The following is a 128,567-nucleotide window of genomic DNA, read 5'->3' as shown; positions in this document are numbered from 1 at the left end:
CAGCGCTTTCCCTCTGTTCCCGGGGCTTGCGTGGGAGGAGGGTTTTTCCTCCCCGCCGCCAACATTCAGAACAGCATTCTGAATGTTGGCAGTGGGAAGGAAAACCCTCCTCCCACCCCAAGTCTTCAGGAAAGCCATCCGAAGCTGGGCAGCGGGAGAAGGTGTCCCCGCCCCCCCGCCCGGCATCGGAGCTTCGTTCCGATGCCGGGCGGCGGGAGGAGGCGTTCCCCCCCCCCCGCCCGGCATCGGAGCTTCGTTCCGATGCCGGGCGGTGGGAGGAGGCGTTCCTGCCCCGCCGCCCGGCATCGGAGCTTCGTTCCGATGCCGGGCGGTGGGAGGAGGCGTTCCCCCCCGCCGCCCGGCATCGGAGCTTCGTTCCGATGCTGGGGGGCGGGAGGAGGCGTCCCCCCCCCCCCGCCCGGCATCGGAGATTCGTTCCGAAGCCGGGCGGCGGGAGGAGGTCCGAGGACAGTGGGGAAGACGCGCTGCGCTGTCCCGGAGATTTCCCTATGGGCTGTCGTCTTGCGAAGCAAGCCCATAGGGAAATTCGTCTTGCGAAGCGCCTCCAAAACGGAAAACCCTTTCGTCTAGCAGGTTTTCTGTCTTGCAAGGCATTCGTCTTGCGGGGTACCACTGTATGCATATTTATACATATTGCTTTGCTGAAGACCTGCTCTGCAAAATCAGGAAAAGTGTGATGTTTGAAAAATGACTGCATTTTAGTTTGCATATTGTTTTGGGACGTGAGAACTAGATAGATACACCTTTAGATGTGAAATGAATTGAATTCCTCCATCCTTAGTGGGAATGTCCAGTTTGGAAGCCAGGTAGAATTCTCTGCATGCGCCTCTATACTTCCATGATTGTTAAAGCATGCGGCAGACACAAGGCACACAGCACCCTGTAGCTCTTTCACATACATACATACATACATACATGCAGTCACACACCAGACATGCAGGCATGTGTGCATGCACACACATACACCCACAAAACCAACATTTCCAGACCTCTCCATTCCCTCACTAGGATCTCTAATGAGCAGGCAGAGTGATCTCTCATCTCCAGTCTGAGTGCTAAGAACCACAGCACTAAGATCAGACATGCCTGCTTTTTAGAGAAAGATCAGGCAGAGAGCTTATCTTTGATCTTAGTGCTGCTGTTGTACATAATGCTAAGATTAAAGATAAAGAGATCCACCTGCCTCCTCTTTAAGGGTAAAAGGCAGCATTTCAGCTCACACCCACCACAGTGCTGGCTGGCGTGCAGGTGGGGAGGAAAGCCTCCCAGTGATCAGATGAAAATGAGAAATAGTTGGGTCATCAACTTACTGATGTCCCCAACAGCCAGATCTCAGAATGACTTCATCTCACTTGATTCACTTGGCTATTAAATAGCATGAGGGACATTGTGTTAACTGTGCAGATCTTCGGAGGTCATTGACTTAGTCAATTTGTATGGGTCTTATGTTCAGAGTATGTCTCTTCAGTCACAAAAGTCTCTGTGAGAGGGAAAAGATCCTGGCTTTCTAAATTTATATTCATAGCAACAATATCCTTGCTCTGCTAGGGACCATTGGCTCCCTATGGCAACGGAACTATGTACTCAGCATGAAAGGAGAAATATGCTGGGAAGGGTCAATAGGACAAATACCTGTGAAAAAGCTACCTATCTTCTGAAGGATGAGGGACTCCATTAATTCCAGCAAGTTAAAGTCAGGAACATAGAGTAATGAACCTCCTACTGTTATTTATATCCGTCTCCTTTACCCATGTTTTTCTCATATTTTCCTTACATCCAGGATAGGATATTTCCACCTCTTCTGCCAGATGACATTCTCCTTCAAATCCCACCTTGGGTCATTCTTCACACAATTTACCTTATATACCCCTGACTTTTGCTTACCCTGTCTCCCTTCTCCCAGTTCATTTCTACCTTGTGTAGGGTACTTTAAAAAGGAATTACCAGGACTTGCGTCACTTGATCTATAATATCATATCTCACATAATAAGATTCTTCCCCCCCCCCTGCACCTCCTCACTGCCCCGTCCTTGCTAACTCCTTCGCCTGCCGGGCTGGAAAGCTACTGTGGCGCTGCTGATAACAGTATTTGCAGAACTGTAATTATATCACTATCATAAAAGATGTGTGCCTTAATCCCTTCATGAAGGGAAGAAGAGTGGTACCTCGGGTTACAGACACTTCAGGTTACAGATGTTTCAGGTTACAGACTCCACTAACCCAGAAATATTACCTCGGGTTAAGAACTTTGCTTCAGGATGAGAACAGAAATCTTGCTCCGGCGGCGCGGTGGCAGCAGGAGGCCCCATTAGCTAAAGTGGTGCTTCAGGTTAAGAAGAGTTTCAGGTTAAGAACGGACCTCCAGAACGAATTAAGTTCTTAACCCAAGGTACCACTGTATATGAATGCAAACACGCGCGCACACACACACACACACACACACACAACCTTCCAGTTATTTCTATAGTCAGATTTTCATTACAGCAACTGCCCAAAAAAGTTCAGTAAATCATGCCTCAAAGCATTTACCCTCTGAAAAATATTATCTAAATCAAAGAAAGGGGTTGGAATAGATGATCCTTGGCAGTGGCGTAGCGTGGGTTGTCAGCACCAGGGGCAAGGCAAGTAATTTGCGCCCCCTAACCCGTGGATTTGCGCCCCCTAACCCTAACCCCCAGATGTTGCGCCCGGTACGGCCGGCCCCCCCTGCACCCCCCACGCTTGGGGACCTTCCAACTCTGCAATTCTATGGTTCCATGATAAGATTAAAGCCCTGCCCAAGTCCTCTAGTTAACACACTGTTTTCCCTCTCATTTGTTTTCAACACTCCCCACACTTCAAGTCTATTGACACCAAATGATTAAATGTCTATTTTTGATCCTTTTTATTCTTTACACCATCTGTGCTGTCTTTCCCCACCCCCACCCCCCTCTAAAGCCCACACTTGCTCTCTTCTCCCTTCAGAGTACTTTTTAAAGCCCCGTTGAGAGCTCTGGGTATCTGCGCAAAGCAGGGCTGTCTGCCTCAGGCAGATGGATGTTTGGGGTGGTGGTGTGGCACCAGCTGCTCCCAGTATGTACTCCCAGTCTGAACCCTCTCAGCTACCTGCCTTGCACTCCCTAAGCCACGCAGCTGCCTTCAGGCATGGGGAAGGATGCTGTCTCTCTTGCCAGAATACCAGAATAAGATTCAGTTGCCGGTCTGGTCAGAGGCTGTAAGTGGAAGGGGGACAGGAGCGCCATCTTGCTCTTTGCCTAAGGATGCAAAATGTCTTTTGCTGTGCCAAAATAACCCAAACTCTGAAGAAAGAAGTTCCAGCTTCTGGTATCAGAATAAGCAATGTATGTGAATCAAACACATTTGAATATATTTGTGCTTGTTTTGGAGTCATCATTTGAAAAAGAACCTGGAATATTTTTGCTCTGAGACCAACAGACGTGTTAGTTTAGTATCCATAGCATGAAAAACCCAGACTCCACAATTGCCAAATGACTAGGACTACAATTGTATACCTGGGAGTAAGCCCCATTTATTTCAGTACTTGTGCATGGACATGTCTAGGCATTTGTGCTGTAAATTTTTAAAAACCATAAATTTGTATTCTGCCCTTCATTCAAAAATCAAAGCGTGCTTCACAACATAAAAATACAAAATGGCAACACTAAATACATAATAAAAACAAGCAGACAAAAACCCTTCCCACAAGCACATTTAAAAGGCCACAGACAGTTTAATCATTCTGACCGTTTCCCTCAGCTGGCTCTCTTTTTGTGTGTGAGGGGGGAAATGAATGGCAAAGCCTCATGCCCTTGGCTGAAGAGAGCCTCTCCTCAGAGTCCATGTTGAAGCCTCTCTATTAGCCGCAGGAAGGTGAAACAAAGAATATGCACTCCCGGCTTGTTTCTTGAGGAATTATCTAATTCCTCTTCTAACCCTTTCCCCCTCCAAGATAAATGCATGGAAGAAAATTGTAAATATGATGGAAGGCGGCCTGATCCTGAACCATGAACCTGTTGAGCTTCTCTGGAAACTAGATAGTAGTACTTGCTGTCAGCTACTGAAGCCCAATCCATGTTTATTTTGATATTCTAGTCCACTTATCTGTGTTAAAGACATACTCAAGTGGGCATACAGAATAAAAATATAATAACAAAGGGTAGCTAAGCTACAATTCTAAAAGCAGCAGCAAGAAATCCACAGTGGCAGCAGAACAGCGCAACACACAAGGATAAACACACTCAGTTAGGATATATATATGTATGCATACCCTCCAACATTCCTCAGATGAAAATAGGGACATTTCTCACTCCCCCCCAACAGACCCTCCTTGAATCCCCATTTTTTGTCCCCCCACCCCCACATTTCCTACCCAAAAGAACAGCGAGTGCCACAACCACTTCACCAGTGGGACACAGCACACATGCTCTCCGCCGTTCTGAGAAAACCCCTCAATCCTATTTTATTTTATTATTTAATAGATTTCTTTAAAAAATACACACTAACAAATACATTTTAGAAAGGGGCAAGATTGGAAGTGGACACACGAAGTATTTTTTTAAATCACGACTTCTTGCACTCCACTCCCCCTTTCGTCCTGCCCTCTGCCTGCCCCTCAGAGCTGGCACATCATGCAGGGCTGGGCCTGGCTGGCAGGATCTCTCCTCCTCCTCCTCACCCACTCTCCAGCAGCCGCTATGAGCTGCCCAAGTGAGGAGAGGCAACAGGATGCTTCCTCACTGCTGCCGTCACTCAGGACACCAAATTTGGTGGTGGAAACACTGGCAGGGGAAATAGGGACATTCCAGGATAAAATCAGAAGCTGGGATGGCTTTCATAATTCCAGGATTCTCCCTGGAAAATCAGAACACTTGGAGGGTATGCTTATGTGTATGTATGTTAAGTTGTGGGTGAACATATCAGACGACACAGTGATTCTTCAAACAGCTTTTGTTTATTCACAGGCCAGAACAGAACTGAACTGAAGGGTTCAGCCAGTCTGCTTATATAGAGCTCCACTAGAAAGCAACAGTAACCATTTTCTGTAAGTATCCAATCACTGAACGTCACTTTCGATCCCTTATTTGCATATGTGGACCTGAGTGAAAACTATCTACAGTATCCCCCTGCTGGCCCAGGGTGAGAACTTCAGTACATAACAATGTATGTATTTATATATACACCACCATTCTGAGAAACAGTATATGAAGCAGCTAATAGCAAATCGAAATAGAAAAAGTACAGTGGATGCTTGGGTTGTGAACGTGATCCATGCGGGAGGCACGTTCGCAACCCGCAGTGTCCACAACCCGCAGCGCCGCGTCTGCACACATGCGGGTTGCAATTTGGCACTTCTGCGCATGCGCAAAGTGCGATTTAGCGCTTCTGCGCATGCACAACTGCCGAAACCCGGAAGTAACCCGTTCTGGTGCTTCCAGGTTTCGGCGGTCCGCAAACCGAAAAAACGCAACCTGAAGCATCTGTAACCCGAGGTATGACTGTATTGTGAAATCCATTAATCAATAGCAGATTGCAAAACTGCCCTGTGGCGCTCAGAGCACATCTCAGCAAATGGGCAAATTAATATGGGATTAAGGAACTTCCAGTAGGAGCTGTATAGTTACTGTTTTTAGCTGGCTCCTATGCTGCTACAGTAATATTTGAATAGCATGGAGCTTACGTGATATGGCTTCTACTAAAACCAACTTTAGCACCCTCATTTTTGAGGGGAAGAAAGAAAGGCAGTGCTGTTGCTACCTACATGATTTTCTTGCCCAATATCCCTTGTCCAATGTGATCCCATCTTTCAGACACCACCAGACAAGTGGTTTGGACCAGCCACTGGTGAAAAAAGCAACCACAATGTTCTAGCAGCAAATTAAATCAGACTCAAATACAGCACAAGCTACCTGGAGCCACCACAGGCATCTGGCTAGAGGTGCAGCCTCTGTCCCCCAGCCTGGTTTGGCTAGGAAGGCTGGAGCTCTGCCATCTGAACAATGGCTGAGGACCTGTTTCCAGATCTACTTCCTGGCCCCGTATATCATTTTGTGGAAATCCTATTATGCTTGTTCGCCTGAACAGACCGAATTAAGGTTCACCAAGTGCTCCGATAGTAGCACCCTGCGCACTTGCATAACAGCCATTATCATCTCTTTCCCTCTGAACCTCCTTTAGCAGCCATTACTCAGAAATTATGAGGGTTATTATGGTTGCGGTGGTGGAGCAGTGCTTCTGAAAAGTTCAAAGAGTATCTCTGGGACACTCTGTGCATACAATCTTAAAAAAAGAAAAATACTGAAAAAATAACTCCCTAGCATTTCAGTGCTTAAATTCTTTCATTGCTTGTCACCACAAGAGACTGTTGCCCCAGTGTTGTCAAGGAAGAGCTTAAGGGAGGGGAACGTGGCCAGGAAACATCACATGTGAAATGCAAAACAACCTCTCTGTTCCAAATCTGCTATCAATAATGGATGGAGCGGCTAAGTGGGCGAGCAGCTCTTGCCTGCTAGCACAAGGGCGCAGTAAACAGGCCGCTAAAAAAACAAGGCCTGGAGCAGCGTGAAGAGGTGTAGCGGGTACACAAAAGCAGACAAACTTGGTGACATGGTGTTAAACAGAGGTTTGTAAAGGGAAAGGGTTGAACCAGATATAAGTCAGGCAGCACAGAATGGTGGTCTTCCAACCCGTTTTTCTTTTAATGCTGCATCTGCTTTAATGTCAGAGCGCAGGATTAAAGTGTCTCTGGGAACAACTACATTTTGGTCAGTGGGGTGCAGCTTTCCTACCAGCCGTCACACAGTGTGAGATTTTGGGTATTTTGTCTCCTCGCAAAGCACTGGCTAATTTCTAAAGAGAGAGGTGTCAGAGGACAGATCAGCAGAAAGAGAGAGAGAGAGAGAGAGAGAGAGAGAGTTTATATGGGATGTCCCCTCACTGCTGTCCTGATGAAAATCTCCCTCCGTCAAGCGCATAGCTGTCAACTTTTATCTTGCAAGGAATCCTATTTGGAATAAGGGAATTTCCCTTTAAAAAAAGGGAAACGTTGACAGCTATGATCAAGCAGCTATTTATCCTGGGAGGAAAGCTTCCATTGGCACAGGGTAAATTCCAGTGGCAAAGTGAATTTTCACGGGGACCACAGCATAGACGGTGGGGGAGGGAAAGTAAAAAATTTCTAGGCTTGGGAAGAGTTTTGAGGGAGCTGCGGGGGGGGGGGAGGCACATCCAGCACTCAGGTCTAAGATTCCCCGCCCCTAACCCACGGGCTCCCAAATCTCTTTGTACAAAGCAGGCAATACTGAGAAGTCAGCATGGTGGGAAGAGGCACATTTCTGAACTTCTGGCTGACAAAGAAGCTGGCAGTTGAACTCTGGTTGCTGGGATGCTGGAGTCTATTAGTGTGTTTATGTTGCTCCCACAGTAGAGTCCGTTAGTACTACTAAGGCATTGCTTTTCACTATTAGCTAGAAGTGGAACTGAAATGGAGATTCCATGCAGGAAATTGATTTATTTCTGTCTTATCTAGCAATGTCCTTCCCCTCTGCCAAGATCCATCTTTAATGACTTCTCATAAGTAAGTGCCATTCAGAAAAGTTTTTCTCATTGGAGATTCAGCCCACCCCTTGCTTCCCTGCTGCAACCTGACTAGGAGATTAATGCTGAACTGACACTTCTGCTTGTCCTGCCGCTGTCGCTCCGGAAGCGGAACGAAGGTCAATAGGTTTTTTCTGCTAATTGATGTTCTGATTCAGCAGTAATGGGACGATGGGACAGCAATGAGTGCTCAGAGGGAGAAGACTGGGAAGAGGAGGTGACAGAAGCTGAAGAGGTAACAGGGTTTCGAACTGCTAAGTGGGCAGGAGCTGGAACCAAACAATGGGAGCTCACCTATCATGGGGATTCGAACTGAGAGAAGTCCAGAAGCAGAAACAGGAGAGGAGGGAGGCCAAGAGGCAGAGATGAGCCAGGCTGATGAAGTGTCACAGTGTCTCCCCCTCCTGCTGCAACAAGCTCCCCTCCCTTCTTGTCTCCCAGAACCAGGAGAGGCATGAAAAGGGCAGAGGAGAGGTTGATTGCATGCAGCCCCTCTTGCTTTCAGTCTCAGCAACTGATCCATGGGCCAAGACTTGCCAGGAATGAGGTGTTGTGCTCATTATGCCTGACACTCTGCCAAATAAAGAGTTAACTCCAATTTGAACAGTGCAATTTATTGCCGGCTTGCTCCTGTCAGCCTATAAAGCTGAAGACCTCTCGGACCCATGCTTTCTAGCCATGGGACAAGTAGAAGTGTGGATGAGCCCTTATTCAATTTAGACAAAAGTAAAAAGGATGCCAGATAAATGACTAGTTTATTTTCAACTCCCCATCGCTTTGTAGAAGAATAGTGCTAGAATAGTACATTAGGCTGCCATGATTTGGACACCTACAACATCATGTAGATTCAGTGTTAAAAAGTGAATGAATGACAGTTCCGAGGGGAAAGGGCTATTATAGAAACAAGCTTAGTTGGAGGATGCTGAACAGCATCTGTGGAAGGGGGGTGTATCCCAAAACATAACTGAAACAACAAAATCACTCCCAAAATCTCTCTTTCCCAACTCCTTCCTTCTAGCGACTGGATATGACAGAACCTGGTCACGAAAGTGTAGGGAAGGAAACTCTCCTCATCCATTCCCCATTGAAGTCTCAAGGCAAAGCTCCTCACCTTCCCCTAACACCGAGGTCGGTCACCTGCACAAGCTTTTACAATATCTCCTAAATGGGAATGCCACCTTGTGGGAAGATATTTGGAGTCCACATTGCAGATTAGAAGCAAATGTACTGTGTACCTAAAATGTTATCTGAAAAAGCAACTAGATTATCCAGGTCTGCTGTCTTTTGGCCATTAAGCAGGAAAAGACACTCTGTGCATGTTCAGAGACACATGTACTCCTGGGGCATGGAACAGTGAGCCTCTCTGAGTGCTTCAATGGAACATCTAGTTCCAAAAATTTTCCATTATTAAATTAAGTACTGGGGTGGGGTGGGGGGAGCATCATCACAGAACATGTGTTTGCCTGCCAACTGGAGTTTTCTCATCACTGAGCAACCATCCCCACCCCCATGTTTCTGGGATTAGGAAACGAGATTTCCAGTCATGCATAAGCCTTGTGCCCCCTTTTCTTAGAAATTAACCACTAGATGCACCCAAAGGTGGACACCCTCTCACCAGAAGCAGGAAATCCTCAAGGACAATGTGATTAGCTGATGAGTAGGTAGCAGATGAGCCTTGCAAAATACAAACAGGTGTGTAACTTGAGATGTCAGCAGCAGCCACCTTTGGAGGCCTGTGGCCCAAAACAGCATTTGCAGAGCTGCTAATTGATGGTTTGGAAAGAACCTATGTCAGGGTTTGTAATGGTAAGGTGGCCCCTGCTCCAGTGCTAACCCTGCAGAGTAGCTTAGTAGCACCAGACATCCTGTAATTTTGTTCTCTCACTTATGTTTCACCTAGGGCTAGGTGTGTGGGATTTCCAGAGACTTACAGTAGAGTGGTCTCCTCCAGAGTAGGGGAACAGCCAGCTTAATTCCATCTAAATCTCCTGCTTGGCAACTTCAGTCCATCTCCCCTCTGCTCTCTCAGGCACTTCAACAATTAGCAGCTTAGCTCCAAGCAGCCTAAGCCACATGGGAGGTTAACCAACCCTTGAGTCTGTTCAGAAACCAGTACAGCCCAGTACAACCCACTTCATAACTATTCAGTAGCTCTGACAGAACCATGTACTGTGGCCTCCTAAGGGCTTTTTACCCCTTTGGAAAGGATTAGATTAGATTCAGTTGACAGCCTGTTTAGCCACACTATTTCTATCAAGGTAAATTCTCAATATATATACCCTTTCTTTGCCTATGTCACATGTAGATTAGACCAGATTTATTTCTCCCAGTTTTGCTCCTTTGTTCTGCTAGGAATCTGAATTTCCTGTATGTTTTGCCAAGCACAGAGGCAGTGTGGTGTAGTGGTTAAGAGCGGTAGTCTCGTAATCTGGGGAACCAGGTTCGCATCCCCGCTCCTCCACATGCAGCTGCTGGGTGACCTTGGGCCAGTCACACTTCTTTGAAGTCTCTCAGCCCCACTCACCTCACAGGGTGTTTGTTGTGGGGGAGGAAGGGAAAGGAGAATGTTAGCCGCTTTGAGACTCCTGAAGGGGAGTGAAAGGTGGGATATCAAATCCAAACTCTTCTTCTTCTTGTATCTGCCTAATAAGCCTTATAATGTTGCCTCCACAATTTGCTTTCTAACTCTTTTCTAATTCTTCCATCAGTAATTTGCTTCTATTTATCTGTAGAATGAATGAGGGAGAGAGAGCACAACATGCTTCGGTTTATTGAAATAGTGTATGTTGGGACATGCTAATATGCCATGAGGAATAATATAATGAAATAATTAACAGTCTTTCAAGAGCCTACCCGCTGCAAATTTGAACCCCTACTCTACCTCAGGGGTCAGCAACCTTTTTCAGCCATGGGCCAGTCCACTGTCCCTCAGACCTTGTGGGGGGCCAGACTATTTTTTTGGGGGGGGATGAACCAATTCCTATGCCCCACAAATAACCCAGAGATGCATTTTAAATAAAAGGACACATTTTACTCATGTAGAAACACACTGATTCCTGGACCGTCTGTGGGCCGGATTGAGAAGGTGATTGGGCCGCATCCGGCCCCCGGGCCTTAGGTTGTCTACCCCTGCCTCTATATGAGTCTCACTGCGTCTTCTGGGTTGACCCCTAGATGGGGTTCAGGCTTAATCAGCTCAAGAGCACACAATAGTAATTACTACTTTAGTCTGACACAGCAATGGAAATGGCAACTGAAACATGTTAGGTGCTTTACCAGTACTTAACATTTCTACTGCCTTTACAACTCTGAGGAGGATGTCGGGGTTGAAGTGAAAAAACCTTGGTGAGTCAGGCATCTGTGGACAAATGGCATGCAAAGTGTTGAATCAAATGCTGCTGCTCTTGCAGCTGCTGACAATAGGCTAGATGATGTGGAAATGAGCTTTCCCTGTCATATAAGCCCCAGTTGTTGATCTTCTATGCTAGGCTATTTGCCCACACAGGTTAGCAGTCATATGGTTGTATATATAACAGAACTTCCCACATGTGCCCACATGTGAACGGATCTGCCACAAAGACGCCAGCTAGTGTCTCTCCAAGGCGTGCACACTCACACAGGAATAGTTCACAGAGCAATTTTTAGCACACTCAGCCATAAAAGCAAGATCAGATCTGAACAAGTGAACCTTGAGAATACACACACCTTAAGCACACGTGTGAATGACTATATAAATAGTATTCCCTTGAGCGTTCATGAAACCTCCCTCCCTTTATACGCTCACACACACACAGCATTTGTGCCTCGTGTCTGTAATTAGTGCTGTGCTATCAGCAGAAGAGACTGTTTAGTTTCAGTGCTTATTTTCAATGATGGCCAGAAATGAAAGAAGGCCAGAAGAAGAACACACAAGTTATTGGGAACAAACATTACCATTTCAGATCAGGTGCTTTGGTTTTTTTCTAGTTCACCAGTGCAAGGGGGGGGGGGGGGAGAAAGGAAAGCACCACACATTTACCTCCAATACAAACCCACATTTGTATTCACATTCTTCTTCAATCCCCTACATTTCACCTCCCCACTTTGCTATTCTCCTGAATTCGAGGCATTCAGTTCAGAACAGGGGACTTTTAACTACAGTATTTACAGCCTCCCCCACCCAATTTCACATGACCCAAGGCCTCACACAGAGCTTACGGTATATAGGAGGTGACAGTCTAATTGTTTGAAGGCTCCATATCCAAATGACCTATGAGATTAGCTAAATTGAAGAGGGCTGCAAGCAAAGTATCAGCGGAGGCTCCTCTGTTGGGCACTTTTGCTATCAACCCATCAGTTCCTGGGGGCACAGAACTGAAACATTTTGGCTGGAGACGTGTCCACATTTCCAGTGACTGAGAGGCTCCTGGATGCTTCAGCCCATCTCCTCTGCTTAGCCAATCAATGTACTGTACTTTTCCATGTATAAGACTAGGGTGTTTTTTACTAATAAATAATGATAAAAGGGGGGTGGTTGGCTTATACACTGGGCAATCTCCCCCCATTTTCTTAATTTTGAGTCCCCCCAAATAGGGGGTGTCTTATATTCCATGTTATACATGGAAAAATATGGTAATCACTATCAGCAAATCCCTCCCTGGTCATTCCCCCTAGAAATGACTTGATTACCGTATTGGCCTGAATATAAGATGCACCCACAAATAAGCCACCCTCTGAAAATTGAGGGGGGGGGGAGAAAAAGAAACACAATACAAGGGTTGCTTCCGGGGGGGGGGGGGAGAGCCGCACTGCTTTGCCAGCAGCGTAAGGTCGTGAATATGAGCCACACTTTTTACTGTCAGAATTTTGGGGGAAAGTGTGGCTTATATTTGGGTCAATACGGTAGGTGGTGGATTCTATTATCCTTTTCCTCCCTGTTTTTCTTTGCAAGAAGCCTTGGAGGATATTAAGCAAGCTGGAACAAGAGAAGCAGCGGGTGGGAGTGAGGTTGCCCACCATGTCAGTCTGCCAACCAGAGCCATGCATTCTTCCTGTGGGTGTTCATCTTTCTAAGCCTGCATTGTTTGTAAGGGGCAGAAAGAGAAATAAATTTTCCTCACAGTTAGATTGGAAAAGAAAATGTGTTTTATATGTGTTGTATATGTGATGTAACGCTGTAACAGCAGATGGCGCTGTGGAGTCCCACCTTTCCCAACCGGATTTCCCTGTATGCGTTACAACGTGTTTAACTGAAAGTCTTCTTGGATGTCTAGAGCAGCTTCCGTAGGAGAAACAAGGGAGCCAAGCTTGCAGCAGGAGGAGCAGCCCTTGTTTCTTTGCTAGAATCCTTCATTTCTCTCCACTCTGCCTTCCTCCAGCAAGGCTGCTCAGGGGGCCTCCCTCCCACTTTCTTGGGATCTTTCTCTCTGATAGCATTTCCACTCCCCTCAATTTCCAAACACCACAGCTCAGGCTAAAAAGCCCACCTCAGATTCTTTCCATGTTGTCTTAGGTTAAAGTTTACCCCTCCCTCATAGAGTGACAATGCCCAGCTCCCTCACCAAACCACAGCTGCCAGTTATTCCTTGGGGAAAGCTGTATGTTTTGTGTATGGTGTGAATGTGATGTGACACTGCCAACTACAAACCACACTCTCAGTTTCCTCAGATAGACATATCCTGTATGCTTTTTTATTCCCAATCCTCTTCTGTCTGATTTGGATCATTGTATGAGCAGCCATTGGTCATATCCCTGTCCCATTCACTTTATTTGTTCAGTTGAAATATTCTGTGTTTGTTTTGTTTTTAATATGTATTGTGTATAAACTAGACAAGCAAATGGCACTCTGATGAGAGGAACTTTATAGCTAAAACTCTCCCGGGCAGCACTAACAACCACAGGAGCCGTGTCCTGCATGGAAGCAATAACGAAACCGTCATCTTGTTCTCACTTAAAGGACACACTCATCTCTTCTGGCCCCTTTTCTCTGGCTCATCTTGTTCCTGGTATACCTTTCCCTGCAAATGACAGCCACTCTCCACAGCTGTTTCCTCCTTGCCTTTCTCCCTGCCTCCCACTCCAGCAGGATTTCACTGCCTCTGAGCCACATCTGTCACTGTGTCAGAAGGAGCGCCTTTGTTATGCGTTTGCTGGTTCAACACAGCTTCCCGTAGTTCTCAGGGAAGGTGTCTCCCCCTCCCTGCACCCTCAGCTGTAGTGGAAATGTCATGCAAGCCTCAAGTGGAAGTGGGACACCTGCAGCAGGAGGGGGACGGGACAGCACCTTTGCTCTCCTCCAGCCCATCCATCACCGCATCACAGGGTTGTTGCTGTGTTTGAAAAAGGGCAAGTGAGTTTCCTTACTGGGAACGCCACACAGCTGTGGAGCTGTGCCCTGCACAGGGCAGCAGAATGAGGCAGTCGTTCAGGGTTGGTAGAAGTGGCTGAACTGCCACAGGGTGGGGAAGTCCAGGACTGAGGTATCACCCCATGCCTGGCTTCATCCACTGCAATACCACACTTTCTTCAAAGCTTGAGGCAGCTGTCAAAATATAAAATCAGTTAATAAAACACAAAAAATAAATAGGCACAGCTGAGAGAGGATGGGGGGGGGGGGAGGAGTAGCACGATGCTCCAAAAGCCAATCTAAAAAATGTGAGTTTTATACCTTCAACAGGGAAGTGCCCCAATTCACACCTAATTCTACAGCTTTGGAGCTCCACATGGGGGAGGGAGAGGCAAGCGGATCTCCAAGGTGGTTATTATGATTATTTGATTATTTAAAGGAAAGGCACTATTCACGGTTGTTGGCATCCATCTGTCTCGGGAGACCATGGTGGAGTGTGCCTTCGAGGGTGAAGTCAAACCATTGCGTTAGCACTGAAGTGACTTCTCTGGGGTGCAAGCCTGGGCAGTGTGCTGTGGCTGATACAGGAGAGACATGTTTTATTGCAGCTGGGGCAGATGAAGGTGCCTTGTTTCACTACAACAGTCACACCATGGCATTTCTTCTCTCTGCACTCCTCCAGCAGTCATTCCTCCTCTGGTCAATGATGTGGATACATGACCTGCATGTCCTGAAGACAGGTGGTGGAGGGAGAAGGCTGTTAGATCTCTCTCATTTAAAAATAAAAATACTGCAGTTACAGATTACCCTCCCCTGCTCCTCAAATCTGGTTCAGGGCTGCCATGACAGAAGTTGAGAGTTTAACTTTTCCTGCTGTTTTCCCAGTCTGAAATTCCCCTGCCCTGCTAATATGATCCAAGTGGAGGTCTTTCCACCAGCAGAAGGGGGATAAACAAGGTAGCTTAAAACAGAAGAAGCCACTGAGGGTAGTAGAATTATCTGCCTTATTGGCTATCAGTAATGAGTAATTGAGGTATGGATGAAAGTACAAGCTGCAGAGCTGTGCCAGACAAGGAATCTCTGGACTGGCTTATGCAAACCAGCCTGGCTGGCAAATATGTTAAGGTGGCAAAGGGGGTTGATGGGCCATCTGAGAGAAATCCTTTGGCCTGGGGAAGACAGATGTTGCCAAGGTGATGGGGTGTGTGAAGTGATGGGAAAAGAGAATTTTTAGCAACATGTTCTGAGAAGAAGAATGGGAGGGGGAAAAGACTGGAATCCATATTAGGCAGGCTGGCTGAAGGCAGGCTAGGAGCATAGCTGTCAACTTTTCCCTTTTCTTGTGAGGAACCCTATTCAGAATAAGGGAATTTCCCTTTAAAAAAGGGAAACGTTGACAGCTATGGCTGGGAGAGAGGCCTTGAACTGCATGGCTGCCCTGATGCAGGGTACAAGCTCCTCTTGAAATGGCCACGCTGTGAGATCTCGACTCCTTCCATGCAGACTGAAGGTGTAAATAGGTGAGTAAGTCATATTTCTTAAAGCTATGACAGTCTCTGCTGTCTCTTATTCCTCCAAAGGAACACAGAAATGGATCATGCCTATTTCAGAGTAACATTCCTGATATAAAAATTACCCCACCTCTTCATCCATCAACCCAGTTCCTTACAGTCATGTAGCCCTTAAAATGGGTTGGTTGATGCCATCCTGAGGGATTAAACTAGGTATGCTTTTTAGATAGATATACAGTGCTATTTTTCTAGGAAAAAGAGGTGCCGGAACTCACATGAACTAGTTTACATTCTAAATAGTGCACAGTAGATATGCATACAGACAACTTATTGGGAAGGTACAATGATCACCCATAATGTTTTGTAAATGCTGGGCAGATGGCAAATGGATTGCAGATTTCATGGGGGAGGGATGGGGAACGCGTGGCCCTTCAGATATTCCTGAACGACAATCCTGGTTGTCCCTGGGCATTGGTCATGGTGGATGGGCTGATGGGAGCTGGAGTCCAGCAACATCTGGAGACCTCGAATCTCCATCTCTGTCCTAGGTAAAAAATGCTCATTATTATCCCTCAGGGGAAAGGTTGAAGGGGAGAGTGGAAGAAAATTTACCAGTCAGGTCTGCCAAGGTTGCCTGGGTAGGATTTTATTTCTTTAGCTGGAACATGACATGTTTCAACACACACATGGAGGATGTTGGACAATTAATGCTTTTCCTACCCGGGAAGATGGGAGAAAAAGATGTGAACTGGGAGATATTTCCCCTCTACTCAAAGCAGACATGCCCCATGGGGGGGTGGGGTGTCCATCCTGTGTATCTACCTGCAAGATGCTTGCGGTATGTGACAGGAAAGATGCTCTGCTGTGGAAATTCTAGGTCAGAAGTGAGGGAGTTATGGCCGCCAGATATTGGGCTCCACCGACCATCAGCCCCTAGCTGCATGACCTGTGGCAGTAAACATCTGGAGGGCTACCACTTCCCCATTTCCTGTTGGACCAGAGAGCATTTACAAAATAAACACTACATATAAATAAAAGCATTTTATCACTGGGCTTTATCCACAGTCACATATTTAAGAATTCACAGTGCAGCTCCCAGGACTGCACTAAACCTGCACAATATGGACACCAACTTTCTCTGGCCTCGTGGTCTGAAGCAGGTTCACTTGGAGCACAGTCCTGCCACTTTTAATGAGACTTGTTTCTTGCTGGGCAGGCTTGGAACCATCACGTATAAAGTACAGCAAACAGCATTCGTGCCTATTTTTTCCACCATCCACTAGGGCCGGATTGAGGCCCTTTCTATGTCCAGCTGTCCTTTGTCAACAACAAATTGTCCCTGCTTTTTGTGTTGAATATATGCTATATGGTAATTTATGGACCTAATAGGTATCTAAAGCCATTTTATAAGTTTTTTTATCTTATATTTTGGAAATGTACATCCAGTTTTTCCCCCTTTAATTTTTTGGGGGCCCCCCAAGAGAGTGGGGCCCCAAGCTATAGCTTGTTTAGCTTATACAGAAATCCGGCACTGCCATACACTCAGTACTGAAGTGTTTATTTAATTGTGAACCTAGTCACAAAATGTGTTCCTTGAGTCTATGCCCTTCAAATCAACAAATGCTAAGGCACCACAGCAACAGAAGAAGGCATATTTTACAATGCAGAATTGGTCTGCTTGTTCCCCTGCCGGGAACTGTTCATGACTGCGACGCTCAAGGACAGTTCCAGTTCTTCTTGTCTAGCGGCAGGAGCTGTGCACTTGATTCCCGCTCCCTCCCATTTCCCATCAGATATAAAAGCTCCGCTTCCAGACACCAGCGCACAGAGCGCTAAACAGCGAAAGGTGCTGCTGGAGCTGCCCTCTGCCTCTCTTTCCTGCACAGCTTCAGGCAAAGCGTCTCTCTGCTTCCTCGCCATGTGTCGGGGGTTAGCTTCCCTTCCTACAAGCTGCTTGGAAAGGTAAGAGGCTGGAAAATATTTGGGGCTCTTAGCAAACAACTGCTGAGTTGATAAAACAGGAGTGTGCTTTGCTTCAACATCTGTACTGATCGGGGTAACACTTGTGTACAACCATAGCTCATACTCCTATAATATCTTCTAAAGAATGGAAAAACTTTTGTTAGTTAGATGAGCAAGATCTATCACTGGCAAGGGCAGGAAGTGCGGTGGGGGGGGGGATAATTCAAACAAGCAAACAAAATAACTGCATTTATCCTGAATTTCTGTTACTCTTGTTGAGGGATGCTTCCTGGTCCGTACATACGTTTGCTTTCACTCAAAAGGAAGGCTTTTAAATGTTATAATGAAATCTTTTTCTCCAAACGATCACCTGTTTTTGCAATGCGGTTCTACAAGCCACTTCTGCAAGCAGCACTCTGCACAATTAGCATTCCTGCCACACACCACCCAGGGGGGGGTGAGCTAAGAATAGAAAGTGGCGCGCCAGGCAGTCATCTACAAACTGTCGCAGTGATGCACCAAGCGGGGAGGCACCTCTGTGTGGCTGGTTGCAGACGCACTACAGCAGGCAGGCAGCTGTCATAAGAAATCTAAAAACGGGAGACCGTGTCCGCATTGTTACGGCTAGCGCAGCAGCAAGTAAATCTGGGTCACTGAGAAGTGGTGCAAAGGAAGTTCAGGAGAGATGGTATGGAAGAAACGCAGCTTCATGCTGTTTTGAAGAAGGAATGTGATTGTTGTCATTAGTCATATTAATTTCTCTACCGTTATTGATGTAACATTTTACTTAACCGAATAATAGTGTTCACAATTTATATTTTGACACTGGGGGAGACAACAAGAGGGGGAGGAAATAAAGAGAAATCATAAATAGGATGTTTCTCTTGAGCTTAGTTTCAGCTGAGCATGACAATAGAGTACAGTGTTGAATGTCTACCTGAAAAGCAGCACAGTGAGCAATTTCAGTTGTGACCTTCTTGAGGCAGGGACCTATCCTTTCCCCTAGTAATTGTAGAAACTCTGGCTTACTGTATTATCCACCCAAATGAGGCAGACATATCAGTCCTTTTAATAGCAAAGAAAGAATAATACTATTGCAGGCATGCTCTTCCTGGTTTCTATACTTTGTCCAAGAATGTGGGGTTGTTGTTTTATACGTTGTTTTATACACTTTTTCCTGGGAAGCTTGAGGCATGCAAATAGAGACCTCTTTATGCACTGGTGACGGTGTTCATTCCCCCACCCCACCATCATCTATGGTCAAGCTGTTGTGGTGCTTTAAAGCGTCAGACAGTGGCAGAGGAAAAAGAGTGAATGTGTTGAATCTCTGGACCTTAAATATTCCAGTTCTCTGACAGATGCATTCAACAACATAGAGCTTTGAGGAATAAGAGAGACTATCAGAGGATGCCTGAACAGGAAGAGCAATCTTGCAGGGAAACATAAGAGTAGAGGAAGAGACTAAAAGGACAGCAGATGCTCCAAGCGGAAATGATTTGGTCTTTACAAAAAGTGGTTAACAAACAGTTCCATCTGCATGTTGTGATATTCCAGTCCTTTTGCATCTGAAGAGCAGGTGCCACATAACAAAATGTACCAAACAAGTGAAGAAACTGTGTCCATCAAAAATGGAGGTCTTAGGTTGCACTTGCGTCCCACTTGAGAGCTTCCCTGGGGCATCTGGCTGGCCACTGGGCAAACAGAATTTTGGTTCATTTGTGTGACCTTCGGATCACTTGTCTGAGCCATAGCTGGGCACCATATGTGACAATCATGACAGACTTTCCAAGAGTCCCCTGGATGATGCCAGGGATGAAGAGAAGCTGTTACAAGAGGTTCCACTTTATTAAACAGGAAGGGCACTAGTGAATCCTTCATGTTGTAAAGGTTACACAGTTCAGATATTAACCACTGAATCTGAAGGCTAAAAATAAGCTAGCTTTGCTGCCAGCTAGATCCCATTGTCCATAAAAGTGGGAACTAGGTGGGAAATAAAAATCTTTTTTAAAAAAAGGGGAACTCAGGGAAAGTTGTGTAGCCATGAAAGCATGATTAACACACAGAGCCCGCAAGCACAATAAACACAATACCCAGTTGCTGTATTAGAGGCCTGGAATCATTACAGCAGTCGTTGAAGGACCAAATGGCCACCCATCTGTCAAAGATGATTAAATTACTTGCATGTGTAATCCTGCCTTGCCTTCTGCATTAATGGGAATTACAGCTTGATTAGGAATTCTACATTACTGAAATGCTTGCATGCCCTCACACAACAGGAATTAGTATTGTTTCTCCCTCTCTCTCTCTCTCTCCCCATCATATATCTCCTACATTTATTTGAACAAACATGCAACAACTCTTCTCTCCAGCCAGGGGCATAGGAAGGGGGGGCGGTGGGGGTGGTCTGCCCCGGGTGCCCTCACTGAGGGGGGGGGGGTGACATGCAGATCCCAAGTCTACCCCGAGCCGTTGGGGAAAGGGGAGGAGCTGCACCGCCTTGCCAGAGGCATCCCCCCTTTGCCCTTCATTCTGACAGCTTGGGGGAGGCTTGGGAGTCGCGGGCAGCAGTGCGCCAAATGTCCGCCATGTGAGCAGCTCGCTCTGCCCCTGGCTGCAGGGCGCGCACACCGTTCCGGGCACCCAAGCGACTGTCCCACGCCTGGGAGGGCACCCTCCGCGCCACGCCCCCCTCAGGAGCACGGATATATGCTCCGCCGCTGTCTCCAGCCCCCAATGTATAGCTCTGCAAATTCACACCAAAAGCCAAGAGCCAGTTTGGAACCAGACAGATGGTGGTTCTCCCTTGAAGCAGCTCTCTTCTTTTTAAGAAGAATACACTGCTGCCCCCTCGTGGCCACTTCTTGTTTTACCTTAAAATTCATTTTGACATTCTTCCATTCCTCTCATTCTGCAGAGCAAAGGAATTCAAGACCCGCTTGGGGATCCTGCTTCATAAACCAGATCTGGGATATAAAATTGGGAGCCTGAGCCGAAGCACAAAGCAGAGGTAAGTCATGTGCTGAAGGTAGCGTAAAAAAAAACCTGGTCCAACCTAGAGCACTGCTGCTGCTACTTAAGAGGGACCGGTCCTGAAAGGTGCAATGGAGCAGTGCAACATTAAATATATATATTAGCTCCTAAGGAATTCAGTGAGAGGGAGGAATCATAACTAGCTGTCTATGGAAGAAATCTGTTCTTCAGCCATGACCTGCCCTCCTGAGTCTGAGCTGTTGCCATCCATCTGTCTCAAGAGACAACGGCATGCGCCTCTGGGCATGAGGTCAAACTGCTGTGTCAGTAGCACCCAGGTCACTTCCCCCAGGAACACGCCTGGGCAGGGTGTCCGGAGGTCCTGGGCTGCCCAGACAACAAGACTCTCGTCTTCATTGATGTGGCCCAAAGGAAAGCAGAGCAATACGTTTGGCACCAACTTGGCTGCAGAAGTTGCTGGAAGGAGGCGTGCAAGACGCCACCCAACCATCTTAGGGATTCCACTCCAGATTTGTGCAGGGCTCACTCTTTAGCCTTTTCTTCTCCTGAAGATATCCCACAAGGCAGCGGAGGTTTAGGATCATAGTTTTCCTTCTCTTAGATGGACAATCTTCCCAGGTTGATGAGCCCCATCTGCCCCTCACTTCCCTTTTCAGCACGTGCAGAAACCACCGCTCAACCCATGTAGTCTGAGTAAATTCCAGTGATCCAGTGGGGTGGCTTCTGTGTGCTCAAGCTAGAAGCCAGCTTGTTCTCTGCAAGAACAGGGACCCATGTTTTCCCATACAGCTAACAAGAAATAGGAGAACTGAAGACCTTGCTTCAGCTGTTTTCTAAATATTGTAACCACACCATGGAAATCATACAAGGTGAAATTAAGAGACAGATACATCCTTCTGCCTCCCCCCCCCCATAAGTGGTGATGAGGGCGTTCGCTTTAGTTTAGGATCTCTGGGATTCTTGTCTGCTCCTCTGCCTAAACTCTTCACCCCAACATTCCTATTGGCACCACCATGATTTTAACATTTATTTTCCTCTCCAGATATGCCTTAGAAGAGGTGCTCGGATGGAAGGAGTCTTTTGACCACCTTCTGAGAAGCAAAAGTGAGTACGTCTTTTCACAGTCCCCAACACGTCAAAGGGAGCAGAGAGTTTTTCCAAAACTTGTTTTAGGAAAACACATTCCTTCCCCCCACCCATAGCTACCAAATGCATGCCTTGGTTGTTCCATAATTCCTTCAAGTGTGACATGTCCTACAGTGTACTGTGCCTCAGACAGGTTCACCTCTGGGTCAGATTAATGTATGATTAAACATGCCTTTGAATGCAACGCTTGGTTTCCCCTGTATTTTTAAAAAAATGAATACCAGCCACAGGCAGCTCCATTTCATATAAGGACTACAGTATGCGGGGAGGCGTTTAACTCCCCCCGCCCAGTGCCATTTCCCCACTGCATATCTCCCCACACATTCCCAGTCCAAGCTGCTAGATCCTGCAGCTAGAGACAGATAAATAACACAGAGCAGAGAGTGTTCTTTTAATCAACAATTCAATCCTCAGACAAGGCCCTGTGGTGGTTTAAATAATATATATACTATAGAAAAGTTAGCTGCCTATCAGTTTGCTCCAAACCTGCTGATTTGGATATATTTATAAAATATTTCCTGCCTATGCTCCAGTTCTCCCAAAATAATTTTTCTACCAATGTTCTGACCCTTGTTCCGCACAAGGGTTTTATTCCTATGTCTTTTCTTTCTAAAAAATAAATAAATCCCATAGCATTGTGTTAATGTCTGTAAGAAAAAGTGCATCCTTCTGTTCTCGTCACCCTCCTTCCAAGCTAAACATTCCCTGTCCTCCTTCACAGGTGGCCTGGCAGCATTTCATGGCTTCCTCAAAACGGAGTTCAGTGAAGAGAACCTGGAGTTCTGGCTGGCCTGTGAGGAGTATAAGAAAACCCACTCAAAAGCCAAACTAGCAGCCAAAGCCAACAGGATTTTTGAAGATTTTGTTCAAAATGAGGCCCCCAAAGAGGTGAGTAAAATTTCTCAGTATGGTGCAATCCTTTAAAAAAAAAAAATACTACTGCATTTGCACCCTATATTTCCTCTAAGGTGCTCAAGACAGTAGACATGTTTCCTTCCCCACAATCACTCTATTGTATCATCACAACGAGCTTGTGAAGTAGGTTAGACTGAGAGACAGCCCAGGGCACTTTGCTGCTTGAAGCAAAATGCCCCGCTGCCACCCCCCCCCCGGCCATTTCCCCCCTTGCCACCACTGCAGTCTTGTCTTGGGATGGGGGGGGGGCGGCATGAGGCTCTGCAATGACTTTTCCTAGAGGAAATTTTTATTTTTATTTGTTAAATTTGTATACCGTCCTATGTCTGTAGATAAAGCTTCACCGTCAGGAGGGAGGGGTGAGGCTCTGCAAGGAGCAAATCTGCCACCTCTCTGGCGTCTGCTGGGCTGAGGCAACGGCCTCACTTTGCTTCATGGGCCAGCCAGCCTGCAGCTGACCCCAAGTCCCCCTGTGAGGGTTGTGGGTCCCCCCCAGTCCTCCTTCCATACTCTTAACTGCTTCACACTGGCTCTGCTAGAATGCATACAATACCTGTTGCTTTTCCTCACTGTTAAGAAACATATTGGCATAGAATTAATTGCTGCTGTGTTCCTTACAGGTGAACCTTGACCATGAAACCAGAGAGGCGACCAGGAGGAACCTCACCATTGCCAATTCTGCTTGCTTTGAAGAAGCCCAAGCAAAAACCCACACCTTGATGGAGAAGGACTCCTATCCCAGATTTCTGAAATCTGCCTATTACAGGGACCTGACAGAGCAAGCGACCAGCCACAGGACAGGCAAGCCCACACACACCTGAAGCTGCTCATTGTCACTGCTAGGACTTGTGTTGGGGGAACAGAGACAAAGAATGAACCAGGAGAGGCAGGAGCCTCAGAGGGAGGTGATAAGAGCTTTCCAGTGGTGGAGTTTAGGCTGGGCCTTTACATTGGCCAGGATGCCTGGGACCTCATATGCTTCCATACACCCAGGAGCTCTACCAAGAAAAGGCCCTCCCTGGCATCTAGGAAGGGCAGAAAACAGGTGCTCGTGTGAAAAGCACCGGAGAAAATTGTGTAAGAAAGAACCTGCGCTCCAAGTAGGACGAAGAAAGCAGAAGGGAAGGCAAGAATTGAGGGGCAGAGAACTAGAAAGGTTGAATTCCTCCCTAAAACTGTGTATCATCCTCGTGTTCAATGTTATGCACCTGTGCACCCACCCGCATGCATCAGACTCTATCTGATTTCAGAATCCAGTATCTGCACTTGCAAAACACAGACGACAAACTGTATCTAGCACAGGGGGATTTGAAATCTCCAGCTACCGCATGACAGTTCCAGAAGCACACAGCTCTCTGCATGTTTGCACTGAAGAGTCAAGACTTAGCATCCTTAACAGTGCAGGTGTTGCTTTGCATTTGTGCCCAGAGGAATGCTGCATCTGCTTTGATCCAACTGCTTATCTGCCTTCTGCCATGATGGGCAAACTTCCTTCCAGTGACATCTGCAGAAGCCAACAAACTCTCTGAACATTATAAGCAACCTTGGGGGACATGCCCCATTTTTTAATGGTTTCCCATTTATTGTTAATTATTACAGTGATTATTAATAATTATTTATTTAGATAGGGCATTTAATGAGCACAGCACTTTCGACACAGGTACAAGTCACTGCAGCAAGGGGCCTGCAACTGATATCTCCGCTGATTTCACGATACCTATAAGACTACATTGACAGGTGGCATCAGCAGATAGGTAAAGAAAAAGAGAGAGTGGGAAACAAGACTAGATTGGCCTTGCAAATATAAGTCTGCAGAAGTTATTAATTCCTCACCCCTCCATGAAAAAAACAACTACTACCCTGGTGGTCCAAACAAAACGTGTTACAGAGCATTCTGCGCCTGTTTACTTGAAAGAAAGTCCCGCTTTTTTAAATGGGACTTGCTCCCAAATAAGTGTGCATGTGTATAGGTTTTCTGTCTCAATCATGTGCAGCACAGTTGACAGCTTGAAAGGGCAGGGGAAGAGAAACTTTCCTGTGAACAGACCCTTCCCTGCCTGAAGATTATTTTCTTTTATAAATTGTATTTTTGCATTTTCAATTTTAAAAGAATAAACAAAAGAAAGATACACACTCAAACAGAAACATACTGTAAAATCCCCATTGATTTCCCTCCCTTTGTGAATCATAAGATTTTCCCTCTGCATCTCTTCCATAACTCTATTCTTATAAGTCCTTTATCAATCCATAGCTCAAATTTTTACTTCAAGTTTTCTGTCAGTCCTACCAATGAATTTGTTTACAATAGTTTTTCAAATAGATTATATACTTTCCCCATTCCTTATTAAAATCAGCCTCTTCCTGGTTTCTAATTCTTCCTGTAAGTTTTGCCATCTCAGCATAGTTCATCCATTTTATCTGCCATTCTTCATTGGTCAGAGTTGTACCATCTTTCCATCTCTGGGCTACCAGAATCCTTGCAGCCGTGGTCGCGAACATAAATAATTTCATCTGGTCCTTCAGAATCTCGGCACCTAAAATTCCTAAAAGAAAAGCTTCTGGTCTCTTAAGAAAAGTTATTTTCAGCATTTTGTTCAGGTCGTTATATATCATTTCCCAGAAGTTGTTTACCACCTTACATGACCACCATATATAATAAAAGGTGCCCTCCTTCTCTTCGCATTTCCAGCATGTTTTAGACTTTGATTGTACATTTTAGCTAATTAACTAGGAGTTAAATACCAACAATACATTATTTTCATATAATTTTCCTTCAGAGTGTAACATGCTGTGAATTTAAACTTGTTGTCCATAATCTCTCCCATGCTGCTAACTCAATATTGTACCCCAAATCCTTCACCCAGTGAATCATCATGGATTTGACCTGTTCATCTTTTGTTTGCCAATATTATTCTTACTCATAATCACAGGTGACCAGGTGACCAGGTATTTGCAGTCCTTGACCAAAATGCAATCAGGGAAAGTTAAAAGGCCCAGCAGGGATGAAAAGCTGTCTGATTCACAAGCGACTTACTGCAGACCAGTCTCATTTAAATTCTGAAAATAGAATAAATGGAGATTATTTGGGGAATATTAAAACACTGTTCAATTGTAGCCTCATCTCCAGTGCAAGACCTGTTGAAACTGATAGCAATCGTGCATGTGGAATTTCCAATATTCCAATTTTGTAGGGCTATATGTACAAGAGACGTTTCCAGTGAATTGTGCCCGTAGACTGACAGGTTTGGAGGAAGGACATTTTGAAAAAGGAGACAAGGAAAAACCTGGTAAATGAAGAATGATGTGAATGGGCAAACAAAGGCAAATTCTGCTGCTAAAGCAGTACACACAGAACAAAGATATATGGTTAAATCATGTTAGCAAGTTAGTAGGCCCATCGTAACTTAATGCATATAATAGAATGGAAGGTGGGTGCAGGAGTGGCCCCGTCATTCAGCAGGGCAGACACTATGAGATTTTACTGATCCAACTTGTGTAATGGATAGACAGGATCCTGGATTACAACTGAGAAGGGGCACAGGCTCGCAGTCATTGAATCCCTGCTCATTTGTACTTTCATACATCTTGTAATGTACACCAGCTAGGATTGTACGCACAAGATAACACTGGCAGCAACAGAATGTGCCACACCTGGCTGAACAATTGTACGCCAGGTAGTTTGTTAAAATCAGCCCTGACTCATTTGACAAACTGCAAAATACCAAGCAGAGTATTTGTTCACAACAGAAACCTATCTAGACTTATGTGAATTAAGTACTGGAAGTAGTTGAGAAAATAAACAGTCAAACTGCAACTACTGAGCAATTTACAGTGCTGTTTCTGCTGCTGCTGCTGCTAGTAAAGCTTTCAGATACCAGTAAGATCAGTTTATGCTTTCCTTTCATTTACCCACAAGCAACATTTCCCAGAGCAGATGCACCCTGAGCCAATAGCAAAAGCCTCTTGCATGCGGCACTCACTTGGCAGAGACCATATCCTGAGGTTCTTTTTCTGGTTTTGATTAACCTTATTCAGACAAGCTCCTGTTGACTTCTGTGAAGTGTTGTCTGAAAAGGAGACATGATGCAGTTTTCCTTCTGAAGTCTATGGTTAAAACCTCCCTCCATGGACTTCACTGGCGAAAGAACAGTATATGTATATATATATATAAAGTTATATAAGCCAAACCATGTTTACACAAACTTTTCTTTTTTTAAAAAAACCCAATGCTACTTTTGTGGGTCTACTTGGGGTGAACTCTTTACTGCTGCAGTGTTTGCATGCCATGGTGATTTAACCATCGATCTGACTGCATGCCAAAATAAATGTTCTTCAGCAGCAAAGGAGGGTGGAGGATATGAATTTGAAAAATGTGCTCTACCCAGTTCTTTGCATTATTCTGTTTCACACAGCTGCCATGCTGCCCCTTTATTGTTGGTTTTCTTGAGAAGTTCTACAAAATATAAAGCATTTCTTAATGCTGAACCACAGATGAGAAATTGTGAGATGCCTGTCTAGTGGTAGGTGATTCCACCAGCAAACCAGCAATGAAGTGACCACGCCTTTGCAGCCCAGTTTAAAACCTCAGGATGAAATGTACTGTCCTATTGCTGAAGTTAGCCTGGCCAGAAGTCTAAGAGAAGATGAACTAGAATTCTCCCCAAGGCCAGAGCTGCTTTAATATTTATTATTTATTTACAACTGGAACTTATTCCAGTTCCAGTGTGAATGACTGAGATACTACGTTGTGGATTCAAGAATGTTATAATGTTGTTGTTATAATATTATTTGAAAATAAATCAGTTACAAAACCAGTGCAGTGGAAATCTGTTTCATATTGGCCAGGGAGGAGAAAGGGGTGGGAGGAAAGGGCAACATCTGCATGATATAATTTGGTAGGAACATTTATTCAAACATAAATAAAACTAATATTTACTATATTTCAGAGTAAGGAAAGCTGGTTGTTTATTGATGGGACACACTGAGCATAAATCGAAAGTAACTGGTGACGGGATTGGAAGTCTAAGTGTGAAATCCTTTAGGTCCAGTCCTTTATAATATTGCCCAGATTACTGAAAAGCCTACGTGTCACTGCTTTTAGATTGCACTGAAACCCTACCATGTTTTTTTAGAAAGGAAGGTGCATCCTTTGTACAACGACTATGAAGGGAAAAAACCAACCAGACCCTAAACGTTGCATAATACAACTAAGTACAAATCTTAAGAAAACACAACAGACTTTGATTTTGTTGTGGGTTTGCAGGGGACAAAGATCCCCTAAACTTCCTGAGTGCCAGGTTCTCCCCATAATTTCTGAAGTTAATAAAGGTGGGGTTTGAAGTCAGAAGCTTTGCGTAGAGAGGCAGATCAGGTGATGGCGGAGTCTTTACCCTGACAAAAGTTGAGACTTGTAGCATCGGACAAGAAAGGGGGAGGCTATCAGGACTACAGGGGGCATGATGTCACCACAGGAAAAAGTGCTTTTTGCAAGATGCTTTGAAAGGGAAGGTGCTGGAATCAGAGTAGTAGTAGTTATTATTATTATTAATTGAATTTATATACCGCCCTATACCCGAAGGTCTCAGGGCGGTTCACAGAAAGGTTCAACATAAAAAGCACAATATATATAATCAAAATAAAAACAACAACCCCCCCCCCCCAAGAAACACATTATAATGTGGTAGGGACATTTGTTAAATAAAACTAATATTTACTGTATTGCAGAGTAAGGAAAGCTGGGTGTTTATTGCTGGGACACATTGGGGGATTACAGGGGATGTGATGTCACCACACAAAAGTGTTTTTTGAAAGTGAGGTTTCCAGGGTGGCGAGAGGGATACTAGAAGCGGCGGGGGACGGCTTGTTTTCTGCAAAGGTTTTCTGGGAAGGAGGCAGAACTCCAGGCAGCAGTGGCTGAAAGAGGCTGCGCTGAGAGACCTTGAACCACGGCTGGCTGCTGCCTATGAGAGGAGAAACGAGGGCATTCCTGAGGTGTAATGTTTGGCACCCTCTCAACTGAAAGTTGTAAAATTGACTATTAAGAGGAGCAATGCCCATTGTTAAGCAAAGTATCATAGAATTGAAGAGTTGGAAGGGGTTCCAAGGGTCATCTAGTTCAACCCCTGCAATGCGGGAGGGGTAGCTAAAGGAATGGTGACCTGTCCTCCATTGTGACCCGTCCCCCTGCTGACTGACTTGGCAGGGAACTTTGGGAAGCGCAACCATTCCAGGCCAGGTAGAGAGAAAGCAGCTCGTTGGTGACAAATCAGAGATGTTTCCTGAGGGATTGAAGAGTCTGTCTTCTGCTCAAGTGTATGTAGGATTTCCAGTTCTTTTTGCATTCTGCTTGTTTCTATCCCTCAAGATTTAGAAAAATAGGGGATCATGTCTTGGTTGGATTATTTTCTGACTTTCCCCCTGTTCTTCCCTAGGTTTCACAGGCTGCTGTCCCACCCCCTGGTCTGCAAGGAGGAGGAGGAAGAGACGTCACGGTGATGAAAAACGAAAAGGCAACACTCGTGAAAGTCAGTTATCAATGTGCATGGCACATAGTTGGTGACAAATCAGATATGTTTCCTGAGGAGTTGAAAAGACTCTCTTCTTCTCAAGTGCAAGTAGGATTTCTAATTCTTCCTGCATTCTGCTTCTATCATGATCCATCAAGATTTAGAAACATAGGGAACCATGTCACGGTTATTTTTAAAAGATTGTCCTCAGGGCCACCACAGATGCTTTGAGGGAAATGGCTTTCCTCTCCCTTGTGGGCATCATCACAAGAAGAGCACCTTATTTGTTTTAGAACAGGAGGGTGATAAATTGAAATTGCAGAGTTATGACTAGCTTAAGGAGAAGGTGCGGGACTGGCTACATTACTTTCAAATAAGAGAGGTCTATAACTTGGATAAAAAAATTGGTTTCCAGGTGGAAAAATCAAAGTTGGAAACAGAACTGTTAGAACCCAATGTAAAGATACTTTCGAGAATGTATAACCTGCTGTTGAAATGGAATACTGAGGAAGAAACAGTAAAATCGGCAATGATAAAATGGGCACAAGACATAGGCCATAACATTATGTTTGCTGACTGGGAGAAGTTGTGGACCACCGGGATTAAATTTACGGCATGTAATGCCTTAAGAGAGAATATAATGAAAATGATGTACAGGTGGTACATGACCCCAGTCAAGCTTGCAAAAATATATCATTTGCCCGATAACAAATGTTGGAAATGCAAAGAGATTGAAGGTACATTCTTTCACCTTTGGTGGACGTGCCCAAGGATCAAGGTCTTCTGGGAAATGATATATAATGAACTGAAAAAGGTATTTAAATATACTTTCCCGAAGAAACCAGAGGCCTTCCTCCTGGGCATAGTTGACCAATCGGTGTTAAAGAAGGATAGAACTTTTTTTATGTATGCTACAGCAGCAGCAAGAATTCTCATCGCAAAGCATTGGAAGACACAAGATCTACCCACCTTGGAAGATTGGCAGATGCAACTAATGGACTACATGGAAATGGCGGAAATGACTGGCAGAATCCGAGACCAGGGAGAGGAGACGGTGGAGGAAGACTGGAAGAAATTTAAAATTTATTTGCAGAAATATTGTAAAATTTATGAATGTTAAGGACATTGAAATGAATTGCAGGGGCCTTAGCAACAAAGTAAAATGTAAGATTGAACTAACTACAGATAAATCAATAGGATATGAATTTGCTGAATTAATTTCTAAAAAGGGATACAAGAATGGGAGACGTGAGAAGTCGGGAAAATAATTTAATTGAAGATGAGAAACTAAGAAAGAGGGAATTTTTGTTTTTTGTTATTATATGTGTTTTTATCTCTTTTTTCTTTTTCTTTTGATGTGTTCAATGTTTGTATTTTTGTATTGTACTGTTTTTTGTGATGTTGTATTTTCTTTGTCTTTGTATGCTTTTTTATTGTGAAAACTTAATAAAATATTTTTTTTAAAAAAAGAAGAGCACCTTATTTGATGGTCTTTTTGACAAGATGCCCTCCTCCTGGGTCCAACTCCTTGCTGCACTCTTCATTAGAGGTTCGTGACAGCAAGTTCAGTTGCCAGATACCCCACATTCAGGGCAGAGATAGAGAGGATCAAGGAAGTGGCTTGCGTTATTCTCCCTTCCTCCCTTCCTCATCCCATCCCTGAACTCTTCTTGAATCAGGGAGCTGCCTCCCCCCATCCCAGTGATCCAGATTCTCTCTGGCCTCCCTGTTCCTCAAGAACAAAGATCACCATCTCTCACCATCTCTATTGGCATCGGTGGCATCCATCCCCTGGTCGCTTGGTCTTACATTAGTTGTTTCCACCTTCAGTAAAGATTCCTTCTGATCTTCATAACCATCACTTCATTCTCCCATTTCTCTTCCAATATCTCTTCCTCCTCCTCCTCGCAGACCAGGGGATGGATCTTTGGCACGTGACAGCAGGAGACCAGCAGCTCATGCAGCCAATCTTTATAAACTAATCTAACCATGACTTGGTTCCCTACGTTTCTGAATCTTGAGGGATAGTAAAAGAAACAGAATACAGAAGGAATTAGGAATCCTACTTATACTTCATATGAAGAAAGTCTCTTCATTACACCAGAAACCGTATTTCCTTTCTCACAAACTACCTCCTCAAACTAAATATGCTCATCTTTAATTTTATAGTCCCTCTCCTCTTTTGTCCAGTTCTGCTCCTCCTTTCGCCACTTTTCTTTTCTTGATTCTCCAATTAGTCCGGCCGTTTCTCCCAGACCACGCTACGCCATCTTTGCCATCTTCATAGGTTCGTGTTTAATATAAGTTCAATATTAAAAGTGTTGCCTTCTCTTTTACCTTTGTTTCCCAGTAACTTCCACTCTTTTACCACAAACAGCGCTGACAATCCAAGTCTTTTAACTCAGTCTCTTTCGCTGGGCTCACGCCACTTCAAAGTAAAAAACAAGTTAAGTCCTTGAATTCCGCTTCTTTTAATGGGCTGCTACTACTACTGCTGCAGAGTGAAATTTGAATCTGTCTTCCTTTTCTTACTGGTACTTGTTAGAGAAATCTTCGCTTATGGTTAAGTATAATGAGAAAGATTTCCAATATATTTAAGATAAAATCTCCCGTTCTTTACTCTTTATGTGCTAGTCTTTTGGGTCTGTTTCTGAGCAGTTCACTTTGTATAAAGAAGTCTCACAGACCCTCTTCTCCTCAAGCTCTCCTTGTTAGCTTAGTCCAGTAATTAAGGGGATTGGGAAAGTGAGATATTTTGCTGCCGTTCTTACCATTTGGGACTTGGAGGCTTGCTGCTGAGGATTGCTCGTGTCCTTGCGTCTAGGTACTCTCTGTACCACAGACTGTCTCACTGGAGTGGTGCATGCTCTAGTTATCTCTTGCTTGGACTACTGCAATGCGCTCTATGTGGGGCTACCTTTGAAGGTGACCCAGAAACTACAACTAATCCAGAATGCGGCAGCTAGACTCGTGACTGGGAGTGTCCCCCGAGACCTACATTGGCTCCCAGTATGTTTCCGGGCACAATTCAAAGTGTGGGTGCTGACCTTTAAAGCCCTGAACGGCCTCGGCCCAGTATACCTGAAGGAGCGCCTCCACCCCCATCGTTCTGCCCGGACGCTGAGGTCCAGCGCTGAGGGCCTTCTGGCAGTTCCCTCCCTGCGAGAAGCCAAGTTACAGGGTAGTGGTGCCTGCCCTGTGGAACCCCCTCACACCAGATGTCAAAGAGATCAACAGCTACCTGACATTTAGAAGACATCTGAAGGCAGCCCTGTTCTGGGAAGCTTATAATGTTTGACAGACTATTTTATTTTAATATTTTGTTGGAAGCCGCCCAGAGTGGCTGGGTATAAATCATAAATTATTATTATTATTATATTATGATGATGACTGTGAGGTGTTACAAGTCATTAACCTCAAGCCACACTGCCATGCCTTTGAAGACACAAACCATCCCAGCTTTTCAGAGCCGGCTATCATGGCTTCTTTAATCTTTGTTTATTGCTCCACCATGTGGCTGAATCATATAAAGCACTGACTTTTACATATCTCTTGACCTCTAATTGCAAGATCTCGTTCACTTGGATTAAAATCTTTATAAATTGGAGTTGTGGAGCAGGTCCTCGAGAGTGGGGGAGGCCTCCCACCATTCCTCCTCAGTCCAGCCCCTGACAACCATGTGGGTTACGGCGTCGAGGGCTCATTTTGTGGGGCGATGTGAAACGTAGTGCTTTCACCCCCAAACCTTGCAGGGGGCATTCTCTGGGTGTTTGGCACCGCTTTGGAGTGAATCGGACAACGTCTGACTTTTGGAGAAATTGGAATCCCGTGAGTTAGGGCACCAAAGGCTGATTTTTGGGGGTGCCATGAAATGTGGGGTTTTCACTGCCAAACATTTCAGGGGGTCTTTAGCAGGTGTTTGCCGTTGCTTTGTTGTGAAACCTAAGACATCGGGTTTTCAGCGAAATCGTGGCCACCATAGCTATTCTGACAGATGATTTGGCCTGTCACCCTTGTGTGGAAGTAAAGGATGAGATTCCCCTACTACTCCGCCTGGGGTCTCCAATGTGGTGCACCCAGCCTCCACTCACACTATTCCTATGTTGCGAAATTTGGGGGTGGTTTGTGGGGATGTTATGTACTGAGTTGAATAGGATCCAAAATGCAACAGTCTGATTGGTCCTAGAACAATAGGATCCAACATGCAGCAGTCTGATTGGTCCTAGAACAATGCAGCAGTCTGATTGGTCCGCAGGAGCCACCCAATCCAGCTCCAGGTGGAAGTGAATCCACAACCTGATTGGCCTACAGGAGAATCCCAGAATTAGCCAATCACGTGCAGCCCATTGTGTAAATAATGTATATAAAGCAGATATTGGGGGGGAACTTTCATTCCTCGCTACTATGAGCTGAATATAGAGCATGAAATCCACTCTCGACTCTGAGTATATTTCAGGGGAAGAGCTGTTTGGGATCTTTCCTGCTTGTGAATTATTGGGTGGGTGTGCGTGTGTGGGTGTGTAAAACACATGCCTAAAGCTTTCAATCTGGGATGGGCATGGAAGTTCCGAGGTGGGCCACCAGGTGGCACTGCAGGCCACGCTCCAGCTGCTGCTGCTGCTGCTGCTCCAGGTGCCAGTAAGTCTCCCATTTTCAACCTCTTCCTCCTCCATTGCACTGGATAAATGTACCTTTACAGAGCAAAATATCCTTTCGAATTCTACACCCAGCACATGGAACCTGACAAAGGGGCAATTTTTTCATTGATTATTCCATTGATGACCCTGTTCTTCCTTGGGTTTCAAAGGCTGCACCGGTTGCTGGCCTCCTGTTACCCCTCCCGTCCATCCCCTGGTCTACATGAAGGAGGGGGAGGCTGAAGAGGTTAGGGTAAGGAAAGATGGAAAGGCAACACCATTAAAAATAAGGTTCATCTATGTGCACTCCAGCAGCAGGTGGTGGATGCCACCAATCCTGATTTATCAGGTGAGAGATAAGCTGTGCTCATGAGGAACTGTCAGGCCAGAGCGAATCTGGCTCCAAGAGGAATGAGGCTGGCCCCTGATTCATGAAGACTGCAGGGACATCCCTTTTGAAGAAGAAAGAGAACCACTTCTCTTTACCTTTTTCCTTTTCCATTACAGTGCATATTTATTTGTATAAAAATTATACCCCAAAAATCCTCAAAGCAGGGGGGGAAACTGCTGGTCATCCTTGGAGAACCACAGGAAATTTTAAACCTCCTTTACTCATTGTTGTGCTTGCTGACTTCCTCCCCAGGCCCAGTGAAGTATTTTGAGCCTGCTTCACTTGCTGCGCAGCAGAAGGCGATGCAGTGTTATGAGTCATGGGGTGGGGAGAGCGTGTGTGTGTATGAATTCAACAGCGCTAGGTTTATTTTTTGGTTGCCGCTTTGTTAATGTTAATACTGTTTATAGATTATGAATGCTGTAGTACTTTATGAATCCTATGACTTTGTCTTATGACTATCTTGTAATAAGCTGTTCAGCTTATTTTTTTAGCTGTGTTGTTAATAGTGTTTTATAGATTAAAAGGTAAAGGGGACCCCTGACCATTAGGTCCAGTCGTAGATGATTCTGGGGTTGCAGTGCTCATCTTGCTTTATTGGCCGAAGGAGCCGGCGTACAGCTTCTGGGTCATGTGGCCAGCATGACTAAGCCGCTTCTGGCAAAGCAGAGCAGCACACGGAAACGCCGTTTACCTTCCCGCCAGAGTGGTACCTATTGATCTACTTGCACTTTTGGGTGTGCTTTCGAACTGTTAGGTTGGCGGGAGGTTTTATAGATTACAATTGTTTTACTGGAGATTTATATTCTTTACCAGTGTTTCTGTGACGTCCTTTTATGCTGTAATTTATTGTTTGTAAGCCGCTTTGTGATTCATGTGAATGAGAAGTGGCACAGAAATGTCATAAACCAAGCCAGAGGTCTGCTGTGCATCTGGCTGGGCAGGGGCCCGATCCTGCAGGCTCTTCACCAGCCTCTCTCACACAAGCGCCCAGGTTTGGACAAAGCACATTTTCAGCCCAGAGTGGGACCCCCGCAAGGATATGAGGAGAAGCCTTTCCACGCCAAGCCTCCCCTTCTGAGGCGAAAAGAGCCTCGCCCCGCCTCGGCTTCTCCCTCCCCTGAAGCGCGTTTCCGCCTCCGCCTCCTCAGGCGGCCCTCGCCCCGCCGGATTCAAGAGGGGGAAAGGCACTGTTGTGGCGAGGAGTTCCTCCTTCCCTCACAAAAACGTCTCCGCCCTTCTCCGTTCTTCGAGCCAAGGGGGCGAGAGACCCTCCGCCGGGCGGTGAGTGCGGGCGGGCGGGCGGGCGGGCCGGGAGGTAGCTGGCCTGAGGGCTTCCTGGCCCCGCAGGCGAGGGAGGGAAAAGCGGCCGGGAAAGGAAGGCCTCCTGGGCGTGGCCAGGATTTGGGGGGGGGGAGGCCCACCTGCCCCCATTTCGGGGGGGGAATTACTCCGCGCCCCCCTCCTGGAAATCCGTCTTCTTTAAGCGAGCAGACAGAAAGATGCCGTGACAAACATTCAATCTTTCGTGTCTCTCTTTTTCTACCTACGTCCCACAACATCGTAAAGAAAGGTGTTGCAAATAGGACACCTGGAAGCTTGAAATTATAAAATGACTCATTAAAATCAACCACAGTAGCATCCGCATTGCACACAGAAAATTAAGATAACAAAGGATTACGTTAAAATAAAAATGACAAATAATCCTAATGAGAAGGATGAACCTGGTGCGCTACTATTGATTTATTAATGTTTGGCTCTATTTTTGGCAACAGCAGCAGCAGCATCGTTAAATCACCTGATTAACTATTTGCAGTTTGTTTCCATTTTTAGTTAAGAGATTTGTGACCTCGCTGAACCCACGTTCCACTAAATACCATGAAGGAAACATGGCTATAGCCAAGGGGGCGGGGGGGGGCACGCAGCTGTTCACCCAGATCAAGTAAAACAATAAAAATATTTGACTAACTAACTAATCATGTCAGTTTTGCTGCCCTAACAAAAATCCTGGCTATGCCCATGGAAAAAAATGCAATTAAAATTGTACTACTGTATAGTCCAGAGGAGGAGGTGCCACTGTCCCACAACAGCACCTGGCTAACAGAAAAATCTGTCAAAATCTTCAGTAGGAAGTTAAATAAAATATTAAAATCATGTGGTTACCAGCATCTTCACCTTATCTTGGTGGTGACAGGTGGGCACAGCAGCAGCAAAAAGGAAAAACACAAGCTGGCATAGCTAAGAAATACCGTTGCTGGTTCCTGCCCTTTTAATCTTTCCACAATACCTCTCTGCCCCAGTGTAACATTGCTGTGGAGTAACCCTACACTGAGGCACAGAAGATACTGTGGGGGGCATCAACATGATGGGCACCAGCCACCACCACCCAGGAGCTAGTGCTTTGGGTCAGCCGCAACATAGAAGACAAGCTCCTGATTATGCCCTATTTATTGCTTCTGAACATCTAGCTATTGATAGATGTGTTATCCTTACATATTAACTGAACATGGCATTTTCTATTTGATAAACAGGTGGAGTGTATATGAAGAAGGAAAACTATAAGTCCTTTAAAATGCATACATCCATGTGACAAAGGCAGTGTGACTAACTTTTCGCAATGTAGCACCTCTGTTATTTGAGCCTTCACTATCCAAAACCACTGAATCAAGAGACGCTATGTCTTGCATCCAGCCCTGTGGCACCATAACTCTTTGTGTGAATAGCTCTTCCATTATTAAGTTGATAATGTCATAGCTGTTGCTTTTGTGTTGCAGTAGAAATATATTCGCAGAAAGCTAATGTAATCACGACTACTGGGAGAGGCGTCAGAACACTACAGAAAAGAAATGGCAGCTAATAAAGCCCTTCAGCTAAATGATGCAGTAAGAAGAGGATCGATCGAGACTGTCCGGCAGTTGATAGAAGAAGGTAATGATATCAATTCAAAGGTGAATGATGGATGGACAGCCCTTCACAGTGCTGTACAAATGAACGAAGAGGCAATTGCCCACCTTCTGCTGGACAGAGGAGCCGATCCACTTGCTAGGAAGGACAACGGAGCTACCCCCTTTATTCTAGCAGGGATAACAGGCAATGTTGAACTTTTAAAGCTCTTCCTTCAGAAGGGGTCGGTCATCAATGAGTGTGATTTGAATGGTTTCACGGCATTCATAGAGGCTGCTGGATATGGGCGAGAAGAGGCCCTGAGGTTTTTGTATAAGTGTGGGGCAGATGTTAACTTGCCCAGAAATGTGGCTGATGAGGATAAAAGGGCCCTGAATAAAGGTGGAGAAACAGCCCTGATGGATGCTGCCAGGTATGGTCACTGCTCTGTTGTCAAAGTCCTAGTTGAAGAATTGGGTGCTGATGTGAACATCTGCGACAACTGGGAGAGAAATGCATTGGTCCATGCTCTCACAGTGACTAAAAAGGATCAGCCCCAAGGCAAAGAGGCAGCTGCCCTTTTCCTCTTAAAACACGGGGCTGATGTGAATAAGAGAGATGAAGTTGGGAAAACTACTTTGATCCTAGCAGCTGAAAGGCAAAGCTTAGACCTGGTGAAGGCTATATTGGAAAAAGAAGAAGTGGACGTGAACGATGCTGACAGAAACAACAAAACAGCCCTTATGGCAGCAGTGGAAATGGAAAATTATGAAATAGCGAAGACATTGTGTGAAAAGGGAGCAAGAACAGACATTGGGAACTTGATAGATATGGCCAGCCTGAATTACAACAACGAAATGATAAGGCTTCTTCGCCAGTATGGAGCATTGTCTTCTCCAAGGCAGCCAGAAATACAATGGACCTCTGCTAGCAGACACTGGCAATCCAAGCTCCGAGATCTTTATGGAAAGTATCGTCCTATGATTGGAAAACTCAAGATCTTCATGTTTCCAGATTTCCGAATTCAGAGAAGTTCCCACGGAGGTGTCTACCTAGGATTCTACAATGGAGAAGAGGTGGCTGTGAAGATATTCCCCACCACCGCAGAAAATGCTGAACGAGAAAAAACCTGCCTTGAGAAGTGCCGTACCAGCAAACATCTGGTGAAGTTCTGTGGATGGGAAGAGCAGAACTGCTGTCTCTACTTGTGCCTTTCCCTGTGTGAGAAAAACCTTGAGGAATACTTCAGGACAGCAGGAACTGAGAATGGAACTATGAGAAGTAATGTTATTATTGAAACAATATTTCAGGCAGTGAAGGAACTGCACTCATTTGGATTTGGGCATCAAGATCTGCACCCAAGTAACGTTTTGATAGGTTTGTGTTCTTTCTTATATGGCTGTCTGTCGAGTGGAACCCAAGCCATTACCCAAGTGTAGTTGAAAGAATTTAACGAAAGAAATATGGAGTAGCAGGTTTTCAATTTTATGGTGTAAACCAAGGATGGGGAATCTGTGTCCTTTAAGATACCGTTGGCTAGCAAGTCCCATAATCTCGGAACATGGAGCTGATGGGATTTGGAGTCCAGCACTAACCAGAGCACCACAGGTTCCCTACACCTGGGGTGGGGGTGGGAATTGGCTAGCCAATCATCTGCAAGGGGTCAGAAATTCAGTTCCAACAGCAAGCATGTGAGCAGCATAGAAGAATAGTTTCACACACAAGCTGAAAGAAAACAGCAGCAGATATTGGAGATTTATTACAGAGAGTGATATGGGATTGACTCTCTGGTGACATACCAAACCCTTGGATATTCTAAGCTGTAGTGATCATAGTGCCCTGCAATTTTCTCTTCTAACCAGCAGCCTCACTGGTGCAAGGCACAGTCTGACCCCCTCCTTTGGTAATTCCTCATAGAACACTAGCCCAATGGTTGCCATTAATTTGATCCTGAATTGATTTTAGAATGAATTGATTTTAGAATGTATTTCAGTTAATTGATTTTATGTAAACTGTTACTTTTATTGTTGTTAGCCACTCTGAGCCCGGCTTCGGCTGGGGAGGGTGGGATATAAATAAAATTATTATTATTATTAAGGAAGGAGAGATTCCAGCTCAGGAATAGAATATCTGCTTTTCAGGCAAAAGGTTAATTATGTTCAACCCCCAACATCTCCAGGCAGGGTTGGGAGAGACTCCTGTGTGGCATTGCGGAGAGCCACTGCCAATCTGAGCATAAACAATGTTGAGTGCAGAGGGACCAATGGTCTGACTAGATATAAGGTAGCTTCCTGTGATCCTAGTCTGCACTCTACTCACCCAGCTCCCAGATCAAGCCGTCTGGAAGCTGACGCCACCATCCTAAATCTTGAGAATAATTTCACTACACCTTTTTACTGCTTCAGAAATGTGGCCCGCCCCTCCAATAGATCTCCATTGTTTACTTACTTATTATGCACTAATACTTCGAATATTATGATTTCTCCTCTGCATTATATCCCCTCAACAAATCTGGAACATAGGACTAAGCAGATGGATGGATGGTTTCAGACAGAAGTCATTCTGGTTCTACCTGGAGAACAACCTACACCAGGCATCCCCAAACTCGGCCCTCCAAAAGTTTTGGGACCAAAACTCCCACCATCCCTGACCACTGGTCCTGTTAGCTAGGGATGATGGGAGTTGTAGTCCCCAAACATCTGGAGGGCCAAGTTTGGGGGTGTCTGACCTACATATTCAGATAAAAAATTAAGTTCTGTTGGCATCTACATTCGGGTGGCAAATCTTTTTAGGATCAAAGGTCACATTGCCACGTTGTGACTTTCAGTAACTGAGCGTGGGGGTGGGGGTGGGTGGGGAGTCCCTGGAGTGATATTAGTGCTTGAGGTGAATATTTATTTATCATACTTCTGTGCCGCCTCAACATCAGAAATATAAAAACAATACATTTCAAATAAAACATAAAAGCTAAAAGCAGCAGAGATAAAGTGAAACTAGTCAACAGTACCATAAAAATGTTCATGGCACAGACACATCTTTGATGTTTTAAAATAATAAAGTGTCAAAATCTCAAAAATTCACAGAAATCAAAAGCCCCTAAAAAGCCTTGGGAAATGAAAATGTCTTCATTTGACCATAACAGCAATACAAAGTAGGCATCAGGTGGACTCTCTAGGGAGGCCATTCTATAACTGGGTATAACAGCTGAGAAGGCCTTCTCCCTAGCAACCACCAGCTGGCTCTCCTTAGGCAGGGATATGCAGAGAAGAGCCTCAGGCGCTGACATGAAGTTTCACGTAGGTTTGCATGTGAGCAGGTGAATTGGCTGCTCTTGCTGAATCTTGAAAGTTTCCAATATGTGCTCTTTCCCCACAAAGCATTCAATACACAAAGATGTGAAAACCATTCCGCTTGATTGCTTCCACTTATGTATTTATTTATTTTGCTAGATGTCACAGGCAAGGTTTTTCTAGCAGATTTTGATAAGTCCAGAAAAATAGATGATGAAGAAGATCTTACCATCACAGAAGATCTGCAGGTAAGTGAGCCTCCTCTGCAGTTGCCTCCCCAGCCTTCTATATTTGCAGAATGATTATCCCCAACCATTAAGGCAATGTATTGTGTGTTTGTGCACAATATACTTTTATTTATTTATTTTTTAATGATATTTATTGAGAATTTAAAATTACAGAAAAAGAAAAGAAAAAACACGAAAAAAGAAAAGGAAAAAAGGTAGACAAAAAAAGAGATTAAACAATATAAGTCAATAAAAACAATGTAAGAAAACACACACACACACAATACACCAGAATCAAAAAACAAAAATAAACAAAGAATTTAAAAGCAAATCCAATATTCCCAAATCTTTATCTTTCATTAACTTGTTTCATTGACCTCCTCACACCTCCCTTTTTTGTATTCTAGTTATTAATTATCTCAGCAAATCCTTTCCATCTTTCACAATATTCTGTCATTAAATTACCTTAATCTATTTTAACCTTACCTTACCATAAAAAACCCTAAAGCTTAAAACTTAGATCTTATTTATACTTAATTCTTTTTAACTAAACATATTTATACATAATTCTTTTTAACATTTCTACTAAAGCCAAATAGTTTCATTCCAACATTTTTCTAATACTCATTAATTTTACAATGATTTTCTAAATGAATTTTTAAAACTTTCTTCCAATCTTCATCCGTCGTCTCTTCTTCCTGGTCTCGGGTTTTGTCAGTCCTTTCTGTCCCATCCATCTAGTCCATCAACCTGGTGACCTTCTATCCGAGGCTCTTAAGTCTTTTCCATGTCCCTTCTGCAGGTCTTCTTCATGTTTATATCTGCACTTTACTTTATCTTCTGCTGATCTTATTCTTAATTTACTTCCTTTCTCTCGGGGAGACTCCAACTTGACAATATCTTTATCCCTTCTCAACAAGTCAGCCCATTCTCCATAGTCGACACTGAAATCCAAAAGATATTTGAAGGCATGTTTCAAAGTCCCTCCAAGGTTAAGGGCCCCCACAACTCCAAACTCCCCCTGGCCCAAAGCCAGATCCGAAAAGTCAAAACATCCCTGCATAGGGGGATCTATCCAACTTCCCATCTCCAGACCAAACAGTACTCCATCTCTCCAAATCTGACTTTCTCCAGATTCAGTCGTCAAAGACAGCAACTTATGTTCCTGCAAGGCCGCAGCTCTCTCCATTTCTGGTACCTTTATCTTCTTCACCACTTGCTCTGTCAAAGCACATTCCTGGATTAATTCCGGAGTGGTTTCTATATAAGTATTCACTGTTTGTCCAAAATTTCCAACTGCAACAGTCATCAAATCCATCTTCTCATGTAGCTGTTCCAGTAAAGCACTTGTCTTGCAAAAAGCAAGCACTAAAGCTTCTTCTGGGCACATTCTTGTTCAAGGTTGGTGTCTAATTCCCACGATCTTTTATCTCTACAGCTGTAGAATTCCCCAGATCGACTCCAGCAACAGTTTCACAAGCTCCCTCTAGAGGAAACAATTTCTATTTGTATCCGTCTTTTTAAAAGCAGATCTAGCAACAAAGTTCCTTTCGTTTTCCAGATATTTTGTTCCTTTTAAGTGCAAAAGGGAACATTGGAATCAATATGTTTCTCTTTTTTAACTATCTGTCAAAAACGTTTTATCCACAGTCAATGAACTTCCCCAAAGTGTCTGTCTCTGACACCGTGCTCCCAGGATCAAGACGGTGGAAATTTATCTTTCTTTACTTTCTCTTCTGCAGGTTTAAACAGTCTAAAAAGATTCCCCCCTCTTCTCCTGCTTCCAAGGGGGGTTTAGTGATTTTAGCTGATGGAAATTTAGTCCTTTACAAATGACTTTCCAGACTCTAGCTTGCAATGTCTTTGCTTCAATCTATTTACAAAAGCGGAAGGCGGACTTCCTGTTTAGACCTTCCCACTTCAGTACCAAATTAAAAAGTTTCTTAATCCAATTTTCCGTTCTACTCACGGGCAGTTGTTTAAAATTCAATTGTCCACAGGAAAAAGTCAGCGCTCTCCGGCAACAGCAATGCGGCTTCACTCCGTGAAAAGAGCAGTCGATTCGAAGCACCGCGCCATTCACCCCACGTCGCTCCAGATCCTCAAAACTGGGTTTCCCCGCGAGTAGGGGAGGCGCAAAAGGTGCCAGCCGAATTCCACGTCCACAGGCTTCTCCCGCCTGTGGTTTTTAGTGGGTCTCCGCCTCGCCACGGCGGTCCAGACCCTAGTTCTCACGAAACGGATTCCTCCTGGTCAGAGGAAATCCGCCATTGCCGGAGGCGCTAACCCGGAAGTCTCCTGCGCACAATATACTTTTATGCTTAACCATAACATAGAATTGGGTTGAATGTTTGTCCTACTCAGAGTAGCCCCATTGAAATCTGGCTAACCTAAGATCAATAATTCCAATGAGTTTACCCAAACTTTGCCCGGTTCAATTTGTATTTATTTATTTATTTGATTTCTTACCAGCCCTTCACCAAAAGGTGCCAGGGTGGAGTACAACAGTTTTAAATACAATACTGTATTATTGGAAACATTTTAAAACAAATTAAAGTCACGTGAATATGGTAGATCCTGAAAATGAGTATATCAGGTGTATGGTTCAAATTTATTCAAGAATAAATTGACATCAGTAAGAATGTTAATTGCTAGTTCTGGTCCCAGGAGTTCTTTCTGGTAACAGTGTCATTGTTTTTGTGAAATTTTTAATTTCCTGTATAACCCCAGTATAGTTGTAACCTGGAAGTTGAATGGAATCCATTCCGGAAGTCCATCCGACTTCCAAAATGTTCGGAAACCAAAGCACAGCTTCTGATTAGCTGCAGGAAGCTCCTACAGCCAACCAGAAGCTGCGGAAGCCCCATCGGACGTTCGGGTTCCAAAGAATGTTCGCAAACCGGGACACTCACTTCCAGGTTTGCAGCATTTGGGAGCCAAAATGTCCAAGTACCAAGGCGTTCAAGATCCAAAGTACGACTGTAGATTAGAGAATTTAATAACCTGTCAGTGCAGCCCTGTGTTTCTAAGGACCAAATTTGATTCCAGTCGTGGTGGTGGGAATCTGATCAGGACCATAGTGGTGAAGAACCAGTGTGTGCCGGGGAATGGTATCTAAACATTCCTCCAACATTTTTTTCTCAGGTTGAAATTACCTCCATCTGCTATTTAGTCTATAGGGCAAAACATAGAGATACTGAACAAGCTGTAGTATAATCCTATTCTCTAACATTTTAGGTAGGTTTCTACATGCAAGGGGTGTGTTTGTGTGTAGAAACATTATGTCATGTGATTGCATCACTTGCAATTTAAACTGACACAGCCCAGACACAGATTTTTAGCATCTCGGCAAGAACTAAGCCCAGGCACAAAGGATAAAAGTGTGATTCCAGTCTACTTGCCCAAGAATGACATTCTGTGTTGTGAAATCGTATTGCCATTTGTTCTCGCATGTAGGCTCTCAGACGTCTAGCCCTATATGTTGCTATGAGGGGGACAATCTGCTTTGAAGCCTTGCCTGCGCAGTGTCCGAAGGATGTAGATGATTACTTTGAAATAGAAGACCTCAGAGCAAGACTGGAATCTCCTGATGAAAACATCCCAGTCACTGAGCAACTGGGACAGTTGATCTACCATCCTTATTTCTGGAGCAAGAAGGTGTAAGTACTAAATAAATACAGGAAACTTAGCAACTATCCATTCTTATCATTCTACCTTCCTCAGTTTGATTTGCCCTGTTACTACAACAGCATGGAAGAAGAAACTTTGCAAGTAGGATTAGAATGACATTTTGGGAAAATGTTTTAACCCATTCATTTCTATTTTTTGAAATCTTAAGTTTTGCCTTCAGAATTGAAGCTCAGAATTAGATTACGCTGCTTTATATGTCTTTGTTGCTTATAGACTGTCATGTGCTTTGTCATGTTGTTTAAAATATAATGAATGTTCAGGTCTGGGTTGTTGTCCCTCCTGTGAAAACCACATGGCTAATCATTAATGTAAGATAAAAATAATGCAGTCAAACCTCGGTTGTCAAATGTAATCCATTCTGGTTACAGGTCGGTAGCCGTGTTGGTCTGCCGTAGTCGAAACAAAGTAAAAAAATACCTTCCAGTAGCACCTTATTGGTATGAGCTTTCGTCTGCATCTGTTCTGGAAGACTATTCGACTTCCGAAATGTTTGACAGCCAAGTTGCAGCTTCCGTTTGGTTGCAAGAGCTTTTTGCACTCAAGCAGAAGCCGCGTTTGACGTTCAAGTTCCAAGGAACATTCGAAAACAGGAGCATTTACTTCTGGGTTTTTGGCATTAGGGAGCCGAAACATTTGACTATGGAGCCATTCGAGAACCGAGATTTGACTGTATATATATTTCAGTAAATAACTGCAGTGAACTTTGGATAGTGAGTTTGCTGCAGATATGACAGCACATTGATGCAGTATTGATATTATTTGTCATTGTTAGCCATCAGATACCAAATGTTGAATATGAACTATGTGATGTGCAACTGGCACTGAAATCCATGCACTAAGATTTAAGGGATCAATGTCTGATTCTACACTACTATTTAGGGCTCTGAAAATCCACCCTCATGCCTAACAAAAACTCTCAAGAGACTTTAACAGGCAGAAACACACATTTCAAATTGGTTTTGCACAGCCACAATAATAATGCCACATCTGGAGAGCCACAGATTAGCCACACTGCATTAGATGGTAATGTGTCAGGGAGAGGAAAGGCAAAATCAGAGTTTTGTTATAAAAGGCAGCTTGCAGAGCAAGGATGCCCCTTCCTTGCATATGACAGGAGTTAATGGGTGCAGTATACCTGCCCCAGGAGAGCAAAGGAAGCGGCTTCATTCTAGGTCAGACTATTTGTCTATGTCTTGGCGTTGTCTGCCTGGCTCCAGGGTCTCATTGCCTGCTACTGGGTCCTTTTAACTGGCGATGGCAGGTGTTGAAGCTGGGACCAAGCATGTGCTCTGTCCTTTCCCAGTCTCTGAGACCAGCCTTACCATATGGTCAGGGGCGCCGACTTATAAAAAATATTGGGGGGGCCCATACCGGGGTCCTGCCGCTGGTTCGCTCGGGTAGCCGGGAGAACGCAGTTCGAGGTGGCGGTGTTGGGGAGAGACCCTCGCTCAGGGCGCCACTAGACTTGGCGGCCGGCGGCCTATCTGGGGGGTTTTGGAGCGTATTTCGGCGGAGCGATTGGGGAGGAGGGGGCTTGTTGCTGGATTCTTCAGCTGAGCCGGAGATCCGCTGCTGGGGGTCCCTGGGCCGAGTTGTGAGCACGGCCTGCTGAAGGGAGATCCAGCCGATTGCGCGACGGGGACGGCCGGGGCTCTCCGGCTAGGGCGCGCGGCTGGCTGGCTGGCGAGGGAGCAGGTGGGGAGGAGGCGGGGGTCCTCACTCTCTTAGGAAACGCACCCGCGCGCCCGATTGCCACGAAGTCCGAAGGGTGCGTGTGTGGAATTAAAAAGCAAAAACGAGATACGGGCAGGGCAGGCAAAGAGTTTTCTGCAAGAGGATGGAGGGCAGGTTGAAGAGAAAATCACTCAGGATGAGACAGTCAAATCAGCCATGATAAAATGGGCTCAGGATATTGGGTATAACATCATGTTTGAGGACTGGGAAAGGTTATGGACCACCGGAATGAAATTCACGGCATGTAATGCCTTGAAGGAAAATATTATGAAAATGATTTATAGGTGGTACATGACCCCAGTCAAGCTTGCAAAAATATATCACCTGTCTGATAATAAATGTTGGAAATGTAAGGAGGCTGAAGGGACATTCTTTCACCTCTGGTGGACTTGTCCAAAAGTGAAGACCTTCTGAGAAATGATCTATAATGAGTTAAAAAAGGTATTTAAGTATACCTTTCCCAAGAAACCAGAGGCCTTCCTCTTGGGCATTGTTGGCCAGAAAGTGTTAAAGAAGGATAGAACTTTCTTTATGTATGCAACTACAGCAGCAAGAATACTTATCGCAAAATATTGGAAGACACAAGATTTGCCCACACTGGAAGAGTGGCAGACGCAATTGATGGACTACATGGAACTGGCTGAAATGACTGGCAGAATCCGAGATTTGGGAGAAGAAACAACGGAAGAGGACTGGAAAAAATTTAAGGACTATTTACAAAAACAATATAAGTTGTATGAATGTTAAAAATTTACACGATTCGGAAACTATAGCTTCAGCAATTAGATTTGGGGAACAGGAAATTATATTTTAAGTAAGAAAAGGTCAAAATCTAAGGTAATACTATGTTTAATTTAAGATATAAGTAACTGATGAAAAGTATGTTAAATTTAGAGGTATAGTATTTGAAAAGTACAAAATAAGGTACGAAACAAGGTAATAATTTGCTGATATCTTTATTATAAAGAATGCAGGGTAAGGGAGATGCGAGGAAGTCCAGTTAGTTATATAAAAAATGTGTTGAATGGTTGGTTTTCTTTTCTTCTTTTTCTTTTTTTCTTTTTCTTGTTCTTTTACTTTTTTCTTCAGTGTATGTTTCTAACTTTGTATTTGAAACCTTAATAAAATATTTATAAAAAAAGAAGAAGAGAAAATCCTTTCGCTTTTCTGGGGCTCAGGGAAGTCTCAGAGCCGGAGGTTGGGGAAGGGACCCCCTTTGCTCTGCCCTCTTCTCCCGTCTTAGATTCGCATGGGGGTCCCCGCCCGAGCTTGCCTGGCCACCGGGCCACACAAGGGCCGCGCTCTACGCGGCACACCTTGCTAGCCGCGCAGCTGTCCTCCGCGGCTGCGGAGCGGCCCTGCGCCGGTGCCCAGCCCCTCTGGGCGCCCGCTGCGCTGCCAATGACAAGCGGGCGACGTCGCGGGCGGGGAAGGCGTCGCTTTCTTTCCCGATCCTGCATCCTCCCAGTCTTCCAGCCCTTTTTTGGGTTGGAAGCTCGTCTCGTTCGCCCTTCTCCTTTCTTCACCCTGCGCGCAATTTTCCTCCCTCGTCTCCCTCCCCATTTCTCCTTCCTTCCTTCCTGACTGACTGACTGACGGGCTTGGGCTCGGGCTCAGGCTCGGGCTCGGGCTTCGGGTCGGGCTCGGGCTCAGGCTCGGGCTCGGGCAGCCACAGCGTCGGCGGTGTTGGCGATCGGCGGCGCGGGGGGATGGCCCTCCCGGGGGAGCCGGCGCTGCTCAATGGGGTTGCCAAGGAGACAGGCCGGCCGCCCCCCTCCCCCGGCCCGGCGCCCCCCGCCGCGCCGGTGCCCGTTATCGAGCTGGTGCGCGCCGGGCGCCCTATAAAAGCCGCGGACGCGCCCACCGCCGCCCGAGATTATTGGGGGGGCTGAGCCCCCCCAAACGAATTTTTGAGGGGGCTCGGGCCCCCTCAAGCCCCATGGAGTCGGCGCCTATGCATATGGTCACCTTGGCTCTTTGGGTTCTTAGTAATTGCCTTTTGTTTGCCAGGAGATACAGGGTCTTAAGAGACGTTGGGAATGAGAGCGATATAAAGACACGCAACACTCGGCACCATAACAGCACTAGTGAAATTCTGAAGGCTCTGAATAGTGAGGAAGATCCTTTCAAGGACTGGACTGAAAAGGTCAGTTATCTCTTGCAGCCTCCGTATGAAAGCTTCAGCTGTGTTGATTTGAACTGCCACATTTGACCTCTTTTCCTTCTGCATTGTCAGTGCCAGTGATTCATCACTTCTCAAAGGCATGAGGGCAACCTAAGTGCAAAACAAACAGCTTAGGTCTGATTCACGTCTTTACAATATGTATACCTGGTCCTGCAAAACCATTCCTATGTCTGTGAAATGATTTGCCGTTAGATCAGATTTTAAACACAGTTGTACCTCGGAAGTCAAACAGAATCTGTTCCGGAAGTCCATTCAACTTCTGAAGTGCGGCTTCTGATTGGCTGCAGGAAGTTCCTGAAGCCAATCGGAAGCTGCAGAAGCCCTGCTGGACATTTGGCTTCCAAAAGAAGGTTCGAAAACTGGAACACTCACTTTTGGTTTTCGATCATTTGGGAGCTGGAATGTTCAACTCCCAAGGTGTTCGGGAGCCAAGGTATGACTGTATTGCAAAATCTGCCAAGCAATATAAATGGAAACTGTTTCAATAAATTAACCAGTATAGTATTATAATAACCAACATACGTCATACTTCATGCCATTCTGTCAAATGTATATTTCTGTATTATTTTTTGTATATTTTTGTATACTGTATATTTTTGTGACTTGGAATCTGCCAGCTTGCAGGTCTACATGGAAACGGTATTGTGAGGAGTGGGCTTCATGGACCCAGATTAATGACAGGGGACATGTGCTTTTTTCAGATTGATAAGGATGTATTGGACTGTATGGTTGGTCCCTTTAATAGCAAGAAAAAGAATAAGAAAAACAATAAAGATTATGAAAACTGTGTGACAGATTTACTGAAGCTGATCAGGAATATGGGGGAGCACTTCAGTGAGAAGGATGAGAAGTAAGTGAGAGTTCTTTTTTTCTAGATTTGCAGCTGTCCCTAGCCTTCTGCAGAGGAGACACTGAGTGGCCATTTCTATGCAGTGTACTTCCTCTTCTATAAACCAGTACTATGTGAATCCGGACTTAGATAATCACACCTTTGAAAAGGCCACCCAGTGGTCAAGTGGAGTTTTGCACCTCAGCTACCAGCTTCAAGTCAAAGGGCTAAACTGAGGACTCATTCATGCTTCCTTTTGTGCTGCATTTTTAGGCACAAAAACACGGCTTTAAAGCGCCGTGTTTGAGTGCATTTGTTTTATCCCAGCAGTATGCCCAGGAAAACCCATGCTTTGATGTTGGATCAGAGCAAACAGCAATAGGGTTTTCCATGGGTTGGCATTTGCTCCAATTCAGAGACCAACATTCACATTCTATTTTTTAAAAATACAAATCTAAACTACTGCTTGCTTACATACTGGTATTAAAAGGGTTCACATTTTCCTCTATTTCAGGGTGAAGGAAATAATCAAGGAGCCAGAAGACTATTTTCTGAACCTTTTTCCAAATTTAACAACTTATGTCTACCGGACTTTGCATAATATACAATATGATAAACATTTTCCGAATGCACAGAATTCTTCTCAGCTATAATGGGGACCAATAGACAGAGATTCTTCATGAGAGTTCTCTTCTGTTTCAAGGTGTAAGAATAATTAAGAGGCTAGCAACATTTTCTGAGCCTCTTTCCAGAATTAATCATTTTCATCTTGCCAGAATTTGTGCAACACAGGATGATATATATTCTCCAAGTGCTCAGAACCCTTCTCAGTTGCGATGAGAATCGGCAGCAGTTGATTCTTGCACGTGACTCTTCTGCCTTTCTTCAGTTTGCCCCATTCAGCTAAGATACCAGATAAAGTCAAATAAGAAAGCTGCAGCACATGTAATATAAAGAGATAGAAAGAAAGGTTGTGGCTGGCAGAAGGGAGCTTTTATTGTCTATGCATTTGTGAAGCTTGTTTGCTTGAAATTGAGGCTTTCTCTCACCTACCAGCAAAACATCAATCCAGATGTTGTATAATTTCCTGAATTTTATGCTCTGCCAGTGGAAAGAGAAAATAAATACTTTCTATTACATTCTGCAGTTGTTTGATCTTGGTTTGCTCAACAAATGCAAATGAAACTGCAGTCAAACTACAGCAGTTCTCTTTAGTGTGCTTGCCCAGAAATGTTGCTACTTCAGATCTCCATGCATTTCCACACTGCAGAGCTGCAATAAGGCAGTCTACAACTTCAAGTTTGGTATCAACCATGTCAAATGCAACTTATGGTGGGCTTAGATTCTTGGCAATATAGCTGCAACTAATGGGGCTTCCATTGCCATTGCACAAAAACAAGGTGGATGCAAAAGGCCCCTCTTGGGTCTGACACAGATCCCTGCCAAAGAAAACTACATTCTACATTCATGTTGAACTACAGAAAGGACCATGGCTGTCATGGTGGACTTTGGAGTTTAAAATTTCAATGGCACCCTGAGCAACACCAAAATTTGCCCCTCCCTGCCTCTCATCTTCCATTGTTTATCATTCCTGCAACACCCCTCCACCCCTCTTGGCTCGGTGCCCAGTGCAGGTAAACCAGTCATGCTCCCCTAAATCCACTTCTGGTGGCTGGCCTAAAGCCTGTTCCAGGAAATGAGGGGTGGCGGGGTTGAGGTATAAGTTAGATGTCTTGGCATCTTCAGAGGACTCCAATTTGCTGCCCTTCAGAATAACACTAGGTTAGCTTGATACAGTGGCGTAGCGTGGGGGGTGCAGGGGGGGGGCCCGGCCGCACTGGGCACAACATCTGGGGGTTAGGGGGCGCAAATCCACAGGTTAGGGGGCGCAAATTACTTGCCTTGCCCCGGGTGCTGACAACCCACGCTACGCCACTGGCTTGATAAGTGTCTGATCTCTGTGTAATTACAAGGGCCCTTGAGATGATGGGTGGGCACCGTCCCTCCTCCCTCCTCCCTCTGAGGGCTCTAATGGGCTTTCCTGGTGGTAACAGTGGGCTGCATCCGTGCTCAGAGCAGGACCAGACAGATGTGTGCCTGGGTAGCCCTTTTAATTTCCCACAATGTAGCACGGCTGTGGGGTTGGGAATCAAAATGGCAGCTAGAAATTTAAAGGGAGGTTCATACCACACACTGTAAGTTAGGAGGCATCTGTTAGGGTTCTGGGACCCTGGCAGTTGCCCAAGAATGCTGGGTCCTGGCATCTGCTCAGATGACCTGCCTGTCTCATCTGCTCTCTACTGTGTGTTGGTCCCTCTAAGAATAATAATTTTTATTTATTTATATCCCGCCAATCTGGCTGGGATTCCCCAGGCACTCTGGGTGGCTCCCAACAGAATATTAAAAACACAATAAAACGGCAAACATTAAAAACTTCCCTAAACAGGGCTGCCTTCAGATGTCTTCTAAAAGTCAGATAGTTGTTTATTTCCTTGACATCTGATGGGAGGGTGTTCCACAGAGCGGGAGCCACTACCAAGAAGCCCCTGTGTCTGGTTCCCTGTAACCTCAGTGTCCAGGTATACTGGGCTGGGGCCATTTAAGGTTTTAAAGGTCAGAGCCAACACTTTGAATTGTTGCCTATAGGCTGTTGCCTTGCTTCTGACAGCTTTGGAGCACTGGGCAAGGACAGTCAGTTTATGTCACTGAGATACTTCAAAAGAGTAAGGTGAGTGATGGAATGACGGGCATTGGCAGTGGGGTGGTGACCTTGTGACAGGGTGAAGGAAGAAATTCTAAGAGGGAAGGCACCCAGGCTGAGAAGGCAAAACTCCCATTAAGTGAGTGTGGCAAAATTAGGACTCCCCTGGTGCACAAAGGGGGGGAGGTACTATTGGACAGCGTGGATGGTTTATTCCCTGGGAGCACCTGTTTTGAACCAATTTACTGGGATCTACACACTGAATTACTTGTTATAAACAACTTAAGGGATTAAAAAAAATCTGCATTGACAACACTGCTATTACAGATATTCAAAAATGCCCTTAAAATAACACTTCTCTTTTCTTTGCAATTCAAGCTTAAATCCATGAAGATTGGGCCTTCGATGCTTGTTCTAATTCATACATGTAAACTCTGAAACCTCTCCACTTGATCTAAGGGGATCTAAAATCTAAGGTTTCTTTTACTTAAATGGAAGGAGAAAAACTTCACCATTACAAATTGCATATTTTACTAGAACAGGCAAAGAAATTTAAAAGTGCTTGTGTAAACCTCTACTGGTTGATACCATCCCACACCAATCCCACACACTGCTCTGCTGATAGGAAATTATAGCAGCAATGGGGAAATGGCTGGGCTAGATTTGGAAGTCCATCAGGCCAGAGGTCCTCATCTCTGCTTTAGGGACATAAGAACACTGCTGACCCCTTCATCGACAAATATGGAGAACCCCTCCCGTCTCACCCAACAGAACCCCGTGACCTAGTCAATGCAGTTTCGTTAAAGGACTTCAGTCCTGACCTGCAGTGAAGTTTTGTCATCCAGCAAGAAATGCCTGGAATAATCTTTTCCATGATGCCCAGACAGGGAACAGTGTGAGATCAAGTTATATCAGTTTATTTCCAGCACCTATAGATGAGGTCCTGTGTAGAAGAATATATAAATAAGAAGAGTCTTCATAAACTGTAAACTGAAACAACAGCTTAGAAGTCTTTTTGGCATATATGCAGTCAATTAATTGCAATTACATGCAAACACGATGTCCTGGCTGTACAGCAGTATTAAACATGTAACTGAGCTCATACACTCAATTTTATTTAGATATTTATTTAATTTATATACCACTCTTCATCTAAGGACCATAGGGCAGTTTAAAGTATAAAAACATATGAGACAGTAACAAACCAAACAATATCCAACACTATAAAGCACATTTGAAACACATTATCACAGTTTCAAGCACCCAGAATTCTTCGAAAGAGTTTCCTTTAAAGGTATGTTGCAAACACAGCTTAAGAGCACTCTCGTATATCGCTGTAACTGTCATGACTTCCCACAAAGAGTCCTGGGAAGTGTAGTTTAATATCAGCTCTGTGAGGGGTCTCCTAACAACTCTCAGCACCCAAACTACAATTCCCAGGAATCTTTGGAGGAAGCCATAACTGTTAAAGTGGCATAAGAGTGCTTTAAAGGTATATAGTGGATGTAACCTGAAATAGCCAGTTCGTTGCCAATAATTTACTTTAACTTGTGTGCCACAATCCTCTCTAATCATGGCGGTTATGTCAAGCATATGTGACTGTTCTTGACACAAACAATTTAATATTGCAATCAACATAAAATCAGTTCATGCTTCTCATTTTTTCGTATTGCTCTTGAGTGGGTATAATTCTGCACAAGTTAAGCACTTGGGTCCCATTCATTTCAGCAGGAGGATTAAACTTGGTATTCCAAATGTGACTTAAACATGTCTAATTTTGACTTGCTAGTGCCCTAAGATTTTAGTTTCCCTGGGTACCTACCGTCTCTGGGGCACACTTAGGGTTGTTGAAGACTTTCTTAATGCTTCTAAACTTCCCACTGAAGCTGAGGGTAGAAAAAGAGACAGCATATTGTATCTGACGCAGTCGTACGAGGCAGCTGAACTGTTCTAAGACTGTTTTTTCATCCTTCCACCCCAACCAAGGAAGGAGCTATCTAGACAACCATCAGGCATTTTGTCTGTTTATAATTCTGCAATTCCTCGTTGAGCTATTTTATTGGGTGGTAGTGGTGACTCAATGGGTGGAATTAAGCTGTGACTGGATAGGGTCAGGGTCAGGCCCTTTGGCTGGATCTTTGCTCCTCCAGACTGGTGGCTTATTATGGGTGTATTCTGCAACATCTGCTTGACACAGTAACAGGGCACTATTGGCAGATTTCTTCTGCTTGGGTTTGTTCCGCTTGCATAATGCTACCACATTATTGCTATTCTGAGAGACTATAGCACAACAAAAGGAGGACAGAAATAAACTGGAGCATTTGTGGTATAAAAAAGTTCCAGGCAAAAAAGAAAGCAAGCATGGAATATGTGCTGATTGGCTCTGAAGCCGAATGACGGCCCCCAAACATCTGCAGTCCCAGATAGCCTTGAAAGTGGATTCACATGTGATCCTCCCAATACATACCCCGATTTGCGTGGGACATCCCAGAATTACAGAGGCTATCCTGGATTCTGAATGCACCTTGGAATGTCCCATTTTTTGGTCCGGTGCTGTTGCACGAACCAGTGGCATGCACCAGTGAGCTGGACCAAAAGATGCTCGTTCTTTGCTCTCGTGCTCTTGCACAAGTCATCTGGCTCCTGCATCTGATTTTGTGCGTGTGAGAGGGCAAGCCAATGCTGTCATGAGCACAAATCATCATTGTTGCACAATAAAATAATAATAATGTTCGGAGGGGCCCTAGTGTCTCAGCTCATATTCTGTTTCCTGACCAGCTGCAGTCCGGAAGCTGAGAGAATTTAGTAAGGGACCCCATCCCTGCCACTCTGTCCACCAGCCTTACTTCACCTTGGAGAAGAGTTAGACTTTGAGTACCAATCTTAGCTTGAGTGTCCAAAGTTCTTGGAAATGCAGGTTACAAAGATGGCTGGGTTTCTGTTGGGAATTCCAGTGTCTGGGTAGACTTGTCTTGGGTTCAGTTCCTGAGGCTAATTCTCTCAATGAGGCTGAGTCATGCCAGCATGTCCCGGGCACCGAACTATCTCTAACGTGTAACCCAGCCAATTCTGGGTCAAACTGGAAGCGGTAGATAATGTATATCCTGAAGTGCTGAGATAATTCAACAACTTTTGTTTTATCCCCCAACACTTGCAGCATGGCTGCAGGATTGCTCATAAGGATAAATTATACACAAAGATTGCAATGCATGTATCTTGGGCAATTGATCTGGCCATGAGGGTCCTTAGCCGGAGAGTCCCCACGGTGGCAGCTCTGCGAGAACTCCCCTGCCACAGAAGTGGCACTAGTATCAGCCCAAATCACACCTGAAATCACGAGTTTTTGCAGAGTGCTTCTCTACCAGTGGCGGAAGTGGTCAGGCAGGCAGAGAAGTGGTGCCAGTGGCAGCAGGGCAGGGCAAGGTGGCACTTCCCATTTTGCCTCAAGCAGCAAAACAGGACACAGCACCCTGGTTCTTGGGCCCCTGTGGGAGATCAGACCAGCTCCCACACTGCACTCCTGCAGTAACTTACACTTCTCGGCAGGCAGTTCTTCTGCTTCTTCCTTCGGCTGTGGCAGGAGTAGCTCAATGCCTCTGAGTATAGTATACCTGATGACTGGATAATCTTTTTGAAATTGTAATAATAAAAAAGACAAAACATAATATTACACCAGAGGATTCCCAATCTCACCAATCACCTTTCAGAAGGTCCGGTTACCCCAGATAGGATAGATGCAAATCTCTGTGGTTGTTAAAAGCACAGAGAATACTTTAAAGAAAACTGTTCAGAAGCCAGAATTCCATTCCCTTGATGGAATAGACACTTAATAATTACTTGACATGTGCTCAAGGCATTTTTGGCTGGCTAACTTCTGAATAGTTTTTCTGTCAATGAATGCTTATGTGGCATCATCATGCATCTTAAGCCTCAAGACTTGAGCTATATGTAACTTCTCAGCGAGCCTGAAACTGCTCAACAAACTAATTGCACAAGGTTGCCAGCTTGAAGACTCCTGGAGAAAAAATGATTTTGATTTCAATAAATAATAATAATAATAATAATAATAATAATAATAATAATAATAATAATAATAATAATACAAGTTACATTGGTTAGTGACTTTATCTTGCTCAAGGCAACCCAAAGCAACTTACAGAGCAATGGGCAAAGGGGGCTAGAAAGGTGAGATAAGATTCTGTGGAATATCATAGCACCCATTAGCTTGCTGTGGCCACGATGGGAGGCTCAGAAGGTGGCTTTCCTTCTTTTTTCCTTTCCCTTCCTTCCCTTCCCTTTACTCTCCCTACTCACTCTGCCCCTCACGCTGGCCACATCAGCGCCAGGACCTGTTTAGTGGCCTGTCAGGGCAGGGAGGGGCTTAGGGATCAAGGAGAACCACGACCCTGACATGTCCCAGTTCAGCCCACACCATCCAAGGAACATCAGCCGTGGGTCGCCAACAGTGATGGAGCTTTCCACTCCCATGGGGGGAGGAAGAAACCTTTGCCACAGACCTGCCTCTCTGCTGACAGGGGTTGTGAGTCCTTCCACTGCCTTGTCTGCTGCTTCAGCCACTCTCCCACAAGGTTGTCATCCAATTTTCAAAGAACTTAGAATTTTTAACCATGGATTCTGACTTAGTCATAAGTGGGCAACTGTGTATTGGAAGAGACTGTATATTGAAACTATGGAGCTAAGCAAATTCAACAAGAGAGCATTTCAGATACTTTGAAATACTTCATAATAGTGTTGTGAGTTTTGGTTGTGTGCCTGGGTCCCTTCGGATTCCTGTATCCTCCAAGGATTGGCAATGGCCCCCTAAGTACGGGTTGTGAAGGTAACAAAGGAAGTGGTTCTGTGCCAGAGAGCAAATGGGTGGGCCCTCCTCCCTTAATCGACCAGTAGTTTTGGGACGAGCGCAAAAAGAATAAATGCCATGGTGCATCTGCAGCAGCACAGCTGGATGCCTTCATCTGCCCCAGCTGCAACAAAACATGTCTCTCCCATATCGGTCTCTACAGCCACAGCAGACACTGTAACTCTCCAACTTCACCTCCAAAGGTTCACTCTTCCATTGTCTTGTGAGACGAGTCTCACACTGCTCAGAGTGGGGAGGCATGCAACAATATAATTAAATATGACATGATCTAAAATGTCAAGAGATGGTATTTATTCTGCATTATTGGAATATATGGGCACATGAAGACAAACATGCAAAAACACTCACACACACTTTTTGGTCAGATACATATGTCATAAGGTGTAACAGATGCAACAGAGCACATAGAATCGGCACACTCGTGCTTACCACCAGTGTAACAGCTGGGCCTCCTAGTTAGTTTTGTTGTAACCACTGGAGGAGAAGGTTCTGTTTTCTCTGACTTGGGTTTTTTGAAGCCCCTCATTGCCCTCCAAGTGCAATATCTGCAAGGATAGCGTTGACATTGGCATACTGTATTTAACTGAGACAACCAAAGGCATTGTTACTGGCTGGGACAGTCACAAAAGATGGGACTGCACGACAAAAATAGTTGCCAAACCAGCTATAGCTTTATTGAGCCCCTGCTGATTTGGCCCCAGAGCCATTCTTCCAGCCCTGGTGTCGCTGCAGCTTGCAATGGCTGAATAATAGCTGTTTGTGTTTGCATGGTCACGCCATCACAGATTAATTTATCACATAAAGCATGCACTTGCAAAATGGCCATGATAAGCTTAGCAAATTATAATCACACCTATTGTTTTATCCCAATTAAATCCTCATCCTCCGATATCTGCTCCCTAATTTGGCTCCTCTTGAATTTGATTTTTTAAATGTTGTTGTTAAGTTGCAAAGGCAACTTTGGGTCAGATTCAATGAATCTGTTTATAATCTACACGCAATGGCTTCACCCATTACCATTATAACAATAATGCAGACATTTTGCCTTTCTAATCTACTTACTTCTTCCAGTAGAATAATAAAACTGGAAAGATACTCATAAAAGCAGAATGATAAAGAATCCTGTTCAGCACACCTTCAGCAATAAAATTTCGGATCTGAATGACCTGTGCATCTGTGAGGTTGACCTGGACACAGAAGAAGAGGCCATATCAGGAAGCAGATGACAACTACATCAACCTTCAATTAAAAACATTTCATAGCACAGCTGATGTCACTGGATCCTTTGGGATCCTACCTTTCAACTGAGGGCTGAATGCATGAACCTGCATGTGAGGCTTTCTTTGGGGGAAACAGACGCACAATACTAGGGAGGTCATAGTTGACATTTTATCGTCAGTGTGAATCTGGTTTCACAGCTTCCCTCCCACATCTGCATACCAGCAATTTAAGCAGTGGCTCATCCCTCAGTCTTGCTCTGTATCGTGCCTCTGTCAAGACCAGCCTGGAGTCCAATGAAGCCTCCTTAGAAGAGGGCCCCATTTTCAAGCCTAGCTCTCATGAGATTCTAGGAAACTCAGTGGACACTGGCAACCCTCTTGAGACCATCTCCCAGGAAGATGCCTCACTTGAGGAAGCTACCCCTGCCCACTCAAAATGGTGCCACTGCCACAGAACATTGCCAACACTATCAGAGATCACCTCTGTTGCTATCACACTTGGTGATTAAGCAGTATGCATAGAAATAGCTAAAACAAACATATATCTAGCTGAGTGCATATACTGTTGGAAGTGCTGGGATGCAGCTCAGCTTGCACTGAAGGCTGATGTATCTCCATGAGAAAGGGGAGATGGGGAGTGGAGCCTCCAGGCTTTCCGGTCTGTCCTTCTGATCTTCCTTCAGGGTTAGACTACCGGTATACACTGTACTCTTAGCACTGCTGACTTCACTTCCTGTGTCCATTCCCTTTCTTCTTCTTATGTGTGTTCCTCATGACAATAGGCATGATTTGATGTCTACTCCTGAGATACAAGAGCAAGAATGGCTTACTGCATCTCCATCTTAGCCAGAGAGAACTAGGGATCTTTCCTATCAACATGTATTTCCAATAACAAATACTACCTTTCTTTCCCCTCAAAAACCCGGAGTCTCAGCATGATTATATCCAGGGGAGTCTGTCTCTATTCAGCTTCTGCCAGCATTTTACTCCAAATGCTACCATTCACTATGGCGTTTAGCAGAAGTCCCAATGGCTTCATTTTGTGCCCAGCTGTCTTAGAAAACTTGGCTCCAGCCTCTTACCCTCAGTTTAGGTGGGATATCTGAATTCAAAAAGAGCTTGTTGATGGTGGACACTTTGCTCTTCAGAAAGGCAATATCTTTCTCGGTGTATAACCCAAGGGAGGTCAGGACGACCACGGAGTCAGAGAGGTAAAAAAACCTGCGGCAATAGAAGACAGACACAGAGCAGAAGATGGAGAGATGGGTGGGCAGTGGGAATGGGGGTATGTTGGACACAACACAAAACGTGAGGCAGGATCTCATCATCACAACTGGTGGCTGGAATCTGGACACTGGGCAGTACAGGCAATATCCGGGGTCACCGAGAAGGATCTTTATCAGGGTCATTCTCATGCTGATAAGAGGAAAGCAGGCATATAAACTCAGGACTAATTCCAAGATGGTCCCTGCTCGTCATGTAGACCAATGAGAAACCAGTGCAATCGGAGCTCTTCCATTGTCACCATTAAGCACCTGATGGTACATGGCTGGTAGGAAGCATTCAGTAAACAAACAAACAAACAAACAAACAAACCCAACAACATAAGCAATATTTCTTGATCAGGAGCTGGCTGAATAGCAGGAAGCAGAGAGAGTAAGAATAAATGGACGGTTATCCCAATGGAAGGATGCAGAAAGTGGAGTCCCACAAGGACTGGTGTTGGGACCTGTCCTTTTAACTTGGCGAGGCTGCCAAGTTTGCTGATGATATGAAATTGCTGAGTGTGCTTATATCTAAAAAGGATTGTGATGGGCTCCAAGTGGATCTCTTCAAACTGCATGAATAGGCAGTAAAATGGCAAATGCAATTTAATGTAAGCAAGTGTAAAGCGATGCACATTGGGACAAAAGAAAATTCCTAATTTCACATGTGTGCTCATGAGATCTGGACTGGCAATGACTGACTTGGAAGGAAACCTTGTGGTCATAGGGAAAATGTTGACCTTGTGTGTGGCAGCTGTTAAAACAGCAAATACCACACTAGGTATTGGGATTGAAAGGGATTGAAAATTAAACTGCTGATATCGTAATACAAATCTATGGTGTGACCACACCTGGAGTACTGTAGAATACCATTTCAGTTGCCTTCCCTCAAAAAGCTATTACAGTGGTGGTGTTGTTGTTTAGTCGTGTCCGACTCTTCGTGACCCCATGGACCAGAGCACACCAGGCACTCCTGTCCTCCACCGCTTCCCACAGTTTGGTCAGACTCATGTTTGTAGCTTCGAGATTACAATGGTACCTCGGGTTAAGTACTTAATTCGTTCTGGAGTTCTGTTCTTAACCTGAAACTGTTCTTAACCTGAAGCACCACTTTAGCTAATGGGGCCTCCTGCTGCTGCTGCGCCGCCGGAGCAAGATTTCTGTTCTCATCCTGAAGCAAAGTTCTATTTCTGGGTTAGAGGAGTCTGTAACCTGAAGCGTCTGTAACCTGAAGTGTATGTAACCCAGGGTACCACTGTATAGAGTTAGAATAGAGCAATCAAAACATTTGGGACTTTCTAGTTAGGAGAAAAGGCAAGTAAGGGGAGGCATGAGATATCTGCATAAGATTATTTGTGGTATGAAGAATTGGGAGTATAGGAAAGTTTTTCTCCCTCTCATAATACCAGAATTCATCCAACGAAGTGGAGCCTTGGAATATTCAGGACAGAGAAAAGAAAGGACTTCTTCACATACCACATAGGTTAATTTGCAAAATATAGCGATGGCCACCAAATTGAATGATTTAATTTTTAAAAAAGATTAAAAGTGGAGGATAGGCTATCATGGCTACTAGCAATGATTGGCTATGTTCTCCCCCCCCCCCTGTCCGAGGCCCTGGGCCCGTGAATGCTGTGAGGGCTCTTGGGCTCAGGTCCCAGCTGGTGGGCTTTCCATAGGTAAATAGCTGGCCATGTCAAGTATAGGCTGCCGAACCAGGTGGCCCTTTACCTGATCCAACAGGACTCATTTTTATATTCTTAATATAATCCAAACTGGCATTTTTACCAGATGACCCTACATGGTGATACTTACAGCACAAGGTACCACCTTGCTATGTGAGGGCCAATTTAGATGTGATTATGACAAATGCTTCTGTTCAGAGATTTGCCCCGTTAAATGTCTGCTCTGTTCCCGCATGGAGTCCATGAGGTGTGCAAGGCATGGCAGGAGAAATAACAGAGGCTTGCTCACTCACTTCTCCATCTCCAGGTAAAAATAGAGATCGTTGACCAGGAAGTTGACTGAGATGAGGCGGCCAAAGATCTTGCGCCTCACTTGCGGCACTTCAGCGTCTTCTGACGTGGAGCCGTAACGCCCACTCACTCCACTGAAGCTCCCACGGGTCTGAGGCGAGGACTGAATAGCTATGAAAGAAAAGGGAGGCCCCAGTCACAGCACCTCCCATAACCACCTGCAGGCCACCAGGCATATTAAAAAACGCAACTCGTATGTTCCACATAAGTTAATCTGCTTTGATACTTGGGAGTTGGGCAGAGTTTCACTGGGCTTGCAGAAAAATATCACTCAGCCTTCCCTTTATATACCTGATCTTAGTTCTCTGGGAAGTGGAGTTCCTGGTTTTTGGAGCAGCATATTCCTGATACTAGAGTTAGAAGCAAGGCATGAGAACAAGGCTGGGCTGGGTGGAGCCATGTAAACACTGCACATCTTTGCACAGGACTCTGTGAGCAAAGTGACAAGACTTGGGCCTTTTTAGTTTACAGGAAAGATGAGCAAGAGGAGACAGGAGAGGGGTGTATACAACAGTGGCGTAGCGTGCGGGGTGCAGGGGGGGCCGGCCGCACCGGGCGCAACATCTGGGGGTTAGGGTTAGGGGGCGCAAATCCATGGGTTAGGGGGCGCAAATTACTTGCCTTGCCCCGGGTGCTGACAACCCATGCTACGCCACTGGTACACAATTCTGAAAGGTGTGGGGAAACTGCACCGGGAAATGTTTTTCCTCCTACTCTCATGACACTGAGCAAGCACAGGAAATAAAACCAAGGAGGAGACTCCTGTCACCTGCCCAAAGGCCAGTCATGTGGGAACAAGAGACTTTAAAAGCACGCACTTTCCTTCTCATTTTTCAGTTCCCGGTGGAGGAAATCTTCAAAGCGTTTGCGCTGCCCTACGTAACTCATTGCCTTTCGGAACTTGCAGACAGTCCTGATGAAAGTACCAAGAATATTCCAGTACCTTCTCTGTAGAAGAGAATAACGTTACGTACATCCCATGGTAGTCACAGTAGTCTCTCAGTCTCACAGTAGTAACAACAACAACAAGAAGAAAAAGAACCTTAAAGACCAACAGATCGATTGCAGTCTGTTTCACCTGGTGCACAAAGCATTAGCCAAGGGTAATGTTAATATCAGGACAGATAGAATGCAGTGCCATGGAAAGCTCTGAAAAGGGACTGAAGGAGACACATGTGGGCGAGGAGAGGGAGGGAAAGGAGCTGTGGAGTGCAGAGTTCTGAAACTAGCAATGGGCATGTCCACAGTGCAGCAGTCCATGTGGATGTGCAGATGCAAGTCTCCCCGTTAGCGTGGGGTTGTTCACATGACGTCTTCCCCATCCCAGTGTTTTCACAGACCTTTCCCCACTTTAAATGCACATCCCCCCCAAAAAAATCCTGGCCATTTTGGAGTTTCCAAGGATCAACATGCACACACTCTGCAGTTAAAGGGGGGAAGTGTCCAATAAAACACTGGGGGTGCATCATGTCCCTACATTAATTGGGGAGGGGCGGAAGGCAGGTGCAAATCCACATTTTGCTCTTCTGTGGACTAGTCAAATGTTAGATTTGCACAGGGCAAAAGGTGCTTGTGTGCTCTCCATGGACTGCTGTTTGGGGAAGGAGTGAACACCCTCCGTATCACGTGCAACCACAAGTCCCTTTGCACCCAAGATCTGGAGCTCCCCCCAGCCCCATTTTCTCCATGATTGGAGCACATCCAGTTTTAGACACATGCATTTGATTCTGCTGACAGATTGAATCAAAAGCAACCTCCAGATTCAATGGTTCACCTCCAAATATGTCTCAGTTTCATAGCCAGTAATTCCCGGCCCAGCAATGAGTGGGGTGAACATGGGGATGGATGAGATCAGGAAATTCCTTTTAGCAAATTGTGTCTTCCCCAACATGTGTCTTTCCTCAACATTTTTGAGGAAAAAATCCTTAAATTGAGGGAAAAATCCTTAAATGAGGAAAAAATCCTTAAATAAGAGACACGGGGGAATGATTAATGGACTTCAATGTCTGTACACTAATGCGCAAAGCATGGGAAATAAACAAGATGAGCTTGAGCTCTTGGTACAGCAAACTAAATATGACATAATAGGCATCACTGAAACCTGGTGGGATAAGTCCCACGATTGGAATGTAATAATGGGGGGATACAATCTATTTCAGAGAAACAGACCAGACAAGAAAGGAGGAGGAGTGGCGTTATATGTCAGGGATGTGTATACCTGTGAAGAGATCCAAGATTTAGAACCTCAAAGCCAATGTGAGAGCATTTGGGTCAAAATTAAGGGAGAGAAGAATAACAGAGACCTCATTGTGGGAGTTTACTATAGATCCCCAAGCCAAACGGAGGACATAGATGATGCCTTCCTGGAACAGATGGCCAAGCATGCAAAAGGAAGGGAGATAGTAGTAATGGGGGACTTCAATTACCCGGATATTTGTTGGACGTCAAACTCAGCCAAGAGCATAAGGTCAAACAGATTCCTCACTGGCCTTGCAGACAACTTCATTGTCCAGAAAGTGGGAGAAGCAACAAGAGGAACAGCCATTTTAGATCTGGTCCTAACCAATGTTGATGACCTGGTTAGTGGGGTAGAAGTGGAAGGATCATTAGGCGCGAGTGATCATGCTCTTCTGAAGTTTACTATACAGCGGAAAGGAGCAGCCAAGCATACTAGGACTCAATTTCTTGACTTTAAGAAAGCCGACTTCATAAAACTTAGGGAAGTGCTGGGTGAGATCCCATGGACAGCAATACTAAAAGGAAAGGGAGTTCATGATGGCTGGGAGTTTGTTAAGAGGGAGATAGTAAAAGCACAACGTCAGGCAATACCAATGAGACGGAAACATGGAAGGTGCCTAAAGAAGCCAGGGTGGCTATCTAAAGCAGTGTTTCCCAACCGGTGTTCCCCGGCACACGAGTGTGCCGTGAGACACCGGCTGGTGTGCCGCGAGATGCCTGGAGGGAGGCGGGCGAGTCGGGCGGCGAGAGGCGGGGCGGGGGCGGCGAGGAGAGGCCGCGCCTCCTGCTGCTGCCTGGCGCTCCTCCTCGCAGCCGGCAGCGCTGCCTGGGCGCCTCCGCGCGACTCTGTCTCGCTGGGTTTGGTCTCCCAGCAGAGACGGGTCACACGCGCCCCTCCCTCCCTCCCTCAGCCTGCGCGGAGGCGGATTGAGCGCAGCTGAGAGGAGCTGCCGAGGGAAAAAACGTTCTCTTTTGTGCGTCCCTCCCGGCGTGACGCTGCGCGCTGACGTCACGGGGCGGGGCTTTAATGGTGGTGTGCCGCGAGATTTTTTTTTAGTACACAGGTGTGCCGTTGCCCAAAAACGTTTGGGAAACACTGATCTAAAGAACTTTTAACTGAATTAAGATTAAAAAAGGATGTGTACAAAAAATGGAAAAGGGGGGAAACCACCAAAGAGGAATTCAAACAAATAGCCAGCACGTGTAGACACAAAGTCAGAAAAGCTAAAGCACAGAATGAACTCAGGCTTGCTAGAGAGGTTAAAAGCAACAAAAAAGGCTTTTATGGGTATGTTCGTAGCAAAAGGAAGAACAAAGAAACAGTGGGGTCACTCAGAGGAGAAGATGGTGAAATGCAAACAGGGGACACAGAAAGGGCTGAACTCCTCAATGCCTTCTTTGCCTCAGTCTTCTCCGATAAAGAAAACAATGCCCGACCTGAAGAATTTGGAGCAAATGATTCAGCAAAGGAAACACAGCCCAGAATAACTAAGGAGACAGTACAAGAATATTTGGCTAGTTTAGATGTATTCAAGTCTCCAGGGCCAGATGAACTGCATCCAAGAGTATTAAAAGAACTGGCAGATGTGATCTCAGAACCACTGGCAGTCATCTTCGAGAAATCCTGGAGAACAGGCGAAGTCCCGGCAGACTGGAGGAGGGCAAATGTTGTCCCTATTTTCAAAAAGGGGAAAAGAGAGGACCCAAATAATTACCGCCCAGTCAGTCTGACATCAATAGCAGGGAAGATTCTGGAGCAGATCATTAAGCAAACAGTCTGTGAGCACCTAGAAAGGAATGCTGTGATCACCAATAGTCAGCATGGATTTCTGAAAAATAAGTCATGTCAGACTAACCTGATCTCATTTTTTGACAGAATTACAAGCCTGGTAGATGAAGGGAACTCAGTGGATATAGCCTACCTTGATTTCAGTAAGGCATTTGACAAGGTGCCCCATGATATTCTTGTAAAGAAGCTGGTAAAATGCGGTCTTGACTCTGCTACCACTCAGTGGATTTGTAACTGGCTGACTGACCGAACCCAAAGGGTGCTCATCAATGGTTCCTCTTCATCCTGGAGAAGAGTGACTAGTGGGGTGCCACAGGGTTCTGTCTTGGGCCCGGTCTTATTCAACATCTTTATCAACGACTTGGATGATGGACTCAAGGGCATCCTGATCAAATTTGCAGATGACACCAAACTGGGAGGGGTGGCTAACACCCCAGAGGACAGGATCACACTTCAAAACGACCTTGACAGATTAGAGAACTGGGCCAAAACAAACAAGATGAATTTTAACAGGGAGAAATGTAAAGTATTGCACTTGGGCAAAAAAAATGAGAGGCACAAATACAAGATGGGTGACACCTGGCTTGAAAGCAGTACATGTGAAAAGGATCTAGGAGCCTTGGTTGACCACAAACTTGACATGAGCCAACAGTGTGACGCGGCAGCTAAAAAAGCCAATGCAATTCTGGGCTGCATCAATAGGAGTATAGCATCTAGATCAAGGGAAGTAATAGTGCCACTGTATTCTGCTCTGGTCAGACCACACCTGGAGTACTGTGTCCAGTTCTGGGCACCACAATTCAAGAAGGACACTGACGAACTGGAACGTGTCCAGAGGAGGGCAACCAAAATGGTCAAAGGCCTGGAAACGATGCCTTATGAGGAACGGCTAAGGGAGCTGGGCATGTTTAGCCTGGAGAAGAGGAGGTTAAGGGGTGATATGATAGCCATGTTCAAATATATAAAAGGATGTCACATAGAGGAGGGAGAAAGGTTGTTTTCTGCTGCTCCAGAGAAGCGGACACGGAGCAATGGATCCAAACTACAAGAAAGAAGATTCCACCTAAACATTAGGAAGAACTTCCTGACAGTAAGAGCTGTTCGACAGTGGAATTTGCTGCCAAGGAGTGTGGTGGAGTCTCCTACTTTGGAGGTCTTTAAGCAGAGGCTTGACAACCATATGTCAGGAGTGCTCTGATGGTGTTTCCTGCTTGGCAGGGGGTTGGACTCGATGGCCCTTGTGGTCTCTTCCAACTCTATGATTCTATGATTCTATGATTCTATGTAGTCAATGTTTCACTATCACAAACAATCAGCTTTGATTAGTTAACAATCAACAATTCCCAGCGTATTGTGAGCTGGGCAAAAGGACACAAGCCTTTAGACTGCCAGCTCAGGAGCTCACAAGTGTTTCACATCAAACATGGTCTGAATCTATGGCAGGAGAAGACACATCCAAATCCTGCTCCACATTCATCACTCACCATCTTTTCTTTCATCAGGGAGCCCCTCCTTCCCCTCCCACCTGCAGTAATGGAAAGGTCACTTTCAGGATATAAGCCTTGATACATTTGGAACCTGCCAGGATGCAACAAAAAGGAGAGAGAGAGAGAGGTGAGGCAGTTGCTTTGCTCCCCTTATAAGCATAGTCCTCCGTATTCCGCTCATCTGTTTATCTCCATGGGATATTTAAAGTGCAGTCAAGCCAACAATTCATGTTTTGCTAGATAGGCACATGACAGAAGCCGAATTTCATAGAGTTTTCCTGTAAACTCTGTGAGAGACAGCCCCACTGTGCCCTGAGAGGGGGAGGGCAGAGCTATTATTTTCTCCTACCTGCCTGGGCACACTCTTTCCATCTCTTTCTGCTCTGCCAGCAATGTGAGAACATCTGCCTGTCTGAGCGCCACTGCTCAGACTCCATTTTAAACTAGACTACAACATGTCTTTGTAACTGGATTACCATTTTAAGCCTGCCTGAACAAAGCTGCTGTATCTGTTACTCTTCAACAAGTATTCAGAGCGAGTAAATCTTATTTTTGAGACTTCCGGTGCTGCGCGATCGCGTTACAAGCGGGGGTTTTACCGAGAGGGAAACCCCGGGCTATTTTGGAGGTTTGGGGGTGCCTCAGGGCGCGGAGGCCCCCCGTAAACGTCTCTGGAGGGTGTTCAGAGAACCTGGTTCCCGCAGCGACAGAAAGCGAGCGGTTCGGTCGTCAGGTAGCTCCAAAATCGGAGCGAAGAGTACGGCGGTGCTGCTTAGCGGTCGAGGGAAGCCATTGCCGACCTCCACTTAGCGAAGCCCCGAGCTTGGTGCGAAAGCGCTGCATTCTCACGCAAAGAACTCCGACCCAAGAACTTTTTAGTATTGCGAAAACAACAATAAGGAAGTCGGGAGGAGAAGTGAGAAAGGAGCGGAGTTCAGCCCGAAAACGGAATCTGCTCGGCACAGACTCCAGTGCTGGGAAAAGTGAAAGTGAGTTGCCTTGGCGGACACATTGTATCTCTCCCTGTCTATCTCCCTTACTAAGCGAACTTTGTCTAGAGACTTAATATCAAAAGGCTGGCGGGAGGAAGAGGAGACCAGGGACAAACAGTTGCAGCTGAGAGTCCTTGAGGAAACGGAGGCAGAAATAGATGGAAGGAGTACTTCTCCCTTTTTTTCTTTGAACTCAAAAGATAAAGGGAAGGCGAACCGGAAGAGAAGACTCCATTGCTATCAAAAGACTTCGGAGCGTGGTGGATTGAGAAAGAGTTTAAGAGAAAGGAAGACAAAGGATAGAGTGTGCTTACATCCACTCCTGCAGTGGGGGAAATATATATATATACTTTGGTCTTTCTATAAACACATCCCCCCTTTTTTTTCCACCCTTCAGGACTGCTGGAAAGATAGAGAGACTGATCGTTTCCGAAAACAGGAAATAGCTACACCTCGGAAACAGAGCTATTTTGAAGAGACTTGGCGACCTCTAGTGGACAGACTAAAATTAACGGCTCCACAATCTATTGGCCTCCCCTTCTGTTTTCTGCTCCCCTTTCTTTTGCTTCGGTTCACCTTATCCCACCTCTCTTAACATATATTAGACTGTTTGCTTATCTTATATGATTGGTAAATGTCTGAGCGGGAAATAATATATTTATGCAAAACTGTTAGTAAAAGAGGGAGCTGTGGAGGTGGGAGGAGGGAGGTATAAGTGTGTTATACGGTAAGGGAAACAGAGAAAGTATAGGAATATAAGATGTCATATACAGCAAAGAAAGGTGCGAATGGGGGGACCCCCGGAGAAAGGAGGGGATCTAAACAAGAACCAGACCCTAAGACAGATATTATGAAAATGCTAGTGGAAATTAAACAGAGCCAAAATAACTTAGAGCAGAAGTTAGAACAAGTAGACAGTAAAATTGGAAATATGGATAAAAAGATTGATGAAACAGTAAATGAAATCAAAGGCCAGATAAAAGAAATATTTAGAAGAACGCAAAATGTAGAGGAAGGGGTGAAGAAGACAAGATTGGAATTAAAGGATATCAAACGGGATAAGGAAAGAATTAAAGCTGAAATGTCGGACTTGAATAAAGCGCAAGAGGAGATAAAAGATGTTATTGCAATGAATGAACTCCGACAGAGAGAGGCGAATCTTAGGCTGAGAGCCATCCCGGAGATACAAGGTGAGAATATCAAGGAAAAACTGATAAAAGAACTGGCGGCCTGGATGGATATATCAGTAGAAGAAATGACTGGAAATGTGCAGAACGCATTTAGAATGTGTGTTAAAACAACAAAATCTAAAAAATTTACAGGAGACTGTCTGATAACATTTAGGGATAAAGAATTCCGAAATAAGGTGTTGCAAAAGAACAGGGAAAAAAGACTGAATATAGGGGGAAATTACATAATCATCTTTAAAGATGTCCCAATTAGACTACTTAAACGAAGAGATTTCTATAAACCACTAGCACAGACTTTGAAGAGGAATAGAATTGAATTCAGATGGGAGTTCCCCGAAGGAATATCATTTGAATACAGAGGGAAAAGACATAAGCTACTAAATCCAGAAGAGACAGGGAAATTCTTGAGGAAATATAAGGAATTAAGAACAGAGGAGGGTGGAGCAAGAGAAGTAGAGGAAGGATCACCTAGAAACACGAGAACAGAAGACGAACAAGAAACGGACGGAAGCGGATCAGACAAAGAGGAAGAAGAAGAAGGGGAGGAAGAAAACACAGAAAACCAGTAAAGGAAAGAGAGAGAGAAAAAGGGAGGGGAAAGGGGGGGAAAGAGAGAAAAGTTTAGTGACTGTTAGGCACTATGGGGTTAAGAATTTTGAGTTGGAATGTGAACGGAATGAATGAGAAAAAAAGAGGAATAAAATTGAGCAATTCTTGAAAAAGAAAAACTTGGATATTATCTGTCTCCAAGAGACGCATGTGGCTAAAAAACATAAAAAATTACTAATTAACAAAAGATTGGGAATAGAATTTGAGTCTTCCGATAAAGAAAAGAAAAGAGGGGTTGTGTTGTATATTAAAAAAAAGATTGAAGCTAAACAAATATTCAGAGATGAGGAGGGGAGGATGATCGCTGTCCGGATCAGTTGGCAAGGTGAGAGTTTGATTGTGATTGGGATCTATGCACCAAATAATAATAAGACCGATTTTTATAAATACCTCGAAACGAAAATCTTGGAATATATGGATCAGAGAATCATTCTAATGGGGGATATGAATGGCGTAGTCTCCTTAGAAGCGGACAGACTGAGGGAAGGAGCAAGCAAAGAAGGGAAATTGCCAAAATCATTTTTCACAATGGTTAAAAACTGTAATCTGATGGATATTTGGCGTCTCAGACATCCATTGGATAAACAATATACATTTCATTCCGAGCCTCACCACTCGATGTCACGGATTGATCAGGTCTGGATATCAAATGAACTTTGTCCTAGGGTAAAACAAGTTGAAATAAAACCGAGAGTAATTTCTGACCACAGTCCGATAGAATGGGAATTGGAGAGCAATGACAGAAGAACCTTCAGATGGAGACTAAAAGATTATCTTTTAAATGATCAAAGAATTGTAGAAAATGCGCATAAAAAGCTATCAGAATACTTCATGGATAATCGAGACAAAGGTACAAACATTAATATGGTCTGGGACGCTAGCAAAGCTGTGATAAGAGGATACTTTATCCAACAGAATGCAATTAAAAATAGGAACAGAGAGAAAGGAAAAGAGGAAATTTTAAGGCAGATTATGGACTGTGAACAAAAAATAATTCGAAAACCCAACTCTCAGAAAATAAAAGAAAACATAAAAATTCTCCAAGCCCAATTTGCTGCGATAATAAACAGAGACATAGAGTGGAATATTAAAAAGTTAAGACAAAAGAGCTTCGAATTCTCAAATAAATCTGGAAAGTGGCTGGCGTGGCAGATTAAGAAGAGAAAAGAACAAAGTACAATAAATAGAATTTTAATAGAGGGAGAAGAGGTTACCGATCCAAAAGGAATTAGGAAAGAGTTTTTAGACTATTATAGAAGCCTCTATAAAAAGAAAGACAGAAACAACTTAAGGAAGATAGAAAGATTTCTGAAAGAGAAAATGGTGCAGAAAATCCCAATCGACAAGAAGCAACGATTAAATAAATTAACTGAAACAGAAGAGATAGAGGAGGTAATTAAAGATCTAAAAAGAGGGAAGGCTCCGGGACCCGATGGATTCACAGCAAGCTACTATAAAGAGATGAAATCTGTACTGGTGAACCCTTTGAAGGAGACCATGAAGAATGCTTTAAGAAAAGGAGAAATCCCGGAGACCTGGAAGGAGGCGTTTATTACTCTCATCCCGAAGCAAGATGCAGACCTAACCCAGGTTAAAAACTATAGGCCAATTTCGTTGTTGAACACGGACTACAAAATATTTGCAGGTATTCTAGCAAGAAGACTGAAGTCCATACTGGTGGAAATTATCCATAAAGACCAGGCCGGGTTTCTTCCAGGCAGGAATATGAGGGACAATATAAGAAATATAATTAATATGCTAGAATTCCTATCGGTCAGAATTGACAAGCAGGCGATAATGATGTTTGTAGACGCGGAAAAAGCGTTTGATAACGTGGCGTGGGACTTTATGATGAAGAACTTAGAACACCTGGAAGTGGGTAGATATTTCTTTAATGGGGTGAACGCAATATACAGAGATCAAAAGGCCAAACTGATCATAAATAATATAGCGACAGAGGAAATAAAGATACAGAAGGGAACACGACAGGGATGTCCACTCTCCCCGTTGCTGTTTATAATGGTATTGGAAGTACTTTTGAATTCAATCAGACAAAATGGGAAAATTAAAGGAGTGACAATTGGACACCACGCCTATAAGACCAAAGCATTTGCTGACGATTTAGTCATAATGACGGAAGACCCAATAACTACAACAGAAGAAATCTTAAAGGAAATAGACCAATTTGGAGAAATAGCAGGCTTTAAATTAAATAAGAGGAAAACAAAGATGATGGCAAAGAATGTAGATCAAAGAACAATAGAAATAATCCAAGAACAGTCACAGATACAGGTGGTTAAGAAAATAAAATATTTGGGGATATGGCTTACGCCTAAAAATATAGACTTATTTAAAAACAACTATGAGCCAGTGTGGAGAGAAGTTAAAAAAGACTTGGAAACATGGGGAAGACTGAAACTGTCCCTTTGGGGAAGGATCAACACTATTAAGATGAATGTATTACCGAGGGTATTATTTCTATTTCAGACCATTCCCATAATTAAGGGGAGTAAAATGTTTAAAGAATGGCAGAGAGTACTATCAAGATTTATATGGCAGGGCAAAAAACCCCGTATAAAATATAAACTGTTGACAGATAGAAGGGAAAGGGGAGGTTTTGCCTTACCGGACCTAGGACTCTACTATGAAGCAGTATGTCTCTGCTGGATAAAAGACTGGGCCAAGCTAAAGAATAAGGAGTTACTCGATTTAGAGGGCTTTAATAACAGGTTCGGATGGCATGCCTATCTGTGGTGCGGTAAGAGGAAAATACACAAGGGGTTTGAAGATCATATTTTTAGAGGCCCACTTATTGAAGTATGGGAAAGATATAAGAATTTACTAGAACCTAAGATCCCACACTGGCTCTCACCCCTTGAAGTGATGAGCCTCAAGAAAGTCAATATGAGTGGAGACTGGGCAACATATGAACAACTGCTAATGAAAGAGAATGGGAAATGGAAATTAAAACCTTACGAGCAGATTAAGGGGCACGTGTATGACTGGTTACACCACGTCCAAGTTAACGAGATGTTTAGAAAAGAGGCTAGAGATAGAGGGTATGCAGACAAAGAATCAAAATTCCAGACGGAAATTATAAATAGTGAGGTGAAAACAATATCTAGAATGTATAAGATGCTGTTGGACTGGAATTTGGCAGACAAAGAAGTTAAGACAGTAATGATTCGATGGGCTAATGATGTGGGCCATGCTATACAATTTGAGGATTGGGAGAATCTATGGAAAGAGGGTCTGGACTTCACCGCGTGTATGACAGTGAAAGAGAATGTCATGAAGATGTTTTACAGGTGGTATATAACACCTGCGAAATTGTCAAAAATGTATAAAGTAGACAGCAAATGTTGGAAGTGTGAAGTGAAGGAGGGTGTTTTTTACCACATGTGGTGGGAGTGCAGGAGAGTGAGAGAATTTTGGGAGGAAGTGTATATTGAATTAAAGAAGGTTCTAAAGTATACGTTCAATAAAAAACCCGAAATTTTCCTGTTAGGAATATTAGGGAATGAAATTAAAAAGAGAGACCACAAATTTATGTATTACGCAGTAACAGCAGCAAGGATAGTCCTTGCTCAGAAGTGGAAAAAAAAGGAAATGCCAACAATAGAGGAGTGGAGATCGAAGTTACTGGACTACGCGGACTTGGATAGATTAACGGGAAAGATCAGACATCTAAGAGACCAAAAGTTTGTCAAGGACTGGGGGAAATATGTAGATTACTTGGAACAGCTTAGTGAAGGTCAAATAACGCTAAGGGGATTCAGAGAAGCACTGTGAAAAAGGAAGAGGTATTGTCCAAGGTAAATAGAGGTAGAAGAATGTCTAATGACAATACATACTAGGCAATGTGTATCTTAGAATCTTATTGCGGAAGATTTACGGGCGGGCTGAAGGAAGTCCAGAAAGAGACGACTATGTTAATTTGATAGGTGAAAATTTTTTATTGTATATATGGTATATTTGTTTTGTGCTGTTATTTCTTTTCTTTACTCTTATGCTTTGGTATCTCATTCTTTTCTTTACTTTTGGAAAATTAATAAACATTTATCTGAGAAAAAAAAAAAGAGTAAATCTTATTTTTACCTTCTACAAGACTGTGTTGTTGTTATTTTAAGGGGGAGAAAAGAAAGAAAGGGGGGAAATGCCAGGAAAATCCAGTTTGCCTTGAAGCATCATGGATTACTTAAACTAAAAGACTAAAACTAGCCTATCTGATCTTCCCTTATGGCAAGGAATGGCACTCTGCTGAACATCTAACTTAAATCCATCTTTATTTTTTTAATGTGGTAATTTATATAGATTATATTATATATCAAATATAATCTATATTATATAGATTATATTTGACTAAACTGCGGGAGGCAGTGGAAGACAGGAGTGCCTGGCGTGCTCTGGTCCAGGGGCTCACGACTAAATGACTAAACAACAACAATAGATTATATAAACTGGACACCATTGTTTGGAAAGGCAATATGGATGTCAACAAGAAATAAATAATGAATTTGATAAACGAATGTACATGGTGATTCACAGAGTTGGATATAGGGAAGGGATGGGTCCCTGGCCAAAGAAGCTTCAGCTTTAGCCCTGTTGTAATTGTTGGTGCAAAATATCTATATAAGCAGGAGAATTCCTGGGTCCCAAGATCCAAGTTTTGGACAAGTACTCTTTGGTGGGAGAACTCCAGCAGGTATCTAAAGTCACAAAATATGCAGCCAAGTAAAGTGTGGAAATATAGGCTGCTAGACATTTAAAATATGCCCTTTAAAGTGAGTTCCAAAATGCCCCCTTAAAAAGTCTCTTTCCAAAGTTTCCCTTTTCCCACAGCATAGGAAAAGACCATACATTTGGTAACTTAAAACATGATTTACTTACAGTTCTCCAAAGGTCAGATTCATGTGCTTCAGAATAGTTACAAATGCAGAAAAACTTAGCTTAGTTTCCAATTTGATGAAAGATTCTAAATTATTTGTAGAGGAACTCAAGAGAGCCATGTGAGAGCCTTGCAGCTGAGCTGGAGCAACCAGCTCAAACCTCTTCACACGCTAAACTTCTCAAGTAGACTGGGGGAGAACAAAGGCTTGATTACCTAGTTCTTCCCAAGGTGAGGGGAAGTGGACATAGCTAAGCCTGGCAGGACAGTTTACTCTATGGTATTAACCCCTTAATGTGTCAACTGAACTTAAACACATTGGTTATATGAGGCTGGTTATACCACAGTAATCACTACCACACTCCAGGCCATAAACGTGATGGAATCGTTCTGTTTTGATAATATTAGAGCAGAACATTTCATTGCCAGCTGCTGCCTTGTCAGTTGTATCATTGCCCATTCCACTGTGCTGGTCATATTTGCGCCTACTGTTTACTCACCATTTCTCTTCCAAGGCCTTCATAACCAAAAATTGTGCTGTGACCAACATGGGAACAGTCACATTAGCTGCCCTTGGAATCTCTCTGATAATATCTGCATCACAATCCAACAGCTTTTCTGGGTGGGGAAAAAAGGGGGGGGACAGGAAGACATACTTTCCAAAAGAGTCTTCTATTTATTTTTGCCTTTGAGCAATACTGAGTAAACTTGGTCGAATACATTAAGATCATCAAGAAGTGGTAATTGATACAAAGAGGATGGCCAGCTGTCTGTGTTTTCCAGCCAAAATTACCAGGAGAGCTTCACCACACATGTATGACAAAATGCTTTTTTTGAATGCTTGTTTGCTTTCTAAGCAGGGAATCTAATGCCCAGACTGAATTTTCACTCATGAAGACCTTCAGAGTGGCTTAATTTGAGGAGACAAAAATAATCCGAGTTGGGGAGGAGGGTCCTTCTGATTCGTTGGTCATTTTTGGAGCTGTTAGCAGCCCGGCCCCAATTTATTAGTGTTCCTTGCTTTTTCATTATGTGATCCCAGCCAAGCAGGGACTACATCAGAAGCACGATGATGTCACAGGGAGGTTTATCTTGACAAGTGACATCGGAATGCACAATGGACCAAGCATTTGAGCAACACAGCTGCACCTGGAGCTGCATGCCAACGCTCATTCCGATGCGCATTCAAGGGCGCATCTGAGCTGATGCTCCTGCTTCAAATCCACTTCCCTTTGCTGCCACATATAGTGCAGCAATCAGGGAGCATCAACCTGGACATCTGTTTGATCAAGGCTAGGGAGTTCCACAAACAAGGGCAGAGCCTAGCTGCTCCTTAGGTAGACCCTGGGCTGGCCTGACCTGAAAGTATTAAGCAGATGAGATCCAAAGGCACCAAGGAACTACCTGGGATAGGGGTGGTTGGCAGAGCCATGCGGGGACCTGGGACAGGAATGCTGCCCTTGCTTCCTCCACCTGCAGCCTCAAGGGTCCTGGTGCACAGACCAGGAGTCTCCAAGGTGGGTAGGACTGGTGCACAAGGCAGGTGGAAGCTCCTGTCATTGACAGGTCAGGGGAAGCTCACACACCTTGCAATTCAAGGGAGTATCTATGGCCTGCGAGTTGATGTGTTGGGTCTTGTGGGCGAGAGCGAGGTGCAATTGGAGCCTGGCTTGCATACCGGGTGGGATACTGTGGAAGAAGAAAGTCCTGACGCAGTCATTGACCTGAAGGCGCTGGATCCTGGGATTCCCCTCGTTTTTGAGTTCTTCCACGGCCATCCAGAAAAGGAGTGGGGCTTCAGCGTTGTGCATCTTGAGAAACTGCCTGAAGTAATCCAAGTGGATGGGGTTATGCAGCACTTCTGAGAGTGCCCTATAATGGGAAGGAGACATTAGGTGCTGCTGAGGCCATCAGCTCTTTCACCTAGATCACACAGGTCCCAGGTTGTGAATGATGATGGGAAATAGGGACAGAGAGACCCTTCCCTGTCCTCCGAGACACTGAATCCTAAGAACTGTCAGCATTGCATGAAGAACCCCAACCCCAAAGGGACCTGCAAAATTCTGTTTAAGAAAATCTCCACTTCAATTTAAAATAATGCTCCCAAGTCTCATGAAAGACAGTGTGATATAGTTCTCTTATCATTTCTTGTATACCACTCTCTCCTGGTTTAAACAGCCTCGCAGGTTTCTGAAGTGTTGCAATCTTTGCAGTGTAGCCCTTTGCATGTTTTCACAGAAATAAGTGCTGTTGTGCTCAAGATGTCATTATTCCATCCTGGATAAGTGTCTAAAGAACCACAGCCTTAAACCTCTCAAATCTATTTGACAAGAGAGGATGTTATGGAAAATGTGCAGACCACTGGCCTATACTGCACTCTGCCTCAACTCTCTAAAAAATCTCTTGTCTGTTCTCAGTCTATGAACAAACTGGAAGATGGTCTTGGTAGCCCAGAATGGGCAGTTAGTGGGGGCCAAACCAGACATGACATGGACAGCATGAATTTGCAGGCAATAACAGCGTCCCCATAATGAACCTCTTGTCTGACTTGGCCCTGAGTGTTGGAGCTAAGTGGCAGGTCGTATCTCTAAGGCACGATGATGTCCTACCTGGGCCTCAGAGGGGGCTTTCTTGAGGCAGGCCCCTTCCTCATGAAGGACAAGCTTGATCGGGTCCAGTGGAGATTCCTTCTCATAGATAACGGACGACTGAACACACCTGCAGGGGAAAAGAAGCGCTGCCTCCTTACAATTAGCCACGGGAGGCGGTCTTCTGCGAGCCAGCAGTGCTCCACTCAAGACCACCACCACAGTGACCTCATGAAGACCACCACAACAGCACCTTGCAAGATCTCAGCACAATGAAATTCTCCTGCATGAAAACATTCTTTCTTCACCCTTATTCCTTCTCAGAGCACAACCAGACATGAGAGCCAGACTCAGAACTGCCGCTGCTCCACAATCTTCTTCACTCCAAGCTCCCCCTTAGCTTTGCTCTGTTCTCTTCCGATGGAGGCGAGTAGGGCACTGCCCCATGAACCTCAGCCTGCCCTCAGCCAAGCCCCACCTGCCAGCCTTCTTACTTAAACAACCAGTCCAGATTTGTAGAACGAACTAGAATCATAGAACCGTAGAGTTGGAAGGGACCCCGCGGGTCCTCTAGTCCAGTGTTTCCCAACCGGTGTTCCGCGGCACACTAGTGTGCCGTGAGACATCGGCTGGTGTGCCGTGGGAGGAAGGCGGGCGAGTCGGGCGGTGAGAGGCGGCGGCGGCGGCGAGGATCCGCGTCGAGCCGGGGGCGGCTCCGCGGTGGTGGTGCCGAGCGGCGGGGCAGCGCGCGCAAAAGGGAGGATCGCGAGACAGCGGAGGAGGAGGAGGCCGGCATGTCCGGGCAGCAGCAGCAACAACAGCAGCAGCAACTCCCGCCACCGCCCCCTCCTCCGCCCGCTATCGCCGCCACCACCACAACAGCCGCCGCCGCCTCAGCTGCCCTCACTCTGCTGCCTCCTCCCACCCCGGCAAGGGGGAGGGAAAAAACTTTCGCTTTTGTGCGTCCCTCCCGGCGTGACGCTGCGCGCTGACGTCACGGGGCGGGGCTTTAATGGTGGTGTGCCGCGAGATTTTTTTCCGGCTCACAGGTGTGCCGTTGCCCAAAAACGTTTGGGAAACACTGCTCTAGTCCAACCCCCTGCAATGCAGAAATCTCAGCAAAAGCATCCCTGACAGGTGGCCACTGCTTAAAAGCCTCCCATGAAGGAGAGTCCACCACCTTTTGGGGAGTCTGTTCCACTGTCAAACAGCTCCTACTTTCAGAAAGTTTTTCCTGATGTTTAGTTGGAATCTCCTTCCTTGTAACTTGAAGTCATTGGTTCAGGTCCTTCCTCCAGAGTAGGAGAAACCAATCCTGCTCCATCTTCCATGAGACAGCCCTTAAGATATCTGAAGATGGCTCTCACATCTCCTCTAAACATACCCAACTCCCTCAACTGTTCCTCCTGGCGCTTGGTTTGCCTCTTTGCTTCCTTCAACTGGCTCTCTGCCTGTCATTGGCTCCAGCTCCACTTCCTGCCACCCCCGCCAGTCCCAACAGGCACCAGCCCCCACTGGTCTCTCCTCTGCTCCTCAAGCTGGACAAATCCTACCCTGGTACCAATACCCCAGGGACTCACCACTTGATGGGGAACTTTTGCAGAACGCCTTGAAGTTATTGCTTAGAAGTTCCACAGCCATCTTGGGGTTCAGCCGGGCCAGCTCCTCAAATGTCATGCTGCTGTAATCTGTCTCCAGGGAGGAGAAGAAGATCAGAAGCACTCTTTGGTCCCCTACAGCCAGGACAAGGGATCATGCAAGGAGAGGGTCTATGTACTGGCAGCACCACCATGGAGCACATGATGTGCAATTCTATGTGGCGGCACATTGCCAACGGTTTTGTTAAAAACAGCTGAGACAGGTCCAAGGTTTTATGTCATTTAAGTTAAATGAAAACACTCCCTACATGCCACCTATGAAATAGAAGCACTTTGGTTTCCTTGGACTTCCTGCCGTCTGGACTAGGAGACTAACAGTGCAATCCTAACCACTGCTACTCAGAAATAAGTTCCACTGAATTCATGGGGCATGCACCCAGGTCAATGGCATTAGCACTGCAGCCTAAGTGAAAAGTTAGTCAAAATAAAAAAAATTCCTTCCTGTAGCACCTTAAAGACCAACTAAGTTAGTTCTTGGTATAAGCTTTCGTGTGTGTATCTGAAGAAGTGTGTATCTGAAGAAGTGTGCATGCACACGAAAGCTTATACCAAGAACTAACTTAGTTGGTCTTTAAGGTGCTACAGGAAGGAATTTTTTTTATTTTGACTATGGCAGACCAACACGGCTACCTATCTGTAACTGAAAAGTTAGTGATAGCAGCCTTATCGTTTTCCATAGGAACTGAGCCTTCCCTGCAAGCCCCTCTGCACTCTGGCCTTGCACATGGCCAAAGGCTCTTCTCTGCATCTTGCACACAAAGATGAATGCCAACCCCCTCTAATCCCTGGATCCAGCAGTTGTTAAAAGCTAATCAAGTCCTCTAATTCCCGGGATAGCCAAGCTAGCTTCCTGGTGAGGTGATGGGGGGTTAAATGGAATCGAAGGCAGAGAGCTGCAGTGATGTGACCCAGAAGTAAAGCAGCGAGCTGGAGAGAGAAGGAGAGAGAGCAATGTTTGATGTCTGCTGGAATGCAAGGCTGCAGCTATGGGGAAAACAAGGTTCCTTTGGGGTGGGGTAATGCTGTGGACCTCTCCATCGTACGCTCAGGTTGTATGCATGTGTGAATAAACCAAATATCATGACCCCATAGTCTCCTCTGTGCTTCATTTCTAAAAGGAAACAGAAACTCTGGGTAAGCGCCCGGAATCTCGCACTTGCTCAGAGAGTGGGGTAGGATGCAACACTATGCCTTCTTTTGAGTCAATTGCTTCCTTCATCTGCCAGAATGAGCTGCCAACTGAATTTTATCCTTTGTGAAGTGAAAACGTTTCAGGAGAGAATTACTTGAAGAAAACTGGCTGTGGGAATTTCACCTCCACCCCCCAAAAAAAAAATATTTAGCAAAATGCCTTCCTGATTTGCACTGCCCTGTAAAAGAGCAGGGGGGATTTGGGCAGGGAGACCATTTCTGCTCAGCCCTAAATCCCCGTGAGAATGCAGCGCAGATCTGCTCCAAGGGGCCGGCCCCTGTGGCAACTTAAACCTTGCTTTCAGCCAGAGGAAATAAAAAGCATTGCTCTTGAGTGAGTCCTGCAGGGCAGGTCTTCTTCTCACCCATCTTGCGCACTACAGGCTCTGCCTCCATGAAGATCGAGCCCCCCAGGCCCAGGTCCTGAGTGCCCATCATCTGCCAGTGTTCCCCCATGAGCAGCTCAAAGTCTCTCATGCCAGCCAAGGTCTGGCACAAGTGCAAGGCCTCCGTGATTCTCCTGGCCAAGCGGCGATTCTCATCCTTCTCGTAAGGCTCTTCAGCACTGAGTTGCTTTTCCTTGCCGCTCTGCAGTGACAGACAGATGGACAAGGTGCATCACGCAGGTGAAGAAGGAAAGTATGGAGAGCAGGATTAAAGGCCAACGAGCGTTCAATTACAGATCCATAGCGGTGGGACTATGCCTTTCCGACCTCCACATTTCCTCCTTTAACTTTGTTTGTGCTTTGGGAAAGTTGCTGAACTGCAGACAAAGGTCACATCCACATCATACATTTGAAACACTCTTATAACCACTTTAACAGCCATGGCTCCCCACCTCACCCCAAAGACCTCTGGGAACTGCAATTTGTTAAGACTGCTGGGAACTGTAGCTCAGTGAGGGGGCTCCTCAGCACCTCTTAATAAACAACAGTTCCCAGGATTCTTTAGGGGAAGCCATGACGGTTAAAGGGGTGTTGTTGACATCCATCTGTCTCAAGAGACAATGGAGTGTAGCTATGGGGGTAAAGTCAAGCCACTGCATTAGGGTGCAAGACTGGGCAGTGTCTGTCAGGAGATGCAGCACAGAATCCAGGGTCTTTCGACCAGCTGCCATGTTATAGATAAGAAATTGGAAACTTTGTTGGAGATTGCAGTCAAATACAGCTAGCAAGCATAGGGCTAGTTAGTGCCACAGCGTGTAGTTCCTAGACTTTCCTCCAGAAAAGGAGGATGTGAACCCTTGTCTTACTGTTCCTCTCTCATTCTCTGCATCATGTAAAGACAGACGTGCTTAAGTTAGCTCTGAGCTTAGAGCACATGTACAAAACTCTCTTTCCTCTATTTTCTACCCAAGACTTTTTTGCCTGTATTATCCATGCTTCTGCATGGAATAATGGATGACTGAGGCCTTGAAACTGTAAGTAAAGCATTTTAAACTTACTTAACAGTGTGTGAGCTGCTCACAGCAGAAGGGGGTAGGGAGAGAAGTGCTGTGAGTGCCTCAGAATGGGATAAAATGCTTTAACAACCTATATTCCTAACACTATAGTGCTGGTTAACTTTTGTGAGTTTAATCTCTGCTACAGGGGCTCTCTACCTGCAGGAGAGTGTGCAAAACCCACTGTTCTGAATCCAGGCATTTTCTTTTGTTGTTCACCTCACCCACACACATGGGTCCCAGAGATTCATATTTTATTCCCTCACAAACTTGTGGCCCTCCAGACGTTGTTGGACAGCAGCTCACATCATCCTTGACCACAGGCCACGCTGGGGGGGCTAATGGGTGCTAGGAATCCACCAACATTTGGAGGGCCACAGGTTCCACATCTCTCTTATAGGTGAATACCCAGCATGTGGGGGAAACATGACCCTTTGATCACACCCTGACACCTCATGAGCCCCTCACTGCCCTGGTGGTTCCAGCTTACCACATAATACAGGAACATTTTATCGTCGTGCTGAAGGAAATCCTCATAAAGGAAGCTGAGTATCTAAACGGAAAGCAAGAACAGAGTCTTATGCAGGTACTCTTTCCATTTCAGGCAAAAGGCAACAACTTTCGAGCTTCCTGCAAGCAAGCTCTTTAAATCAATTAGACCACTCTGCAGTGAGAGAGAGAACTTCTTCGACAAATCCTATGCCACACAAGCCTTGGAAAGACATCTAGGCAAAAAGCGGTGCTGCTTTGCTACTGAAAAGGTTGGGCAGCATGGCTGACTTCACTCTACTGCAGCAGGTCTGAGGAACCCGGTGTTGCTGGACTCCAACTCCCAGCTTCCCCAGCAAGCCTGGCCGGTGAGCAGGGATGATGGGAGCTATAGTCCAACAACATCTGGAGGGCCACAGCTCCACACACACACACACACACACCCGGCTGTGTGTGCCCTTCGCCTCTAAAGCGCATTCTTTCCCTCAAAGAATCCTGGGTGCTGAAGTTTGCTGCTGGGAACTGTAAGTCCGTGAGAGTTAAACTACAGTGCCCAGAATCCTTTGAGAGAATGAATGTGCTTTGGAATGCGTTTTAAAGAGGTTTACGCAGCCTCTTATTAAATCAGCCTCTTCTCTTGGCACTGCAGAGTGTGAGTTCTGTCTCTTCCTCTGCACCATCACAGGACTGCACCTGTCTTTGTAAGCCGGCTGCTTTTCTATTCCAACATCCACAAAGTCCCATCTCTCAGTTGTCCTCAGCGTCTTCTTTCTGTGCTGGCATTCCATGTTATCTCCTGTTTCCCTATCCTAAGGCCTCTCTGCACTTCCTCCTCTCAATCCCCTTTCTTTCTTTCTTTCTTTCTTTCTTTCTTTCTTTCTTTCTCCCTCCCCCCTCCCTCTCCTTCTTCCACTGTCCTGTTCCTTCTCACAGAGTTCACTGGCAACAGCTCACAAGGCTTTTACACCCTCAACAGTTTGCACCAGTTCAGGATTCTCAGATACAACTAAGGCACGTGGTATGTTAGGGACCTGCAGGGTGCGCCAGGGAAGGGGGGCTGGAGTTTGACTTGTGAGGGGGGCCCTGTGATTTATGGGAACCTGTACCAGCCAGGAAGCAAGAATCAGAGGCAGGGGGAGCTCCAGAGCTGGAAGGTGGAGCGCAGAATGGTTTGGAAGAACAAGAGGAGGCGGCGGAGGCAAGTCAGGCAAGTGAAGCCCCCCCCTCTCCCACACCTCTGTCTCCCAGAACCACGAGGGGACTGAAGAGGGGTGAGCAGAGGAAGCTTCCATGCAGGCATTATCTCCAGTTGCAACTGCACAGCCCATCAGGGGAAGGTACATAAACTGGTAAAGGGGGAGTGGTCCCCTGTTGCTGCAACTGCTCCCTAGAGTCTGGGCCTGGCAATAGCTGCCTAGATGCTAGGTTGGTGTGCGTGGCCATTCAGAGCCATAGAAACGACTGTAAGTGTCCACTTTTGACAATAAAGAGTTAACTATGTGCTGCATGCATTCCTGACATGGTGTGCCTGGCTGCCTACAGCAGGCTAGAAAAACCAGCGGCAACTCTGCCACACATCTCTGAATACAGGAAAGGAGGGGTTATGGGCTTACGAGGGGCATCTATGTTTCCCACAAAGAAGTGGGGAAGCCAGGGCCACAAAGAATGGATATTTGGAATTCCTCCTTGTTTTGGGGAGGGGGGTGCAATTGGCATCAGGGCATGTTGTCTATGCTAGACCCTGATTACAATACAACTACTTTACTGGGTGAAATCTCAAGTATGCTTCCTGCTATTAATTTTCATGGAGAGAAAACAAGCTTTCCCACCTTACAGATTTCTTTCTGTGCCTTTAGTACCCAGGGTATAACATGTCCAGAAGGAAGGAGATTTTGTAAGTTCCTGAGAGTTGTCAGTTTCAAGGGGAGATGCCAGTTGCTGTTCTGGGTCAGGTACAGCTCACAAATCCTTTCGCCCATGACATGGCGCAGAAGGATGTTCCCTTCGCCAAGGGAGCAGAGCATCATGCGCAAAAAGTCCTCCAGGTCATGCCACAGGTCTAGGAGATGCACCTCCAGGCCATAATCCCTGCGCAGCAAAAACTCCCGGAAGGGGCGCCCTGCACATTTGTCGGCAGTGAGTGCCCAAGGAAGGAAATCTAAGCACATGGGAGACTTGACAAGGGTTTTTAAGGCAAGCAGCGAAGGGAACTGGACCACAGGAGTGGAAGAGCGCAGCTTATTATAGGTGATTGCGTTAGCAAGCTCATTTGCCAGAGGAGAGGACATGAATTCGCTTGGACTGCTTTTGAAGCTTGGCGACTCATCGGAAACGCCCATTGCTGAATCCCGGATCTGATCTGCAGGAGAAGGACTGGAACTGGCAGAATGTCTTGCAGAATGCCTTGCAGAATGTCTTGCAGAATGACGGTGCTTCTTGTGTGCCGGACTGCTTCTGCGTGACTTCTTCTTCTTGCGGCTTTCTTTGTGCTTCCCTCCTTCAGAGTAGCCTTGGCCTGTTACCTGGTCCCAGACCATCCTCTTGCTTTCCAAGCTGCAATAGGATTTTGTTTCGCTGCTGCTTTGCCTGATGCTCATGGGCGGCCGAGGAGACGCCGCCTGCTTTGGCAAACCTGCCCTGTGTAGCCTTTCCTCATACTGCTCAAGGAGATGGCGGCACGCTGGCTCCTTCTCCATCTTCAACTTGCAGTGGATGTAGAAGTTTGGGAGCCAGTAGCTTTCGATCTTGAACAGGGCCACTTTCTGCATCTCGGACAGGATTTCCCTCCGAGAGCGGACGTGTTGGGGGTGGTAGGGAGTCATTTTCAGAAGGGATTCTGCAAATGTTACAAAGCATTGGGGAAAAGAGGAGTTAATGGTTCGTAGAGTTGTGAAAGAAGAAAATGGTCTTTCTGCTGACTGGCTGGGCTTCTTTTTAATCCCGTGTCCACTTCTGGGATGACTGCTGTCAGATGGCAAGTGTGACGGAGGGCACCATATTACCTATCCGTTGCCTGGAGGGTGCTCAGACACTCCCCACCCCCACATAATGGGATGCATTAAGGGGAAAAGGCACCAGTCCACCCAAAAATATTAATGTTTTCATTTGGCATCTTGTATCAAAGAGGGAGTCTGAATAGCCAGTGGCAGAATCATAGAACTGTAGTGTTGGAAGGGACCCCAAGGGTCATCTAGTCCAACCCCTTGCAATGAAGGAACCTCAGCTAAAGCATCTGTGCATGCCATCAATGGTCTCACAAGTTGTCACACTTCCAATGGCTGAGGCACCGTTTTTCTCTGACTTACACGTCAATCATATGCATGAATAGATATTTTTAAAAAGCATGTTTGGGTAAAAGTTATCTGTCCTCTGAGAAGTCTATACTGTGTGTTCCAGGGTGAGTGGAGTCACTGTTGGGGCCATGCCTTCTGATAGTCATGAAGGATAGCCCTGTCAACAGCTATCAGCCATTGTGGCTAAATGGAACGTCTGGGTTCAGAAGCAGGAAAAAGAAGAGATGTTGCCTGCAAGCTCTCTTTGCGGGCTTCCTGGGAGCACGTGACGGGCCTTTTTAGGAAGCAGTGTGCTAGGCTCAATGGACCTTTTTGAAGGAAACTAGCCAAGCAGTATCACATGCAGAGACACAACGGGTGACTCCACAGGTTTCCTCCACAGGCAGGTGACTCTGTGAGGAATCATGGAAAGATGCAGTGGGGAGTCGCTGATTTAGAAAGGGGCATTTGGGGTTCCCAGGAACCTTTAATTATATAATTAGTTCTCTTGCAGCATCACGACACTATGAGAGTGTGTCTCTTACCAATGGTTGTGTTGCAGAGGATGACAACGGTGGAGCCCTCCTGCAAGTGAGTAGCCATCAACACCTGGATCAGGGACTCGTACAGATCTTGCTGGGATTCATCAGTCTCGTCAATCCCAAGTATCCTTTCCGTAGCGAGCCAGAACTTGGTCAGCTCTTCCCCTGCAGATTAGACCTAAAGTTAGGACTACGCATTCCAGGCAATATCTGTAATGTCCTGCTGGGAAGGAATAGGATTTTCAGCTAATTCTTGAGGGGGGTTTGGTGGTGAAACTTGGATTGCAAAATGGTTGCTTTCTGCTTTAAAGGCTCTCCTCCACTGAAGGGGCAAAAGCTCACAGGGAGGTTAAAAGTATACAGGGATGGTTTGCTTGGAAGGGGTATGGAAGGTTAAAAACATTCCTCTCCCTGCAATCCCCCTTGTGCTGCTCTCCGGACTGGGGAACAGGTGAGAGCAGTGAAGGAGGCTGGACTTCAGGGGTAGGGGAATTATTCTTTATCCGGAGGCCTAGTTCTTTCTGTTGTTCAGCTGATCAGTGGGAAGGTGTGTTGTGGGCCATATAAGATTAATAAGGTAAGGACCCCCTGGACAGTTAAGTCCAGTCAAATTTGACTATGGGGTGCAGCACTCATCTCACTTTCAGGCCAAGGGAGCCGGCGTTTGTCCACAGACAGTTTTCCAGGTCATGTGGCCAGAATGACTAAACCGCTTCTGGCACAACAGGACACTGTGACGGAAGCCAGAGCGCACGGAAACACCATTTACCTTCCTGCCACAGTGGCTATTTATCTACTTGCACTGGCATGCTTTCAAACTGCTAGGATGGCAGGAGCTGGGACAGAGCAATGGGAGCTCACTCCGTCACAGGAATTTGAACCGCCGACCTTCCGACCTTCCGATAGGCAAGCTCAAGAGGCTCAATGGCTTAGACCACAGTGCCACTGCACCAACTTAACCACAGTGCCACCTTAACCACATAAGTTAAGGCGACAAGCAGCCCAGGGGGTACAGACTGCACACTTCTGAGGAAGATAGAAAAGGGGGCATATTTTCTGACATACTGACTGGAGAATATGCACATGTTGGCTGGAGAATGTACAAAATTCACGTGAACTCTGCACATTTCCCAAAGCCTGTTGCGTATTATACATAATGGCCAGATAATGTACAAAATTCATTTGATTCATGCAAATTACCCAAGGTCTCTTGGAAATTATGCATCTTGACCAGGAAATGTGCACATTCTCCAGGAGGTCTGATGAATGTACACAATGGCTGCTTGTTATGCACATTAACCATTCAACTTGCATTCTCCTTAAAATATCAGGATGGAGGCTATCAATTCATTAGCACTTTAAAATAATAGGGCAGGCTACCCACCGGCAGCACGAGGAAAGACAGCAAGACAAACAACTGAGCCAGAAGCTGATTTGCTGTTGCAAACATATATTTGTATCATGCAAGTTGCAGATGTGAATGGAATCAAGGCTCCCACCACAGCTAAAGAGTTTGCTGTTAAGCCTTTTTAAATTGTGATATCTTTACCCTTAGAGATTGATAGAGTGTACAGAGGCAGGTTTTTATCAGATACATCCATAGAAGGAGCTGGACAGATGTTCAGCCCCACGGATCAGAGAGAGGAGGTGCAGAGTCTTGGGTTGCGATTTGTTTCCCGCTGTGTAATTTCTGTGTGCTGCGCTTCCCCTTTTCTTACCTGCCATTCCTTGCATGAAGGCGCGGAAGCGCCACATCCCCCGGCTGCCCCCAATGCACTTCTCAAGGAGCCACTGGTCAGCCTTGATCCACCGCAGCATCTCCGCTGTAGAGCAAAAGCAAAGCGACACATTGGCAGGGCACCCAAAAGTGTATTGGTGGCACCAGCTTGGCTGCAAGAGTTGCCAGAAGGAGGCGCACAAGACACCATCCAATTTGTGCAGCCTTTTATTCTCCCAAAGATATCCTGCAAGGCAGCGGAGGCTTAGTCTCAGAGTTTTCCTTCTCCTAGATGGGCTCCCTTCCCAGGTGGACGAGGAATCTGCTCATGGTTGGATACTTGGGGTTTTTTGTGGGTTCTACATTAGTTTGGACAATCACTCAGTTCCCCTGGTTGTTGTTTTTTCTGGCAGATACTGCTTGGAATGTTTCTTTTAGCATTTCATGTCAACTCTTACCTGCCTCTGGAGACCGGATGAAACTCAGGAGCTCTTCACAGAGAAGGTAGTGCAGGCACAAGTTGGTTTTGCAGAAGAAAGGCAGTCGGTGTTTTTCCATCCAGTTCATCAAGCCTTTGTGCTTTGATACCTGTATTGGCCCAAAATGATGTGCTTAACTGAGACCAGATATATGGGAGAAAGTCACCAGTTCACATTTAAAGGTGAACCTCCCTAATTTGCACTTTCTGAAACAATGCAGGAACCAAAACACAACCACCCTTCAGAATTCTCAGTGCTCCAAATTTTGCAGTGCAGCTTTCCGGCCTAGTAACATGCACAAGAATGCACATACTGGGCTAAATGTATATAAAAATGCATATATTAGTGAAAGTAACATACAAAAATGTTATATTATATTACGTTTAGGCATTTTATGAGGGTTTTGTGGTTTTTTTAAGGGAATGGATGTGGAAATGAGGAGAACTGAAGATTGGAAAAAGAGGGAGGGACAAAAACTGACAGATTCACCCACCCCTAAAGAAAAAAATTGTATTAATGAGCAATAAAAGAGTGGGGGGGTCACATCTGCAAAATCCTGGCATCCAAGAAATGTGTGGTTTATCATTTTCTTTACAAGGAGGTAAAAGACAGCTTACTTGACTGGCACTACCTTGCAGAAAGGATTACTGGCTGTATCACAACACCCCACAGCCACCCCAAATTCAGTGTCAAGGAAACTCAAAAGCAAAGACAGAGATGAACGGTTTCAAGCAAACGTAACCAACACAGTTGCCCTCAAGACAAGGTTGTACTACAAATCCCATCTGCCCACCAGTTTGGCCAATGGCCAAGAATGAAGGGAGTTGTGGTCCACTAACATCTGGTGGGTGCCTTGTTGACTATCCTTGGTTTAGAGGGTGAGATAGATTAAAAAGGGAGATGAGGGACAGAGAATAATAGCTATGTGAAAAGGATAGGATTGTGATCAGCTTTATAGCCCATCCACTAGAAGTCTTGTCCCTTCTGGTCCTCTTTGATGTCTCAGTACCAGACAGAGCTCTCTTATTCATGAATTGGTTGTGCTCACGCTCTTCAGAGAGAGGCAAGCACTTCAGCAAGTTGTCTTTGTCATTCCGCATGGACACAGCAAGGCAGTTGTGCGTCTGCTTTTGCATGCGTGAGAGTCTGAATTCCGCTCATATTATGCCTTGGTGGAAATTAGGTTGTCCAGACACATAAACAGCAAATTGCAGGATGATGGAAAATGGAATAGCATGAGAGATTCCAGCCATCACCCCAACCACAGACCAAACACCAATAGTTGCATTTTGGACACCACACATTGAAGAAGTCTATTTGATTCTGTGTCAGATTCCTGGGACTTCAAGCTAATATCAGCAATACCATCAATGCCACTCATCCCCATGTGCAAAAGGCTGCCAGCTTTGGAAAATATCGACATTTACCAGGTTGCAAGGTAATTCTGGCCAAAGATACCATTGACGAGTGCTGTGCATGAAAATAGGGGTCTGACCAAACACCTGTGGAGAGAGAGAGAAAGAGAGGGAGATGGAGAGAAAGATACAGAAAAAGATGGTTAATGAAGTCTCTACTTTCATCTCCAGCTCTAGTTTCTACTGGGATATAGTCATTGCTTTTTAAAATGATAGTACTGTTACACAGCACCCCAATCTCTGAACAAGGCGAGACTCCAGGGGTTCCAGGCGCTGAGCCAGGAATTGTTTCTTCCTTGAATAGGAGCTTGGGGAGGGGTGTTGCAAGCACTGGAAAACAAAGCAGGTAATGCACAACAGGTGAAGGCATCCCTGCCCGCTCTCTGGTTTGTGCAGCAACGTGTAAACACATCTTGAAATGTAGCGGGGCAGGTGACAACCTCACTGAATTTGAAGTCACTAATACGTAATATGTACATAGCCAAATATACTGAGTATTAGAGGGAACTTACAGGAAGATTCAGGAATGTGTTGAAGAAGTCAGCAAAGATTTCATTTTGCATCAGAACTGTCAAGTGCTTCTTGGCAATCAGTTCTGCAAAGATGAAGAGCATGGTTGTGGTGAAAACGGAAGTTTGGGTTTGAAACAGTAAAGTTATCCACTCATCCTTACTGCAAAAAAGTTGACTTTTGAGGAAGCAGGTTTGTTGGGTAACTCCTCCCAATTGCAACACATGAATTTTGCAGTATGTGACTGAACATCATATATGGTATATCATAACAACAACAACAACCAGTAACTCCCTCCCACAAGTACATTTTAAAGGCCAAAGGCCTGGTTATCGAGGAACATTATTGCTGGCACCTAAAGATACTTTATTTAGTGAAGGTGCCAGGCGAGCCTCCCTGGGGAGAGCATTCCATAAGCAGGGAGTCACCACAGAAAAGGCCTGTTCTCCTGTTGCCACCTTCCAGAGCTCTTGTGGAGGAGGCAAATGAAGAAGGGCCTCAGATGATAGTCTCAGGGTATGGATTGGTTCATATGAAGAGAGATGGTCCTTGATTATTGTGTTGGAATTGGTAGGAAGTGAGTCTCATCCACTGAAAAAACGATGAAGAGATATTGGTGTAGAAGAGCCAGTACTGACAGCATAGTGTTTTGAGCTGGGCTTGGTTGTGAAAATCCCAGTTTCACATCCATGAGGGCTTCTCTGAGAGCCTTTGGCCGCACCATGGCCATCTATCTGCCCAACCTATCCCAGGGTTGTTGTGAGGATGGCTGGGCTAACGTCAGTTATGCCACCACCCTCAGCTTCTTGATGGAAAGGTATGATAAAAAATACAGTGAACAAATGATACGCGCGCACACACACACCAACTCTTACTCATTCTATTCATGTTGAGTCTGGGTTGAGGATGCTTTCACTGTTGCAGCATTTCAAGGCAGTTTTTGCTGAGCTCTGTTCTGTTATGATGCGTTAGAACAGTTGCTGCTCCAGCAGGTTCCACATTCCACCAAGGCAGCTCTTAGCTGATCATGATTTTTCTCCCCATTTGTTGCACATAACATGAAAAATTATATTGCTTTACAAATTTCCTCCTAACTATCAAAGATCTCCTTAGAATGTCCTGGCAGAGTCCAGGGGTGAAGTTTCCCCCTGAATGGCAGCACCTCAGGTTCCTGGTTGGGCTGCTGCATGTTTGAACTTGCTCTGTCCTCCCTTCCCAAAATAACCTCTCTGCACATAGAAAAAAAGCAGCAAGTCGGCTAGGAAGAACTCCTGTTCTTTGTGGCTGGGTGTATGCGTGACTGTGTGTAGGGAAATTCAAACATACAAACATTCATTCCCACTCGTACCCTAAAGTGGAACAGTCCAGGAAATGTTCTGCCATTTAGTTCATTATTAAGAGGCCTTTGCATATCCCAAAACACACATTTCCCTAGCATGCATGTTGTACATGTGATCGTGGAGTTATGATATTTGGGCATTAATTGGAAATTGTTTCACACCAGCCCCACCGCAAGCCCACCACATACCTCTAGAGGTATATAGCACCACACTTCCCCTGTTGCCACCCTCTGGTTGCAAAGGGGAGCAACCAAGATGATCAAGGGTTTGGAAACCAAGCCTTATGAGGAACGGTTGAGGGATCTGGGTATGTCTAGCCTTGAAAAGAGGAGACTGAGAGGAGAAGTGATAGTCATCTTCAAATATCTGAAGAGCTGTCACATGGAAGATGGAGCAAGCTTGTCTTCTCCTACTCCAGAGGGTAGGAATCAGTCCAATACAACTAAATATAAGGAAGAATTTTTGACAGTAAGAGTTGCTTGACAGTGGAACAGAATCCCAGAAAAGGTGGCAGACTCTCCTACCTTGGAGGTTTTTAAGCAGGGATTGGATGGCCATCTATCACTGATGCTTTAACTGAGATTCCTGCATTGCACAGTGAGGGGTTGGACTAGATGACTCTTGGGTCCCTTCCAACTCTAAGATTCTAATTTTCTATTATTCTCTTCCTTAATAGCCTGGGGAAAATAATTAGGAACAACCACTAATTCCCAGTCCATGAAAGGATAAAATTGTTAGTTATGCACATGATAGGATAAAATTATTAGTTATGTACACAAACATAATGGCAGCCAATAGAGTAAAACTGACTTTGCAGCTTGAGATGATAAATGCATCATTCACATTGCTAGTGTAACAGAATCTTGTGGCACCTTAAAGTCTGTCTAAAACCAGTGGAGAGCCATCATTGTCAATGATACGGAAGCAGGTGGAGAGCAATGGCGTAAGGCAGGTTTCCATGTTCCTATGTAGCGCATGCATTCTAACAGCAGGTGGCAGAATGAGATCAGGAACCATGCATTCTAATCCCAGAGTTTGTGGAAAGTGCAGCAGGAAATCCCAGTGGCATGCTAAGAATTGTTAATACAATGGATTTTCTTCCCAAATCTGGATTACGGCTGCTTATCATCTCTGACTTAGATGTTGCAATAACTCCCAATTACTGCCACACAGTTTCTGACGTATGCAGATTAAGTGCAGGGCTAGCACTCCAAGAACCGGCAATCCTGATTCCAGAGACCCCAGTCTCCCCACCCTGCACAGCTTTGCACAGAGACTTTTAAGCATTAGATGCCCAGGTCATCTGAAGGCCCGGTCAAGGCCTGATATTGTGAGCAAGGAAGAGCCGTTTTATGCAGGGTCCCCTAAGATGCCACTTGGCGGCTGCTGCCAAACAATGACTTGCTTCGTCAGTCTCCACAACCACCCTGACGAGGGCAGGGGCTGGCACAAGATCGCCCAGTGAGCTTCACGGCTGAGAGGGGATTTGAGCGCTGGTCTCCCAGGTCCTAATTCAACACGCTTAACACCAGGCGGGCTCCGGAATTGTGTTCTCTGCTATATGCAGTCATTCCTCATGTCATGAAGTTCAAGTGACCAAGAGAAAATGTTCCCCTTTCTAGACTTTCATGTGAACCAGGATGTCTTGGGCAACACATGTACCAAATCTCAGCTTGCTGTTCAGTGTAGCACAAGTCTGCTGGCAATTGCAATGGCCTGTGAGTTGAAGAATCCATTTCAAGTATATTATTTTTCACAGAGTATAAGCACTTGCTCCTTGCAGGCACGTACCATGCCCCCCTACAATTGGCCCTGCTGGCTGGGGCTGATGGGACTCAGAGTAAAACAGCATCTGGAGGGCTAAAGATTAGGCAGCCCTGGCCTAGGGAGAACATGGGGGAGAAAATTAAATCTGCACTGATACTAGAAAGAACACGGTAACGCCCCTGCCTTCCGCTTGCCTATGATTTGCCTGGTCTTGTCCTCTGCCCACAGGCCTCTGGGCCAATCAGAGGGCGGGGAAACACAGCGGGCAGATTAACCTTGTAATGCTTGGCCAATATCCCACTATCATACTATGCAGGCTGTGTTTTCACCAGTATGGTAGTCACACCGCACCTGGACTCAAATGCACCTGGACTTGATGGGGTGGAGAAAACTCCAAAATGTCACTCTGTGGCATCCTGTGGTTTTTTTTGTCCTTCAATGAGACATCAATGTGTTTCATCCTGGATCACTTTAGACTGACGTTCTCCCCAGCTTCAGGATAGCTGAGGCACACACTCGTCTGTCTACTGAATTAAAATGGGGCGTTCATCATTCTCACAGCCAGAACACCTTTTTATTAGAGCTTATAAAAGTGAGACTTAACTGCCCTACGGCTCCTGATTCTGCAGGAGTCCTTGATCAGAACATGGCCTCTGAATAGAAGTAGGCAAGTCCTATGCAATGGTGCACGCAGAGATATAACAGGGCACCTCCTCTGAAGGTTAAGTCATTCTGCAGTCCCTCTGCATTGGAGTGACGGAATAGTCATACCTGATCCAGATACGTCACAGGGCACAATCCCTCACACACCCGGGGAGGGGGGGTGTTGATTGGAAGAAGGCATGGCCTTGATAGCAAATCATGTAGAGCTGGAGCTGAGAGTTCATTTTGCCCCTCTGTGTGTGTGTGTGTGTGTGTGTGTGTGTGTGTCCCAACACACTGAGAAATTGCACCCCAAATAGAAGCTTGCAAAAGGTGTGCATGCTTGCATGGAAGTAAGTTTCAATGAAATGTCAATAAACCAGTTTCAATAAGTGTGAGAGCTGCAGCTTGGTGGCCCAGGATCTTGCTTTGCGCGCAGAAGGTCCCAGGCTGAGTCCCGAGGGAGGGCTGGGAAACCTTGGAGAGCATCCTACTCAGGTAAGTGTGAAAATTACCTGCTCCTTGGTAAGTGAGCGCAGGACTGACGCTTGCTGCCTCAGTCCTCTCTCCTCCCCATCTGCCTTCTGAGGCCACGGCCTCTGGATTGCCCCAGATGCATTGCAGACACACGTCATAGTCAAGCCTATCAGTGCCAGATGGAGCTCCTTTTCTGGGGGGGGGGGGGACAGAAGAAAGAAGAAGAAAGCTTTCCAGTGCTACCTAGATAACCCCCTGACCTTTGCTACACACACACACACATTTTGAAACCAGCGACCATCTACCCCTGACCTGGCAGCTTCATCAAAGGCAGCAGGGACCTTTTGTGAATCTTTCAATATTGATTCGTTATAAAAGCAAATGGAGCACGTAGGCTTCTGTGCGTGAGAATTTCATCAGTCCTGCTACCTGGAAGCCAGAGGCTGTAAATCTGCTAGTAGACGAGCACAGCAGATGCATTCTGCACCAGTTCAAATCACAAACATGAACCTGAGACACAGGGAGGGGAAGACCAGGATATTATCTGCAGAATCCAATGCAAAAGGTCTTCCTGGGCAGCAGCTGCACAACTGAATGCTCCGTCCAAGTGAAATATCCCTACATGTGGGAAAGCAGCATGCTGTGGGAAAGACATCGCTTTTCTCAAACATGCTTTTTTGCTGTATCCAGAGATATGCTTTTTTAGCAGGGCTCAGAAAAAGCTTTCCACCCCGCAGACTGCATAAGCTGACTTCCAAGGCTGAAATAGATTGGCAGGGGGATGGCACCACCCACAGCTGCTGCCTACCCCAGGATAGTTGACCAAGGTCCTCCTGGCAGATGACGTAGGACCTGACATCCTCATGCTCAGAGTTTCTGGCTCTGATCCACTCCGTGGCTGCTGCTGCTGCAGGCGAAGGTTGCAGGCAGTCATGTGCCTTTCTTCACAGATGATGCGTCTCTCTTTGAAGGACCCAAAGATAAAGGACGAGCAGCGGGGCTTGGCACCCAGAGAGCCCACTAAGCAGGCATTCTCCAGAGGTCACCTGGTCACCAACTTCCCCATAGGGTGAGGTCTGCTGTAAACGTAAAGGGACTCCTGACCGTTAGGTCCAGTCGCGAACGACTCTGGGATTGTGGCACTCATCTCACATTACTGGCAGAGGGAGCCGGCGTACAGCTTCCGGGTCATGTGGCCAGCATGACTAAGCCACTTCTGGCAAACCAGAGCAGCGCATGGAAATGCTGTTTACCTTCCCGCCGGAGCGGTACCTATTTATCTACTTGCACTTTGACGTGCTTTCGAACTGCTAGGTGGGCAGGAGCTGGGACCGAGCAATGAAGCTCACCCCGTCGCAGGGATTTAAACCACCAACCTTCTGATCAGCAAGCCCTAGGCTCAGTGGTTTAACCCACAGTGCCACCCACGTCCCTGAGGTCTGCTGTACTCCCATTTAAATCATACTTGCAGTTTCTAAGTTTGCATCTCTACATACAAATCAGAGCGTGCAAATTATATGCAGATCTGGGTCCTCTTTTGCCTTTTTTTTTAGGGGTGCCTTTCCTCTCTTTTTTTGCTTTTGTAAGTAGCCCCCCCCCCCCCAGCCTGAGCATCCCATGCATTGTCAATCTCTGGAGCAGCGGTGGCAGAACCTGTGGACCTCCAGACACTGTTAGCCACACTGTTCCACCAACCCACTTGCAGCATGGCAAGGGAGAGGGAGGACGGCCATCCAGAGGACCCCCCAGTCTCCAACCCTTGCTCTGAACATCGGCAGGGAAAGGTGGTAGCTATGCAGCTTCTGTAACACTGAGGCTGTGCAAACACTAGCAACTTAAAAGGCAGCAAGGTGTGTTTCAAGTCACTTTGCTGAACCATCAGAGGGAGGGCAAAGATGTCACCCTTCTTGGTGTGCCTCCCCCACGAGAGGTCTGGACAACACAAGAACGGGGCCTTCTCTGCAGTGGCTCTGTTTGTGGAATGCTCTCTCCAGGGAGACTCCCCTGGTGCCTTCATTAGACATCTTTATGTGCCAGATAAAAACCAGGCCTCTGACTGATTGACATCTGATGCCCTTGCAAATGTGTTGTGGGAGGGGGGGATTATTGGGTTGTCTTTTCTTATGTGATATATATATATATATATATATATATATATATATATATATATATATGCAGGTTTTGGTGTCTTCGGGTGTCTTCCCGTGTAAGAGTTGGGGTGTCTAGGCGACGTTTCGACGAGGTCTCACTCGTCATCTTCAGGCTGGTGCTTTCGGCTTCTTGTTACTGGAACAGAGCAGGATCTCAGTGTTTGAGTTCCTATAAATACTGTTGAGGGGGTGTGGTGTATAGCCTCCAAACGTCGCCTAGACACCCCAACTCTTACACGGGAAGACACCCGAAGACACCAAAACCTGCATTCCTGTACCCGTGAAAATCTACGAAAGCATATATATATATATATATATATATATATATATATATATATATATATATTGCTGTGCAACTCCTGAGATCTGCAGATGGAGGCCTGTATACTAATTAATTAATTGTTCGCGTTTACTTTCGCTGCCCCTGCACACGCCAGAGCTCCTATTTGGGAAGCTGTCATCTGCATAGGAACGCAGGTGGCGCCATGAGTTAAACCGCAGAGCCTAGGACTTGCCGATCAGAAGGTCAGCGGTTCGAATCCCTGCAACGGGGTGAGCTCCCGTTGCTCGGTCCCTGCTCCTGCCAACCTAGCAGTTCGAAAGCACATCAAAGTGCAAGTAGATAAATAGGTACCGCTTTGGCGGGAAGGTAAACAGCGTTTCTGTGTTCTTCTCTGGTTTGCCAGAAGTGGCTTAGTCATATTGGCCACATGACCTGGAAGCTGTACGCCAGCTCCCTCAGCCAATAAAGCGAGATGAGTGCCGCAACCCCAGAGTCAGCCACGACTGGACCTGATGGTCAGGGGTCCCCTTCACCTTTACCATCTGCATATGGGCAGTGGCTGTCTCCAATGCAGACACCTGGCTTAACTGCGAAGCGAATGTGCCTTAAGTTCTCTAATTGGATGGAAGCTGGTTTGAGGGAAAATGCATCAAACGGCAATATTTCTCAAGGAACTAAAGGATGTGAATGTAAATACTTTACATATACTATGTATTCTTCTTTAGCTATGTGTTCTGCAAGCAAAAGCTTTTGAATATTTTAACTAGTGTTCAGACACTGTTTTAATTTCAATAAAAGTCAGTATTGCACATGATGTTGGCTTCTTAGCAATTTAGCTACTCTGCCAACATTTAAGCCCCAGTGACCTTTCTACGGACTCAGAACAATCAAGTCTCTTAAATTCCAGTGCAAAGATAGATATTTAGACACAACCCTGTGTCTAAAATTGAGCCCTGTATAATTATGACAATTAAAAAAGGAGAGGTGGCTTGTGCAGGTAGGAGTGAAGCACAAGATTCCTCCGTTCCCTTCAGGTGTGATTGGCCAACCTGTGGCCAAAGCCAAAGAACAGAGTACAGTATGCTAGTAAGTCTCTCTTCTCTTTGGCGATCCCTTGTAGCTGAGCAAGATTGTCTTCCATAAACACGGTTTGAACAGTGAGTCCGTAAATGACTGTGGAGGCCAGTTCTGGATCCCCACGTCCTTCCACAGTGGGGACATTGAATTCCGGGCGGGAGTTGATCACTGTGAGGGTTTGCCAAGCGTGCCTTCCTCTTAGCACATGTCTTCCTTTCGTCCTGAGTTCGAGTGTCTTCAAAGCCCACGACACCTTTACTAAAGACTGTTCTCCAACTGGAGCGCTCGCAGGCAAGTGTTCCCCAGTTGTCCGTGTTTATACTACATTTTTTTAGATTTGCCTTTAGACAGTCTTTAAACCTCTGCTAGTAAGTAAACATGTTTGGAGCGAAGGGGAGTTCTCCAAGATCCCTCGCTGGAGGGGGCTCATCTCACACTGGCTTCAAGTCACCCAGCCTCCTGCTGTAGCTTTCGTTGGTAAACAACCTTTGAAAATAGCTTGCGGGGGGGGGGGGAGTATGAATTCTGAACAAGGGTAGCCTCCAAGACACCTAAGCACCTTCGAAGAACCTTTGTTCTGACATGCAATGAGCGGGGGGGGGGGGTGTGAGGCAAGAGATCGAGGAAGGGACAAAAGCTGACCCCTTCTTGCAATTTCCTTTCTTTGCAACACAGAGAAAGGGAAGATTGGTACCAAGGAAAACTGGTTAATACTGGGAGAACACTTGATATCCTGGATTAGCAATGGAGAAAATGGATTTTTAGCAGGCGGAGCTTGTCATCTAGGAGTCAGGAAAACCGTAGCAGCCCAAATTCTCTCCTCCATGGGTGCTCCTAAACGGGGCCTTAATATTGCAACTGAGTCAAGTCTGAGGAGCACCTGTCTGGAGGCACCTGACATACCTAAGAAACTCTGAATATCAAAGAAACAGATGTTGGACTAGGGACACCATCAACTTGGTCTACCATCTCCACGCCGAGTTATCTGGAGCGTGTTCTGCAACAGGCAGTTGACGAACGCAGGGAGTTGCTTTCTACCAGAGATGCTCAGTCCAGGTCAACCAGACTGGAGGCAGCTCTCCTGGGCTTTAGGCAAGAAACCTTCCCAAACGTACCTGGGGAAAGGAGATCTAATAAAAACAGGGGTGGGGTAGGCAGGGCTCCTCCTTCTCAGTTGTCTAGAAGAGGGAATTTCAGTTGGCTAGCTATGCTTGCAGAAATCCCCTTTATTAAAGGTGCAGGATCTTCACCCTCTTTTTCAGAGATGAATCTGAGAACTTTTGTGGGCAAAGTACATGCTCTACCACAGACTAATTAATTTGCAATGCCGTTTTAAAGATGATAATCGTAATAATTAATTTGTGTGCCCCCCTCTCTCTGTCCCTAGCCCAGTTTCTCCCCTAGCTGAGCAATTAGGTTCAAGTGACCAGATACGAACTTGTCTGAATAATTGGAGGTTTGTCTACACTGTGAAATAACCGACCACTTGATGGGATCCCAAACCATGGCATCAGACAAAGCACCATCTGACGGAAGGGCTTGGAGAGTTGAAGAAGAGGCAGGGGGAGCCCAGGTGACTCAAGGTGAATGGAAGCTGGGTCTGCATTAGGACTTGCCTTCCTCCATCAACTCGATCCAGCTCCTCAAAGAACAGGCAGTAATGGTAGCAGCAAGCTACAGCTGCAATTTGAGGGCCAGCCCAGGGCCTCCCAGACGCTGTGAGGCTCCAGTTCCCATCATCCCTGACCACTGGCTGTGCTGGATGGGGTTGGTGGCAGTTGGGAGTCCCAGGGCACATGGAGGGTGCCCTGAGCTAGCCTTGATGGCGAACAGTCTCCATGAATTGGTGCAAACCTTTCTACAAAGCCGCCTAAGGCAGGTGCCATCACTACATTTTGTAGTGAATTGTGTAAGCTAACGAGAGGCTGAACAGAGAAGTGCTTGTCTTTTGTCTGACCTGAACCCACTACCAGTTGACCCCCCCCCCACTAGCATTATCATGTGCAAAAGCAGCACAGGGTGGTATACAATCAAGTTTTACTCAAAGCACGCTGGTGGAATTAAGGCACTTAACTGAGAGCTCATGCAGACTGCCTTTCATCCCGTTTTACTCCTGAATCGAACCTGCTCAGCTTCAATTCTGCGCATTCACACTGTTTTCTGGGCTACTTGCCTCTTAGCTCCTACACAGCTCCTTCTGCTGTCAAGCGAAGTCTTTAATCTCTCATTCCCACTTGCCCAGAGCCATCATATGAGGTTCATGAGAGAAGCGCTCTCTCTCTCTCTGCCCCTCCATCTCCACAAAGTATAAAGTGAGTGTACACTTAAAATATTAGGCCTTTCAAAGGGGGGGGGGGATGTAAGACGTGAAATTGCTTTGAGATGTTTTATGGAATGCGATTAATAAATGCAGTTAAATAATATATAAAATGTAAGAGTTGGGATTAAAGGCATGACAATCTTGGGCTAGGACCTCGGCAGTAATAATGCAAAAAGTAGCTGGGGTGGAGGACAGGACCGCCTCAGTGGTGGCCGCAAATCTTTGGAATTCCCTCCCTGGGAAGGCGTGTTAGGCCCCCTCATTGGCACTTCTAAAGCAGGGGTTTTTTTAGAAAGAAAGAAGAAACTGCACCTACCCACCACTCAGCTTTTTGTCCAACACCTTATTTGGCTTTTGCTTTAGGAGTTGTGATTGTTGCCACTGTGAATCTGTAAGGGGTTTTTTCTTTCTTTATTACCTGATGGGTTGCATTTTCTTAACTGCTGCAAAAAGTGGGTTGAAACAAACGCCTTGTTTAAAATTCATTAAAGACCAACCCACCCAAACAAAACAACGCAGCCGCCAGTCACCCCAGCAAAATGCAAACACGAAAAACCCCCCAAAGGAACCCGACTCCCTTCCCCTGCCTCTTGGAGCTGTTTGTGACGCTAAGATTACATGTACCGGCGTGCAAGCTCGTATGTTGTTTCAGCGAGCGCGGAGAAAGTTGCGCAAAGGCAGTTCCCGAGGGGTCAACATTTCGGAGAAAGCTGCTCCGCCAGCTGCCCGTCCTCGCTGTCCAGGACCCGCTTCTTGGAAGGAACACCCCCATCCTGAAAATCGGGGCATTTTTCGTTTGCATGGCCCTTGCAGCGAGACTACACAGATGCATGAAGTGCTACAGGGAGACTGGGCTGCAATTCTCCAACCTTTGCTACAAAAAATTAAGCCCCCCGGAACTCACTGGGCTTGACTTCCAAGCGAACACGGCTAAGTGGTGAGACCCCGGAAAGGTGCAGGAGGGAAGCCGGAGCAACTGGTGCCGAGAAGCGGCTCCCGCTTTCACTCTTGTCATCCCATCTTCTTTTCCAGACCGCCCCCTCCCCCCCTTTTTGCACGCTCCTTGCTTCGCATTGCACGACTCAAGCGCGGCGGCTCCTGAGGGGGGGTCCGGCCTCGCCCTCCCGCCCCCGCACTGGCCACGCCGGGCATTTCGGCTCCAAGATGAGCGCCCTCATTCCCGCAGGAAACAACGCCCCCCCCCGCTTCCTCGCGAGTCGGCCTGCCTGCAAGGCTGCCCAAAAAGTAGAGGCAGCCGCGTGCGGGGAAGGGGGAGTGGAGACCCCCCCCCCGGTCCCAGTCGGGGCAATGGCTTGGTTAGGCGGGCTTGCTTGTTGTGCTGGCGGGGGGGGGGCTGCTGCTTGGCGGCCTCTGGCAGCTGCGCGGGGGGGGCTCCTTCCCCTCCCCCTCTCCGCGTCAGCTGATCCCGCCCCGCCCGCGCCGGGCCAATCGGGGAGGCGGGGCTGGCGCCGGGCAGCGCTTAAAGGGGGCGGCCGGCGGCGCTGCTCCTCCAGAGCCGAGCATGGCAGCGCCCCGGCCCCACTGACCAGCCGCGCAGCCCGCCGCCGCCTCCTCCGCCGCCCGCCGCGCATCCTCCGCCGCCGCCGCCAAGGTAAAGCAGGGCTGCGAGGAACGCCGAGGCTCTTTCCCCGGGCTGGCGCCCGCCTCTCCCCTCCAGCTGCGCGTCTCTTCGGGGCGGGGAAGAGGGAGCCGCGCTGCTTTCGGGTCTGCTACGTTGCTGTTCACACGGGTCGAGGGCGGAGCTGGCGGAGGGGAGGTTAAGCGTGTCCTTTGCGCATGGATAAGGGGGGGACTGGGGGGACTCGGGTGTCTGGAAGCATTTGCCCACTTGGCTTTTCGCATCTGCCTCTCCAGCCCCTTCCCTTTTCTCCAGCTCAGCAGGTCTTGTTTCGCTTGCATTTCTCCTCAGCTGATGACATCCGCTTCTGCCTGTGCCTCTTTCGGGAGAGACAATGGGCGCTGTGTGCCCGGCAGGAGGCGAGGCAGGAGGCTCTCTCTCTTCTTCTTTCTCCAACCCTGATCTGTGGGGCTTCCTTGTAATCGGGAAGCAAAAGGAATTTTTCGTGCCTGTGTTTGAGTAAAGTGGGGGCAGGGAGAAGGATGGCTAAATAAGGGCGAGCTTGAAAGAAGCTTCTTTTATTTTGTATTTCTTCCGCAATCCCTTTTTACTTTCCACCTTTCAAAGGCATGGTAATCTCCAATCTGGTTGCTTTTTGAATTTCCAGGATCTGTAAAAACAAGAGTGTAAGTTGCTCCTGGGAGCCTGTGGAAATGCTCCTCAGCACAATGTGTTTGGGGTGGGGTCTCCAGGTGGGGCGTGCGCAGGCATCGCATTTCATCACTTACACACATACAGAAGAAGCGAACACCCCCTTCCCTCTGGGTGTCTCAGAGGGAGACACAGCTAGCAGGGAAAGAAGCCTCTGCCCTGGAAGCTCTCCAAGGGACCCACCTGGAGGGTCTCTGGGGGGCTTGTCTTTGAAGACGATGCCTGGAGCAGAGGAGGACACAGTGGAAGGACCGAGGGTGGGGGTCAAAGGCATGTGCCCACACCACTTCACCTTACAGATCCATTTGGAAAATAAATCCTAAAGTAAACATAGGTGCCATCATAGGTCATAGGACCTGACATGTCTGTAAGGTCCAACTAAAATGCCACATAACTACAAAAGCTTGTTCATTCCCTATCAAGAGGTTTTTGAAGTGTGGCTGTGACAACCACCAGTACTGTACACTCAGTGGGGAGCTGGGCTTGGACTCCCACCGCCTTATCAGTATTTGGAGTGCGGCAAACTTGGCTTTGCCTCCCTGGCACATGGGAAATGGCCCTTCGGTTGGAGAGCACAGGAAATAAATCCTCCCGAGAGAAGTTAGACACCTCAAGATAAACAGCTTGGAAACAGTCGAGAGTGGAAATGGGGAAGCTTTGCAAAGGTGTCGCCACTGCCTTTCCTAGAAGGGGACAGTTGGACTTGATCAAGGGAAACCAGTGGGGTGCCATTCAGATGTTGCTGAACTGTAACTCCCATCATCCCTGGCTGGGGCTGATGGGAATCGTAGCCCAACAAGCACTTTGGGTGTCTCTGGACAAGTTTGCCATTTGTATGTACAATATCGCACGACATATATTTGTACTGCGTATGGCTCAGGGTGGGTAGATGATCCAGACCTCAATGGAAGCATTCCTTTGTAGCAGTTTTTTCATGTGGAGCTACTTCATAATAAGTTTTTTTGGGGGGAAATCAGTAGAAGAGCATACAGACATGTCTACCACTACATAGAATTTCCCACACAACAAAGCGTTCTGTGTGAACTCAAAAGCTTGCATAGCATCCTGGGTAGTGGAGCTATACAGTCAGCCAGCCTCTTGATGACTAAATCTGTGTAATATATTCTTGTTATATTTCATCTTCTACATTTTTAAGGAGTAAGCATAAAAGCTTTAACACTAAAAATAAAGTGGGGAGTTGTTTTTCAATGGAAATTCATTATAGTGATAGCTAACACTTTTCAACATAAAGTAACTCTAGTCCCCAAAAGATTATACCATGATGTATTAATCTTCAAGGCGCTACAGGACTCTTTGTTCCGTCATTAAGGGAAAGTTGGATGAATGCAGAAGATAAAAGGGGAAATGCATAACAATTCAATGAAATTGTCTAATGAAGCCTTGGAATGTTGTTTAATTGTGTTATTTTGCCATGCTTTTTATCACACACTAGTAGCCTTACTAGGCTGCAGTGCACATCAATTGACAATACAAATTCCTGTGTTTGGAGGAACATTAGGTTTCCAGTGTTTCAATGTCAATTTTTGTAGCTACTAGAAAAGTACTTTTTGTGCATCCCAAACTAGAGAAATTATTAGTGGAGTTCCTGTTTAACATCAGCTAGGACCCTACAGCCTTCACAAAAGGGGACCTTTATCCACTGCAAAAGTAGTTGGAAGTGTCTGTTCCCATTACAGTATGAGCCTCTGTGTCTACTCAGAAGTAAGCCTCATTTATTTCAGTGAGACTCACAGGGGAAGTGTGTGTACTGTACATTGTACAATAAGATTGCAGCCCTAGTTTCTCTTAAGAAAACAGCAAGTTACTGGATAAGTATTGCAAGTTCAAGATCTATTTGATTAAAGAGCAGCATACAAGCTCCCATTGGGAAGAACTTCTGATCTTGAGCCAGAGTGGTCAAGTGCTGCAGAGTGCTGGGAAGCCATCTGTGCTGTCCAGTGTAAATTCAGTACAGTGGAAAATATGCCATGCATATTTAAATCACACTTCCCAACTTGAGAAAGTTTCAGATTGGTCCAGGCCTTCCTGAAATCTCCTTTATACAATAGGTATCGGTTTCATGTATATCATGTTACAAGTATGGGAACAACACATTGCTGGATGAGACTCTCAGATGCTAAAAATAGTATAAATAGCAATACCCAGTTTACAGCAGGATGGTGCAGTTGAGTTCATTTTTTTTAGCTTGCTACGGAATTGAGTTGTTTGAAATGTATATCTGGGAATCACGAGCTCATCTGGAATCTGGGAGTTTTGTTGTTGACGATGCCCCTGTGGAAGGACCTCCACATGCTGAATTATGCCATTACAAAAGTGTTTGGCACATGGGCAGTGCCATGTTCACCACTGGCTTTCCTGTTGGGCACAATACGCATGTCTTACAAGCATGTTTCCATTCACTCAAGGTAGGAGAGATTGTGTACAGGTTCTAATGGATTTGGAAAGTCTTAAGTAGATCGTTGAGACTGCCTTTTAATATAGTTTCGCCAGTAAAATATAGTACTTACACTGGTTTGTTGTAGTTTTCCAGGCATGATTCAAAGTGCTGGTTATTGCATACTCGTAAAACGCTTATAATTATGGCTGGGGAGGTGTGTGCAAAGGAAGGGCCTGTAGCTTGCAAGGGCCCTTAAATGGATGTGTGTGCGTGGAATACTTTGCAGAATCCCTATCAAGGCCATCCCCCGTCAGTACCGGAGAGCACATTTTACCCTTATTGTTGTATTGTACCCAAGTACAGCACTTAACTATCCCTCCAATTAATTAGTAGCATTTTGCTTATATGGGAGAAATGATATCTCATTGGGACAGGTGCATGTTAAATCTTCACAGAACTATCCAGGCTGATCTGCCCCTGATCTATTCAGAATGAAGCTTGCCCCAGCCTGGGTTTTGCTTCTTGGTCATGGGGTGGAATGCTGAGAATAGGCTTACGTTACCCAGAGCCTGGGCTCAAAGTACCGTCAGATGCTGCTATGTTCATGAGAACACCCTCCAAGGCCTTCATAACTCCTACCCTCTAACTCATCCCAGCTTAGGAAACTAAATTAGTTTCTCTCTTTAGGAGACAGATGAAAACTTTCCTGTTCAGGCATCCTTTGCGGATGTGAGATTTAATATTTTGCTGCTGAAGATTTTGCCTTGTACGATGTTTTCATGGTCTGGTTTTTATGGAGGATCTATATTGTGCATTACCTCGGGCAGTTAATTTGGAAAGACAGTGACACATTTCTTAAAACATACCTTTTCTCACCTGGTCTAAAGGGTTTTTTTGTGGAGGGGGGTTGCAGCTTGTGCAATTTCTTGGCATGAGTTTGTAGTAACAGCTGTTTTCAATTGTTAGCAAAGAACTGATAGAACAGCAAGATACTGATATGACTGTAGAACAATCTAGATTCCTTATTTTAAAAATGAAAAGTGCAAGAAGCAGACAAATTAAAGATGGCAGTGACACACAGATTCCAGTATTAAATTGAAAAGCACCACTGGATGTGACACCCTGTGCTCCCTGGATTCCAAAGTGGGCGTCACTCTCTCCCAGTTTTTATATGATGAAAGTCCTAAACACCTAGCATTGCAATACTGGAAGTGCTAATCAGGGCTGAATTATTTGGGACTGAGTGCTTCTTTTGTATAACAGTGTCCCAAGTTAGATTTTGGAATTCAGGCAATACTGCCAGCTCCTCGTTCTTTAACAGCATCGTTGCTCAACCCTCAACTGCGTATCACATCCTGACATACAGTAACTTATTTTGATTGACCCAGCTGTGTTGATTGTGCAGTGTGGTCATGTGTGTATATACCAGCAAAAGTGTGGCTTTCAGGTCACGCGAAGGTGATGCAAGTTGCCACTTCAAAGCATGGCTGTCTTTAGATTCCATTTGCCCTCCATGGCCTGATTTTCAGCCAGTGTAAATAGCTGGCAGCGCTCCACAGCTGGACTCTGAACTTGACTGGCATACTCTGCCTGGGTTACCAGAGAGCACTGATTGCAACTAGGAAAGTGTCCCTCCTTGCTTGTTGGCAGGACTCCCTTTCATGGACTCCTCCCCACCCCACTTTGCTTTACAGGCCTTCAGAAACAGCTTCTGTAGCCATGGCTACCTCTGCGAGTTCCCACCTGAGCAAAGCCATAAAGCAGATGTACATGAAGCTGCCTCAGGGTGACAAGGTGCAAGCAATGTACATCTGGATTGATGGGACTGGCGAGTTCCTGCGCTGTAAAACCCGGACCCTGGAGCAAGAGCCCAAGAACGTTGAAGGTAAGCGGGCGGGTTGGCGTCTGCTACTATCCTACCTGTGAAAAAGGACTGCAAGGCATGTTGTTGTTGTTTATTGAATTTATATACCGCCCTATACCCGGAGGTCTTAGGGCAGTTCACAGAGAAGGTCAACATAAAAACCACAATATATATATAATCAAAATAAAAACAACAACTCTTCCCCCCCCCCCCGGACTATTTGTGATGCCAGCTTCTTGCTCTGGCTCTGCGATGCCACCCTGTTTCTGGGCAAGAGCTGCCAGCCTAGCTAGTGACTGCCTGGTGACTAGGCAGCCCTGTTCAGGGAAGTTTTTAATGTGTGGTCTTTTATCGTGTTTTAAATAATTCTGTTGAGACACCCAGAATGACTGGGGAAACCCAGCCAGATGGGCAGGGTATAAATTATTTATTTTATTTTATTTTATTTTATTTTCTGCATTGAAGAAGAACCTGGCTCTTTCCCTGGTCTGAAACATTTTTCCATTGGGTAAAAGACTGAAAACGAGCATGGTGGTGGTGTTTTTATAAGTTTTTATGAGTTTATAGTGCATTCCAGCTCCCCAGCCAACAATGCTTACTACAGTTCTTTGCACACTTACCTGGAAGTAAGGCCTGAACACAGTGGGACTTGCATTTGAGTAAACGTGCACACCAGGAAAATGTCAAAGTTGTCTAGTGGGATAAATGGATTGTCTGCCAAAGTTCAGTTGCTTTTTGTGCCAGATGAACCGAATGTTGGTGGAGGAGAAAAGGTGGGGAAGAGGTTTGTCTACATTTCACAAAGAAGGCCAAGTCATATCTTTTTCCTTTTAGAGCCAAAAAATTGATAAACTTGAACTTCAGCCTAGGCCTTACGCCACATTGATCAGAACCATTATCCAGTGATTCACTGTTTACTCAAAGCTTGGGTGGGTTGGTCACCAGTGTGCAGCGTAATCCCATGTATTTCTGCTCAGAAGGACACACCACTGAATCTAATAGGACATCATAGGACATGATTCCCCTCAGACTTGCAACTTTTGTGCTAAGCTTTTTCCCCAGACTCAAAACAGCCGAGCTGTCTGTCCCCCTTCTGCCCCCAGGACAGGGAGCCTGTCACCCTCCAGATGTTGTCGGATGGCAGCGCCTCCCATTCCTGACTGGACTGAGTTGGTTGGCGCTGATGTGACTCTCCACAGCATCTGGAGGGGGCTTCCCATCCTCAATGAGGTCTGCTCTCTTGCAGGCTGTGCTGTGATTCTGAAATAAGCCCAACGCGTTACACCTTTAGAGGATCCTGGGAGGGTAGTTTGTTTCGGTTGCTGGGAAATGTAACTCTGTAAACTACCATTCCGGGGTTCGTGGGGGCTTCCTGATCATGCCGCTTGCTTGTTCGCTCAGTGCCTTGGTGTGCCAGTATTCATCCCTGATCTTGTGAAGGTGGCAGGAAGCAAGGGGGGGGGAGCCATAAAATTTTCCACTGCGCACAATGAGTTGGCCTTTTGTTTGCCCCTCCAAACAAAGCGGCCTCCCCAACACAATAAACAGCATTAGGATTTCTTCACATGTTGCCATGGAGCTGGCCAGAGATGGTTATGAAACCCGCAGAGCATGTATGGCCAATTAGAAGTATTTAGTCGAGTGCTTTGTTTTTATTCTGAGGAGCGAGCGGCTGGCACTGCTTGGTTTAAATCATTTCGCCACCTCAAGCATATGAAAGGGATCAAGCCGGCTGGCCGGCTGGATTAACCACTTTAATGCCAATTCAAATATGATTATACTGTTTGCTCATTCTCTCTCCCGCCAACTCTGAGTGCTTGTACCTGGGCCCACTCTCATGCACACATCCTGCCCTGGAGGGAACGCTTTGAAACAGAGCAAAACCAAACTCCTGGCATAAGGAACGCTGTGGGGTCAAGATCTGGGAGAGTGTAGGGAGCAGAGGAGCCTGGGGCAGGATCTGAAGCCCTGCATTATTTGCAAGCACAGCTGCCCAACGTTTTGAATCAAGTTTCTCTATAAACCTGAGGATGTGGGGCTTCCGCTTTTAATATAATGGGTTCTGGAGCATCCTAGCTCTGTGCTGAATGGCAGGTGCTCTGCTTGGATTCTCTGATAATTGTTGTAACAAGCTGTTGGCATGAAATGGTAGCATAGGAACATGGTCACAGACACATGGACTACCCACCAGTGGCAAGGTATGGCATGGTGGACTTCTAGTTTCTCTGTTTTGCGGGGGGGGGGGGTTTCAAGCTGCCGCCACCTTGGGCCTGTAACAGATCTTCAGTATTTCCCCTGTTAGGTGGAAAACCAACTGAAACTGTTTCCCGCATTGATACAGAAAATCCCCTTGTGTGCCAAGTTTTGTACACATTGCAGGCATCTTCCTAAACAGCTGCTCCAGAACATGATAAATCCCAAATGCACATTTATTCTGGATGCAACTTTCCTATTCCTCACAAGCAGGCCTCATTTCAGCTATAGCAGTGGCAGCACAGCCAGTTAGCATAGATTCTTTTTCTGGGAAGTAGCCGGAGTTTATCGCTAAGGCAGCCTGTGCTTCTGCTTCCAGATCTGCCAGAGTGGAATTTTGATGGCTCTAGTACCTACCAGTCTGAGGGCTCCAACAGCGACATGTACCTGGTGCCATCTGCCATGTTCCGGGACCCCTTCCGCAAAGACCCCAACAAGCTGGTGCTCTGTGAGGTCCTGAAGTACAACCGCAAGCCGGCAGGTATGTCCAGCTCTGCTCCTTTCCCCTTCCGCTCTGCCCTTGATAGGAAAAAGAAAGAGTGCAGCAAAGAAATGAGGAACGAGTCGTAGTAATACTTAGGAAGTTCAGGCCCCGTCAACCTGAGAATGGGAGCTAGGAGATACGGCGCTTGTTCTTTTTTTAAAGGACAAAACAAATTCACAGAGGTTGGTATCTGGTGTCAACAGCTGCTAGCTAAGATGAATAAGGGAAACCTCTGTGCTTAGAGGGCAGTATAACAGAGGACAGGATTCCTGGAACATAGGAACTTACTTCCCATGAGACATTAAGCAGCACTTTCAGGTTGTGACAAAAGATTTACCGTACAAATTAAGGATAAGCAATTTGTTTGTTTTCAATAAGATTTTTATTAAGATTTGCCCACAATACAATAAGATACCTGAGAGATAAAATGAGAAAAAGAAGCAAATGGAAAAGAGAAATAGAAGAGAGAAAGAAAAAAATAAAGAAAGCCGAAACAGAGAAACATTAGCAAAAATTACAAAAGAGGGACTTTGATTTTCCATCTGCTGGTCGCATACTAGAAGAAAATAGAATTATTTAAAACAATCAGTCAATGCAAGCAGCTGTTTACTCCACTTACTGATAAACAATATTTCCTCTAAGTTACAAGTGTCCCATGGTCATTCATTTCCTTTTCTCACGGAAAGTCCAAAATAAGCAATTTGGTTGTGGTGTGTAAGTGTCCCCCTCTTCTTCAAGCAAGCATTTTGATCCTCTTTTATTTTCATGCTTTTCTATGTACAAGAGTACATACACTGTCAGAGGAGAACTTGATCTGAGTTGATTGCAAGTGTTTTATGCTGTAAGCACTCTGGTTGCCCCAAAGTGGCTGGGGCAACCCAGTCAGATGGGTGGGGTATAAATAAAATAATAATGATAATATTTAACCCTAGCATCCCTATATAAATGCAACAGGTAGTCTTACACCTTTTTGAAAGAGAGAAATTTAACATTTCCTTCAGGGTCTGTCTAGTCACCAAGCTGGTGCCCTCCAGATGAGGATTTGGACTATGGATGGTGCTGGGTGGGTCTGATGAGAGTTGCAGTCCAAAACATCATCCAGAGGGCACCAAGTTGGGGAAGGCTGATCTAGACCAACCTTCTGTGTCCAGTAACCTCAGCCATTTGCCTCCGGAAGCTCACAGTGCTGGCGTAATGTTGGCAGAAAAGCCAGTAAACATCAGATGCCACTTTCAATCCACAAGACATTCATTCTTCCAGCTGCGTCAGCTGATCTGCTGGATGCATGCATAGCTCCCCCATGCTTCTTTCTCGCAACATATTGAACACAGTCATTCTTCTCGTTTAACCACTGCCTCGCCTTCCTGCGGAATCCATTTGCAGCTTGGAGCCATGACACTGTAGTTACCATGGTGATAACACCGTTGCCAAGGTGACATTTCAAGCACTCCGTTAAACATAACTGTTTGGGTTTGATCCCAGTGTTCAAGATAGTTTAGCTGCAAAGTCTAGATCCCAGTTTAGCTAGAAGCTTTTGGAATGGAATTGGGCAATCTCTCCCAGCTTCCATTCTTGATATGGGAAATGAGCCTAGTGATCCACTTTCCAGGATGAGACTGTGGTCTAATTGGAAAGAACCACAAGATGCTCTGGCCTTTACTGATAGATTGCAACACTTTCTACAGTTCTGAATGGTGTTATTATGTTTTGCTGATCTATGTTGCCCTGATGTTTTACAATATGGTGAGGGATGCGGGTGGCGCTGTGGTCTAACCCACTGAGCCTCTTGGGTTTGCCAATCAGTAGGTTGGTGGTTCAAATCCCCATGATGGGGTGAGCTCTCATTGCTCGGTCCCAGCTTCTGCCAACCTAGCAGTTCGAAAGCTTGCCAGTGCTTGGAGGTAAATAGGTACCACTGTAGTGGGAAGGTAAACAGCATTTCCGTGCGCTCTGGTTTCCATCATGGTGTCCCATTTCACCAGAAGCGGTTTAGTCATGCTGGCCACATGACCTGGAAAGCTGTCTGTGGACAACGCTGGCTCCCTCTGCCTGAAATCAAGATGAGCGCCACAACCCTATAGTCGCCTTTGACTGAACTTAACCATCCTGGAGTCCTTTACCTACCTTTTACCTATGATATGGTGGTATATATTCTTAAACTCTTTTGTAAAGACTCTTGATTAACCCTTATCCGCTAGCATTTCCCCCATGCAGCAGAGAGGCATGAGAAAAACTACCTGCAAGTTCCTTCAGGCAGAGCTTGTGGTGTGGTACAAGTAATACTAATTTGCCTTACACACGTTTTTCTCCCAGAAACAAATTTAAGGTCCACTTGTAAAAGGATTATGGACATGGTGTCTAACCAGAACCCCTGGTTTGGGATGGAGCAAGAATATACTCTTCTGGGAACAGATGGACACCCCTTTGGCTGGCCTTCCAATGGCTTTCCCGGACCACAAGGTAAAGACGCTGGAAAGGAAGACCACGGATGGTCTTGAGTTCCTAAGAGCAAATTGCAACCTGCCGCAGCTTAGCAATAGAGCTTGTGCTTTGTCTGCACAAATGATGGGGGTTTTAAGTGGCAGTTGGTGCTGAGCTGGGTGGAACAGAAGGATATTCCCTATTGCAAAGTGTGGATGATAAAATTGTAAGGCCTTTGTTCACATGCTAATAGTGGGACTTTGAAGTTGCTCCACGTTGCATTTTCCTCTTACACTTGCATGTGTACAGCATTGCTAGGGACACATCACCTCTAGGCTGAGCACTTTCAGTGCAGTGCAGAATTACAGTGGTACCTTGGTTTACGAACTTAATCCATTCCGGAAGTCCATTCTTAAACCAAGGTGTGCTTTCCCATAGCAGCAGGGGACTCAATTTACACTCAACAGGAAGCAGAACATGTTCTTATTCCAATGCAAAGTTCACAAACCAAAACACCTACTTCCAGGTTTGCAGCGTTCTTAATCCAAGTGGTTCATAAACTAAACTGTTCTTAAAACAAGGTACCACTGTATTAATTCCATGGTTTATGTGCCACCTTTCAAGGCAAGGCCATCAGTTTGCATAAAATAGTAATTGCACAGTTTGCCTTACTGCATGGCTGGATGTGAGTGGTAGAGACACAATTCTTAAGGTTGCATCAACCACATCCCTCCGGGTAATATGAAAATAAAAGTCTGAGGCTACATTTGATGTAGGATTCAAAGATGGCATTTAGAAACATTTGCAAAAGAAAAGAACAGTGACCGGCTTTGGCTCCACCAAATATATGCGCCAGATGAATGCCTGTCATGATTCCTGTAATGATATTACAGGAGCACCCTTTGCAAAAATGTATAGTCATGTACTGAGCATGTTGGTTAGAGATGCTGACTCACCCGTGGACTCCTCTTTCTTCTGGCATTCTGCAGGGCCATACTACTGTGGTGTTGGAGCAGACAAGGCCTACGGCCGAGACATTGTGGAAGCCCATTATCGAGCCTGCCTATATGCCGGTGTGAATATTGGAGGCACAAATGCAGAAGTGATGCCAGCACAGGTAGATATTGGAGCCAAAATCCCGAAACGAATGTTGGTCTCTCTGCCTTGGGGTTCTTTGCAGGCGTGGTAGTGTACAAGGTGAAGGCTGTGAACAGCATCGTGCAGACCAGTTTGCGCCTCCCTTTCTCTGTGCCAATCCTGATTTGAAACTGTCTTCTCTCTTCTGTAGTGGGAGTTCCAGGTGGGCCCTTGTGAAGCAATTGATATGGGAGACCACCTCTGGATTGCTCGATTCATCCTTCATAGAATATGTGAAGACTTTGGAGTCATTGTGTCTTTTGACCCCAAGCCCATCCCTGGGAACTGGAACGGAGCTGGGTGCCACACCAACTTCAGCACGAAGCTCATGCGAGAGGAGGGAGGCCTCAAGTGAGTGTGTCTTCAGACCTGGGGAGTTTTTTCTTAGGAGAGGATTAGGAAGACAGATCTTGACAGCTTCAGGCCGTACACCTTAAGCAACATAGTGCAGCCACTTGTTCCAAAAAAAGCCTTCCAAATTCTGCAGGAATTTAAAATACCCAAGCATGCAGATATATCATGACAATATACAAAACAGAAAGGAGATTGGTACATTTTAATGTGCCTGTATTTTTCCTCTTCTGGTACAGCGTATGACTAGGCAATAGAGGGAAATGCATCGTTTTGCAATAGCCTACTGCTTTGATATTATCGGCTTTCTTGAGCTGCCGTTGTTGAGAAATATCCTTGTGGAGGCTCAAAAAAAATCTATTAAAGAATTAAATGGTGTCTGAGCACATGTCAAGAATGGGGCTGTGTGCATGCTGCAGTTCTATGGGTCTGGAGAGGTGCCAAATGCAGCAGTGAGCACAACATCCAGTTTCCCCTTTAAATGCACCCATGCTATTTTATTTTATTTTTTATGATTTTTTAGAATAGGTGGACTTCAGCCACCAAATACTAGATTTGCTTTCTGTGCTTCTAAGGAATTGCAGCACGCACGCACGCTTGCACACACACACACACACACACAGACCCTAACTCCAATAATAGTGACCTGTGGCCTTGAGCAAAAGTTGACTCTCCCGATGACGTGCTAATGCTGTCCTGCAAGTAAAGAGATTTGGAGGCCCCTCTAGCGATCTCAACATCCTGCCTCTTCTCCTTTCCACAGGCACATTGAAGAAGCCATTGAGAAGCTGGGCAAGCGCCACCAGTACCACATCCGTGCCTACGACCCCAAAGGGGGGCTGGATAACGCCAGACGCCTGACCGGCTTCCATGAGACATCCAACATCAATGAGTTCTCTGCTGGGGTAGCCAACCGTGGGGCCAGTATCCGCATCCCGAGGAAAGTGGGCCAAGATAAGATGGGCTATTTTGAAGACCGCCGACCCTCTGCCAACTGTGACCCGTACGCCGTGACCGAAGCTCTCGTCCGCACTTGTCTCCTCAACGAAACTGGGGACGAGCCCTTTGAGTACAAGAACTAAGTGAACTCTGTCCCACACAGGAACCCACCCATTCCCTTCCCCCTTCTGCACTTTCTAGATGTTAATTCTGAGGGCATGAGATAATACCATGTCTGTGCCTCCCCCAAATTTACCCTCTTGTTTCTTCTGGGTGGAAGAGGGAAGTCTTAGTCTCTTCCGGTGTTTATTCTGTCGTTTGAGAGGCCAGGAAAAGGAAGAGTAGGCATTAGAGGAAACAGTCCCCAGTTAACCACTATTTTTGTCTAATCCATCTGTATGTCTTGACAGGATTTCGGGCACTTCCAGGGACAGACAGCACAGTGGGGGGGGGGATGCTTAAGAAAAATAGGTGTGAGGCCCATTTTGTTGTGCTCCTCGCCCAAATGTGCCCTTTGTGAGCCCTGCTGAAAGGAACAGGAGAGAGGCAGAGTGAGGGAAGCCTTTGGCGCACCATTTGTTCACTTCAGTGGCGCTTGAAAATTGAGGCGTTCCGCAGCCCACCATGGAAAATAGGAAGGTGGCTTAACCCATACATAGTCTGGGTCCGCACCCAATTTCTCTCATGGGCAGAAGGGTGCTTTAATAGCCCTTTATTATGAGATGGAGGGGCATTATGGCATGCCAACCGTGGGGCAGCGTTGGGCATTCTTGCAACCTGTGGTCAGTTGTCGTCCCCGCAAGACCAGGTCTTATTCAAAAGCTGTTGCAACATGTTTGATCTGTTTTGGAAGCTGTCTTGACTTTTCTGTTTCTAACACAGAGTGAAGTAGTATTTTTTATATTTTAATGCCTGAAAAGGAAAAAAAAGTTTGTGTTTCTTTTCTTTCGAAAAAGGTCCACTCAATCAGCCATTTGCAAAAAGGCTGAGTTTGCTACAGGTGTCTGTTGGTTAAGACTTGCGTACTGGATCGAGGAAGGGGGTAAGGAGCAAAGATGGGGAGGGGAGAGAGAGAAAAAAGAGCTGCATGTTTCACCTTCAAGAGCAGCTTTGATGGCTTGTTATAAGCAAGGGGTATCCGTTTACAAGTTTATAAGTGAAAATAGGTATTAATTTTTTAATTTAAACTGGAGCCACCGGGGTTGTCTCAGCAAGGCCGCGTGCAGCTAGTTGTGGCAACAAGATGCAACCGTGCTTCAGACAAAAGGAGTTGGCTGGTCAACTTGAACCATGTTATTTGACAAGTATTTGGTGGGGGTGGGGGAGCAGGGTCAAGGAGTGTGTTAAAATCTCCAGTAGGATTTGCATGTTGGCTTTTGATGACTGCACCAATGAAGAAGAACAGGTGGGAAGCGAGGTTTTTAGAGATTTTTAAATAACATGTTTTTAGGGGTTTCTAAAGTTGTACAGTTTGGCAGAGGCCACCGCTGTTCCTGTTAGGTACATCCTGGTGCATCCAGAAATGCTTCTGCCAGGACTCCACTAATGAAACAATAGTTGCGCTCAGAGGTAATAATGCTAGTGGGTTCAAACGTTCCGGGATTTTGTACGTTGGTATCTTGGATGGTGCCAATCATCTTCCGCTGCATTTGGACTTGAAAATAGGGTGGGGTTTTTTGTAATAAAAATTAAAAAATCAAACTCAGTTGCAATTTTCTGCCTCCCTCTCTTTTCCATGTCTGCCTGTGTGTACTTGGCTTAATTCATACTGGGGGTGGGAAACGTCAGCTGCCAGGGGCATTCATGGCTGCTGCCCCTGCGAACAGCAGCAGTTCTCACCAGACAGAGTACTTGCCCCAAACCTGGATCTAGGCATCCAAGAATTATTCTTTTTTGTGTTTGCCTACAGTTTTCCTTTAACCAAACAAAATCAACATTTTTGTCATTGAGGAGAATCCACTGAGCAATATGCAGAAAAAAATTCCTCCCTACTGAGTAACATACACTCATCCATCAGGTTATGATTAGTCAGCATGACTTTGAAGAGCAAAGAGACTCCCCACAGAGATGTGTCTGGCCCCATGCAATGTTTACCAGTGCCGAAGATGCACCTCTTTAGTCTTTTATGATTTAAATTTATTTTAAACTGTTTTTAATGTTGCATTCTAGATTATTGTAATCCAACCAGGGACCTTAGAGTGAAGGGTGGGTGGTGATGATGATGATGATGATGATGATAATAATAATAATAATAATAATAATAATAATAATAATAATAATAATAATAATAATATAATGGTAATAATGGGGATAATAATAGTTTAATAATACAGATTAATATAGGCCAAAGTGTGCTTGTCCTCACTTTCTCATATGATTTGATGGCCTAAGAATGCCCAGATCAGGCTAATGTTCTCCTTAAAATGTGGTGCTCAGAACTGGACACAGTACTTCACTTGTGGCCTGACAAGTACATAATGGAGTGGATCTATTACTTCTTGTGATCTGGGCTCTATGCTTCTGTTAATACAGCCCAAGGCAGTGATAGCTGTTAAAAGCATGCACATTTCATTGCTGGTTCATTGATGCACAGTTTGTGATCAACTAAGATTCCAAGATCCTCTTCATATGTGCTGCTGCTAAACCAGGTCTTCACCATCCTATACTTCTGCCCTTGATTTAACCCCCCCCCCAAAAAAAAACCCCAATGGTACCTAACTTCAGATCTTTACATTTATCGCTGTTGAATTTCATCATCTTGGTTTCAGTCCAGTGTTCCCACTTGCCAAAATCATTTTTAATTTTGGTTCTCTCTTCCATGGTGTTAGCTATGCCCTTGTGTCACCTGCCTCTTTGAATTAGCATTGCCCTCTTGTCATTTATAAAAAGGTTGAACATCACAGAGCCTGGGATAGCAACCTGTAGCACTCCACTCAATGCAGGCGTCCCCAGCCTGCGGCCCTCCAGATGTTTGGCCTACAACTCCCATGATCCCTAGCTAACAGGACCAGTGTTCAGGGATGATGGGAATTGTAGTCCAAAACATCTGGAGGGCCGAAGGTTGGGGATGCCTGACTCAATGCATCTCCCCCATGTTGACACAGAGCCATTAATGAGCACTGGCTGGGTGTGGTTGTGTGAATCCACTTATCAATAGTCTCATACAACCCACATTTTACCACCTTTTCAACAATTATTCCTTGGGAGACTGTCAAACATTTTGTTGGAATCAAGACGGCCACAGCATTTCCATGACTGGTAACTTTTTTTTTAAGGGAGACAAGGTTGGTCTGGCATACATTATGCTAGATAAACCAATGATGTTTCCTAGTGATCAGTGTTCACAGACCTACAGTTTAATCACCTGTTCTAGAATTTTACCCAGTGTTGACACCAGACAGGTTGGTTTCTGGTTTCAAGAGAGCAAGACTGTCTAGTGTGGTAGCACTTTGCACTTTCTCCAAGAATTCCCAAAGATTACAGGCAGCAACTCCAGAATAAAAATCTAAAAAGTGCTTCAGTACCCTGGGATGAAATTCATAAAAAGGCACCCCAAAGGTTAAAGTGGGGGCATTGCAAGGCTGGAATAGGGCACTTTATCTTCCCTCCTAAAACCAGCCAGGCGGGGGAGGGAGCAGTAGAGGGCAGGAATTGCTGCAGTCAAAAGCTCCCACATATTCCCTGACTGCAACTTTTGGGGTGGCACCACATGAACCATCTGCTCTCCTGGAACTAGCCTTCCTCACACATAGTTTGAGAACCACTACAGTGAGTAACTTCCAAGGAAACCCAGAGTCACCTTGAAAACAGTTGGAAAATCACTGCTACATTCCATTCCAGTAACAACAATAAAATAACTTACATGAAGTCAGAAAGGATAGGGAGTGAGCAGTGGAAGTAAAATATAACTCTCTGACTGAAAATGAAATTGTATGCTTAGAAGTGTTTTGGAAGCTCTTACAGTTGGAGATGGACAATTCATAAATTGGATGGGCTTTGACACAATGTTTCTCGCAGAGTTCCACAAGTGCATTTGGGGGTTTGCACCATGCACAACATAACCAGATATTTCAAATGCAGACATTCTTATCTCAGGAGCGTTGTGAACCAGTTAAATAATTCTTAGCTGATAAGTTGTCTTTAGGCCAACTGGTTAACGGATAGTATACAGCTTCTAATTTAATCTATCACCTAAATCTCTATGGATGCCTTTCTGAGATACTGAAAGAACCGAAAGGCATCTAATAAGCAATAATAAGCAAAAGGCTATCTTTCAGCAAAGCAGTAGGACCAAAACATCACACAACAGCGCCATCAGTCAATCAACTAACCAGCTGAAGCTTTAATGGATTAATCTATTGGTCAAGAATTGCAACTTTTTTCCAGAAGCTAGGTTATTTAAAAACAAATTTGGATACTGCAAGATTAAAGCCACAAAACCAGAAATGTTCTGCAAGATTGGAACAGCAAACAAGAGCATTCTACACTGCACATTTTGTTGCAGATTCCACTTAACAGCTCCTGATCATCTTCACCTTAGTATAATCTTCCGTATTTTCTTCTGTTGCATCTAAGGTGTTGCTTTTTCCATATTTTTCCTTCTTTTTTTCTTGATGGGGCTTGTGGGAATGGAAGTTCAGCAACATCTGGAGGGCCAAACATTCCCCATCCCTGCTCTGATTATCCATAGTTTCCTGTTTAATCTGAACTGGGAAACTATGGTCACCACCTTTGGAACAAGCCAGGATATCTAGCCAGCATCAAAGGATGGCTTAATACCCCGGCTTTTTCCAAAGCAGCTAACTAAGCACAGTTTTTTTGGTTCTGATGAAGAAGGAAACATTGGTTGATTAGAGGTTTCCAGGTTTGTTTACTCAACTCATGAAGGGGCAAATGAAGGGGCTGCATGTGTGTTTTGTTAAGCTGAGAAGCATGATCATCTGAAGATCGATCATCTTTGTGTTTTAGGCAACAGGAAAACCCTGTATGTGGTGGTTGACCTGTGATGGCACATTCACACCTGCAAATAATCATCTGGCACTGTAATTCATAGAATCATAGAGTTGGAAGAGACCACAAGGGCCATCGAGTCCAACCCCCTGCCAAGCAGGAAACACCATCAGAGCACTCCTGACATATGGTTGTCAAGCCTCTGCTTAAAGACCTCCAAAGTAGGAGACTCCACCACACTCCTTGGCAGCAAATTCCACTGTCAAACAGCTCTTACTGGCAGGAAGTTCTTCCTAATGTTTAGGTGGAATCTTCTTTCTTGTAGTTTGGATCCATTGCTCCGTGTCCACTTCTCTGGAGCAGCAGAAAACAACCTTTCTCCCTCCTCTATGTGACATCCTTTTATATATTTGAACATGGCTATCATATCACCCCTTAACCTCCTCTTCTCCAGGCTAAACATGCCCAGCTCCCTTAGCCGTTCCTCATAAGGCATCGTTTCCAGGCCTTTGACCATTTTGGTTGCCCTCCTCTGGACACGTTCCAGTTTGTCAGTGTCCTTCTTGAATTGTGGTGCCCAGAACTGGACACAGTACTCCAGGTGAGGTCTGACCAGAGCAGAATACAGTGGCACTATTACTTCCCTTGATCTAGATGCTATACTCCTATTGATGCAGCCCAGAATTGCATTGGCTTTTTTAGCTGCCGCGTCACACTGTTGGCTCATGTCAAGTTTGTGGTCAACCAAGGCTCCTAGATCCTTTTCACATGTACTGCTTTCAAGCCAGGTGTCACCCATCTTGTATTTGTGCCTCTCATTTTTTTTGCCCAAGTGCAATACTTTACATTTCTCCCTGTTAAAATTCATCTTGTTTGTTTTGGCCCAGTTCTCTAATCTGTCAAGGTCGTTTTGAAGTGTGATCCTGTCCTCTGGGGTGTTAGCCACCCCTCCTAGTTTGGTGTCATCTGCAAATTTGATCAGGATGCCCTTGAGTCCATCATCCAAGTCGATGATAAAGATGTTGAATAAGACCGGGCCCAAGACAGAACCCTGTGGCACCCCACTAGTCACTCTTCTCCAGGATGAAGAGGAACCATTGATGAGCACCCTTTGGGTTCGGTCAGTCAGCCAGTTACAAATCCACTGAGTGGTAGCATAGTCAAGACCACATTTTACCAGCTTCTTTACAAGAATATCATGGGGAAACTTGTCGAATGCCTTGCTGAAATCAAGGTAGGCTACATCCACTGCGTTCCCTTCATCTACCAGGCTTGTAATTCTGTCAAAAAATGAGATCAGGTTAGTCTGACATGACTTATTTTTCAGAAATCCATGCTGACTATTGGTGATCACAGCATTCCTTTCTAGGTGCTCGCAGACTGTTTGCTTAATGATCTGCTCCAGAATCTTCCCTGCTATTGATGTCAGACTGACTGGGCGATAATTATTTGGGTCCTCTCTTTTCCCCTTTTTGAAAATAGGGACATTTGCCCTCCTCCAGTCTGCCGGGCTTCGCCTGTTCTCCAGGAATTCTCAAAGATGACTGCCAGTGGTTCTGAGATCACATCTGCCAGTTCTTTTAATATACTCTTGGATGCAGTTCATCTGGCCCTGAATTCTTGAGTGATGAACATGTGTGTGAACCAGCCATGAAGATTATCGCTAGGCACTTACACATCCCAATGCACAGGTAGCGCTGTGAGCTAAACCACTGAGCCTCTTAAGGGGCTTGCCAACTGGAAGGTTGGCAGTTCAAATCTGTGTGATGGGGTGAATTCCCGTTGCTCTGTCCCAGCTTCTGTCAACCTAGCAGTTAAAAAGCCTACCAGTGCAAGTAAATAGGTACTGCGGCAGCGGGAAGGTAAACAGAGTTTGCATGCGCTCTGGCACTTGTCACGGTCCTCTGTGTGCCAGTAGCGATTTAGTCACATGGCCCGGAAAGCTGTCTGCGGGCAAATGCCGGCTCCCTCGGCCTGAAGTGAGATGAGCACCGCACCACATAGTCGCCTTTGACTGGACTTAACCATCCAGGGGTCCTTTACTTTTTTTACCTAGGCACTTCTATATAACCAGAGGCAAGACAGTTAAATATTCTCAACATTTGAGCATTAAACACTTGTCCTTTGTTGTGACAAAACAAAGGCCTACATTAGTCCTTGATCTTGATCTTCTTAATCCTACCAAAACTGACATTTTCCAAACAGTTTGGGTAACACAAGGATTTTGCACTATAAGCACCACACAAGAAATGCATATACAACCACTGAGCGATTAGGTTCCCACCAAACAATGCAGTTTTGCTGCTCATTATGTAACCCACTTAGGTGCAGCAAATTATGTAAATTATGCCCACACAAGAGATTGAAATCAAGAAGCAAAGCACTTAACACACTGTGTAGCTCTTGCCTGACAATAAATGGCCGCTGCTCTGTGTCTCTTACAAATACCTACACTCTTTGCAGCTATAAACGAAGCACTTTGGTTCCTATTTTTATGCCGTTATACGGCACCCTGAAAAGGTTTTCAATGAGGCAAAGGTATACACTAAATCAGGGGTCAGCAAACTTTTTCAGCAGGGGCCGGTCCACTGTCCCTCAGACCTGGGGGGGGGGGGGCAGACTATATTTTGAAAAACAAATGAACGAATTCCTATGCCCCACAAATAACCCAGAGATGCATTTTAAATAAAAGGACATATTCTACTCATGTAAAAACATGCTGATTCGCAGACCGTCCAGGGGCCGGATTTAGAAAGCGATTGGGCCAGATCCGGCTCCCGGGTCTTAGTTTGTCTACCCATGCACTAAATAAATGAATATTGCTTCCACAAAGCAACTTTTTACATGACGCCCATTCTTCAATTCCTAAGTTTTCATCCCCAATTGAAATAAATCTGAAGTGTGTGTTAACTTATTTTTCTTACTTTTGTCCCTTGTTATCTTCGCCTCTTCATCCCCTCCCTCAGTAGGGAAATTTAGATCATAAATAGCTTTGGGCAGAGACCAGTCTTTTTATATTTTACAGTAAAACATCATATACAGTGAGGGAACCCCCTCCTCCTCATCTCCCCCTTTTTTCTTTTTATCTTCTTCTTCTTCTTCATTGTTTAAACTACCATATTTTTTGCTCTATAAGACTCACTTTTTCTCTCCTAAAAAGTAAGGGGAAAGGTGTGTGCGTCTTACGGAGCGAGTGCAGGCTGCGCAGCTATCCCAAAAGCCAGAACAGCAAGAGGGATTGCTGCTTTCGCTGCGCAGCGATCCCTCTTGCTGTTCTGGCTTCTGAGATTCAGAATATTTTTTTTTCTTGTTTTCCTCCTCCAAAAACTAGGTGCGTCTTGTGGTCTGGTGCATCTTATAGAGCGAAAAATACGGTAATTTATAAACCAAGAACTTATACATTGACAACGAATAATGAAACATATGCTGCAAATATTTTTCCACATTATGCTATTTTTGTGTTATACAAATGACATGAGAAAACTTGGTATACTTGTTTGTGTTAACGGAAAAATCCGAGGGCTCCCTTGGTCAAAAACAAAGACACCAACCAGGATTACTTGGAGCAAATAAAATTCCTATCACATTTGTATGATATTATTCTTGTTTATACCCCCCCCCCCACACACACACACAGTGAGGGAAGTGTTGTTGTTTTCCCTGGGGTGCTCACCAACACCTTTTTTCCAGAAGAAAAGGACTGAATGAGGGTGTTGTTGAACTAATCTGAGGCTGTGTACACACTGGACCTTTAAATCAGACATTCCCAAGAGACCATAAGTTTTTGGAGGATTGGGGAAAATTTAGAGAGTATTTGAAAACTATATGTGAGGAGAATACAACGCTAGTGTGTTTTAAAGAGGCTTTGTGAAAAGTGAGGAATATCGCAAAAATGTAAATAAGGATATAAAGAAATTACTTAAAGGTGATACTATATATTAAGAAATGTGTAAATAGGAGAATTATTATGGATGACTGTCAGAGGAGTGGAGGGAGGTTCAACAAACTAAAATACGTGATGTGGAAAATGGAAAGATGGAAGTTTTTATAGAAAATGTAATAAAAAATATTTGCAAAAAAAAATAAATCAGACATTCCCAATTAGCAGACCCTCTGTTTTGCACAAGCCAAGCCATGGACCCCCTACTTTTGAAAATGTTGATATTGTTCTGTGAATGGTGCCATGGACACCCCGGGTGGGTGACACAGGCTCCCTGGAATCCAGGGGCCACCAGCTGGGAACCACGACTTTAAAGCATATTCAAGCACATTCTTTCCCTCAAAGGATTTTGGGCACCGTAGTTTACCTCTTCAGAGTTACAGTTCCCAGGAACCCTGAACAAACTTGGCTCTGCTTGGTCTACTCTACAGGCGGCTTCACAGTGCTATGAACTATTTGACATGAGCCAACAGTGTGACGCGGCAGCTAAAAAAGCCAATGCAATTCTGGGCTGCATCAATAGGAGTATAGCATCTAGATCAAGGGAAGTAATAGTGCCACTGTATTCTGCTCTGGTCAGACCACACCTGGAGTACTGTGTCCAGTTCTGGGCACCACAATTCAAGAAGGACACTGACAAACTGGAACGTGTCCAGAGGAGGGCAACCAAAATGGCCAAAGGCCTGGAAACGATGCCTTATGAGGAACGGCTAAGGGAGCTGGGCATGTTTAGCCTGGAGAAGAGGAGGTTAAGGGGTGATATGATAGCCATGTTCAAATATATAAAAGGATGTCACATAGAGGAGGGAGAAAGGTTGTTTTCTGCTGCTCCAGAGAAGTGGACACGGAGCAATGGATCCAAACTACAAGAAAGAAGATTCCACCTAAACATTAGGAAGAACTTCCTGCCAGTAAGAGCTGTTCGACAGTGGAATTTGCTGCCAAGGAGTGTGGTGGAGTCTCCTCCTTTGGAGGTCTTTAAGCAGAGGCTTGACAACCATATGTCAGGAGTGCTCTGATGGTGTTTCCTGCTTGGCAAGGGGTTGGACTCGATGGCCCTTGTGGTCTCTTCCAACTCTATGATTCTATGATTCTATGAACTGGCAATTTTGTGAGAGAGGTTACCAATTGCACACTCTCTCGCTCTCTGCCATATATTCCATGATCCAATTACAGTCATCCATATTTCTTCTCTGAAGTTAAATCAGAGGCCATGGTAACACAGCTACTTTCTAGAACCTAGAAATACGAGCTTTTATTCTCCCTTTTGCCCAAAGATTGTGTTGACGTCCACGTGCCTGCGTGCAACAGACAATGCAGCGTTCTCTTGTGGCATCTGAATATAGACTGCATTTTTAATCAAGGCATATATTGGCTTATATCTTGATCAGGTTCCTAAATTAAATGGGCTTAGATTTTCAAATGTTATGCCAGGCAGAAGACCAACTGCCTAAGTACTTTGGCAAGATGTTTATCCTTCTGGAAAAGAGGGCCCCTTTGGTTTATTGGTTTATTGCGGTCATAAAAAGGCTGAGAAGCAGGTCACTAACCTTGCATGCTGTAGAGTACAACTAAGTTGTAAAAGTGGTAGGTAAACAGTAAAATAAAACCATGTGCCTTAAACTTGAGCTACAGGACAAAAGGCCAAGGGCACATGGAAAACAAAGGCAACTGGCTTGGCTGGGGAAAAAGAAGCTTCTTCCTATTTTATTTTGAGGCTGTAAACTGGTCCATCCTTTCCTTTGAGAAGGCTTATCCTTCTTAAAAGGCTACCTATGTTATGTACTAAATATTTGCTTAAATGTAATTATGCAAAGGATTTAACAAATGCTAGAAGAGTTGTATTTATCCTGGAATTAAGTCAGCCAGCAGTTTAGCCCCCCTGCCAGACAGGAAGACGCCATCAAATGTTGTCCTGATATATTAGCTGTCAAACATTTGTTTAGAAACCTTCAAATGAAGGAGATCTTTCAATGTTTATGTGAACCCAAGGTCTCTGACATCTGTTCAAGATAAAATTTTAAAATTATTAACCATCTGTTTTGGAGGGCAAGGAAGGCAAGAGGTGAGCTGGTAATTAAGATTCCTTGTTGAGACACATGTAAGATATATTACTACTTATTTGTCATTTATAGATGTAACAATATATAGCTCTTTGTGTTCCATATAAGGACAGGAGGATATGAGTGTATCTTAAAATTGGTTATAGCAATCAGCCAATAGGAAATTCAAGCAGGCTGATTGAACAAAGGCAGCCACAGGAGGAGCAAAGGGGGGGTGGATTAAGGAAATATAAGGGCTGGCCATAATGGCAGGAGGGAGGGGCCAGAGCTTGGTAACCATATACCACTGTGCCTCTCATTTATTTGTCTGACAAATAAATTATTATTTTAATTTCTCTGTTGCTGCGTTGAATATTTCATTCCAGCTAAGCGTTAACCACAAGCAGGGTGCTACATTTTATGGTGCCTGCGACTCGGATCAGTGGTCTGCTGGAACGCAGCTCCTTCGCCTTACTGGACGGGGTACAAGAGAGAAGACAACTGATTGCCTACCCAAGCGCGCACTGGAAAAATTTTTTCCAGGGGAACGCAGCAGTCTCGTCTGTCTGATACCCTGCCCACCGACGGCGACGGACCGGGGGGGACCAGAGAAATAAACAGGGAACCAGCTAAGGGTAAGTGCACTAAGGGGTTTTGGCCCTCCAATTAATTGGGAGGAAGAGAAGTCCTGATCAAACTTCTGCGTCTCAGTAAAGGGGAACTGAGTACGCTAGGTGGCTGGGTATATCAGATGGTGATCTGGTGGGGGAAAAGGGAAGAATGGGAGGTAGTGTGTGGTGAAGTATCTGGCGCATTGCATGTGTGAGAAAGTACAATGTGTAGCTGACCTAAGTGTGGAGTGAGTACTACTTCGTTTCCCAGTAAGGTGTGTGTGTGAGTGACTGAGTGGATACTTCACAGGGCCATACAATGGGAGTTGGGGGTTCAAAGGGGGGAAGTACACCTTTTGAATGTATGTTAAATAATTTTAAGAAAGCCTTCTCAGGGGCATATGGAGTCAAAATGACGCCTGAGCGCCTGAGAACGTTATGTGAATTAGAGTGGCCGAATCAAAATATTGAATGGCCATCTCAAGGAACCTTTGATATAAATTTAGTAAGCAAACTTTGGTCTAACATCGCCAAAGAGACTGGAGGGTGCCCAGAACAATTTTCATATATAGATTCCTGGCTGAGCACATTAAATAAAAATCCTCCATGGATAAGGGAATGCAAAGTCCAACGATGCAAATTATTGGCTGTAAAAGCCAAAGTTAGGAAAGGAATCTTGCCAAATAAATCCAAACACTCCACCAGTTGTAACCCCAAGGCAAGAAAGTGGAATGAATAATGGGGGTGGAGTCACAGAACTTGATTCCTTGATAGATTATGATAAATATCTTCAGGAGGCATTGGAGTTCTATAATGAAGCCCAAGCAGAAGTGGTTATTCCACCTGTGAGTCCCAGTAGAACTCCATCTACAGTCTCCTTTAGTGGAACAACTAATTGCCCACCCCAAACCCCTGTACATCCAAGTCCTAGAGAATTATTACAGAAGTTACAGGGAGATGCATGAAGTTACAGAAGTTACAGAAGTTACAGGTCAGATGCATGAAGTCAGCCTGCTTCATCTCACAAAAGCTGATGCCACAAGCAATTTTCCAGTCGTCCGGATGCAGGTGAGTGTGACCACTCAACCCAAATTCCGTGAAGGTCTGTTCTCAGCACAGGGGTCAGCAGCTCCTTTGCCCGGACTTACTGGATTAAGGTGTCTCTCCCTGTAACATGAAAAGAGCAGCTTCCCATTGCTGTGGAGAAATGGTGGAGAGAATCCTCAGATCAGGGGATGCTACAAATCCAATTCCTGAATATTACCCTTCGCCAACTGCCCCCTTTCCTTCATCGCTTGCAGCACTCTGCTTTCTGCGCTACTAATATGAGTCCCGGGTTCTGGGAACAATGGGATCCCCCCGTGCGCACCCTGCAAAGGCCACGGGCTGCTCCGTTGTTCTGTGACCCACCCACCCTCCAAAAATCTCAATGCTTCTGAACAATCAACTCCAATTAGGACAGAGTTCAAAAAGATGAAGTATTAGCATGTTCTCTCAACCAGCATTGGCCTAACCAGCCTGGCACAGGCGGGTAATTCTGCTTTCATAAGCCCCATTATATAACCTCCATCTTGAGCACGGATGGTGCCAACTTGCAGTTCAGAATGGGGGGGGGGGAGCAGGAAAATGAACAACATTCTTTTCTTGGTTGGGCTTAATCTCTGCCTCTTGTCAAAATCTGCTCATGCAAGCAACTGGAACAATTAGGTGTCTGTACGCCAAGATCTTTTTCTCTCGTGTTTTGTCACAGGTATAGCTTGTTCTCTCTCAGCTTCTCATGCAGCCAGGAGCAACGTCCAGGTGGTGGGGGACACCTGCACCCAGCCCACAATGCGGCAAGGAACAGGTGTGAATGACACAACCCAATAGGTGGAGCCAATTGTGCAGGCCTTCCCAAAAAGTAAAAAATAAACCCACACCCTGTTGTAAAGGTCACAAATTGGCTGGAAAGGCCTCCACAAGCTGCGTGCACAATATAATTTAAAAGCACATTCAAACTCTTTCCCTCAAAGAACTTTGGGCACTCCAGTCTGCCCCTCCCAGAGTTACAATTCTCAGAAATCCTGAACAAACTACAGTGTCCAGAATTCCCAGAGGGGGGAAATGTGCTTTAAAGGTCCAGTGTGTGCCTGCAGCTGTGGTGCGTTGTTCACATGCAGTCCTTGACCATGCTAGGAGACAGGTGGTTCCCCAGCAATTCACAGCCAGTACATGAAGAGGCTTCAATCTTCTTGTTACCAGGGGCTGAGTAGGGTGGCCATGTGTCCTACTTTACAAAGGCGGTTCTGCCACAGATCCAGTATGTGTCAAGTTCCCAGCTCCCCTTTATAATCTTTTGTTATCTTTAAACTGAACTTCTGATAATTTCAGATTGAAAATTCCTAGTGCTACCCATCACTGCTCTCCGGCTGTAACCAGGAAGAGGAATTGCAATTGACCCCTCACACTCCTGGGGGTCTAGCACTTTTCTTTTTGCTAAGTACCAGCTGCAGGATGAGCGTGACATGGGAGGTGACAACATTTACCCACATGGCTCTTCCCCCCAACCCACATTCTTCTCCTGATTTTCTGAAGTGGGTGCTTTTTGGTGCCATTCTAGCACCCTGTTTGGAGTCTGTGAGGGGGTGTCTGTGTGCGTTTTTCTTGTTTTTGAAGCAGTGCAATTAATTTTTTAACAAGAAAGCCAGGAGCACAGGGCAAGAGCCTTGCAACTAAGGCTCCTTCTGTAGCATCATACAACTCTAAACAGTCATCACTTCTCCCAAAGAATTCTGGGAAGTGTTGTATGTTAAGGGTGCAATTTTCAGATTTCCCTGGAAATGAATAAATTCACTGTGAAACCACTTGAGAATTGTAGCTCTGTGAAAGAAATAAGGCTCTCCTGATAACCTCCAGCCCAAGCTAACTTCTCAGTAAAGATGGTTACAAGTCAAGTGGCTTAAATCAGGGACTGCTAGATATCTATGCCAGTCAGTTTCACAACTGGTAATCCAATCAAGCTACCCAATCTAGTCAATTGCACAATCCAGCTGGAAAACTGCCTGTTTGGTTTTGCTACTTGTTGATTCCACTACACTACCGCAGAACACTGCATTTGAAGAAGAAGAAAAATAGTGGTTGGCTGCAGCACAGGGTTTAGAAGACTTGCAGGGATTGCAGCTCTGAACTACAGGAATGTTTTCAGAAGTAAGGAGCCCAGGGGCAGAGGAGTGCAACCTGACAGGGTTATACCCAGAATTTAAACGTATGTATCTGGAAATAATAACTGCTGATTTCAGTGTAATCTACTAATAATATAGCTAATTGAAATCTGTAGTTTAAGGAAATCTCATTGCAGCAAATCCATTAATGAAGGCTGAGAGCTGATAGATAAGGAGAAAGGGCTTGTGATGCAAG

At 45.4% G+C, this 128,567-nt stretch overlaps 4 protein-coding genes and 1 long non-coding RNA gene across 11 annotated transcripts; 3 read left to right on the top strand and 2 right to left on the bottom strand.

The window, feature by feature from the left end:
* Positions 1-17,137: 17,137 nt before the first annotated feature.
* On the top strand, positions 17,138-27,278 carry RGS16 (regulator of G protein signaling 16). The gene is made up of 5 exons (XM_081195471.1): positions 17,138-17,412; positions 20,327-20,419; positions 21,446-21,507; positions 22,271-22,437; positions 23,085-27,278. The coding sequence occupies exons 1-5, from the start codon at positions 17,153-17,155 to the stop codon at positions 23,283-23,285; spliced, it is 783 nt and encodes a 260-aa protein (XP_081051597.1). The 5' UTR covers positions 17,138-17,152; the 3' UTR covers positions 23,286-27,278.
* A 7,786-nt stretch (positions 27,279-35,064) lies between these two features.
* On the top strand, positions 35,065-49,975 carry RNASEL (ribonuclease L). Its single transcript, XM_081193295.1, has 7 exons — positions 35,065-35,282; positions 36,530-38,258; positions 40,331-40,419; positions 43,855-44,057; positions 47,833-47,968; positions 48,709-48,857; positions 49,351-49,975. Exons 2-7 carry the CDS (start codon positions 36,845-36,847, stop codon positions 49,487-49,489), a joined length of 2,130 nt encoding a protein of 709 aa, XP_081049421.1. The 5' UTR covers positions 35,065-35,282; positions 36,530-36,844; the 3' UTR covers positions 49,490-49,975.
* RGSL1 (regulator of G protein signaling like 1) lies at positions 49,382-100,254 on the bottom strand. 6 transcript variants are annotated; one of them, XM_081193284.1, is made up of 25 exons: positions 100,116-100,254; positions 99,808-99,934; positions 93,700-93,854; positions 89,438-89,520; positions 88,938-89,012; positions 87,490-87,619; positions 87,033-87,137; positions 85,318-85,479; positions 83,330-84,336; positions 81,502-81,564; positions 79,936-80,158; positions 78,302-78,409; positions 76,743-76,851; positions 75,812-76,005; positions 74,634-74,751; positions 66,452-66,545; positions 61,759-61,888; positions 60,883-61,051; positions 58,722-58,860; positions 57,482-57,606; positions 56,849-56,964; positions 55,072-55,164; positions 53,360-53,423; positions 52,359-52,480; positions 49,382-49,937 (listed from the first exon to the last, which is right to left on the bottom strand). In XM_081193284.1, the coding sequence occupies exons 4-24, from the start codon at positions 89,486-89,488 to the stop codon at positions 52,444-52,446; spliced, it is 3,312 nt and encodes a 1,103-aa protein (XP_081049410.1). In that variant the 5' UTR covers positions 89,489-89,520; positions 93,700-93,854; positions 99,808-99,934; positions 100,116-100,254; the 3' UTR covers positions 49,382-49,937; positions 52,359-52,443. The 6 variants fall into 6 exon arrangements, with proteins under 6 accessions (XP_081049410.1, XP_081049411.1, XP_081049408.1 ...); XM_081193285.1 differs by lacking the exon at positions 93,700-93,854; XM_081193282.1 differs by lacking the exons at positions 93,700-93,854; positions 99,808-99,934; positions 100,116-100,254 and adding an exon at positions 90,311-90,392 and having other exon boundaries at positions 49,382-49,739; positions 49,890-49,937.
* Positions 100,227-115,329, top strand: GLUL (glutamate-ammonia ligase). Of its 2 annotated transcripts, none has more exons than XM_081193317.1 (7): positions 100,227-100,428; positions 105,874-106,064; positions 108,616-108,777; positions 111,094-111,240; positions 112,191-112,318; positions 112,490-112,689; positions 113,453-115,329. In XM_081193317.1, exons 1-7 carry the CDS (start codon positions 100,292-100,294, stop codon positions 113,769-113,771), a joined length of 1,284 nt encoding a protein of 427 aa, XP_081049443.1. In that variant the 5' UTR covers positions 100,227-100,291; the 3' UTR covers positions 113,772-115,329. The 2 variants fall into 2 exon arrangements, with proteins under 2 accessions (XP_081049443.1, XP_081049444.1); XM_081193318.1 differs by lacking the exon at positions 100,227-100,428 and adding an exon at positions 100,980-101,103.
* On the bottom strand, positions 101,395-105,867 carry LOC308586628. Its single transcript, XR_014007978.1, has 2 exons — positions 105,522-105,867; positions 101,395-104,661 (listed from the first exon to the last, which is right to left on the bottom strand). It is a non-coding gene; the product is annotated as an uncharacterized lncRNA (long non-coding RNA).
* Positions 115,330-128,567: the final 13,238 nt, after the last annotated feature.

This window comes from Podarcis bocagei, assembly GCF_964188305.1.
Source record: "Podarcis bocagei genome assembly, chromosome: 5".
In the NCBI taxonomy this organism is placed as follows: domain Eukaryota; kingdom Metazoa; phylum Chordata; class Lepidosauria; order Squamata; family Lacertidae; genus Podarcis; species Podarcis bocagei.
The sequence above is the reverse complement of the archived record's forward strand: the minus strand, read 5'-3'. Positions and strand labels throughout refer to the sequence as shown.

What these genes read in the sequence shown, in the direction of transcription:
- GLUL (XM_081193317.1), top strand. Translation starts at nt 100,292, where the DNA reads ATGGCCCTTGCAGCGAGACTACACAGATGCATGAAGTGCTACAGGGAG. An exon ending in CAAGCGAACACGGCTAAGTG is followed by an intron (nt 100,429 to 105,873) that starts GTGAGACCCCGG and finishes TTTGCTTTACAG; the next exon opens with GCCTTCAGAAACAGCTTCTG. An exon ending in CGAGAGGAGGGAGGCCTCAA is followed by an intron (nt 112,690 to 113,452) that starts GTGAGTGTGTCT and finishes TCCTTTCCACAG; the next exon opens with GCACATTGAAGAAGCCATTG.
- RNASEL (XM_081193295.1), top strand. Translation starts at nt 36,845, where the DNA reads ATGGCAGCTAATAAAGCCCTTCAGCTAAATGATGCAGTAAGAAGAGGA. An exon ending in CCATCACAGAAGATCTGCAG is followed by an intron (nt 40,420 to 43,854) that starts GTAAGTGAGCCT and finishes TCTCGCATGTAG; the next exon opens with GCTCTCAGACGTCTAGCCCT. An exon ending in TATTTCTGGAGCAAGAAGGT is followed by an intron (nt 44,058 to 47,832) that starts GTAAGTACTAAA and finishes TTTGTTTGCCAG; the next exon opens with GAGATACAGGGTCTTAAGAG.
- RGSL1 (XM_081193281.1), bottom strand. An exon ending in CACAGAAAGAAATCTGTAAG is followed by an intron (nt 81,565 to 83,329) that starts GTGGGAAAGCTT and finishes CTTTCCGTTTAG; the next exon opens with ATACTCAGCTTCCTTTATGA. An exon ending in CTAAGTGTGCCCCAGAGACG is followed by an intron (nt 52,481 to 53,359) that starts GTAGGTACCCAG and finishes TCTTCTACACAG; the next exon opens with GACCTCATCTATAGGTGCTG.
- RGS16 (XM_081195471.1), top strand. Translation starts at nt 17,153, where the DNA reads ATGACTGCGACGCTCAAGGACAGTTCCAGTTCTTCTTGTCTAGCGGCA. An exon ending in CCTACAAGCTGCTTGGAAAG is followed by an intron (nt 17,413 to 20,326) that starts GTAAGAGGCTGG and finishes CTCATTCTGCAG; the next exon opens with AGCAAAGGAATTCAAGACCC. An exon ending in CCACCTTCTGAGAAGCAAAA is followed by an intron (nt 21,508 to 22,270) that starts GTGAGTACGTCT and finishes CCTCCTTCACAG; the next exon opens with GTGGCCTGGCAGCATTTCAT.